The following is a 131,580-nucleotide window of genomic DNA, read 5'->3' on the forward strand; positions in this document are numbered from 1 at the left end:
ATTTCAATTTTCCTAGTTCTTTGATCCAATATGTTTGAATTCAATTTCAAACAAAATAAGAGATTCTGTCACAAGAAAGTATTTACATGAGGAATTTTTCCATGCTTAATGTAGTTGGGTGTAGCCTGAGATCATATGTCATGCCGATTCAATTTTAGGCAAAAACTGAAAGTTTCACATAGTTTAAAGAAACCTAATGAAACAAATAAAACAGTTCATGTGCACATAGCAATCACTTTTATCATATAACTAGATTTCACATGGATATAAGCCATGGATTAACTTTTGAAGGTCAAAATTGAAGATAAATGAGTTTGGGAGAGGGGAACATCTACCAGTCCACAAGTAGCTCTCTCTTTCACATATCATAGGGGTCCATTTTATCTCCCACTTCAGATTGGTCTCCATTTGCAGTGATGATGTTAGTTCAGTTATACACTGCCTTTATTGAATCATGAAAAATATGTGCCTACTAATGCTTGGGGTGACAAATCACCCTATAATTATACACACAAAGACCTGCACAGATAATTTTGTTCAAACAGCTGTGGAAATGATATCTTAGAGTGGATGACACTTCAATAAACAAAATATGAGCAGAGAAGACAAAAAACCTAGGATGGAAAAATAATATGATTCAATGACTGAGAATTCAAATTATGCAAAGAGTACCAAGTACAAAACAGTGATGTGAAAGTTAAAAGCAAGGATCTATATAAAGTAGTCTGGAACTCATTACCAGAGTGATTAGGTACATCTAACCCAATAAAAAACAGGGAATAACAAAATCCTATTGCAGTAAAAATACCCTCACAACCCACCCCCGCCCTCACCCCCTAATACATCCACACAGACAGCTCTTTGGGAAATGGTAATCTATCTTATTTTAGATTACATTGATAACAAGCATAGGTGGCAGGACTTCATTGTGCAGTTTATACTTATGTTATCTTCAATGAAGTTTATGATGCCTTTATATGTTATACAACCATAAGGATCTTGTTAAACCCATCCACTAATGGGAGGCTTTCTTGGAGAAAACTTTACCTTATGAATGATATATAAAAGTAGGCCAAATAGGTTTTGACATAAGATGTTAGAGAAAGAGTCAACAACACATATCAACTCCACTAGCACTTGACACCTCCCCTTAAGTGTGACCTCCTCTTGCATGTTAGTTCAATAATGAAGGAACAATTGACAGACAAATTTAAACGAACTTCTAGGAACCACAGTAGCCTCACTAGAGCTTTGTTCTTTCTCTTTCTTCTCTGTTCCTCCTACTGGCGGTCCTTGCTAATCATGTGCTCTTTGGTTGCATATCAATTTTTGCAAGGAGTTCTTAAATAGTCTTCTATTGTCTGCCTATCAAAAAGAAGTTCTAATACTACACTAAATGGCCACTTTCTTTAAATCTTAAGTTGTTAGAGAATGGATCAACAATGTACCATCTCCTCTGCCTTGAAATTATTGGGTCTGTTGATCTGAGCATTGTTCCTCTTGTCGCAGGAGCTAAGTCCTCTGCAGAAGCTTGGTCTTGTCTTAAAAGGACCTATGATAATGCCTCCAGAAGCCGTAACCTCTATTTGAAAGCCACTCTTGCAAGAACTAAGATGGACACTATGTCGGTCAGTGATTATCAAATAACCATCAAGCACATGGCTGATGAACTCGCCTTAATTGGTGCTCCTTTGAGTGAAGATGAAATCCTCCTCCATGTCCTCAATGATCTTAGTCTAGAATACAAAGAATTGCGTGCTGATTGATCATGAAATTTATCTCAAGCAAGATATGGAAAGGAAAGAAAATTTCAATGCCATTGCACCATATAATCAGAGGATATTGAACAACAAGTCACTTAATGGTAATCCGCACTACAACAAAGGGAACTCATTGGGGCATAAGTTCCAGAACCCTAATCAGTCTGAAACAAACAACAGAAATTTCAATCAAGGAAGTAACTGCAACAGGAACTACCACTCACAAGCCAATCGCCCCTCATCCAAGTAGCCACGAGTGTAGTACCAACTGTGGGATCATGTAGGTCACAATGCCAAAACCTATTGTTCGAGACCTCCAACTAGTTTCTATGAGGTCTAGGCATATTATTTCCATAATAATAGTCAAAACCTTAATAGTTGGGTTGTTTGACTCAGGTGCCTCACACCACATTACCTCAAATCTACAAAACTTGGCTATTCATTCATAATATGGTGGCAATAAAGACATAACCATAGGTAATGGTAATGGTATACCCATCACTCACACCAGTTCAACTACTCTCTTTACTAGGAATCCCAAATTGATCCATTTACCCTAGGCTTCTCTAAATCTAAATCAAAGGGGAATCAAGGCATCCAAAACACAATATGATATCAAATTTACAGATTAATGAAAATATGTCTAGTTCTAGATGTTCCTAGATCAATTCCAAACCATAGAAAATGTTATTGAAGAATTCGAAACCATAGAAGACATTGTAGATCCCGTCTATCCAATAGTTTTCCACCTGATCTTTCCAAAAACGGTCTAGGCATGAGAAAAAGGTGGACTTTTCTCTCTAGAGGGTGGCTAGGGTTTCATTCTCTGGAGGCTCTCTGGAAGATGATAGGAAGAATTGAAACCCTAACCCCTAACGGTGGTATTTATAGGGCTCCCTATGGGCTAAAGTGACTTGAGCCCAAAATGGAATTGGGTCACCTAATCTAGCCCAATTGGGTCTTAATTTATTCATTAGTACTAATGGACTCCAACAAATTAATTAACCCATACCAGAAAGATAATTCATAAGATCAAGTGCAACCTTGTGTTTTTATCAAAACACCCTTATGCACACTTATGAACCAAAAACCCAAATCTCTCAAAATAAACGTGCCCCATGAAATAGGAGCTCAAGTGGGTACCACTAGGACCCATAAGAAAATATTGGCTCCCTTATAATTCAATTTTGAAGTTGATTCAATACTCCACTAAAGAGAATCAACCGTACTCTAGTATCCTATGAAATTACAACGAGCATAACTTGGGTCCATGCCTTACTATCTGCTGCATGCAAATTCCTCATGAACCGGTGTTTGTAATCTAACAAGGTAGTGTTATCACCAATCAAGATTACCTCTCTAATCCTTGAGTCACATATACTCCTTATTATGTAATCAATTGACATACTCTAACTCCAATAAGCATATGTCAAATTCCACTAAGTGAAATGTTATAACCATAGTTTTCTAGATCACATGTCCTTTAGATCACTTAAGAGGACACACTATCTCAATACCATGAGATATCATGGTGCCTTTATTGAGAATATCTGTTACCATTAACCTCCATCAACAGTGACCCAATCCATAAAGATATATAACTATTTTAAGATCTCACCCATAGGTTAAAGTCTCTTGTCAATTTTGGCATAGGCTCAATATCCCTCAAGGTTAAGAGTCCATGAAGTATAATATCTTGGTGATTTATGATAACTAGTAGCCTTATGTCATGATTCACTGTAGATCCTGTTCAATGTGTATTACATACACTAGTGTACTAACCATGGGAAAACAATCCCAATGACCAAGACAAGTCGTCCCTGCAATTAGAAGGTAGTGCACCATAGTCTCAAATGAATTGCTCAAATCCATGAAATGACTATGAACTACTCATCACTTTACAAGGAACTCATGACTTGGAACTTTTGTGCAACTTCTAATGCACCCAAATTATGTACAATGCAAGTGATGTGGGCATGCATGCTCATATAACCAATTAAGGCATATAGGATAAAAAAAGGGAAACCCAGAAACATAGATAAATAATTTTTTAAATGAATTTCAATTTATTACATTATGTCATGTTTTCTAAGCCTCAATCCCAACACTCTCTACACCTACTAGCAATTTTACATTGAATGATGTTTTGTGAGCATCATCCATTCATATCTTTTATCTATCTTTCAATTTTGTAAACATAATGAAGCTTCTATTGAATTTTTTCCTACTCATTTTCTTGTGAAGGACTTGAACATGGGGGCATAATTAGTGCGAGGATAGAGAGGCGATGTGCATGAATGGCTATCACCAACCATCCCATAAAATCTATCATCACTACCAAAGTATCTCTTAACCATTATCATCAACGTTTAGGTCATCTTGCTCTCAAAATTCCAAAAAATGTTGTGTAAAATCATTCATTACTTTTATCTGAAACAACATTTGAATTATATGATTCCTACTTATATAATAAAAGCCATCAACTTCCTCTTAGGACTTCTTCTTTGACTAGTTTTCAACTTCTTGAATTAATCTACATTGATGTATGGGTTCCTACACTAGTTACTTCTTTTGACAATTATTGCAACTATGTGAGTTTTGTCAACCATTTCACGAAATACATTTGGTATTACAATCTTAGATTTAAATTTGAAGTTCCCCAAATCTTTGACAATTTTCAAAAATTAGTTGAGCATATTTTTCAATACTAAGATTACCATAGTTAATTTCAATGGAGGGGATGAATATCAAGTTTTGCACTTTCTTTTAGTTGATTGTGTTATTCAACATCTCACCTCACCTCTGTATACTCCACAATTTGTTGGGGTCACTGAACATAAGCATTAGCACATTTTCAAGATTGGTCTCATACTTTTGCATCAAGTGTTTGTTCCTCTTAGTTATTGGTCTTCTGCCTTTACTACAGTTTACTTTATCAACTGCCTCCCAACTCCAATCTTCCAACACCAACCCCCATTTTCTAAGTTCTTTTCTACTAATCCTAATTATCTTAAGTTTAGGATCTTTGGCTCATTATGTTATCCCTGGTTAAAACCCTACACAACCCATAAGTTAAATCCCAAGTCATGACCTTGTGTTTTCATTGGTTATTCAATAGCCCATAACACTTATCACTATCTTGATCCTCACACCAAAAAGATCTTCACGTCCAGACATGTAATGTTTGTTGAGAGTGAGTTTCCTTTTTAAAAAATTCAATTTGATGATTTAAGGGTAACTGAAAATGGGTACTCTAAATGGGTTGGCATTGACTTTTCTACACATTCTTCACTTCCATTAAACCAAGGGATTTCCATTCTTAATCCTTCATCAGCTCCTCCTTCCTTCATTTCTCCCTTAACCATGTAAGTTCAATCACCTTCCTCTTCCACATCAATATCCCAACACTCACCTTCTTCCCCCGCGGACCAAGGAACCATGTAACCATCATCAAGTATAATTCATGCACTAACCTCATCTCCATGCTCCCCGACTAATGACTCTCAACCTTAGGTAAATCAACTTTCTCCTTTATCCACCTCACTCTCATCTCCAACCTCTCTCTCACTAGAGTCCAATCCTCGTACTCACACTATTACTCATTCTCATAATAACATCTTTAAGCCCAAAAACATGGATAATTTCTACACCTATCATGTCACCTCCTCACAAACACCCGATACCTTTGAACCAAGATCATTCTCATAAGCCAAAAATATTCCTCATTGGCGTTAAGCCATGAGCGAAGAATTTGATGCGCTTTTAAGAAACTCCACTTGGACTCTTGTTCCACCTCAACCCACACAAAACATCATTGGATGTAAATGTATATTACAAGTAAAAAAATCTTGATGGATCACTTACCCAAACAAGGCACAATCAGTTGCCAAAGGTTCCAATCAATGTTCCAATGTAAACTTTCATGGCACAGTTGCCCAATTGTGCAATTCACAACCATTCGTGTTATTCTCACCATTGTTGTCACAAAAGGGTGGCCCTTACATCAACTTGACATTAACAATGCTTTTCTTCAAGGTACATTTGAGATGAGGTCTTCATGGAGCAACCCCATGGCTTTGTTGACCCCCGGAATCCATCTTATGCATGTAAGTTGAGAAAAGCAATTTATGGTTTACACCAAGCTCCTAGGGCATGATATAATGAGTTACACGAGTTTCTACTCGATTTCAGGTTTATTAATGTTTGGTTGGATACCTCCTTGTTCATATTTCTTCGTGACAATTTAACTCTTTTGTTGTTGGTACATGTGGATGATATAATTCTTACAGGTACATCCCATGGCTTCGTCAACCAGTTTGTCTCTACCTTAGCTAATCGATTCTCATTGAAAGATCTCAATGCTTTGAGTTACTTTCTTGGAGTTGAAGCTATCTCTACCACGGAAGGCTTCTTTGTATCATAATACAAATACATCAGAGATCTCCTTCGCAAAACCAACATGGCTAGTGCTAAAGAGCTGACCACACCCCTTTCCTCTAGTGAATCCCTCAAGCTTGATAACTGATCCCCTTCTATTGATCCAACTCTCTATCGACAAACCATTAGTGCCTTACAATATCTATCCTTGACAAGGTCGAACATTTCCTTTGTCGTTAATTGTCTATCACAATTCATGCATTGCCCTACTTTGTTTCATTGGACAGCAGTAAAGAGGGTTCTTCAATATCTTAAACATACACTTCTTCATGGTTACTTATTCGTCATCACTCCACTTCCACTTTGCATGCATTCTCAAACTCAAAATGGGTTGGGAACTCGGATGATAGAACCTCAATATCTACTTCCATTGTCTTCCTTTGCTCCAATCCTATTAGTAGGAGTGCAAAAAAACAAAAAACGGTTGCTTGACTATCAACAGACGCTAAATACATGTCAGTTGCATCCTCTACTGTTGAATTGAATTGGGTACAAAACTTACTTCAAGAGCTTCAACTTTCATTTACTATGTCTCCAATCAATCATCTATTGTGACAATATCAATGCTACCTACCTTTGTGCAAATCCTATGTTTCATTCTAGAATGAAGCACATCGCAATAGACTTTCACTATATCAGAGATTAGGTTGCCAAGAAGGAATTACATGTTGTACATGTGCACACCTCTTATCAACTTGCTGATTTACTTACCAAGCCTTTAGCTCTAGCCCCATTTACTTCACATCATTTCAAGCTTGGTGTTCTTGACAGAACCCCAACCCCAATCTTGTGGGGGCATGAAAGGAAAGAGCATCATGAAAGGAAAGTGCATCCTCCCGGTCAATACCTTCCCAGTTAACATATTCAGCAAGAGGATTTATCTCCTTAACTATAGTGATTTTCTATACACCTTTAGAATACATTCTGCTACTCAGTCATGGTCCAGATTTAGTGCAGAATGCTTGATTCCATTTCCTTATTTCATTGTTCTTGTAATTTGTATATATTACGGAAGTCATACATGAATGAAACACAATTCAATTCCTTAGTAAAATATGTTAGATACAAGTATTCATTAGGAGTTCCAGGTGTATATAAACCAAAAGTTGATTATTAGAGAAAATCTGCCTTCTTCAATCAACATGAACTCAGCTACTTAGGGTATACCAAGACTTGTGGACACAAATACGACAATTAATATTCCAAATCAATAACGGAAAACAAACGACCCCTCTCTACTCAGAGCACAAAAAAATAAAAAATTCAAATTCAAATTCAAAATTTTAAAATTTTAAAATCCAGTATTGATAACAGAATCACAAAGCTAAGAGGAAACAGAGAACCAGACTTCCCAAAGAAAAAGAAAAGAAAAACCTTAAAAAATTGTTAATATTTGATTTCTTTATTACCTATTTTCAATCATTTTCTTCTCCCCCATTTTTCGGAAAACCGAGTAGGAACAAATTTTTCTCGCCTGCCAATAGGTAAACAACTGAGGCAAGGAAAATCATTAGTAAAGGGACCAACACAGAAATCCAGTAATAATCCATGGCCTCCTGCTCCGACATAGAAATCGGCCCTAAAAATCTCCGGTCACATTCAAGAACGACCGGATCCACCGTTACAACGGCGATCAAGAGAGGTCTTCTTTGGCTTGTCGTTTGATTGTGGTGTGGAATGAAAGAGTGGCATAGATTTAGACATTGTGATTGTGGAGTTGGACGCATCAATGAAAAAGCAATCTAGGGTTTTGAGAATTTGGTGTGATCACAGAGTCGGAGAGTGAAGCCAGTTGAGCGTTGTTCTTAACGGTATAAATGTTTGATTTGTTGTCACTGTTGTGGTTCAAAACGACGTCGTTCTCTCGTTTCTAGAGGAAATTTGTAGGGTTTTTCTTTTCTCATTTTGAACATTTTTTTTTTTAAGAAACATAATATTATGTTTGTCCAAATATAAATCAAGTGGGTTGTTAAGATAAAAACAGTATTTTTTACAACTTATAGTTGGATAAGAACATCAAATTGGACACCTTTGATGAAGCTTGGGGTTTGAGATGAGATTAAGGTCAGGCATCCTCAAACCTTGCATTTGCCCATAGAGTATGACTATTATCTTTGAGAGTTAGATCCTCTTTGATACTATAAAATTTATGGTATATGAAAAATAGGGAAACTAGGTAGGTTTATCCCCCTTCAACGATCAAGTTACTCATAACGATGAGTTTGAAAACTTAATAGATAAAATACAAGTTTCAATTTTTATGTACCTTGTTTTTGCCTATGCTATGTTTTTATAACGTTGAAACTAAACTATTTTGGTATATCTATTTGCACCATAGATAACATGATTTTAGGTTAATTGTCTTGTTGTTACATTCATTGATAATAAGTTATTGAACCGTTGCATAATAATGGCTAAGAGATAAGACAGTTGATAAGTGGGCACATTATTATCTAATGATTATGTGTCATGCACTAGGGGCTCCTTTAGGCATTACAAATATGAAAGGAATGGTCATCACATTTATTGCATGCGGGTCTCATCTCAAACCACCCCCCACCACCACACACACACCTAATTTTCATGCATGACTAAGTGATAAGCAAGAAAATTGAAATTGGAGGTGGTTTAAAGACATCATTGATTCTCAAAGATTCATTGTGGTTGCAGAATGATAATTTATTTCCTTGGGTATCTCTACAATCACCTTTGATGTGCCTATATAATCTCCACCTTTATTTTTTGTTTTCTTTTCTATATTACTTTGCATTTTTTTCCTATGATCTTATTTATCTCTCTTTTACGTATTCAAGGTATTATATCTAATATTGATTCTTTGGCTCAGCTTAACTATATCCCAATGAGCATGAGGGTTTTGGACTTCCTTTGTAAAGAACTATGATCCTTCCATCTAGGCCAATGTTATGTTCCAATTGAGCATTTGAAAGTAAGCTTGTGTTTATCGTTGTCACTAGTGTTATGTTACTTCTTTTCTTTTTGTAAAAGTGACATTCCACCATTTCAACCTTTAATATTATCAATGTCTCGATAGTGTTAGCTATTATGGATTTAACCATTGATTACTTCATTGGTGTTAGAGAATCATTATTTTTCTATAAAGTTAAACATCATAACACCAATACTTGGTATAACCCTTCCAACAATAGTCTTAGTGTTTGGTTTTTGGATTCCCATATTCCAAGAAGTGGTAGGATCAAGGATTTCTCTTGGTCAAGGGAAACTAAGAAGGGCTAAACTTCTTAGGAGGTGCTCTTCTTATGTCTTTGTTAAAAGAAGAAAATGGTATTGTAATTCCTCCATTCCACCTTCTTCCTTATTTATTTATTTATACTATCATATTAACCTTACTTATTTTATAGAATCAAGGGGTTACTAAGTGACCCATTTGACTTAGGATTAACATCTAAGGGTCTGATATGTGGTTAGGTTTAGGGGTGTCTTTTTATTACTAAGGGCTTGAATCAAACCTTGTTGATAATTTGTGTTTTACTTGATAGTGGTCATTTTAAGGGCTTTTGCAGTAGACTACTGTAGTTTTGCATTATTGCCACCTTATCCTCAATTTTTGAGGAATTTGTCCTTCACTTTCATAAGGGGTGCCCATGAAGGAAATGGAAATTCCTATCCCTAACTTGCTTGAGGACCTTAGGATTCCAGTAATGCCACTTAGGAAAAAAGTAGCTGATGATGAGGGGTGTACACCACTTAAGAAGAAGTTTAAAAGAGAGGCTCTACTTATGTTTTCACTATTAGAGACGATGTCAAGGTTTATTGCCCCTCTTTTAAAAGGTTGTTTGTTAGGATTTTAATTATACCAACCTAAGATAAATAGCCAATAGGGGGTGAGGGGGGTGAATCAAGTGTCAATCACTTTTTGCAAATTTATACAATTTAACTTAGATAAATGTAAGAGATAAATAAACAACAATAGAACATATGATAATAATGAAGCAATCGTATAAAGTAAATAGAGAATACAAGCTTGAGATTTTTATAATAGTTTCGTGCAACTTAATTTATATATACTCTTCTCAAACTCCAACCAAGATAAGGGTTCTACTAAAGTCTTTGAACTCTTTACATTTGGATTCTCATAAGGAACCCTCCACAAGTCTTAAGAGATGTCTTGCTCTTCAACAATTCCTTAAGTGATACTCCATACTTGAGAATATCGAAGTGATACCTTACACTTAAATTTCTTCCCTTAAGTGATACCTCACATTTGAGCCCACCTCATAAGGTTTACAAGAAATGAATTTATTAATATAAATTCCTAGTTTATAAATTTTTATTAAAAGATACAAAGAAAACTAAAATTGATTAAGTCTACGAAGAATAGAACATAAGTTTAAGCTCAATACACTCAAAATATTTTTTAAAGGTTTAATTAATAATAGTTTGGAATTCTTTATTTATTTATTTATTTTAATAAATGAAGTATGGAGCCTTTATATAGAATTAAAAGGTCAAACTAGCCATTAGAAACAAGTCTTTCAAAATCAAACAATTACATAATCGTTTGCTTACTAGTTATTGGAGCATTTAATGAGTTGCGGAGAATCATTAGAGACTAAAAGATAGATGTGGATGTCTAGTTAGTAGTCCACATTTTAAATGTTTTTTAAAATAGTTATGGAAAAACCGTTGTTAAGAACAATTTTAAAAAATTGTTTTATGATATTTTGCAAAACATTTTTTTTTCAAAACCTGAAATATTTTTAACTTAATTTTTATGTTTTTAAATATATTTTAAAAATAACTTTTATTTGTAATACTTTATTTTTAATTATTCTTCTTATTTGTATAATTATTTTAAAAAAACACATAAAAACAACTTAAAAAATGTTTTCTGAAAACATCAAATTTTTGTTTTTTAAAAAAAGAAAATTATTTTCTATTTTCTAGTTGTTAAACATATTTTCCTATTTTTTATAATTTAGAGAATAAAAAATTATTTTTGAAAATAATTACGAAACAAGGCCTAAATAATTGTCCATGTAGACATCTACTTTGCTTCCAATAGCCATTTTGTTCCAAAATAAAACAAGTGGATGACTGGATGGATGTTCACATGACAAGTGGATGATCAGTTAGACATCACATGATAACTGAATGACTACTTGACTACTTAGGCAAAGTAATTTAATTAAGTCGATAATGTTTTTAAGAAAACTTAAAAGATTTTCATGTTTTAATATTTTTTGTAAAAATTGTATTTTTAAAAATAAAAATTAAAAAATCTAAGAAAGTCACCTTAGGGGTGTTTGATAAAACTTAATATTTATTACTTAATAACTTAAGTTGTCTTTGAGTTAAATTATATTTAAGTTGTTGGCTTAAAATTTATTTCTTATTTGTTACTTTAAGTATTAAGGTTGTTAAATAAAATTAATTTAAAATTTATTTTAAATTATCAAATTAATATATTTAATCATAATAAATTATAATAATTAGGATAAATGAAATTGAGTAACAATAGAGGTCATAGAATAATAACAAAGATCATAAAGGTAATTAAAATAAATAAAGATAAAAATATAAAATAAATATAAGAATTTAAAAATAAGTTATTTTTTTTACTTATTACTTAAAATTATTTTTTACTTTTATACCCTTTTTACCAAATATATTTAATTTACTTAATACATAAATTAAGTTATTAAGTTGCCCACTTAAGTTTTGAATTTTCTTTCCTTAGACGAAAGAGGAAAGAGAAAATAACTCCATGGATGAAAAGAGTTTGGACAATTTTTTTTTTTTTTTTTTTGCTAATTCAACTTGGTAAGAAACTCATCCGTAATTCCTTGATGTCAAAAGCCAATTTTGCACGTTGGTACAAAATGCAAAATATTATTTTCAGTGTTGTTGTGGACTTAGCCAGAGAAAGCAGTATCCACATCAAATTATTATCCACCCTAATCCAATTGTCGTCGTTTTCCGCCACAGCGGGGCTCACAGCTTCTTGGAGAAGTGCTCCTTACCACAAAGCCCTTTTCAATTAGTGCGCCACCCCTCAAATTTTTTCTGGTGTTCGCAGCTCCCACTCCTCTTCCAACAAAAAAACAAGGTATAACCCTAGTCTTCAGCAAACATTTCCACTTAGTTTGTTTTGTTCTTTCTTGTTATTGTGATCTTCTGATACTCTTCTACATTCTTGAATTGCAAAACCCAGTTCTTAAAATTTGATTTTTTAATCAAATTTCTTGATTATTGAGTAGGTACATATGGCTTATTCCGTTCTTGCAAGCCTGCCACCACCATTGTTGGTCCACAGAAGAGAGGCCCTTGTGAGGGCTCTTAATGGATTCCCAGTTTCTATCAATAGAGGTGAGTTTTACAATCCGTTTAGTTGCTGAGAACAGACCGGGAAAATGAAAGAAAATTGTGGGTTTTTTTTGTTTTGTGGTAGAATTTTCAATTCCTTTTACTTTCTTTGCTTGCTCACATAGTATTCCCGATTCCGAACCAAATGGAGCATCACTGATGTTGGTTAAACTAATTTAAACTGTAATGTACTTTTCGGAAGTCTGATCATGTCAATTATCACATCTGCTAATTTGATTCACTTTATTTTTATAGTAAGGTTAAAACATAATGATCTTGGAACTTTGGGAAGTTCTTAAGATGCTGCTTTAATTGCAGTATATGTTCAAGAATGAGGAGTCACTGAACTGCCTAAAGTAGAGAATTGTCTATTTGGTGATTTTTTTATGAGTAGACTGATAAATGCTATTAAAACAGGTATCTGTATTGAAGAGAGGTGAAATGTGGTTGGACCAGGATTTTGGAGGAGAATTTTATGGGCTTTGTCTTTTTAAATTTTTTAACTCGTTCTGCTGGAAACCTTCTGATTAAGATTTTATACTTCAACTTTTAGTTAACTTCAGTCAATATTGAACTGGAACTAATTTGTGGAAGCTTAAGAAGAAAGGTTTTATGACTTTATAGGGGCACTCATTTTGCGGTAGTTTAAATTGTACTCGACTAAAACCCATATGCTAATTTGTGAATGAACATAAAAGTCAGGATTGGAGCTCAGTCAGCTGGTTCATTGAAAATTTCCTTGCTTTAGTTTCTTTACCTTCTTCAGTTTATGGGTTTTTTTTTTAATTTCCATGTTGCAGGGAGACAGAGTTCTTTATCTGTTGTTGCAAAGGCTACAGGAGAAAGTTCTGAATCTTCAACAACCCTGAGCATTGTTAAATCGGTTCAAAATGTTGTGAGTTTTCCACAATTATCTCTTACACATGCTGACGCAGGGTTTTATTCCTTTTTATTATATAATTATCTTAGAAAAATAAAAACAAAAGAGTGAAGCAATTGTTGGCAAAGGCCACATTTAGCACACTTTCGAATGTTTGTGATTGTGTGGCACTTTGTTAAATTTCATGGTTACAGCCTTTGTTATAATAGGTTGACCTAGTTGGAGGCCAAGACTACTATGTTCACCTAATTTGGTTTATATTTTTGCCTCTTTGTTGACATTATGTTAAAATTCCTTATTCTTTGAGTAAAACAAGTTTTCTCCAGCTTTCTGATTTTGCTTCAGTTTGTTTGAAACAGTGGGGCGATCCTGAAGATCGGTTTGCTCTGTTTGGTTTGGGGTTTGCTGCTATAGTAGCTGTATGGGCATCAGCAAATCTGATTACTGTAATTGCCTTATTTCTTTCTTCCTAATATTTGTCAAATTCCTTAGGTATAGGGTGATTCTGAGATATGTGTTAGAAGATTCAGTAAAAGAAAATGAACTTATCCACATCATTTCATGAGCAGATTTACAAAGGGAGATGGAATGAATTGGTGCTGAGTGAGAAGTAACATTTTGCGATTTTCTTTTAGTTTTCTGATCATCAGGACAGGAGGTCTCATCTTAGTAGAGATTTCTCCTAATTTTGGGTATACCCGGGGATTGAATGATGAAATCCCAGAGATTTCTCCAGCATTTGATTGGTCAATTTATAAATGAAATCTAATCATAAACTTGGATAGTTGGCGACAAGAAATTTCCAATTTTAGTTATGTTGAGCACAGTCCTGCCAACTTGATCTTATCTTTTAAGTTGCTCTTTCATTAGGTTTCTGTTTTGCCTGTTGTAGTTGATGACACCATTTTAAGTTGATATTCATATGGATTTATTTTCTTTTATGTCAACAGGCCATCGACAATCTTCCTCTAATCCCAGGTGTATTTGAATTCATTGGGATATTGTATTCCTGGGTAAGTATAATTACTACATATATGATATGATTAGCTTTTAGAAGAGAAGAAAAATGAAAATATGGAATCTTGCTGATTCTTCTATTATACATGTCATTCTCCCATTGTGATACTAACTTCAATATTTTCTGGGTTTCAGTGGTTCATATATCGGTATCTGTTGTTCAAGCCCAACCGGTAAGAAAACTCAAGTGGCTCTCACCTATCAATATATTCTCCAAGATCAAAGCCCCACTTGATGAAATAATCTGCTTTTCTTCTGAGCCTTTCATTTGAAACAAAATAAACATACTGCTAACAAAATTCAAATCAAAAGAAGCATATTTCAGGGAGTACAGAAAATTTTACCTGTTTGGTAATGTTTTCAAAAGTAATCAAATGTATTTTCTAGTTTGAAAAATAGTTTTCTGTTTTCAAGAGGAGAAAACTGTTTTTAAAAAGAGTTCCCAAATTGAGTATGAATTGGCCAGCCAGCATGATAGAAAACCATATATAAAGCAGCATGTGTTTAGGTTTTTCTGCAGTTTGCCTTAGTACATGGACTTTGTGTCTTGTTTGCAGGGAAGAGCTGTTCGAAATCATCAACAAGTCTGTATCGGAAGTACTGGGCCAGTGAAGTCTGCGGCCAGATGGAGCAGCCAAATGTAACTGCGGGTGTATTTTCTGAATACTGGAGCAAATTTCTCAAGTGTTGGCTGGTTTTGTATTGCTTTACCAATGAAAGTTTTATCATCATTTACATCAGGGATAGTATGCTACTTGGGTTCTATGCTAAAATGAATGATCTGGGTTTTATAAGAATGGATTCAACTATGATGCAACTCTTCCAGAATCAAGATTCTGAGAAATGTTGGGATGCAATTAGGGTTTGTCTCTGGTCTACTAATAAATGGGAGCTGGCAGTAATGAAGTCACACACCAATGGCTAATGCTTTGATGCATGATCTGATTACCAGGCAATCTGTTTAAAGAGGAAAAATATATTTGAAATGTTGAAAGTTCTAAATTGTAAACCAATTTTCTAGAATTGGTCATAACCAGAGCCCCCTTAATTATAAGAAGGGTTTTGAGGCATTAGGCCTTCATTTTCATCAAACCCAATCAACCCAGCCATTGAGATCTTGGTTCAACTCAGTCATTTTGGTCATTAGAATTATACATTTTGATCCTCTTTTCAAATTATTTGTTCAAAAATAGTTTTTTTTTTACTCGAAAGTGTTTAGTAAAACTTATTACTTATTATTTAATGACTTAAGTTGATTTAAAATTTATTATTTAATTTTTATTTTAAGTATTAAGGTTAATTGATCAAATTAATTTAAAATTTATTTTAAATCATTAAATTGATATACTTATTCTTATAAATTATAAACAGAGCGAATGATGTCAAGTAATGTGAAGATGTGAAGGTTGTAGAGTAGCAAAAGATATTGTAAAGGTAATTATGATAAATAGAGATAAAATGTAAAATAGAGATGTGGGCTTAAGAACAAATTAATTATTTTTACTTATTATAATTTTTATTTTAAATTATATCATTAAATTATTTTATTAAATATATTTAGTTTATTTAATGAGTTAAATTAAGTTATTAAGTAACTTTAAATTATTTTATCAAAAGACACTTAATTTAGTGTTAATAAAAGATACATTTTCTCTCTAGTTCTCTTCTTCTCTAGAAACCAAAATGCTTCTGCACTTCAAAAGAAAGCTGAAAAGACCCTCTCCTTGCTCTGCGCTCTCCTCTCTCCTCAAACCCACCTTCTTTGCTTCACTCTCTCTTCAATACCAATCCCCAAATCCCTCATTCACATCATCAGCTCCTCAATTCGACAACAATCAAACGCACCTTAAAGCCATTCCTTCTTGTTCTAACCCTCATGCGGAATCCACTTGTCTAACACCCACATACTCTAATTATGCCTCTCTCCTCCAATCTTGTATCGCCCGAAAAGCGATCAAGCCTGGAAAACAACTCCACGCCCAAGTTTGCCTTGCTGGGTTTGGTTTTGATACCGTCATAGCCACCAAACTTGTGAATCTTTATTGTGTTTGTGATTCTTTATCAAGTGCCCGCCTGCTGTTCGATAGAATTCCCAAGCATAATATTTTCCTTTGGAATGTGTTAATTAGAGGGTATGCTTGGAATGGACCCTATGAGGCTGCCGTCCAGCTGTACTACCAAATGTTTGATTATGGGCTTGTGCCCGATAATTTTACCTTCCCATTTGTTCTCAAGGCATGTGCCGCTCTGTCTGCAATTGAGCATGGGAGGGAAATTCATGAGCATGTGGTTCAGACCGGATGGGAAAAGGATGTGTTTGTGGGTGCGGCGCTTATTGATATGTATGCTAAGTGTGGTTGTGTGGGGAGTGCTCGTGAAGTTTTTGATAAGATTTTGGTAAGAGATGCTGTTTTGTGGAACTCTATGCTTGCAGCTTATTCCCAAAATGGCCACCCGGATGCCTGTCTTTCTCTTTGCAGTGAGATGGTGTTGACGGGTCTGAGACCTACCGAGGCTACCCTTGTCACTGCAATCTCGGCCTCAGCTGATAATGCAGCTCTTCCTCAAGGGAGAGAGCTTCATGGGTTGAGTTGGAGGCAAGAGTTTGAATCCCATGACAAAGTGAAAACAGCACTGGTTGATATGTATGCTAAATGTGGTTCAGTAAGGGTTGCACGGAATTTGTTTGAGAGACTTGGAGTGAAAAGAGTTGTTTCTTGGAATGCCATGATTACTGGGTATGCAATGCATGGCCATGCTACTGAAGCACTTGACTTGTTTGAGGAGATGAATAGAGTAGCTAAGCCTGATCATATAACTTTTGTAGGTGTTTTATCAGCTTGCAGCCATGGAGGTTTGCTGGAGGAAGGCTGGATGTTTTTTGAAACAATGATAAGAGATTATAAGATTGATCCAACGGTTCAGCACTATACATGCATGGTTGATCTCCTTGGCCATTCTGGTCGATTGGATGAGGCTTATAATCTTATAATGCAAATGAAAGTGTTGCCAGATTCTGGTGTTTGGGGTGCTTTGTTGAACTCATGCAAAATCCATGCAAATGTGGAGTTGGGGGAAATAGCATTAGAGAGGCTAATTGAGCTCGAACCCGACGATGCTGGCAATTATGTGATTTTATCGAACATTTATGCTCAAGCAGGGAAGTGGGAAGGAGTTGCAAAGCTTAGAAAGTTAATGACTGATAGGAGACTGAAGAAAAGCATTGCTTGTAGCTGGATTGAAGTGAAAAACAAAGTCCATGCATTTCTTTCTGGAGATACTTCACATCCTCTGTCAGATGAGATATACTCAGAGTTAGAGAGGGTGGGAGGACTAATGAAAGAAGCTGGCTATAGCCCGAGTACTGGATCAGTTTTCCATGATGTCGAGGATGATGAGAAGGCTAATATGGTTTGCAGTCACAGCGAGAGACTAGCGATAGCATTTGGACTCATTAGTACGCCCCCTGGAACCAGGCTTCTAATAACTAAGAATCTCCGTATTTGTGAGGACTGCCATGTTGCAATCAAGTTCATATCAAAAATCACCGAGAGGGAAATCACCGTAAGAGATGTTAATCGCTACCACCATTTCAAGGATGGTGTATGTTCTTGTGGTGATTATTGGTGAACTGAGCAAGGGAAAGCCTTAAGGAAATTTTGGGTCTGAGAATTGGTTTCCAACAGAAGCAACTCAAGAGTCTGAAACATAATTTGGGGAGATGTTGTGAAGGAAAATTCAAGAATGAATTTGGCTGGGAGAAAAGCAACAGATGTTAACAGTTAAATTACGTTGGAATGCTACAGAATTTTTTTGAATAGTTCACTGGGCTTCATACCAAGAAACTGTGATCATGTCTCTGTTATTGCTTCAGAAAGCATTGATCTCAAGGATGGGCTATATGGGCAGCTCATAATTGGAAAATTTGGAGCATTTCACTCCCCTCCGGTCTCCAGAGACATTAAATAAAGGAGGGTTTTCGGATTCATACAACAAATGAAAGACTGATGAACTGCAGACATGACAGCCCATTTGAAATGAAAGAATCAGAGTTATCCCCAGATTTCTACCTAATGGAATTCATCATGGTAAGAAGAAGAGCAGTTCTTCTTTTCTGTTGTGATATTCTCTCTCTAAATGTCATACAATTTGAGCAGAGAAGGATGAAGAAGGGGAAAGAGACATGATCTCGCACCATGATATGAGATTTTTATACAGAGTATTGTTAGAGAGTGAAACTTTAAGAAATAAGCCCATATAATATGGAGGAAGGAACTAGTCTCGTCCCCTGATGTGCAAAGATGGTGGAAGAAGATCTTACGATCTAGTTTGAAATTTGAAAGCGCAAATGTCTCCGGTGGAACCATTGCACCAGATCCTGTCCACCAAAAGTTCAAAAAGTCGAAACAAAAAACTATTTTTGGCGGATGAAGTGCAATTCTACTAAAAAAAAAAAAAACATTAGGCATCTTCGGTATCTGTTTTTATTTATTTATTATCTAAAATTATTTTAATTTGTTTTTAATATTTTTATATTCAATATTTTATTTTTAATTATTTTTCGTATTTATATAATTATTTTTTAAATAATAATTAAAAAATAACAAAAAAATTATATTATTTGAAAATACTCTATTTTTTATTTATAAAAATAAAAAACAAAAAACGATTTTCTAATTATCAACAGGCTTTTCTAAATAAAATATTATTCTTGATAACATATTTTTTTTTGTGACTTATCGTTGGAGAAGTTATAATATAATACAGAAAATTTTAAAACATTCTTACTAAATCCAACGCTTAAATTTTATTCTAAAAAATAATATATTTTTATAATAAATTTTAAAAAACAACTTACATGGATTTTCTAAATTAGAAAATTATTTTTTCTATTTTCAAGAATAATGACGAAGTATATGCTTTATAAAATTTAATTACCATGGTTCAACGTCGCTAAGGCAGAGCTGGTTCGTCCCATGCGCGCCAGGCTCCAGCGGGAAACTGAGAGTGCTAACTTAAAACGGGCGCACGTTAGCACATACCGTGGCCTTTCTCTCTCTCTCCTCCTCCCACTCGACTGCATTGGAGCAACGGTTTTCGAAACTCTCGCGGGGACTTCGTTCTCTCATGTGACGTCAACACCCCAGGCGCATTTTAGCCCTGCTCTTCCCCTGGCTCTGTTGCTTTGCTTCCCTGGTCTCTCCATATCCCGAAGCTGTTTCTCTCTCCAAAGCTTCTTCAGATCACCTGCATTTCCTCCTTCCGTAGAAGGTATTGAACCTCGCGATCTCTCTATAAATGCAGAGTTCTGCATTTTGGAAACGGCATCGTTTTTGCGTGTTTTTGTTTTGCTGATCTTGAAAACTTTTCTGAACTTCTGAGCTTTTGATCCTCTGCTGTCGTTTTGAAGCAGACGGTATGTTTGAGTTTTATTGATCTCGAAAACGACCATGTTTTGGCCTGTTTGTGTTTTTCCGTAAAATCGGCGATGTTTGTGTGTTTGTCTTGTTTGGAGACTAACGGTGTTATTTATGTTAAACGGATTTTGAAGTTGATGTTTGAACTGGCATTCTACTTTTGATCTGTTTACAATTCTGTGTGTTGTAAAATGCTGTTGAGATGTGAAGTTTTATTGAATCAGATCTATAGTCACAGTAACCGTGAATGCAGATTTCTCTATCTTGATTTTCCATGCAATTGTATGCCGCGATAGAGATATGATTGATTGCTCTGAGACAGTGATGAGTATACTAGCATTTGGAAAAAAAAAACTGACAGTTGGATTAGTTATTGGTTGATCAGGTGCGATAGTTTGGCTGCTGAATGTTGATTTTTGAAGTAGGTGAAAATGCGGGAGCGGCAGTATAAGCGCACAGCATCCAAAGACTACCTCACTGGTTTGGACAGAGAGGAAAGTATAGGTAGAAAATAATAGCTCTATCATTTAAATCTAATTAAAATTTATAATTTAATTTATGTTACTTTCCTAATAATATTTATTGCGGTGGTGAGAAATCAGGGAATTTCCTTGGATCCAAAGTTTTACATGAAATAAGTTTTAAGCAGATTTGTGATCTAGAACTTGATTATTGCTCCTTACTGATGTGACACTGGTCATGTAAGAAAGAAATATCAGCAGCAAGCAATAGAATAAAGAAAAGTTGGGAAGAAAATATTTACCTTTTCATAATTTCTACATAATAATTAGAAGAGAATTGCTATATAAGGCTTGTAGCTTTTTTCTTTTATTCCACAATTAACTGAGCATCATTGTGCTTTAATTCCAAAACTGCTAGGGGAATTGGTAAAATGATAAAGCCTAAGGTGCTTTGAATTCATTATCTGATTTGGTTTTGCAAGAGCAGATGTTTTGGAAGCAATATTTTCTCTTCTTAAATGATGATTTTATATTACTATTAATGACACTAAATTGGTTGGGCCTGATTTTTATTTTTCATTTTTTATGGATGCTAGTCCGTTTTCATAATGTTGCTGGGAAAGAATCTGGAAACCCTTCATGGAGCCTTTCCTTGCCACATATACTTGTAGCAACTGTTTGTTCATTCTTGTTTGGCTACCACCTTGGGTATGTCCCCAAACTTTGAAACTCATAATCCTTCCTCTATTTTTTATGCTTTCAAAAAGCAAGAAAGAGAATTAATGTAATTGTTTTTTTGGCTTGTTTATGTTCATGCAGAGTAGTCAATGAGACTCTAGAAATCATTTCTTTAGACCTTGGCTTTAATGGGAGTACCCTGGCTGAAGGTACTTCATGTGATGTTCTTAATCTTATATTTTTATTTATTTTTCTGCATTTCCGTTTCCATTCTAATAGCTTATTTTTTGTTAATGAAGGTCTAGTGGTGAGTACATGTTTAGGGGGTGCCTTTGTTGGATCTCTATTCAGTGGTTGGATTGCAGATGGGATTGGGCGCCGCAGAGCATTCCAATTGTGTGCTTTACCGATGATAATTGGGGCTTCAATGAGGTTATTAAAATATTAAGCCCATGCTCCTTTATTTTTTTAGTTTTGTGTGTGTGTGGGTGTGTGTTCTTTTAAATTTTCTCTAGTGGTGTTTATTTTATTTCATTGGTAGGGCAGCTAATATTATTTCATGGTAAGAACATACGACTTAATTCTTTCTAGAGAACTGACTGGATTTTTTTTATTTGGCAACAAAGTGGGTTATTTTGCTTGATGTTTCATGTCTTCTTAGTCTGAAACTGTGCTATCATAACCTATAATGCTTAAATGATATAAAAGAGTGACTATGAAACTGGTAGGCAACAGACATGGTGGTCTTCCAGTTCAAAGACTAGTTACATTGTTTAATTAACTAGACCTACTTATTATGTGTAGATAGATGGTGATTTATGTGCTACTTATCTGATCATTTTATTTTATTGAAAATTATATTGATGAGGAAGAATGTGTTTGGTTTGTGATGAAAACCTACCAAATGAAGAAAGGACAAGAGAGATATGATACTGAGTGTTTTTAGTGCCAAATTCATAGTTTCTGGCATACAACTTGCATGTTATTTTTACCTGCTATGACTTGAAACTAAGTCGCACAACTTATGATTATAATTTTTAATAGGAAAAACTTATAGTTTGTATTTTTTTCACCATGCTGTATGCTCAAGAAAGGAGGGGTGCTAAAGATTATCAAATATATCATCAATGCTATCAAGTACACATGATCCATCCTTTAAAAGCAGTAAAAATTGTGACATATTCGAAGTTCCACTTCCCTTGTCTTAAATTCTTTCCGGTGAATCTTCCTTGCCCGGAATACATCTTTTCTTTCTTGCTCTGAATTGTCCTTGTCATCTATCATGACCCCAAGGCAGAGTATGGTCCACCTATCATTTTTACTGTTATCTGAAATTATGTGGAGCTTACTAAAAGGATCTCCACACCTGTACTTGCAGTGCAACAACAAGAAGTCTGGAGGGTATGCTTCTTGGAAGGTTTCTTGTTGGGACTGGAATGGGTATTGGCCCACCTGTTGTTTCTCTCTATGTGGCAGAGGTATGAGAACTGATTTTTTTTTTTTCTTTTACACTATTAGTTGACATTGCTCACTCCAATTATTGGTGTCTGATTGTGCTTTATCCTCCTGAGCAGGTTTCACCCACGTTTGTAAGGGGTACTTTTGGGAGCTTCACTCAGATTGCAACATGTATTGGGCTTATTGGTGCCCTATTGATTGGAATCCCTGCCAAGGAAATTGATGGTTGGTAAGAAACATTTTGGAACTTAAATGATCATCTTAGATTAGTTCCCTTCTTTCTGAATCATGTTTTCTTTTTGAATGCAAAATTGAAACACTTGATTTTTAACTTGATGATGTGCTCAGGTGGCGGGTTTGTTTTTGGGTATCTGCATTTCCTGCTGCAATACTTGCTTTTTTAATGGAGTTCTCTGCAGAGAGTCCTCATTGGCTTTTGAAGGTCATCTTTTCTCACTGTAATTTGATAGTGTCTTAAACAAGTTTTTTCCGGTGTTGGATTTTACATTTGTTTCTTCATGAGTAGGTTGTGATGGGTCCAAATAAAGTAGTCCAGAAAAAATTTAGTATTTTCTTTATACAAACAAATATTTAAAGAATGAACTTAATCTGATCAAATCTTGGTAAACCCGAGTTTGATTTAGATCTTCTTATTTCTGTCTTTTATTAAGAAATCATCCAATCTGCTTGTGAATAACTCTAAATCAACGTCCATACTTGAATAGTTCTTTTGACTGCTATACTTTTCTTGGATGCTTTGGGGTTAGTATGATGCAGTCTTTTTTGCTTATGCATTTTTAATGAATATCATAGCCTTTTTTCCCTGGTTCCTTGTATACCTTATCTTGAAAAGGTGAATAGGTGTTGTGGTGTTGTGGAACAATTTTAAAAAAAAATCCCAACAAAGATTACCTAACCTTAGACTTTCTCAATGTCAAGAAATTTCTCTTCCAACAACTATTCAACAAAGCATAACATCCACAAGCAAGAGTGTATGCAACAACACTCTCCCAACAATTTATAAATGCAAACCACATGCAAATGCTTCAACAATCCTCAAAAATAAATCAAAAGAACAATAATTTGTTCAACTCACATCAATTCACTTCATGATATCATTAACCAAAATGAGCAAAAAAATTATTAAGGATATTCCATGGATTATCACACTTATATCACCTCATATTTCTTCCATTCAACATTTATACCCAAGTAATCAATGATATCAAAAACAAAAATTAAATCAAAGTGTAGAGTAAGAGAAAGAGATAATTAACACCGGATTTTAACGTGGAAAACCTCCGAAGAGATCAAAAACCACGGGCCTACCACCAATTGAAAAACTCCACCATGAAGAATTAAAAACCGAGTACAAGGTTTTACCTAGCTCAAGCCAACCAATCCTTCTCGGACCACTTGACTAGTACTTTCACTTTCAACTTCTCACCTTCATCTTCTGGAGCACACTTGGAGTCCGCACCGAGTTTAATCTCGGCCTCTTCTTGAATCCACACAAGAAAAAAATGGGTTTTTGCACAAACCCAAATAGAATGAGAGATTGAGATATGAATGAAGGAATGAATCAACTCATTTATTGCTCAAGAAAATCCATTAAAAACTTGTTTGGAAAACATTAAAAGAAGTGGATTTTCTTTGCAATCAAAAACCCTAAATTAGGAAAACAAGATAAGAAAATGAAGAACACATGGAGTGGCTGCTCTCTTCACGTTTTCTGCAGTCCCTCACCAGAAAAATGAGAGAAGATTGTTTTTTTAAAGAGTAAAGAGAAACCCTTAATCTAATGGCTAAGATTTGATCTAAAAAAAATTAGTTAGATCGATCCACCCCTGCACCTGGATCGATCCAGAAACAAGGGAATAAAAGTCTTGCACCAAAAACCATTTCTCCCAACTTTCTAACACATTTAAAGATTAAAAACCGGGCTGATTCACATTCAATCACCACACACTCGACTACATACCTCAGCCTCTTAGCAAAGTCTTAGTCTTCAAAGTCAAGTGGTCCGAAAAGGAATTGGAAAACCGAGTTAGGGGATACTTATAAATTTTGTTCGGAATTGCTAACCTAGCTAAACACTCACACTTATCTTGTCCCTTGATAATTGTTCCCATCCTCCAGCAAATGCTTTATTCCATTCTTTCCTGATAAGAAACAATGTGTTTCATATATATTTTGCATGTGAGTAATTACAAGAAGGACAAAATATCCTTCAAATATTTATAGAGGAAAAATACAATTTAACAAGATCATGAAACAGTTTCACATCTGTAGAAAATTGATGCAGCAAGGTGAAGATCTGATGGTTACAAGGCAAAGGTGGGTAAAATGTTCTCCAACCTAAGGCAGAAAAAATCTGATTTTTGATCAGTTTTCTGCCATTCTGAGCAAAGAATGGCTTGAAATCTATGAGCTCCGCATTTCAAAACTTATGCCACTAAACAAGAACAAGAGGAAAAAGAACACTCTAAAATCTGAATCTATCACTTCTAAGTTACTTGAAATGAAAGTTATCTTACCCCTAAATATATTAAAACAGTAATTTGCTCGTGGATGACTCAATTAATTGTAAAGAAACAAAATTCAATACCCGACAAAAGCCTACTCTACAAAAAAGCCATAAAACTAACCCAGTTCCAGAATTAGGAAAATTGTGAAGTACACCTATAGAACAAAACCTCAATAAGCTAGAAGAAGATCTATATAATTGAAACACGTTTTAAAACATCCTGCTGAGCTAAAAATTGAATAAATCAGCCTTTTAGGTTTTCTAGAGTTTGGAGCCCATTGTCTTCCTTTCACATCAAAAACTAGAAACTCAATCCTGATCACATCTGAAGTGCCCCAAATAAGTTTCAGTTATGTCCAACTGTTGCATAGTTGAACCTCATGGAGTGCTGATAAATTACCATGAATGTCTTCACTTTTTTCTGTTATGTTAGTATCATCAGTCTTACTGCATTTTTGGGGTAATCCATTAGTTGATGATTTTTTCCGAAGTAGATGGTTACCTTTGTTTCTGGACTTGGTTCAGAAAGGAAGGGCAGCTGAAGCTGAAGCTGAATTTGAGAAGCTTTTAGGAGGATTACACGTCAAATCTGCAATAGCAGAATTGTTAAAGTTGGAAAGAGGGGAAGAAGTAGATGCTGTAAAGCTGTCAGACTTATTCTTTGGACACTACTTTAGAGGTAATATGCTAAATTATTAGTGTTTTATCCACTATGTTTATTTTGAGTTGATTTATCTGAATTTATTTCACAGTGGTTTTCATTGGATCAAGCCTATTTGCTTTACAACAGCTTTCTGGCATAAATGCTGTGTTCTATTTCTCTTCAACTGTCTTCAAAGGAGCTGGAGTACCTCCAGACCTTGCAAATATGTGTGTTGGAATTGCAAATTTATCAGGTAAAGATCACTGACTTCAGTTGCAAATATCTCAGTTTTGCATTCCAAAATTATGATTAGCCATTTCTTTACTGTACCCTTTAAACTTCTTTAGGGTCAATCATTGCAATGATTTTGATGGACAAACTGGGAAGGAGAGTGCTTCTTCTAGTGAGTTTCTCAGGCATGGTAAGTTAAAACTTTGGCCAACTTCCATTTCTAGTTAATCGACAACTGGTTGCACCATGGCAGTGTATTATGAACAGGAAAAATGGTATCTTAAAGCCTCATGGGATTCCCCTCCAGACATACAAGTGACATAATTGCACAATATTTGATCGTCCAACTTGGGAAATTTTATGCAGCATAATTTGCCTCACTGAATGATAATATTATCTCTGGATATCTGACCATGCTTTTCTGATGGCTGAACAGAAACCTAGTCACATTAGAAAGTTATATTCACTTGAGAGGGGAAATATTGAGTAGCAAAATTGTCTGGATTACTTCTTCTTTCACAATTCTTGGTCCTATTAATTCTAGAGCAATGAAGAATGCAACTTTCTAATATTTGAATTTTTGGGTTTTTCCCATCTTAATTGCAAACTTCAAAAATTGAAAAAAATGGTCATTTTGGAGATCATCTGACCAAACTTCTGAATTTCAGACTTTGTGTGAAATTCATCAGATGATCAGTTGTGTCAGTTTCTGCAGTTGTGAAGGCTGTGGTATCCATTAACTTATATGCTGTTCATTCTGTTCAAGCTTCTAATTCAGCATTATGTGACAGAAAAACTGTCAAGCTTCATCCAACTAAGCATTACACATTTGATTGGTTCAGGCAGCCTCAATGGGCCTTCAAGTCACTGCAGCGAGTTCTTTTGCATCAGAATCTGGAGCATTGTATCTATCTGTCGGTGGCATGCTGCTGTGAGTTGTCAATACTCATCAACGAGATCTTGAAGAAAACCATAAGAATATTATATAAAGAACAAGGATCAAAATTCCATCTTCATCTCAATAATATATGCAAATTACAGTCACAATATTGGCAGGCTTGTTTGTGTTTTTATTTATATGCAGCAAGATAATTATGAGTTTATGGGCCAGTTACCATATTATTCTTTTGAGAAAAAAAATAAAAATGAAGTGATATTCTAAACTCATGATAGCTTGATCCAAATATTTAGTTATAGAAGCAGCTTCGACCCATCTTGGATTTAAATTTCAGGGTACAGATTGGAATCTGTGTGAGTAAAATATTCCAGAACTTGATCAGTGAAGAAATGAAATTTATGATGTATATATATGTATTGTAAGTTGTTGTAAATTGTTGGAAAATTGTGATGAGTAATCACACCCAGGTGGCCATGGTATCCATTACGGCCTAAACCATCTTTATATAACTTGGAAAGAGAACTGAGGGGAAACAAACAACTTTAAAACTTTTGCTATGTCAATAACATGATATCCTTCCCTAATTGAAAAGTTGTTTATGCAGGTGTGTCTTGACATTTTCTCTGGGTGCTGGTCCAGTCCCAGGTCTCCTCCTTGCGGAAATATTCCCCAGCCGAATTAGGGCAAAGGCAATGGCAGTATGCTTGGCTGTGCATTGGGTACTTCCATTGTTCTCTGTGTTATTGTTATATTTCCTTTTTTTTTCTCTCTTGCCATCTCTGGGACCTCAAATCTAGACATATAATGCAAAAACTGAGTTTTACAACCCTATGTTCTTCTATTCCTTTTTCCATTTTAAAAACTAAGTTTTACAAATTTATGCCATTTTTTCTTTTTTTCTTTTCCTTTATAAGACATGATCTACATTTTGAACTACTTGAATGTTACTTCAACATTGCTTATTGTTTCTCTTTGGAAACTATAAAATATGGGTTTGAAGATAGTACAGCTGGGCCATGGCTAATAGACTAATTATAGGCATAGGGTTTTGAGCATTAAATTTAAGACTGACCTCCTCAAAGGAGAAGCTATGACTTGTAATTTGATACTCTTAATTTGTACTTTAAATCGGTAAATTGAAAATTTCTTTTTAAGTCAATAAATTTGTGACAGTTGCGCTTAATTTAAGATACTCAAGGGTTTTTCATTGGTTTCTATTATTTATTGATTCTTGCAAATTATGAAGTAAATGCAATTTTGAGGTCCCCTTCAAATCAATTTTTTGGCATTGCTCCTAGTCTGTAACATATACCGAGGGTTTTGGTTTTGGCCTTTGTTTGGTGGGATCTTTTTATTTTCCCATTTACTTTTCATTTTTAGACTTTATGAACTCTTGATGTCATATTCTTATAAAGTTAAGCATTTTGAACAGGTGATAAATTTCTTTGTTGGTCTACTTTTTCTACGCTTGCTGGAGCAAATTGGGCCCCAGATCTTGTACACAATCTTTGCTACATTTTGCTTGATAGCCGTGGCTTTTGTGAAGAAGAATGTGGTGGAAACCAAAGGCAAATCACTCCAAGAAATTGAGGTTGCTCTTCTTGCACCTGAGTAGAGAGGTATTTTCTTGTTATTCACTGTATTATTTGGCATTATAATTGTTGAAATTCAGCTAAGCAAAATGATTGGTGAAGTTTTGGGATCAACTTTGTATAATTCTTGGAGCCAGGTTAAGATTCTTGATTGTACTTGCATCACAGCTTTCTTCTTGTTTATTAATGAAAGTGGTTCAATCTTATATACTTTTAGAGTCTTTGACTTTTGCTTCTCACGAATGTTGCTTCTTTGTAACCATTTTTGCCTCCATAAAGGTTTTTTTTTTTTCTTTAGGTTCTTAGTTTTTTCAATTGAAAGTTCGGCTGACTTGTGTATCTGTAACATCTGGTTGGAAGACTTATACAACCCAGTTAGGAGTCAATTGCCGAGATCTTGGATAGTTACAAAATATATTGAGTAGCTACCTTGTTGTACTATAAAGAAACTCTCAGAATTTTGAATGATTCTTGTTGGGAAGGTGACTAATGTAATATCATAGACTGGACCATACTTCATTTCCCGGTTTTCAAACACAAAATTTAACTAGATTCTAGTAATGTCCTGCTGATTTGGTGAAGGTTGTCTTCATTTGTTCTTTGGTGGAATGCAAAAAGATGATGTGATTTATGCTTCTCTTGGAATGAAGGTCTTTTGGGAAATAAAGTTTCTTTTTCTGAATTCAAGTGACAGTTGATGTATGCCTTCTTTATCATAATCCCTTTATGCCTTGTTTTCCATGATGCTTAACATTAACATGATGAGTTCCATTAGCCCCAGATAATTTTAACTTACGATAGATATGAGTTAAACCCTGGAAATTATGTTTTTCCACACATGAATAGAAAAGTCAGTCTGATGGATGTATTGAAAGAAAAAAAAAAAACAATACTACCAGTCCTTATCAGAACGTGAACTTGTGAATGCAAGTATTCATCAAAAAAAAAAAAAACTTGTGAATGCAAGAGATCTCTTTTGTTTTTTGATGAATTTGATCCATGAGGCCCACAAATCTTCCCCAATGGTGAATCATGTCACCTGCAGGAAGCATCAGTCTTGCACACCAGGGATCTTGTGTGCATGGACTAGTGAGAAATGATATTGAACATGTGGAAGAAGCCATGTTTAGAGTGCTAAGAGCAGTTACCAAATCAAATTGGGTCAGTTGGTGTGTTTTATGGGGTGCAGTTTGCAAGGTGGCTCCTCCGGAGCTTTTGGATTACTGCCTCAAGAAACTTGGAGGAAAACTGATGTCTGATGGTGTGGTTGTTCAGGTCCTCATGCAATCCTGATTCAGTTGCTGTTGTGCACAGGATGGTAACTTCACTTTTTATCTTCATCAATTTTTGGTTTAATTTTCTTCTTGAATAAAACTACAAAGTCTGTACGCTTTAAAGACTACCTTTAGTCTAACCCAGTTAATAGCCATCCCAAGTCACAATAGTATGTGGTTTTTTTTCCTCCCTAATGAGGCACAGTATAGATGATTAGCAATGCCAACTATCAGAGTGTTGTCTTGAATAAGCATGAGGCTAGTGCTTGCAATAGTTTATTGGGTTTCAATTGATACTAGCATTAGTCAGTTATAATTTTGGAATTCCTGGGGTTGTGCCTTGTAAGCTTTAGTTTGTTGAACCCTGGAAGATCATCATTCATCTCTTTTTGTGGTTTACTTTGTTAGAGACTTGATCTGGGAAGCATTCCCTCAAATGGAATTGCTGCTTGCACTAATTTTACTTTCTAATGTTGCTGATTAGAGCAACATCTCCATGGACGATGCTTAGCTATGGGCCTCGAGCAAAGAGGGACCTTGCAATCACCTTAAATTCAAAGCCCCTGGACTTCAAGCAGTTTGTGAAAGACTACAAGCCTAAGAAGGAGTTGTCAATCACAAATCCATTTGGAGTTCATCTCTCATGCCTAGTGGAACTCATCGACCTATCTGAAGAGGGTGACACAAAATCACCACTAGAACTAATTGTTTATCTCTAAATGCCACCATTTTTTACCTCAAGCTTGGAACCTCAAGGGATTTTTAGGATGTATATTTGATGTTCAAAAGATTCAAAGCTAAAGAGCTCGTTGGCCATGCTGGGGTAGATGAGTCCACCTGGCTCAAGCTCTTGTTAGGTTCAATCGGAATAGTTGAAGTTAGAGGAATATTCCATGGGAAGAACGGCCTAAGTAGGTTTAGAATGGAGAGAGGACTTGATAAATGGATGGTTGATTGCAGTTGTGGAGCCAAGGATGATGATGGGGAGAGAATGTCGCCCCATGACTGGTGTGGTGTGTGGAACCACAGTTGGTGTACTGAGATTTTAGACTATTGCAGTCCTTGCAAGGTTCATTTTTTGGAGATGGCTAACCTCATGTATCTTGGCTAAGATGTACTATTCCGCTTCACTCAATCATAAGAATTTGAGGTAAGGTTCCTTGTAAAATCTCCAGTATACACCTATTAATAACAGAGAACCAGGTCGCCTGTGCTTGGAGCTAATGCACCAACTTCTTATCAGTTGGAGTTACGCCAAGCATCAGGTAATCCCAAATAGGATCCAGCCAAATGGCCTCTTATGCCTCAATATTGGCCACATCTATGCTATGCAACTCCATAATGGGCTATTCAAGGTATTGAACAGGAATTGTTTAGGCTTCTCGGGTATGTATAGATGCTACTAAACTGGTGTGGGCATCTGCCTAGTCTGTTTTCTTCTCATGACACTAATCCAATTTCCCAATGCTCAAACTTGTTGAGTTTTCACTCATCCCTTGCCTCATATTCTGTAGCGACCTGGTTTAACACAAGCTGGGAATCGGTCCTACTAGCCAGAAGAAGACGAAATCCTAGACCAGGCAGAGTCCGACTATCAGTGCCTCATACTGGACTTCGTTATTGGAGGTGACAAGCCTTAACCCCCTGTTGGGCAAATGTAACACGACTCTGGCTCTAGACCCCTTATGCATAGCTGACTAGTCAATGGAAGAGGGTCTTCCATTTCTTCAGGTTTACGAAGGAAGGTTTGCATACAGTCCTAAATTCACTCCATTCAATAGCCCACTTCGCTAATCTACCAGATAGGTTGGGTTTGCGCAAAATTCCCCATAGGGGCTGGTCGGTCAGCACATTCAAGGTATGGGGTTGGAAATAAGGCCAAAGCTTCTGGGTGGTTGTCCGGAGCAATACCACAATCTTCTCGTATTTAGAGTAGCAGGTTTATGCATCCATAAATACTTTGCTCATGTAGAAAAACTAGACTCTCTTGCTTAGCATTTGTATAATCGAGAAACACAATTATTAAAAAGATATAAAAATTGGTAGGCCAATATGCTTTCAGACCTTTCAGAAAAATTGATAGCTCGACGAACCTCAATGCTAAAGTCGTTCAGACAAGATATCGCACCGGATACCACTCACTAGACTAAACCCAAAAGTCGTCGTGGGCTCATCCTTCCGAGGCAAGTTAGGTGATACGGTCCTAACAACCCGGGCGCTTGGTCGGTGCCCCATCCCATCACATGGGTAAGCTAGAGTGTGGCTTGTTGTGTCTAATGATGTGAATATTCCCATTCCCAAATTGCTTCTTCAAACAAATTAACTTTACGTAAATGAAATATTCCTCCATATATTGCAAACAAACAAAGCAAAAGAGAGTGGTTGTATCGATTGTTGCACTTTCAACCATAAATCAGGAATGTGGCTGGATCCCATATCTTCCATCACAAGCATTTCATACTCCTTCCCCAAGCAAAAAAATCAATTTGATGACTCACCTTCAGTTCCTCTCTCTCACCTTCCATATTCATATCCTTCACTTCCTCTGTTTCTCTAGGTGAGTTTTTATGTTTGGGCCTCAGCAGCAGACAGTCCAGTAGGCCTCCGTTATCCTCCATTCTCGTAATGCAAACGGTGGTAATGTATTTCACCTTTTTTAACGGTATTTTTCATTAAATTTTGCGTTGTAAAAAGTCATGTTGCTTGATGCACTCATGCACACAGCCACCAGGTCCAGTATCATCAATCCTTGTTTCTTTCTTGTTTGGTTTGGGAGATTTTTGTTTCTTTCCAACATGTGGAGAAGTCGGAAGTTAGGAATGGAAAAGAACCGCTAGGAAGTTCTCCATTTTTTGGCAAAGAAGATTGGTCTTGGTATGGGTCAGTGGAATTCATGAGGGGAATTGGAAAGACTCCCAAAAGTGCAAAGATTTGAAGAGAAATTTTCAAAATGCAAATATATTAATTTAATTATTTGCATTTTATTTTAGATTTTTCTTCAATTTTTGCTCTTCTGATTGGAGTTCCTCCCTTCTGCTAAATATATGTTGCATGACAAAAAGACAACTGCTTCATCTAAATTAAAATTCTTTGAATGAACTAAACAAAACTGACCTTACCAAAAGCAATCTTCTTTCCAGAGAAAGAGGGTTTCTAGCCTTCTTGATATCCATGTAATTTTCATTCCTCCATGTGTTGGAAAGAAACAAAAATCTCCGGAGTTCTAACCTATCGGCTGAAGAAATAGAAAAAGAAAAAGAAAAAACCAAAGATTGGTGCTATAATCGTTGCAGGTGTACAAATGAATCAAGGATTTTTGAATCCGTTTGATAGTGATTTTAAAAAACGTTTTCAATATTTCTAATACTTAAAAAAAAGTATCATTCATGTGTTAGAAAAACTAGAAATATTTTATAAAATCACTGTCAAACACACTCTTCTTTTGGTTTATGATTTCACAATTAACAAATTAATGCTTATTTATTTGTAAAATATAGAGTATAATCCCTATACTATCCTTAGATTTGGACTTGGATTGAGACCCTGATTAGACTTGAATAACATTGATGAAAAACCGTAAATGTTTAATCTCGGATTGAAAATGCTTCGAACTTATTCTTAAATTTTTGAAAGTTTGAAGAGCTTTTTAAATCCTTGATACTTAAAGTTTGAAAATACTTCGAATTTATGTTGAAAGCTTGAAGAACTTCTTAAATCTTTGATACTTATGGAGGTTATTGAATCCTCAAGGCCTAATTAAACTTGTTTTAGAGCATTCCAATGTTTGAATAACTTTATTAATTAATTACATTGATTCTTTTTGAATCCTTGAGACTCTTAGTTTGAAAGTTTACAAGTGTCTTGTAAAAGCACGGGTTGAGAAATCCTTTTCGGTATTATCTCTTAATTTTTAAGAGATATTATTATTATTGTGTGAAAATAATCCAAAATTAATTAATTAATTAATTAATAATTATATTTTTACAATTATAAAAACTAGTTAATTTATTTTTCTTTGATGAGAATACTAATATTTTTGGTATGCCCCATTTAGCATATTTTCTTATCTTGTTAAATACATGAATTGCACTCGATAATAAATTAGTGAGTAAATTTTACGGCTCTACAAATACCCCTTTCAAAAATTTGTTCACATACACAATTTTATAACATTCTAAGTATTTACTTGATACTTGTAATCAATGTAAATGTGGTTTCACTTATTTTTCAAGAAATTTGTTCCTGCAAGGTGGAGAATGGTTTCCTCATTGCCTCCCAAAAACCTAATCCTTTCTTTTAAGTAATGAATATTTGGGTAAATGTTGGCTTTGTTTCCCTTGCCCTCAGCTTTAAGTTGTATCAATTAATGTATAAATATTATTTGAATTACAATTATCCTAAATTATATAGTCTAATAAGTAATAAAATATGTCAATAAAAATGTTTTTCTACATTTTTTTTGCTTCAAATATTTTTTTTTATTTTGAAAAAATACATAAAGTATTGAGCTTGTTAAGCATTTTTTTAATTTTTTTTTCAAGTTTTACTCACTTATTATTAAAACGAGAGAATATTCATTAACATAAGTTTAATTTAATAGACAACTTCTTATAATTGATTTGAAAAAATGAATGCAATATTTTCCACTTATGAGGTTTAGAGTCTATCATATTTTTTAAAAGTGTTTTTAGTTTTAAAAACATTTTTAAAGTAAAAAATAGGTATTTGGTGATATTTTGAAAAACACTTAAGAGGTGTTCCTTTTAATAAAAAAAAATACTTCAAAATTTTTAATATATTCTTAAAATACCATTTTCCACTATCCTCTATTTCTCTTTCACTCTTTACTTCGTTCTCACTCTCCTCTTCCTTTTTCACTTTCTCTTTCATAAAAATAATTTCTAATTTCTTTTAACAATATAAATATTTATATATTTTTTTTAATAAAATTTTTTGGTTTATTATAATTTTTTTTAATAAATAACCCTTTTTAGTAATTTATTATTATTAAAAGTGTTTGATATATTATCAAAAAATACTTCCACTAAAAACAATGCAGGGTTGTTAATATACTTCCAATTTCCAAATACAATATATACTTTAGAATATCGGTCTTAATTTTTATTAATGATAAATTAGATATAGTTACTTTTACTAGATGTTAATCAAACGTTATAAAATAAGAGAATACTTTTACTAAAAATACTAGCCTCCACTGAAAATACTTCAAGAAGAAGCGCAATCTTATATGACATGTTTATGCCCCAAATATTTCGGTCAATTTATATTCAAAACTGTGAATCAATGGAAGAAGTTAAGTAATGAGTCTGGGGTCCTAGGAATCAAAGAAGGCTGGGATGTGGAGGAGTGGCGGTGCTTCTCTTCAACCCCACTGATCTCCTTCCCCAATCTTCTCTCAGCATCCTTGGCCTTTACTTTCCATCTCAGGTATTTTCCTTACCTCTTTCTTTTTCTTCCTTCTTCATTTTTAAGTTTCATATAGAATCAAATTTCCTGCTTTTCCCAGAAAATTTCTTTCTTTTCACCAGTCCTTACTTTGAATTGGTGGTTTTTATGACAGGACCATTAGAAGTGGCAATTTTTGGAATGGTAGAAATCCAAAGCCCACCAAGTTTCTCCATCTTCAACTTCTAGCTTGTTTTAATTTTAAGAAAATTTTGATGTCTTTTGTAAGTTATAATATCAATTGGGTTGATAACTTGTTTGTTCTTTGATGTAGACTATTTTTTAACGTTGATGCATGCAAGAATACTTAAAATATTCTACATATCTTGATGCTACATGGCTATTGGATCAAACCACGTTTGATTACTAATTACAGTAAAAGGAGTCCAGATTTCCCTAGCCAGTTGTATCTCCATCTCCCCCTGCCTTGACTGCAACTGCCATTGAAATCTGTAGAAGGGGAATCAGAATCTAATTTCTTCTTCTTATATCCATCTCTACCAGATGTGGTGAGACCATAGGGTGTGAGAGGAGAAGAGGGCTTAGAGGGGGTTTCCATCTGTCTGCAAGCGAGGTTTTGTTATTGTTTTTTTCCTAATGTTTGGGTATGTTATGGTGTTTGTTGATGCCTTATTTGGCTATTTCTAAGTAGAGCTTTTATCCAGAGAAGCAAATATTGACCAGAAGGATTAATCTACATGGTGGGTGAAGCTCAAAGCTCCCTTCTCCTCCATTTCTGATCAAGTAAAACAAGGGTAAACTGAAAAGAAAATCCAAACAAGCAAAAGAATCTAAAATGACAAGCACTTGAGTCAAGAGAAACCATTAGAGCCTGTTACTTTTGAAGGCCAATCATTATTTCACTCTAGAACTGCACCCATGTTAGAATTTTGACCAAAGTTCTTAGCACGGAAGCCAAATTTCTTTACATGAAGATTAAGCAAAGCTGGTTTATTGCCCTCTTCAAGTACCCGTAAAAATAACAATGTTTTCTGACATCTGTTTGTTCAAAGAATGATGTTCAGCCTTCTCCGTTTCTATATTGATGCTGCACCAGCAAATGATGAAGCCAAATCAAGGTCATTGGGAGTAGGATTGGAAGAAGTCATTCAACAAAAGAAAGTCAATCAACAGAGAAACCAAAAAGAAGGGATGAAGCAACAGAATCAATCTCATTTGGAAAAGGATGGTAAGAAGCTCAGAGTTGAAAACAGCATAGTTTTCACAAATAAATACATCTACAACTGCAGGGAAGAAACAGAGAAGCAAAAACATAACTGTTTTACATCAAAGAGAGACCTAAAATTCAAGGAGGAAAGGGTGAAAATGAAATCACATTGTTTTGAGATAAGTAGGGGGAGCAGAGGAAGTGGACTGACTTTGGAGGTAATTACTAGACATGACTCCTATTACCAAAACAATGTTTTTCTTTGAAGAATTTTTGTTTCTTCTTGACGATGATCATAGCTTCCAGGCAGAAGAAAGAAAAAAGAATCTTTCCCAAATAAATTTTCAGTTCTAACCAAAATTCATCTACTCTCAAACGTTATCACCTGTTCCAGTTTTACTTCTAGTTTTGTCATGTCACCAGGAATCATGAAGAATAGAAACCCATCAATTTTTTTATCTTGAAATGGACCCCAAGTGTAGAAAAGAAATTAGTTGGATCATAAAGAATAAGATGATTGCAAATTGATGGAACCAAAATGATTCTTGGAGTGTACAGGGAGTAGCACTTTTATCTGGAAACAGAAAGACAGGATATTGGATGGATGACATTAACTTCATAATCCAGAGTTGAAATAAGGCATGGTTTTGGAGCATCATTGTGCTTAACTGGAAAGAAGAGTCAGAAAAATAAAGGCAAAGAGATGAAGTTAAAGCTGAGAGTGAGAAAAAGCAAAAGGCTTATTAATTTATGTATGCTATTTTTCTTTCTTAATCAACTACTGGCCCATGATTAATGATGATCTCAAAGGTAGGCTTTTGATAAGGAGCTGCAGACTCATCAAACAGCAAAGAAGACGCAAAGGGCTTGAGCTTAAGGATGGGTGAAAGCTTAAGCATTGATGCTAAACTCTTCATACTGCTCCTTATCTTGCAGTGCAGTTCTTGGAATAAATAAATAAATAAAAACCTCTATTATTAACGAAGAACCATACCTTGATCTTGGATGGAGGGAAACTCCTCTTATTCCTTCATGGCTCATGGAAGCATGGAATCCATAAGTACTTAATTGTTCATAAAAGCATGGAAGTTCATTAAATTTGAACTTCTTTCCCTCTCCAGGCTCATACATACTCTTTTGACCTTCTCTGAATCCCATCTCCCCTTCTCTTATCACCTCTTTTTGGCTGAATTTCAACCCTTGTTTGTGTGATATCCTAAGAGACGTGCCATGGATTGTCTGGGCTCACTCTTAGGAATTGCCCCCTGCTTGTGTGATTACGCTGCCAAGCATTCAGTTTACATCTGCGATCTGGAAGATAATCTTGAGGTATTGAGAAATGCAATGGTGGAACTGAAGAATGTAAGTGAAGATGTGAAGAGAAGGGTTGATCTTGAAGAGCAGCAACAGATGAGGCGTAGAAGTGAAGTAGATGGCTGGCTCCAAAGAGTAGAAGAAATGGAGAATGAAGTTACTGAAATTCTGCAAGAAGGTGATGAAGAAATCCAGAAGAAATGTCTGGGATGTTGTCCCAGGAAATGCTGTTTGGCATATGAGCTTGGAAAGATTGTGATAAAAAAGATCAGTGAGGTGACTGAACAAATGAACAAAGGGCATTTTGACGCTGTGGCAGACAGAATGCCTCCAGCTTCAGTGGATGAACTGCCAATGGAGAACACTGTGGGCTTAGATTTTATGTATGAGAAAGTCTGTGGCTACCTTCAAGATGAACAAGTAGAAATTATTGGACTATATGGAATGGGGGGTGTTGGAAAGACCACCCTCTTAAAGAAAATCAATAATTATTTCCTGACAACAAATCATAATTTTGTAGTGATATGGGTTGTTGTATCCAAGTCTGCAAGCATAGAAAAAGTTCAGGAAATAATTCGAAACAAGCTACAAATTCCAGATGACAAATGGAAAAGCAGAAGCAGCAAGGATGATAAAGCCATGGAAATATGGAAGGTTTTGAAAACAAAGAAGTTTGTGTTGTTATTGGACGATATCTGGGAGCGTCTTGATCTCTTACAAATGGGGGTTTCTCTTCAAGATGATCAAAATAAGTCCAAGATAATATTCACAACCCGATCCGAGGATCTGTGCCACCAGATGAAAGCGCAGAAGAGGATCAAAGTGGAGTGCTTGGCACCAGAAGAAGCCCTGGCTTTATTCCAGGAGGAGGTGGGAGAAGAATCATTAAATTCTCATCCAGATATAACAAGGCTTGCCAAAGTTGTTGCTGAAGAGTGTAAAGGTTTGCCGCTTGCCCTTATTACCATCGGACGAGCTTTGGCTTCTGCAAAGACTCTCGCACGATGGGAGCAGGCCATAAAAGAACTGAGAAACTTCCCAGCCAAAATTTCAGGTATGAAAGATGAATTGTTTCACCGTTTGAAGTTCAGTTATGATAGTTTGCAAGGTGATACCATCAAATCTTGTTTCTTATATTGTTCAATATTCCCAGAGGACTGTGAAATTAGTAGTAATAAACTGATAGAACTTTGGATTGGGGAGGGGTTCTTAGCTGAAGCAGGGGACATATACGAAGCACGTGTTCTAGGACGTGAACTTATTCAAGTTTTAAAGCTTGCATGTCTGTTGGAGCCTGTAGAAACTCAGGAGTATTGTGTTAAGATGCATGATGTGATCCGTGATATGGCTTTATGGATAAGTTCCGAATTTGGAAGGGAGAAGAATAAAGTTTTGGTATATGATCATGCTGGCTTGTTTGAAGTACAAGAAGTTGCAAGATGGAAGGAAGCTCAGAGGTTGTCACTGTGGAATATAAGTTTCGAGGAAATCAAAGAAGTCAACGAAACCCCAATACCATGCCCCAATCTCCAAACTTTTCTCATAAGAAAATGCAAAGATCTGCATGAATTTCCAACTGGGTTTTTCCAATTCATGCCTGCCATGAGAGTTTTGGACTTGTCAGGAGCTAGTTCAATAACTGAATTGCCTGTTGAGATATACAAACTGGTCTCCTTGGAATATCTTAAACTGTCCCATACTAAAATAACCAAGTTGTTAGGCGATCTCAAGACTTTGAGAAGATTGAGGTGCTTGTTATTGGATAATATGTATTCACTCCGAAAAATTCCATTGGAAGTGATATCAAGCCTTCCATCATTGCAATGGTTCAGTCAATGGTTTAGCATCTACAGTGAGCATTTGCCTAGTGCGTTTGCAGAAGCATTTGCAGGAGATAATGTACTGTTTGATGGAGGTCGTGCCTTGTTGGAAAAGTTGGAAAGCTTGGACCACATGAGTGATATATCCATCAACCTATACACATGCCTCTCCATCAATATATTAAAGGGTTCCCACAAGTTACAGAGATGCATAAGGCGGCTATGCCTCAAAGCCTGCGAAGATTTAACCTCACTTGAGCTATCGTCTTCGTCTTTGAGAAGAATGAAGCACCTGGAAAGCCTTTTTGTGAAAGATTGTCTTCAACTGGAAGTTGTACAAATCAAAGTGGGAAAAGAGGGGAGGCAAGGATCTGACCATAACTTCCCCAACCCAAGCTTAGAAAAATGGTTCCACAGCCTACATGAAGTATGCATTTGGAGGTGTCCAAAATTGTTGGATTTGACATGGCTTATGTATGCTCAGAGCCTTGAATATCTCAATGTTCAGAACTGTGAATCCATGGTACAATTGATAAGCAGTGATGATGCATTTGAAGGAAATCTCAGCCTATTCTCAAGACTCACCTCACTGTTTTTGATCAACCTGCCAAGGCTACAGAGCATCTATTCACTGACCTTGCTCCTTCCATCACTGGAAACAATCTCTGTGATCGATTGTATGATGCTAAGGCGGCTCCCTTTCGATTCAAACACGGCAGCCAACTGTTTAAAGAAAATCAAAGGGAATCAAAGCTGGTGGGATGGCTTGCAGTGGGAGGATGAAACCATCAGGCAGACCTTCACCAAGTATTTTTCAAGATGGCAGTGATTCAAGAAAGGAGACATCATACCAGGCAGCTGAGGTACTGTAGGCAGTGCTACTGCTTATCTGTATATCTGAATGCTATGTGGGCACAGGATCCAAATGTTCCATTACTGGCTATGTGTATATTCACAAAGCAAATCAACTTCCATGTTCCAATTTTCAAGATTTTGCATGAACATTTCCCAATTTTTACAGTTTGTATAATTCATATCAATGTACTTTTTATGTGTGAGATGGAGTACAGAAGGAGGCAATATTTAGAATGGTTTTTTTTTATTAGACAACTGTGAGTTTCATGTTAGGATTGAGCCTTATGGGCCACTATGGTTGGCGCTTAGCACTTCCAAAGGAAAGGCCAGAGGCCCAGGATTGTGGCCTCTCAATCACACCAATTGTTTATTTGTTCCAATAAAGGAGGCATCCTCAGGAATTGAACCTAGAACCAAACCCTTAAGGTCCACCTAAATATCAATCTTGGATTCCATTGATAGAAGTCTATCCAACAACCTTCAGAAAGGGTTGTTTTAAAACCCAGTTGTTGTCAAGGTCTTCGAACAAAGAGTCCTTCACCAACTGAGGCATCACCCAAAGGATATCCAAACTAAGAGAAGGGAAGATACCACCAAATGTGTGGCTTCTGACTATGGGTTAGGATATGGTTGGATTAGTCTTCCTTCAACTGACACAAACTACAATGATTGATTAAACCAACCTCTCCTCTTCAACTAGTCAAATTGCCAAAATATTACTTCATACTACCTTCCAAGCAAACAAACCCATTACATACAACAGTCCTCCAACACCAAATTCCCTTGTAGAAAACACTAAGATAGCTCTAAGAAAAAAAGGGTTAAAAAAGATTTGACAGAGAAATGCTAATTTGGTATACCTAAACAGCAAACAGTATGAAGAGCATGCTCTCACCCCCCACCAGCTGAATGATATAGCAAACATTTCTACCATCTCCTACTCCCAATCATTGAAAGTTGTCTAGAAGCGGGGGGTTTAATCACTTGATTGTTAGGTTGGCAATAGTGCGGACTCCTTGAATTACCAAGTATGGTGAACAAATAAATTTATCAGACAAAAAATCAGAGTTCAAAAACAAAATTATAAAGAAACACTCTAATGCCCTTTACCCAAGCTTCCTGCGTTGATCAAATGATTGCTTTGAAGGGACCTTCAGAAAAGTTATTCCAACCTGGAGCAGGAAGAAACAATCACTGAATAGATTAATATTTTATCTAATGGACAGCCCTCTCCTCTACTTTAACAAAAGTAAAGAAGCTGTCCCAATTAGTTCAAATTTATTTTCCCTTTTTCCCCTGCAACCAAACAGAATGGAAAAAGTGAAAGTTATGTTTTTGGTCTTGAAGAGTAGGTAGAAAAAAAAGGAAAGAAAAATGGTAAAAAAAAAAATCAAATATAATTAAAATTTTATATTTTTAAAAATCATTCAACCTTTATATCCAATTTAAATCTATTTTTTTATTTTCTTTCACTATTTTTTTCTTTTAGCTTTTTCTTTATTTTCTTTTCCTCGTATTTTCTCTTAAATTTTTTGCAGCTAAATATAATTTCAGCATTAAGATAGTGGCTTTGATGTCTTGAATTCAATTTTTTTTCATTTTCTAGACCAGGTGCAATTAGAACATGATTTGCAATTTTCTATCAAATAAATCCCCTAAATTTAGATCGAGAACAAGAAATTATATCGTCAAAGTCATCGTAGTCAAAAACCATTATTAAATTATATCATAAAAGATAAGTTCATTGACATGACACAAATGTTAGTCCTACATGTGTTACATCACAATACTATAAGAATATTATACCTAATTGTTTGTTACACCTCCCGCACAAATCTATTATAACCTATCATGCCAATTTCAAACTACTAAACACATGAAAAACATCATACAAATTGGTCATACTCCACTCACCACCCCTCACAACCCAAGTGGTAAGAAAAATAAATATAAACACAAGAAAATTATTTGTAGAAGAAGACGTATCGTCAACATTACTCTTATATTTATGTATTATATCTTGAAAAAAATAATAAGTTGGTTGAAATTTCAGGACACGTAATGCTTCCCCTCTATGTCATTTTCAACTAAACACACGAAAACACATTGTTATTTCATTATCAAAAGAATTTTAACGAAGCAAGGAAATTCTTTTTTTTTTTTCATATGACATTTTTTTCAAGGTTGGATTGTGTGATGGAATTTTTGAAATAATGGAGGAGAGAAATAAATGAGAAAAAGACGACTAAAAATTTAGTCAACAACTAAAATAAAAATTCAACATTTTTTTAAAAATATTTTTTCAATTTTTAAAATTTGTTAAAGTATAAAAAATTTGATAATATGCAAATCTTTTTAAATAACTTTTGCCATATTTAATTTTATTTTATTTTCTAAAATTCAAATTTTCATTTTTTGAATTAAATTAAATGAAATACTATACTTATTTAAGAGAGTGTATGACTTTGCTTCGTATTAAAGTTAAAAAAAAAATATTTTTAATAAAAAAAATTATTTTAATTTATAAATAAACTAATCTTCACCTATACTTTACCTTCTTGTTGAAGCCAAAAATAAAATATACGAGATGATATGAAACCAGAGTATCATTATTGGCAAGATTGTGTCACTCCATGCTACCAAGGCCATCCATGATTAAGACATGGACATAAAAATTAATAGAGGAGTCATTGTCATGAAATACAGAGGTGGGCTTGACTCTTGAGGGATCAATGCATGTGGGTCATACACAACATGATACCCAACGGGTGACTCCAACCAAGGAGAGCTGGCCAGTGATTTCTCTTCTCAAGTGTTTGCTCATTTTTCTTTATGTGAGAGCACTGGATTGGCTGGCTAAGTAAGAGGACCATATGATGAGCCTAATCATTGGCTTGGAATGTGCTTTATGGGTCAACAACGAAGTATGGGCAAGTTTCATCTTCCACTAGGTCTTGGGTCTTGTCCTGCTTTTTTTCATCTTCTCTTAGGAATTTTACCACGTATTTGTCCAAAGAATAGAGTTTTTTCAAACAAAAATTTAAGGGCAAGTTTGTTAACTCTTTTTAAAAATAATTTTTTGTTTTCCAATGCCAAAAATAAAAAATAAAAATAAATACACCTTTAATAATTAAAAAATAAAAAACTGTTTTATATTCTTAAAAACAAAAGATAGAATGTCTTCAAATAATATTATTTAATTATATAAATATAAAAAATAATATATTATATGTAAAAGTTATTTTTAAAATATGAAAATTAGATTAAAAAATTTCAAGTTTTTAAACAGATATTTGATTTACAAAACATCACATAATATTTTTTTTAAATTGTTATAGAGAATCATTTTTTAAAACGGTTACCAAAAATGTGTAAGGATATTTAGGAATATTCTTAAAAAATGGTTTTATGAGGACAATTTTTTTAATAAAAAATGTTATATTTTATAAAATAAAAGTCTATTTGAAAATGAAAAATATTATTAATCTATTTTTTTTTATGTTTTTAATAAACACCTATTTTCATAATTAGTTTTAAAAAAAATTGTATTTCATCAAATGTGATATGGAGTTTAAAAATTTTCTAAGTATATTCCAAAATGATTTTTCAATCTCTTTTTTATTCTATTTATTTTATTTTATTTTATTTTGAAAAAAATGAAGTATTACATTTTTCCTTTATATATATGTCCATTACTAAAGTTAATAATGAAAAAAGGAATTTTAGTAAAGTCTCGTTTGGAAAAACCCTTTTTTTTTTTTTTGGATTTTATTAAAATTCAAAGTAAAGATAACATACAATCATAAAAGATGGTTTTGGCATTGCCAAAGAAAATAATTTTCTGCATAAGTCAAAAGAGATTTCAATAAAAAATAATATGGAATTTGTTTTTCTATCAAGCTTTTCTTTGAAGCTTTTTTCAATTAAATTTATCCAAATATATTTTCAATCTCTTGTTGATTTTTTAAGCAAAAAAAACAAAACATTTCATTTTCAAGAACTAAACTAAATTATGTATTAGTAACATTTTAATATTTATCATATTTTACCTACTCATACTTAATATTTATTTGAATTTTATATTTTTTTTAAATACTCACAACCTCAAATAGGAAGATATAATAAACCCCTTAAATGAGTATTAATCCTTATATTTTGGATGAGTCCAATAGATGTGGGTTTTTGTTTTAGTCCCAAAAATATCATTTAAGAAAACATAATGTGATACTATTTAGTAATTTTTTAGATGGTAAATCGATAAATTTTGAATATGACAACGTGGAGTAAAAACTATTCATAAAACTCCGTTTAGGGTATTTTGTTGTGATATTATATGTTGGTAATTTTGTTTTTTTTTCTAGGATAGGATTTTTTTTTAAATAGTAATTTACTCTTTATGATCCTTTGAGCTCTTAGCCTATATGTATCCTTTTAAAATGTGTTTTAGGATTTGTTGCTCCCATCCAAAAAGATCATAACTTGTTATACTATTTCCAAAAGTCATCAACAATTCGATTAACGAATTTTGGATTGTTAGAGATACATACATCCCCTCGGATGTTGAGACAAATTCATTAAAGGGCTTGAGATATTCTGTCAAAGACGTAGATCTTAATATAGGTGTTGGAGAGCAAGTTTTAGACAGATTCTATTATGTAAAACTGTGTATTACAATCTTCTAGGTGAGTTTTAAATCTCAAATCTTAAACTTCATGACTTTTTTATTCCACAATTATATAAGAATTTTCCATGGAAAATCTTTTATTTTTATTGTGATTGATTAATATTTTTTCTCAAATAATTAATTAAAATTGAAATATTCAACTCTTATATTAAAATCTTTAAAATTCACCCATTCACCCATTCACCCGTATTTGTGTGTTACTAATAAATTAATTTATATTTAATATTAACTATACGATAAGATTATATAAACCTGCTAAAAAAACAAAAGAGTACCAACTTAAAAAAACTTGATTATTTAATTTTATTTTCCTTTAAAAGAAAATTATTATTAAAAATGTTGATTTTTTTTAGTCATTTATATGGATGCTTAGCCTTGAAGGAAGGAGAATCATTTTTGTTTTGAAATTGATTTAATTGTTAAAGCATCCAAATTTTTATATTAGAAATAATTACAAAAATATCGTTGACATGTCTTTTGTTCATATCATATTTAAGAATGCAAATTAATTGTCACTTTCAGAGACATTTCCTTATTTGACCAAAACTCCATCATGAGTAATTGACCTTTGAAATTATAATTAAGATGAAATTTTGCACTTAATTTTTTTTTTTTTACTTTATAAGAATTATATTTATATTTTGAATAATAAAATTATGAAACTTTTTTTACATCCTATACTAAAAGCCCTATATCTTTGTTTTCCCTTTAAACTTTGTACAATCAAATGGAAAAAAAAAATTATATATATATAATGTTTGGTTTTAATAAAGTATTAAAGAAAGAAAACAAATATTTTTTTTATAAAAATAAGTAAAATAAATATGAAATAAGATATAAAAATAATTTATTGATTTTAAGTCTTTTTTATTTTTATTTATTTTACCTTTACCTTTACTTTTCCTCCGATTTCCCTTAGATTCTTGGATAACAAATATAGTTAAGGATGACAAGTCGCCCCATTCCAACCACAACCCATTTATTAAAAATAACTTTCATCTCCATTCCATTGAAAAAATTATACGTGATAGGGTAGGGCAGGTATTTGAATTTCTCATCCTTACCCTCTCTTTTAACTTTTTTTTGAAAGATTTTAAAAATTTTAAATTACATTAAAATAAATATATTTTTAATAATTAAAGTATTAGAACTTTTTATAACTTATTTTATTTAAAAAATATTATTATTATATATTAAATTAAATTAATTTTATTATTAAAATTAATTTTATATATAATTGAGGTGGGTACTTATTCGATTTTAATTTATTTATTTAAATTTTAAATACGTCTTATTATACAAGGAAGACGAATACCCAAAAAAGATACGTTGCATTATCATTCCTAAATATAGCGAATATATTTTATTTTATTTTTTCACTTATAAAAATATGTATTTTTAGTTTTTTTTTCTCTCTCTCTCTACTTCCCTCAAACATGGAGAAAAATTCGTATATAATTTGTCACACACCTCGACACCCACCCCTTAGGGTGGGGCACCCCATTGGAAGGCTACCCTACACAAAATTCCAACTCTAATTCATCCAATAACAAAATTTAAAATAATGACTTGTCACTTCACATAACTCCACTTTAAAACAATATTATTTTAATTAAAAATAAATTACGGTTACAATTACAATATCTTTTAAAAATAATGAAATTTGAAATTTGAAAAAAATTAAATACACATGGTGTGACACATCACACATGTGTACAGAATAATAATTACTGTAAAAATCTAAGTGGAATTTGCCTTTCAGATAGTTTCCAAATCAGCATAAGGAGGTGGATGTTAAATAGAGAAAATGGAGGCTTTTTCCCAGAAATTACAGAGGAAAAGGGAGATGATTGGCTCTTCCTCCAACCTCTAAACAACCTGAGTGAATCTCTCAAGACTCAAACCTACCAGTACTTGGGAGTTGAAACTTTCCTACCTTCCAAACAAGCATCCCAGAAACTGAGAGAAAGCGACACAAAAAGGCCTCAGCAAGCAAACGATACCTAACGGTCCTCGCGTTGAACTCCCCCAATCAAAATCCATCCTCCCGTTTCTCCCTTTTCCGAGCTGTGCTTTTTCTGTCGTCTGGGTTTGATCGTGTTTTCCCCAATTTGTCGATTTAAATTCGGTGATCGTTGTTTTGGAGCGGGTGGATTGGGGTTGTGATGGGAATGCGTGGAGGTTGCGTGGATTGGGAGGGGATCTGGTTGGTTGAGATGGGGAAAATTTGCGAATTTTGAGGATTGAGGGGTGGGTTTTGATTTTTTGGGGGGTGTTTCTTTTTGGGGGCGAAATGAGCGCGGCAAAGCCGGCGGTGCCGGTTCGGGACCTGGTGGAGGAGGCCAAGAAGCGGTTTGTGTTTCTGGCGATATGCGTTGTGGGTCTGTCATATCTCATGTCTTGTAAGTGTTGATCGTGTGGAATTGTGTTTTTGTTTTGATTGATTGTTGTGTGATCGGGTTAAGTAATGTGGAAGGAATTGCTGAGAAAATGCAGGAAAAAGAAAATAAAGTATTCGACTTAAAACCCTTTTATACTTTTCATTGTTTGGGAATTTGATTAGTTTGCTCGTTAAAGGTGAGTTCTTAGTGACCCATTTAGTTGGGAATTTAATTTTCCTTCTTTTCCTCTGTTTTCTTGCCTACTCGAAGGAGGGGTGGCTGTTGCTCTTACATTAAGTTTGTAGATTTTATCCGATTTTGTGATTTGTTATCTGGTGTCCAGGGACTAGTCTTATTCTATTCAGTTACCAAATTGAGGATAGTTTTGATTTATTTGGTGTTTAACTTTATTTTTTTCTATTATGATTGGATTTGTTCAGGATATTGTTGACAGCTATGATCAATTTTATCCTTCAATTTTGGAAACTTGTGTCCTTTTGTGTAAAGTGAATAGAATATAATTAGATTGGTTTTGAATAGCATGAAGCACTGGCATCATTTTCATGCAGGAGTTTGCAATTTAGGAGAAATGATGTTTGGTGTTTATTGAGATCGATTAGAGCCAGTTTGGGATTTAGATATTATCCCACATTACTTTCAGATTCATACTTCTGCTTTGGGTAGTACTATTGATTCTGTTGAATTCTTTCTGTTTCCTTCCTGGATGCTTGGCAAGGTGTTGTTGCCTGTCTCTTGGTTATTCAATAATTAGTGCCCACAACTGCTATGGGGAACTGGAGCCTGTTGTTAAGTGTAGAGAATTTTAGAAAAACAAAACTTTTCTATCAGCATGTGTTTTGCCTGAGATGGGAAGTTTACAATTTTGCCACTTGCTCGTCATGTCTGTGTAACCTAGTGATGAAAACTATTCTTTCCCCAGTCAAGTTAACAGAATGGGCTGATATGTTTGTTTGCTGAAATTTTTGGATGCCATTTGAGAATGTTGGGCAATGATTCTAATAAAGAATGAAAATGACCCTTCTGTTCTCTTTCACAGTGATTTTTTGCACTTGGGCTTCTTACTATGATAGGGTTAGTATGAACACTGTGATGTAAAGCCCAATTACCGCTGAAGCACACAACATTATCAACACTACCCTTAACAATGGTTCATGCATATTAAGACATGCCTGACCAGCCCAAAATATCACACTGTGAACTACTCCCTTCTGGCAATGGGTCAGTCTGTTGTTCTCCAATTTTTGCATTATTGCAGATATCAATGCTTGAATGAGTTTATCTTAGTGGTCCTCAATCTTTGCCCCTTAAGCCCAACTTGATTAAGTTGGCTTGTGATCTTTTAATATCAACGAGTCACTCCTAGCCAATCTCAACTTGTTGGTTTGTTTAAACCCCTTAGTTTTTTGGTTGACATGAAATGTCATTCATTAATTACTAACATGCCTCCATAACATTTTTTTCATTGTACATACTATCTATAGTAGGTTTTGTCCATCAATAAATGAATACCATTGGGAAGATCTGATTTAACATATTTATTTATAAACTTGTAGTTTTCTTTTTTTTTTTTTGAGGAAATTGGCGATTGAAAGTGTTTCATATTAGAAAGTCATATGAGACAAGATAACATCGTCATTTGAAATTCTCATGTATGCACCCTATCCGATGGTGCGGGCACAACACCATACATATGTTTTTAGCCTATTGGTTTTCAATTTATGTCCTACCCTTTATGCAACAATGAGACTCAAGGACATCAAATCATTGAAGAGAGTGAGATTAAAGATGGGGTGGCACAATCCTTTTAGTCTCTATTGTTTGAGAATGGGGATTGGTGGCCTAGTTGTTTGGGGCTAACTTTTGATGTTTTGGGCACTGATGAGGCAGCTTTGCTAGAGGCCTCGTTTTCTGAGGAAGATGTCTTCAAAGCCCTCTCGGATCTTAGTGGTGATAAAGTTCCAAGCCCAGATGGTTTTTCCTTAGTGTTTTGGCAAGTTGGGATTTTTTGAAGGATGAGGTGATGTGTTTCTTTAGGGACTTTAATGAGCATGGTAGATTTGTGAAGAGTTTGAATGCTTCTTTCTTGGTTCTTATTCCAAAAAAAGGGGGAGTTGAAGATCTTAAGGACTTTAGGCTTATAAGCTTTGTGGGTAGCCTTTACAAGTTGCTTGCTAAAGTGCTAACAGATAGATTAAAGAAGGTTGTGGGTAAGGTGGTGTCTTGTTCCCAAAATGCTTTTGTGGAGGGGAGGCAAATTCTAGACGCATCTTTGATCGTTAATGAGGCTATTGACTTTTTGTTGAAGAGTAATGCCTATGGTCTAATTTGCAAGCTGCATATTGGGAAGATCTATGATCATGTCAATTGGAATTTCTTGTTGCCGGTTCTTAATCAGATGGGTTTTGGAGAAAAGTGGATTAGGTGGATCAAATGGTGTATTTCTACCATGAGCTTTTTGGTCTTTGTTAACAGTTCTCCATCAGTATTCTTTGGAAGCTCTCGAGGCTTGAGGCAAGGGAACCCCCTTTTTTCTTATTTATTTGTGATTGTCATGAAAGCCCTTAGTTGCTTACTAAAGAGGGCTAAGATCGGTGGTTTCTTGTTGGGATGGTGGGTGAGAGGTAGAGGTGGGGGGGAGGGGGGTGGGGATTTTTTCACATTTGTTATTTGCTGATGACATTTTAGTTTTCTGTGAGTTGTCTCAAGATCAGTTGACTTACTTATGCTGGTTGCTTATGTGGTTTGAGGCCATTTTTGGGTTGAAAGTTAATTTGGAAAAGAGCGAGCTAATTCCTATGGGAAGTGTGGAGAATATTAAAGAATTTGGCCAAGAGTTTAAGTGCAAGGTTGGTGTCCTCCCCTCTTCATAGTTGGGTCGTCCATTGGGTGCTTCTTTTAAGTTTGTCTTAGTTTGGGATAGTGTAGAGAAGAGGTTTCATAAAAGACTACTATTGTGGAAAAAGGCAATACATTTCCAAAGGAGGGAGACTTACCCTAATCCGTAGCACCTTTTCTAGTATGCCTATCTATTTTATGTCCCTTTTTTGTATTCCGGGGGTAGTTAGGTTGAGGTTGAAGCAAATTCAAAGGAATTTTCTCTAGGAAGGAGTAGACCTGGACTGGAAACCCCATTTGGTAAATTGGGCCATTGTGTGCTCAAACAAAAGAAAGGGAGGTTTGGGGTGAGAAATTTGTTGTCCCTCAATAGAGCCTTGCTTTGTAAATGGAATTGGTGTTATGCAAAAGAAATGGGGGCCTTTTAGCAAAAAATAATTAGTGGAAAATATGGGGAAGATGATGGCGGGTGGTGCTCTTGTGAAGTGAGCATGGATTGAAAAATCGGAAAATGTCGCCGATATTTCGGAGAAATATCGGTTATCGGGCGGCATCGAAACGATAATCGGCACCGATTATCGATCGACGGAAAAATCGGCCAAAAATCGGCAAAATCGCCGATATATCGGCGAAATATCGGTGGAGAACCGAAAAATCGGCGAAACATCGGCGAGTGGAGGCACGCGCGGAGAAGAAGGAGGTGGATGGAAAAAAATCGGCAATTAATCGGCAAAATCGGCGATATATCGGCGATTTTTTGAAAAAATCGGCGATTTTTTCAAAAAAATCGGCGATTTTTTCCAACCAGATTTCACCCGTGTAATTTAATTTTTTATAAAAAAATTACTAAGCATGAAAGGAAGGATTCCATGTTGGGCCTGTCTTATGACATAGCCCACATATCCACTCCAATTACTGTGGGCTTTTTTTTCAGCCCACAAGACCATGCCAAGACTTTGCTGAGGATGACTTTTATAGGAGTCATTTGACTCCTTGTTCCTCTCATTTTCCGATGTGGGATTGCTTAAATATCAATGAAAAAAAACATAACAAAACTCCACCAAAAGGATTTGAACCTTGGACCAATCTTTTACTATAGTCCACCTAGGACACCACTTGGCTATATGTGTTTTGTTATCTAATATGCCAAACAAAACAATATATATTAGATTTTAAATTATAATATTAAATAAAAATAATATAATATTTTTAAAAATTATGAAATTAGTTTAAATTTTCATTTTTTTATATATTCACATTTCAATATTATACATATTTCATTTAATAAAATTTAAAATATTAATATGATTTAATTTGATAATATCAAAGATATAAAATAATATTATTGATGTTTAATTTATTCATATATATTTTAAAATTTTTATAATTATTTTTAATTTTAATAATATATTTATGACGTCACCTGTTCGATCATCGGTCCGATTCTGAAAACATTGATTACACTTATAAAATAACTTTAACATGTATATTCTTGCTTATTTTTATCATTCTTTGGATTTTTCTAAGCATTCCCATCAATTTTGGATAATTTTTGTCTCATCGATATTTGATGAAAAATATCCACCGATATTTCTCCGATATTTCCGATATATCCGTAAAATCCAAGTACCGATATATCCGTATTTACCGATATTTCAATCCTTGGAAGTGAGAGATGGGTATGAAGTAGGATTATGGAAAACCATTCAGAAGGATTGGCACATTTTGGGTAGTAGAATTGCTTATACAATGGGTAATGGAAGGGTGAGATTTTGGATGGACAAGTGGTGTGGAGATGAACCGCTAAGGATATCTTTTTCCTTATTATTTGCTCTTGCCATCCCCAAGGAGGTTTGGTTCTCTTCTTTTGATGGGGGTTGTTGGGCACCCTGCTTCTCTAGGCGACTCAATAATTGGGATGTGGATATTGTGGAGTGGTTCTTCTTAAGGTTGCAAGGGTGGAGAGTGTGCAGGGATGAGGAGGATAAGTTGGTGTGGACAAGGGCGAAGAATGGAAAATTTTCTGTTAAATTCTTGTACAAGGAGTTGGAGCCAGGAAGACAAATGGATTTCCCAACAAGTGTTATTTGGAACTCTTGGGTCCCGCCCAAGGTGGGCATCTTCGCATGGGAGGCCACATGGAATAAAATTTTAACTTTGGATCACACTCAAAGGAGAGGGTGGGTTGTGGAAAACAAATGTTTCCTTTTGTTGCAAAGAGGAAGAATTGGTTGACCACATTCTCATCCACTATGACAAGACAAGGGTTGTATGACATCTCCTATTTTCTCTTTTTGGTGTGTCTTGGGTTCTTGCCTTTTCAATGAGAGAGACGCTCATAGGTTGGCATGGGTCTTTTGTGGGTAGGAAAAGGAAAAAGGTGTGGCGTGCTGCTCCTTTGTGCCTTTTTTGGACAAACTGGAAGGAAAGGAATAGTAGGGTGTTAAAAAACAAGGAGCACTTTGTTCATAGGATTAAACTTAATTTTCTGTGTAATTTTTAAGTGTGGTCCAATTTGTTTATAACTCTTGACTCTTCTTCTATTGCAGATTTTGTGGATTGGTTAGGGTCTTGTTGAGGAGGTGTCATTTTTTTTGTTGTCCTTTGGTTTTTTGGTGGCGTCTTAGGCACCCTTTGTATACTCCATGTGTACTTTGGAGCGCTTTTCTGGTGTTGCTTTTATTAATATATGTTCTCTTTATCTATCAAAAAAAAAAAAAAAAAAAAAAAAAACAATGAGATTTGGTGCCTGGGTTTTGACTTTCTCTGTCTCACTCTGAAAAATCTTAAGTTTTAATTTCCTTTCTTTTTTTTCTTTTCTTTTTTTTGAGAAATATATCATATGCATTTTTTTTGTTGCTGTTAAACTGAGAAGGAAAACTTGGTTGATATGGTACTGACATATACTATTCCAGTTGAGAAACACAAATGCCAACTGAAACAGAATCAACAACTTAGTCTAGAAAGTGCAAAACTGATGGGAGATCAGTATTAGTTTTAAACTGCACAAGTTTCCTTGTTTTTTCATTTATTGCTTTGCACCTTCCTCTCTTCTTACAGAATCACATTATAACCTTAGATCAACAAAAAGAAAGATAGTGGTAATGCATTACAGTTATTCCCTTTAATACACACTTTATTGTTAAATGATTATGATTATGATAATGATGCTTTTATAATGTCTGCATAACTTATAATAAAGAACTTTTTAGGTTTACAAAAGCTGTTCCTGTGCAATTGTGTGGAACCAAAAATGTGATCCTCCAATTTTGTTACCTTTCTGGCATGCTTTGCATATTGATACATTACTATGGATTATGGTCATGGCCATTTTTACTGTGTAAATATGTGGATTTGAGAATGTAGAATTATCTTCTCTTCCAGTGTTGTATTGACTGGAACAACATCTTGAAGGGGTGGGAGGGGGGTGGTTCACTTTTCCGCTTGAATCTCCTTCCTTTGGTCAATCTTAAGGCAGAGGATATCGACTGACAATACTCCCCTGTTGGTGGGCTGATGACAACTCTTCTCTTTCAGGCTTCTCCCTTGGATATCAATAGCTTTGTTCTCCTTAAGACTTAAATCCTCTACCTTTCCCAATGGGAGAGTCTCCATGGTTGTTTCCCTGCATTTGATAAGAAGCAATAGCCCAACCTTGAATCTTCCATCCCAATCAGAGTATCCATCTGCAAAACCTCGGATTCGATAATCTAATCCAGTTGAGATAAGCAGTTCCAACCAGGAATGGAAAGCCTTTGATCTCCTACCCAACCCAATCCATCAATATTATTTGTTGATTCAAGGAGCAGAAATTACGGAAGGATCAGTTATTGGTTGGGTTGAGGCTTATTATGGTGAATCCATTCCCTTCCCACTTATCAATCCAGGGTGGTGGGTCACCTCATTTGCTCTCCCTCCTTTGATGGATGTGCCACCAATCAAGAATTGGATTGATGACTGCCTTCTTGAATGGGGATGTAGAAAGAACTTATCCTCCTCCCCGACCTTGCCTTCCATTTATCCTATTTTGAGATGACAAACAAATAACTTCTCTTTTTTCCATCTGAGCATGAGGTAGAAGGGAATTGATCAACCAATCCTTAAAAGAGAAGAGATAGAACTCTTCTGGCCTGTTCAGTAAATCTATTTTTTCCATTCAAACAACTCACTTGAAGTGGCTACCTTTGTTTGTTTGGGTATTTTTGTTTCTTTTGGACATTTTTTGCCTACTGGAACTTTGCATTCCTTAAACTGTGCTTCCGCTTTTCCCCTTCTCATTATTGTATGCTCTTTTTATTTTGTCTTTTTTTGTTGTTGTATTAAGAAGTTATTGTCTCTATTTATTTATCATATAAGTAGAATTTATTGTGGGGCACTCCCTTGCCCCTTTGGTTCTCTAATAAGAAAATGGGTTCTCATATTTATATTTCAGCTTGAAGTTGACAAAGGAAGATATATTTTCTTTTCTCTCCATGCTATTAGAATACCCTATTTTGGGTTTAAATGCTGGAATATATTCTTCTTACTCATTGATGAACCTAAATAAAGTATTTTGATATCGAGTGCCATATCTTGGGCTTCTATACTCAGATTTTATGAGTATCTCATGTTCTCTCTCCCTCCCTCACACACACATGTGGCTAAAGGCCTTATTGCATGGTCATACACAATGGGTTCATAGGCCCCAGAATGTGGACATGGCAATAGGGTAGGGCTGGGAGACAGAAGTTTGGGTCGTGTGGACCCAAAGGAGTATGATCACTATCCAATCTGCACAAAGATTATGCTGCCTATAGGTATGGGTTAGGGAGCATAACCAATCTGTAGAAATGATACTTTGTATGTCTTTTATCAGGTTCAAGAGGGAATAGAGCTTAGAGTCATCTTTTTGATTTATCTTAGTGGCATATCCTGATTCTTTGAGCAATGTCTCTGAAGCTATTTGCCCAGGCGAGTGTTGCACCCTCTATGGATGCCCAACCCTCATCTTGATCATTGTCACAACCACCAATGTTATAGGCCATCTCCCATTCTCATCTCTGATCAAACAACCAGCCCCAGCCAAACTGGGTTCCCTTCGCACATCCATTAACAATCTAACTCAGTCCAAAATGGAGAATTTCCTAGTAATAAATCTTCTATTATAGTACTACTAAAATACCATTTTCATGTTCAGTGTTTGTTAAGAGACTGGAATGTTCTATATAGCGGGTTGCCTGTAATTTTCTGTTGTTCTCTTTCCATGATGTGGAACTTACCATACTCCTTCTCATCTCAGTGACAAGCTCCTCAGTTTGGTTCAACTTGCCTGCAGCTGCTTCCTTAATTATCATCATCAGGTATTTGTCTCTAGATTTTGAGATGAGAAGGAAAGCAGCAGCATACAATAGCAAACCATCCTCAGCAAATACTGTGTCTCAAAAGAAATCTCCTGAAGGTCCTAAAATTATTGAGAAGTTTGACTGGAGGAGGAAGGTTAATTCCTCTGTTGTTGAGGATGCAATTGATCAGTTCACCAGACATCTGGTTTCTGAGTGGGTGACTGATCTCTGGTACTCTCGCATAACGCCTGATAAAGAGGGCCCAGAGGAGCTGGTGCAGATCATGAATGGAGTTCTTGGAGAAATTTCATCTCGCGCAAGGAATGTAAATCTCATCGATCTTTTAACAAGGTTTTAGTTCCAAAGACATCTCATTTTGATCTAATTTCGAGTTGTTTTTGTCTGAAAGTGTATTTACTGGAAAAAGCTTCTTTTTGGATTGAAGCAGGGATCTTATCAATCTCATTTGCACCCACTTGGAGCTTTTCCGTGCAATTCAAGGAAAGATTGTGAAGAAACAGTTGGGATCATTATCTATTGCTGACCGAGATAAGGAACTAAAACTTGTCCTGGCCGCAGAAAACAAATTGCACCCTGCACTATTTTCTGCTGAGGCTGAGCACAAGGTTGTCTACTCTATTTTGTGTCCTCCAGATTATGCTAAGTCAGTCAGTCTATAGATCTCACCTCAAGGGTGAAGGTATTTCTTAGGAATTCTTCCACTCTCTGAATTGTGGTGATCATACTTTTTGTTCAATTTTCTGGCAGGTTTTGCAGCATTTGATGGATGGTCTCATTGTTTTTACTTTCAAGCCTGAAGATCTGCAATGCTCTTTCTTCCGTTATACTGTCAGGGAGCTTCTTGCTTGTGCTGTGATTCGACCAGTCTTAAACTTGGCTAATCCAAGGTAACCGTTCCTGTTGTTCTGCTTTTGTAAAATTTTATTATGTTGTTGGTATTCTCATTTTTCTTCAATTTCTATGACAGGTTTATTAATGAAAGAATTGAATCTTTAGTTATTTCAGCAGCCAAGGCTAATAAAGGAGGTACTACAGCTCAAGAGGCATCCCAGCCTAAACCAAATGGGTCGTCAAGGATCTCATCTGATCATTTTTCTCGATTTCTAGATCCTTCTGTTACAGGTGTTGAACTCGTGCAGTTGAAAAATGATCAATCTAGAACTGCTGCAGATAAGAGCGGGAAGGACAATGTGAATGGAACGCATCTTTCAAAGGACCCATTGCTTTCGATTGATGCTCGATCCACTCGTTCATGGGGTTCTTTGCCTTCTGGTCCCCTAACTGGTGATGGAAGAGGTATTCAACATCACCGCACTGGAGGTGAATGGGGTGATATGTTAGATATAGTTTCTCGCAGAAAGACTCAAGTTCTTGCTCCAGAAAATTTTGAAAATATGTGGACAAAAGGGAGAAACTACAAAAAGAAGGAAGATCGATTAACCGAGCAAGCCACTCAAAGTTCTTTGGCAGGGAAAACTGATGCTGTGAATAACTCAAAGGGGATACATAACCCCAAAGAAAAGGATGGTATAAGCAAGGTTAATTCTCCCCAGAGCAGTGGTATCATGTCTGGATGTAATGATCAGTCAACAACAAAAAATTTGTTCCCTCGTGCTGACCTGAATATATCAACTCACTCTTCAGATACTCTATATCAAGAAGATGATGATAATGCTCTCATGCGCTTGGAGGAGGTTGAAACCGGGAGCAGTAGTTCCTATACTACTGAAGATGAAGAAACCAACGCTGTGACTGGTCTTGATTCCCCTGTCACCAAGGTTTGGGATGGAAGAAGCAACAGAAATCTCGCGGTTTCTCACATTCGTCATCCACTAGAAAGTTCTGAAGGCCATATGGGAAAAAAGACTAATAAAGGCCATGTTCGTTATCAAACAGTACCTAGAAACCACACTGGCAGGAAAAGGTCTAGATTAAGTAGTCAAAAGGTGCATGTCTGGCAAGAGGTTGAGAGAACAAGCTTCTTGTCCGGAGATGGACAGGATATACTAAATTCTTCTAAAGGACATGAAAAGTCTGAGGATTCTAGTGATGATTCTGAGACAGAACTGTTGGGAAGAGTTAATAGTGGAGCAGCTGCTTCTTCATCTGCACCTTCTATTTCTAAATCTGAAAGCCGTAGTTTTTCTGTTAATACCCTGCAAAATTCATTATTGGCAGATTCTTTTTTGAAGTTGAGATGTGAGGTAGACATATGGCTCAGTTTTTGTATTTGTTTCAGCATGGTTAATTTGTTTCTGTATCCTGCTATCATCTGAAGTCCATAACCTTGTTTCTTTTTGCAGGTTTTGGGAGCTAATATTGTGAAAAGTGGCTCTAGAACATTTGCTGTTTATTCAATTTCTGTTACCGATATAAATAATAATAGCTGGTCCATCAAAAGAAGGTGCCAGGGATAGTGCTGTACACTTTCTGGTTTTTTTTGTTGATGGATATGTTCTTTAATTTTCATTCATACAGGGCTTCTTCAGTTTATTCTCTTATAGTTCATACTTCTTCTTTCATTGTACATTGCTATGGCTTCTATAACTGCACTCTGTTGCTGTTTCATTTATAGGTTCCGACATTTTGAAGAACTGCATCGGCGTCTCAAAGAATTTCCAGAGTATAATCTTCATTTGCCACCAAAGCATTTTCTGTCAACAGGTTTAGACATGCTTGTCATTCAAGAACGGTGTAACTTGCTGGACATATATTTAAAGGTCCTATGCTAAATATACTCCTTTCTTCTGTTTCTTTTCCTTATTTTTTTGTTTTATTTATATTGGAGCTTAAGCTTTTAGGAAAATTGAATGTCCCACATGGTATCAAAGCTCTAAATTAGCTAGAGGTCCCTGGTCCAAGTCATCCCCATTTATTTATCTAATACTGTGATCACAAAAATGTGATTTGTTTGCTGCTAATGGTTGTTGTGTATGTGGGTAGGAAATCCAATTACATATGTAGGAAATTCAACATTTTCTGATCAGAATCTCTGAAGGGTGTGTGTGTGTTTTCTGGCTTGTGTTAACCATTGTCTTTTTTATTCTTTAATTTTTATTTTATGGATTCGAGACGAGTGCTTGTTCCATGACTGGTAGCATTTCCTAAGTCACCAGTGTTTATGTTATTTGAAAGCCAAATATATGTATTTCATGTAGCTAATGAGTTATTCCTGCTTTCAATTATGTTGAGATTAGAACAGTAAATTAAAGTTATCAGCACTTATGGCATAAGGGGTCTGGGTATTGCTTTACCTGTGAGAAAAAACTCCAGTTTTTTATTTTATTGTTCAGTGTGTTGTAACTAACAATTTTACTTTTCTGTCCTGACATATTGTCTTGTTTTCTTATGCTCCCAATCTCCAAATGACATTTTCATGTGTTTCTGTTCTTCAGAAGCTCTTGCAACTTCCCACAATTTCAGGATCAATTGAAGTTTGGGACTTCCTTAGTGTAGATTCTCAGGTTTGATATTTTCTTCTTTTTATCCTTTTTTGTGTGTGGATTGGTACCTTATGTAGAGTGGGGCTTGTTATCCTTTTTATTTTGGGAAGAATTTCTAACTGCTTGTAAAATGCAGACATACATCTTCTCAAATTCCATTTCAATCATCGAAACATTGTCAGGTAAATTGTCTTTCTATGTAGGATTCTATATATTTCCATTTTTTTTCCTTTTTCTGAATATTTGATATTCTTTCATTTTTCCGTGGAATTTAATAGTTGACCTACATTGCAAGCCAGCAGAAAATAGTAACAAAGTTCTGAGTTTTGTTGGCCCTCTAGTCAATCCTCTACCCTCCAGGAGAGCACATTTAGGGACTGAAAGCAAGGAACCTCCATTGCAGACGAAGCATAATCATCTTGTAGATCAGGGAAGATTGACAGAGAAAGGCCCCACATATTCTCTGGTGGAAAAGCCTGTTAAAGAATGTGGAAAGCCATTTGACGATTCAGGCAGTGACTCAGATTCTAGAGTGCAAAAGAATGCATCTTCTATGGGAAACTTGGGAAAGAAAGTTAAAGGAAGAGAAGGTGATGGTTTACTAGAAACATCTGAGGTGCTTTCTGATGCTGAAAATGACCCATCCCTTCCTACAGAGGTAACCACTATAGCTAATTACAATCTACTTTGTTTGAATTTTATTGACTTGTGTTTAGTAGCAAACCATTATTTTGTCACCATTTTGTAGAGTTATAGTGCTTCTTCTTGTAGTGCTGTGCATGTTCCAGCCTACCTATGCCATGTATAGGTTTTTAACTTAAAATTTCTTGAATGCAGTGGGTTCCACCAAGTCTAAGTGTTCCCATATTAGATTTGGTAGATGTTATTTTCCAGCTTCAAGATGGTGGATGGATCAGGTATTCAATATATGTCATCTAGAATTTTGTTGTATCACATCAGGATAATTTTTCAATTTTCATATTTACTAACTCATATCCTGATCTTATTAAATTGATGAATTCTTGTGAACACTATTTTCTATGCATTTCAGGCGGAAGGCTTTCTGGGTGGCCAAACAGGTATTACAACTGGGAATGGGTGATGCTTTTGATGATTGGTTAATTGAGAAAATTCAGCTTCTGCGGAAGGGATCAGTGATTGCTTCAGGGATCAAGAGAGTTGAGAAGGTAAATATTAACGTCAATTTGATTCTAGAATTTCAACAACTTTTGGGATATCTGAATGCAGTTCCAACTTGTTAGTATCTGCTTTATTAAATTTTTTGGACTAAACCAGTTCTATGCTTGCATATGTTAATATCTCCTTTATTAAAATTTTTGAATTAAAAACAGTTCCATGCTTGAAGTATCTGGTCCTATGTTTGATAGAATGGGATTTGGAGTTCCAGATGACATTAAATTCATTTCAACAATCTTTGGTTTTATTCTTTTGTTGTAGGGATATTTTTTGTTGTAATCAAAGATCAATAACAAGTGGCAACATGACCAATCCTTAATGGAGCTGGACCTTTTTTGTTCTTTAAATCTTACCTATCAAAAAACAAAACAAAACAAAACAAATAAGAAGAGTCCAGGTCCATTGAGGATTGGTCCTGACAATTTACGTATGCTCAGAACTCCACTTTTTTCCTCATATTTATGATCCTCTGCATGTGTGTCCTTTCTGACATTGAATATGACCATTATTAATGCTGCAAATATTTTCAAACCTCCCATGTATCCTTTTTGATGGGTCTGATTGCCCTTGGCAATTTGATGCTGCCTAGAATTTGTCTAACATTTTCAATCCTGCCACTTAGAATATTTGTATTTGTAAATTGGTTCCTAACAACTAGTCAAACAAGAAATCAACCAATGGTAGTATCTTAGGACATATGCTGTGACATAAAATGTGACATAAGCAAAGAAGTTACAATGAAAATTATTGCAAGAGAACTATTATAAAACACAATATAATTTGCATGAAAACAATAGGTTTTAGATGGAAAGAAACGCCAAAATCAAGTAATCTTTGGATTAGCGCTTCTTAAGCAACTCTGACCAGAAGGGCTTAATGCTAAAATCATTAAAAATAAATAAATCAGTTTGGTATGCTGAACAGTTAGGAAATGTTTAGAAAGAAAAAGAAGTTGAATCCAAGGAAGATAGGAAAGAAGAAGGTGAGAGAGGGAACTTACAAAGAGCAAGGGAGGGGATAATACAGTCTTCCAAACCTCTTGGGACACAGAACTCCAAAAGAAGCCAGCAAAGGCAGAGGTGCAAGAAAAGAAAGAATAAGAAGAAGAGAGAATAGTAAGGGGCAGTCAAGCCCAGTTTTTCAGGATAATCTCTGGAAACCTCTCTAATTGGGGTTGGTTCAGATGTTTTATTGCTAAGGTAAAATACTAAAAAGTTAGTGTGCCAAAATGAGTACAATATTTGGCGTTTTAGACTACCTGGAATTACAATCTGAGAAATGTTCTACTCTGTTACTTGCCAAGCAAGTACTAACTTAAGTGAGGATGTAGACAACACCCACAACATCATCAGATATACCAATTAGTAAGCTATATGATCAAAGAATCAGGCAGCTTCTTCCAGCTAAAAAGGTGGAATAGAAACGCTAAAATAAAAATCCATGCTGCCCCTCCAATCTAACTCTTCTTCATCCTACAGATTCTATGTCAATATTTTCTAGATCCATCTCCATCACAGGTTCCTTAAGGTCCTTGGTTATCTGATTGGAGCCTGCCCTCTTCACTTGCATGATCATCAGGCCACCATCTTTCTTTCCCCTTTAATTGTGATTCTCTACCTTCATACTTGTACTAGAAAGCAGTCATAGTATGCTTGTTAAATACCTTGATATGGAGTGGGGAAACATGATCAGATAGTGCAGCCTGACTGGCCAAAAAAACCTTTTTTCACTTATTTTACAGTAGGTTATAATTGAATTGATGAATATAAGTTTGGGTAATAGTGTTACTGAATTTAATTTTTTGGTGTTTATTACACTTTGTACATGATAAATGGTCTTCCATGTGTGCCCTTCTTTTTTATAAATATTATAATTGAAAAGCAAAGAAAAGGTTGCATGATTTGAATGTGACATTTTTATAGTTTGAATGCTGCTGTATCTAATTGGAGGCTTTTTACTTTTAATTGAATGTAATTCTTTTATCATTTCACCCCCATGATTTCCATTTTTATCTCAGACAAAGATAGCATTTCCCTTTTTAACATTCTTTCTGTGCATGATGAAAGTAGCTTTAATTTGCTTATGCGTGTTTTCTATAACACTTTTAAGATAGAGGATTTGGATGCTTTTGTATTATTTCTGATTTAGTTCTCATGTGATTTTAAACAGATACTATGGCCTGATGGAATATTCTTAACCAAGCATCCAAAAAGACGAAGACCGTCTGTCCCCATAAGCCCATCCCAAATGTCACCTCATGGCCAGCAACCTGCACAAATGTCTTCACCTAAAATGGAGGATCTCCAGAAACTGCAGGAAAAGGAGCACAACTTGGTATTGGATGAGTTGCAACAACAAGAAGCAGACCGACGTGCAAAGCTCGTATATGAGCTAATGATTGGTAATATTGGTCATCCTACACATTTCCTGTGTATTATCTACATTAAGATATCATATTGTATTGGAGTTACCGTGGCCAATCTTGGAAATGTTACTCTCTTTTTCAATGTAGATAATCCACCATCTGCTATTGTGGGCCTTGTTGGACGCAAGGAGTACGAACAATGTGCTAAGGATCTCTATTTCTTTCTTCAGGTAATTTTTGTTCTGCTAAGGATCTATATTTCTTTTTTCAGGTAATATTTATTGCAGTAGATATGATTTGTTTTAGACGCCTTTTCTTTTTTTCCACCGGGACAAATTCCTTTAGTTCCTAGTTAAACTGGTGATTTTTTCTTTTGACCCCTGGCTTAACAGTTCAGGATGAACTTTGTATAGGAAAGATTGTATACCTAGTGAGTAGTCCATTACTGCATAACTACACCTGCCATTCAACTCTTCCACTCGGAAAACCGTTTATATTCCATGCACTGAGTTGATGGTGGTCTTGATTGGGGAATGGAATCCTGGTGTAAATTTCGTAGTTGAGACATGTGACCTCTCAAAATTCTTGGCACACCTAATCATTTGCAGCTGTTGATTCATTCTTCTCAGAAATTTTTCTAAAACAGTTGCAATGACTCTCTTTTTCCTGTGCAGTCATCTGTTTGTTTGAAGATGCTGGCCTTCGACCTCCTAGAGCTGCTGGTATTGTCAGCATTTCCAGAGTTGGATGACATCTTCAAGCAGTTGTTTGAAGAAAGGCAAAAGTTTGGAGAATTCAAAGCGAATTGATGGAATTTTATATTTGAAGTTTTAAAGATTCTGAGGGATATCTTCCCATGATTTTATTTTTTCAGGCACAATGTTTAAAATCATGTTTCTGTTTGTCTGTTGGGAAAGTTTTGTGACTGGAAGATCATTGTCCCCCATTTTCAACTGAGAGAATCATTGTTATACACAGGTCAAAGTTCTGTAATTAACTTTTGATTTGGCATCTTGAGAAAATCATATGTAAATCACCAGACTGATACAACAAAAAGAAATACTACATGGAAAGCTGTTTGTTTCACCAAGCCTTCAGATTCCAATTTTCACCCTTGTTTTATCTAATGTCTCAAGGACTTGATATCTTTTTCCCTTTCTTTTTTTTTTGTTCATTTTCCTCCTAGAACAATCTGTGATTAGTTATTATACTTCAATAACATGAATTTTCCTTATAGGCAAACACTAAGGCTATGTTTGGTTCCCAGAAAATTCGAGGGAAAGAAAATAGAGAGGAAAAATTAAAGAAAAGAAAAAATAAAGGAAAATAAAAAATAGATTCAAAATCAATAAATTATTTTTATATATTTCTTCAAACTTATTTCACTTAGTTTCATCTATTATATAAAGATTAAATAATTTTAAAATATATAAATTTCTAACTAATTTTAATTATATTTAATTTTCTTTAAAAAATGAAACCAAACATGAAAAAGTCATTTTCCTTAATAATTTTTTTCTTTCCTTAATACTTTTCGGGAACCAAACATAGCCTAAGTATTCTCACCATGTGTTGGAAATTATGAAAGTCGTCAAGAAGTTGAGTCATCACAATGATATCTCCCTTAAGCCACATTTGGTTGTCTGGTTGTCATCCAAAGGTACTTAAAAAATGTTTAAAAAAAAAAAAATTGTAATATATGATTTTAATATAAAATTACAAATATCATAAAAATGAAAAAAAAAAACCTTATATGTTTTAAAAATATTTAATCTTTATATAAAAAGATTAAACAAGTAACTAATTTAAAATTGAATATAAAACAATTTATGCACTTTAAATTTATTTTTTATTTTCTCATACTTTTCTTCCTTCCAAAACCAAAAACAGCTTTAGGGTTAGTTTGGTTTTTGTTTTCAAGAACTGTTTTTTGTTCTTGAAAACAAAATACACAAAAAACTTGTTTGGGAAAAAGGGTGTGTTTTTGTTTTTCATGTTTTCTGTGTTCTCAAAAACCACTTTTTTTATAACAATAAAAAGGTGTTTTCATTATTTTTTTATTGTTCAAAAAATAAATTATTTTTCGTGTTTTCTTTATCTTCTTTTTGTATTTTCTTAATTATTTTTTGTGTTTCCACAAAAATGAACTCCATCCAACCACCATCCAAACTCTTTCTTTTTCCTTAAATTATTAAAATTAATATACTTACACATAATTACGGTCATCATTTATGTAAAAAAATTATAGAAGGTAAAAATTTCAAAATAAAATAATTTTTTTAAATTTAAATGAATTATGCAAAATTATTTACATACTTATAATATCAAATTAAAGAAAAAAAAACACTTTATTAATTAAAAAAATTAACTTTCAAACATGTTTTTTATTTTATTTATTTAAAGTTTTTTTTTATTAACTCAACCCAACAAGTTTTTTTTCTTTTTTTTAAAATACAATTCCCAAACACAATTTTTTTTTTTGAAAACACAAAAAACTGTTTTTCAAAACAGTTTTCAAAAACAGCAACCAAACAACTCCTAGTTTCTTAAATTTTCTAAAATAAATTTTCCTAAACCATGCTTAAGTTGTTAAAGACCACGGAAAAAATGGTTGGCAGGATGCCACTAGTTACCCATTGAACAGCCTTTTACCACCTCAGAAAGGCACCATGATTTCACATTCCCACATCCGTCAAGTTCGTTAAAAGATTAATGTTATGTTTTAAACAAGAAAAACTATTCTTAAAAACAGTTACCAAACAAACCCTAAATAACCAAACTCTGATTTGTCATGCATTCCAAATTAATCACATTATGCAACCTCTACAGTGGGCTGGCGCATCCAAGCGTACGCATGTCTATTTGATTGGTCGCTCATTCACATATATCTAATTTGCCTATCAAAACATTATGCAAATACCAACAGATCATCAATTATAGGGGGATATGATAAATTATTTTGTTTAGCACAAATGCAAACCCTCCAGCAAAGAACTCGGAGAACCTGGTTTGCACATCCACAGATTTGATAGTCACATTAAAATAATTCCGAACTGGTTTAACACATCTGTTTTACTTTGCCACAAGATAAAATAGAACCCCTGATAAACAAAGAAAGAGCACACACCTGAGACATGAAATGGAAGTACAATATTGGATCTCCAGGAGAGAACCCAGCAATAGCCATCAGAATTTTTCTTTGTTTTTTCAACAATTGCCAGCACTAAACAAGACTACTGTGAAAATTGGCTTTTGATTAGGACCAAGAACAAATGTCGGGTAAGCTTCATAGTAAGCATTCTTCAGAACCAAACATACCAGAGAAAATGGATCCCCTCAAAGAAACCATCTAGACCTCTACCATGATGAATCATTAATTCAAAGGATTATGGCAAAAAAATGGATCAGTTCACTTCAAATGTTCAGGAACAAGTCCCCATCCATAAAGAATATGAGAATAAAAAAGCCAAAAAAGATCTTAATTCCGACTGAATTGTTGTTTTTGGCAATCTAACAAATGAATTATCCACCTGTTCACCAATTCAAATCAAACTCTACCCTTACCAACTTACCAAACAAAACAGAACCCAACATCTAACACCTTCACCCCACCTAAAAAGGCGGGAGAAGCCAAATAATTGAAGTTTAAGAAGTAACGCACAAGTTTTCCTAGAACCACTATACTGCATTTCCCCAAAAACAAAAGGTCTACTAACAGCATTCTCATGAGATAAATAATGATTAGCCAACATGAAAACCATAAACTTCCATCAAAGAAAAACCAACCAAAAAGTAAGTAAAAGGCCAAACTAACAGTACTATCGTCCAATTCGCATCCAAAATTTAAACCAACTACATATCAAGGAAAACTGAGAGCAATTTTGGAATGAAAAATAAGCAACACTCATCAAATAATGTTCCCAAAAATCTTGTTCCAACACCTGATGCCAACTGAAACTAAGAAGGGCAGCACCCAAATTATGCCCAGTATGGCTCTTCTACACCTTAAGCTGAGGCAGCTGCTCCCTTCTTCCTTGGAGCTGCTTGAGTACCTATATAAGAACAAAGCATAAAATAAATTTCATAATCAAAAGAAACCAGTAAATGCACAAAAAGAAAAGACAAAAAAAAAATAGAATGATTTATTTTACCTTCTCTGAAGTTGCTCTTGAACCTACAAGCAACATGGCGAAGGTACCTCATCCTACCAGTTCCAGTTGTCTTCCTCCGGATCGCCTTCACACTCCAGTTATCTGAAATCGTTTAAAACATAATAAATTAGTTAAGAAAAATCTAAAAACAACTCCATGTAAAAAAACAAAAAAGGTACAAGAGAGAGCAAGGCTAATGTGATCAAAGCGCGCTCACATTTTCTGATACGGGCTGCGGGAAAACCGCAGGCGGCGCATCGGCTCTTCTGCAGATGGAAGCTGCGGCGACCGCACCGGACGCAGAGGGTGTGAGTCTTGTTCCTTCTCTTACCGAAGCTTCCTGTTCCTTTTCCCTGTTGCATATAGATACTCAATCAGATTAATACACAAGCCTACACACGTCTAAAAAGATCAGGATCTGTTCCCTTAGCGAGAAATTGAAACAAAAGGAAAGGAAAACTCCAGTCAAAAACTTCGTAGTTCAAGAAAAAGAAAGGAGCTGTTTGGCTTCCGAGAAACCAATAGAAATAAAAAAGGAGAGGAAATGTTGAGAATCAAATGCTCGTTTTCCTGAGAACGATAAACAACGAAGAGCAAACGATCTCAACTTTCCATGTCATTCCTTCATTTTTCCTCCAGTTTCTCAGGAACCAAACAGAGAGGTTGAAAGAGAGAGTTTACCATTGTAGCAGAGAGAAAAAAAAACCCTAACTTAGGAGCTCCCTGGCCAAGGACCTCAGAGCGGCGTTATCGATAGGCTTTATACCATGAACCAGAGTTAGGGTTTAGGGTTGGGAACTGAATTGTAATCAAATGCGCTCAACCCCACCCGAGTTCGATGACGTGGCAATACGCTATTGGACGGGCAATCACTTGGACCCTCCAGACTCAACGTTGGGCTTTCGGGCCCATGACCATTTGGAAGTTGTGTATTAGGCCCAGCCCATATGTTTCTGGCGGGAAGATGCTTTTTCTTCTTCATCTTCGTCAGCTGTCACCGCAGGGAAAGCGGCAGAGAAGCTCGGGAGAAATGGAAGAAAGTGAACCCCCCAAATTTCCGGCGTTTCCATATGAGCCCTATTCGATTCAGATTGATTTCATGAAAGCCCTTTATCGCTCTCTCAATAAGGGTGGTGTTTCTATGCTCGAAAGCCCCACTGGTGAGGCTCACTCACACTCTCTGTTTGGTTTCTGAGAAAAAGGAGGGTAAGAAGTGGGAAAATGATTTTTGTATGAGATTTTTGGGTGTGTGAAATTGTAAGTAGTTAAATATTTTGAGATTTAGGATTTTGTTTTACTGCGTCTTCGATGATTCTGGGTTGCTTAATTTGAATCATTTTAGCATCTCTCACATAAAGTTAATATGGTGTTCGAGAGATATCGTGTATAGTCTGCTTGATTGGTGAGAAAACAGAGGAATTCAAATGAGAAATTCGGATTCAACTAAGATAAGTAACTGTTTTAGGCTTAAATTAAGGGGAAAATTTTCTTTTTCCAGAACCTAAAATTGGAAATTCAAGAAGTGGGATTTTGCTATATTTTCTTTTTTACATGTTCTTAGGCTTAATGGTTTTTGTTGGCTTAATTTGGAATCCCTTGTCGCTACAGGGACTGGCAAAACTCTGAGTATAATTTGCAGTGCTCTGCAATGGCTTGTTGACAGGAAGCAACAACTCAAATCTGAAGCCAATCAGACTCAAACACCTGGAGGTGGAACTGGTTCAGACGATGAACCCGACTGGATGAAAAACTTTGTCGCAAACAAAGATCCTGCAGTGGAGGACAAGATGAAGAAGAAGCTAAGGTTTGGAAAGGAGAAACCAGATAAGGGAAGGAATCAAGGAAGTTGCAGAAACCTGTTATCACCTAATCTTGTAGAGGAAGGTATTCATGAGAAGAAAGATAGTGAGAATCTGGGGGAAATTAATGGGGTGGAATTGAATGATGAAGAGTTCTTGGTGGAAGAATATGAAAGCGAAGAGGAAGAGGGTGTTGGTGTAGGGAAATCAAAGAGGAAGGCTGGTGGGGTTTCTATAAATTCATCAAGTGATGAGGAAGAGGAAGATGACAACGAGGAGGATGGAGAGGGATTAAAGATTTATTTCTGTAGTCGGACCCACTCACAACTGTCGCAGTTTGTGAAGGAGTTAAGAAAGACTATTTTTGGTAATGAGATGAAGGTTGTATGTTTGGGCTCAAGGAAAATTTCCTGCATCAATGAAGGTAAACTAATATTTAGAACGTGTTGAAATGTCATGTAGAAAGTAAACTGCTTGATTGGTTTCTGGATAATTTTTTATACAGTTCAACAGCATGAATACAGACATAACAGAAAAGTGGCAGCTGTCATGAAAAGTGATGATAAAAATTTCAATCTTGGCATTTCATGAAATTTCAAAACTGATCTCATGCCTTCAGTTGTGTTATCTCCATTTTTTTTCATGGTCTATTCTTGATCATGGATTACAATCTTCAAGCCCCATATAAGGAAAATATCTTAATTTTCAGGGGATGCCCAAACATGGCTTACTGAACTAATAAAATTGAACTTAATGCAAATTTGACATTGTTTGGGGGGTTCTGTTTCAGAGGTTTTGAAGCTGGGAAACTCTACTCGTATCAACGAACGGTGTTTGGAGCTTCAACAGAACAAGAAAAAAGAAGTTTCCAAACTTAAGGTATCATACATTGCTGTTCATGTCAGTTTGGTGGTTAATTTAATCCATGAATCTTTTTTGTTTTTCTGATAACTTGAACTTTGAGCATCTTTTTGAACTGAAAATTATAGATGCTTTATTTTACTGTGGGATTTTTATGATTATGCTATGAATTTGTACTCTTTCATTTGAAATAAATGGGCAGATTTGTGAATGAACTGACTTGGAGCATGCCCTCATTGTTCCATTCAAGCTTGTAAAAGGATTTTCTTTTTATCATGATTGAAATAACTGTGTTGATTTTGATAGAACTTGGGTTCAGAAGGAAGAATACGTAGGACCAAGGCTTCTTCTGGATGCCCAATGCTTAGAAATCATAAATTACAAAAGCAATTTAGGAGTGAGATTTCACAAGAAGGAGCTTTGGATATTGAAGACCTTGTGCACCTTGGAAGAAGGATGGGAACTTGTCCATATTATGGCTCCCGAAGCATCATCCCAGCAGCTGATCTTGTGGTTCTTCCATATCAGTCTCTTCTATCAAAATCATCCCGCGAATCACTTGGTCTGAATTTGAAGAATAACATTGTTATAATAGACGAAGCTCACAATCTAGCCGATTCTCTCATTAGCATGTATGATGCAAAAATCACTTCCTCACAGGTAAGAGAAAAAGAATTATCCATCTCCATTTTTATGTAAGCATCATTGTTGCTTCTGAAAGGCAGGTTGCCAGCCTGGTATTGGGTGTTAATTTGACAATTCTTTTAAGCCTCCTCTTAGCTAACATTCAGATTTCAATCTTTAATACCCTAATCAGTTTGAATTGTTGGCTTTTGATTATTATCTTAGAATTGAATATTCAAAAATTGGTAATATTTGGTGTTTTTTCTACTCAGTTGGAGCATGTGCATTCTCATATAAAGCAGTATCTGCAAAGATTTCGCAATTTTTTAGGACCTGGCAATCGAAGATATATCCAAACATTATTAGTCGTCACCAGGGCTTTTCTTCAAATTCTTCTTAATGGTAAGGATACAAGTTTGGTTGATCCTGGCCATGATGCTGAAAAAGCTTTTGGAGCGAAAAGTGCCTCTGATTCTTCTATGGCCATTAATGATTTTTTGTTCTCTCTCAATATTGACAACATCAACTTGGTCAAATTGCTACATTATATAAAGGAAAGCAATATCATCCACAAGGTAATTGCTTACTACCACCATTTATCTATTCGTTGCTACCCAGTTCTGTTAATTCTTTCTTTCCTGCACTTTCCCATTTAAGAAGATATCTCTATTTTGTTTGCCAGGTAAGTGGTTATGGAGATAAAGTGGCCTACTTGCGAAAAGGTTCAGCCCTTAATGATGGTGGAGAAAGTAATGAGGAGGGAAGTACTTTGTCTGGATTTCGGGCATTTGTTGATATGTTGCAGTCACTAACAAATAATGATGGTGACGGAAAGATAATAATCTCAAGGGCAAAACAAGCATGTTCTGGACAACAAGGAGGATATCTAAAATATGTTATGCTCACAGGGGAGAAGATTTTTTCTGAGGTTTGTTTGAAATTCAGTACTTTCGCATGCCTGGATTTTTCATAGATTAGGTTTTTATTTGACAATAATGAAAGTTTGATATCTGAATATAGATTGTGGATCAAGCACATGCTGTCATACTGGCAGGAGGAACCCTGCAACCAATTGAGGAGACAAGGGAGCGACTATTCCCATGGTTAACATCTGATCAGTTCCATTTCTTTTCATGCAGTCACATTATCCCTCCTGAGAGTATTTTGCCTGTTGCTCTTTCTCATGGCCCCTCTGGCCAGTCATTTGATTTTAGTTACAGCTCCAGAAGCTCATCAATCATGGTGAGTGCATTACAGATTTACTCTTCTTTTGATGGGGATTACTCTGATAATCTTCATTCTCTGATAGCACCATTTATTCAAGTTTATTGTTTGAGTGATCGACTGTGTATTTTACTTCTGCCTAGAACAGCTATTTCAGTGTCATTCGTTCCATTCCATGTATAATTTTATAGTATTCTGAAGCAAGATCCATGTCTCAACTTTATTGGAAACAGAAGTTTCTGTTGTTACTTCTGAAAAGTTTTCACATAGATCATGATTGGTCGCCAACTAAACTATGTTGTTGGGCTTGAAATTGCAGATAGAGGAGCTAGGACTCTTGCTTTGCAATTTGGTGACAGTGGTTCCTGAAGGAATTGTTGTGTTCTTCTCTTCATTTGATTATGAAGGACAGGTCCATGATGCATGGAAGGCTTCAGGCATTCTTGAGAGGATTATGAAGAAGAAGTGTGTATTTAGAGAGCCTAGAAAAAACACAGATGTGGAATTTGTTCTTAAGGAATACAAGGAAGCAATTGATAAATCATCTGACAGGAATCAGAAAGAAGATCCAGTGCCTCAGAATGGTGCTATACTCCTAGCTGTAGTCGGTGGGAAGATATCAGAAGGTATCAACTTCAGCGATGGGATGGGTCGATGCATTGTCATGGTTGGACTGCCCTACCCTAGTCCATCTGACATTGAGTTGTTGGAGAGGGTGAAGTATATTGAAGGCCTGGGAGTCTCAATCTCCAGCCGATCAACAAAGTTTTCAGTTGGTAATGAATATTTCAGTGGAGATGTCCAAGTTGGGTTCGACATCCTACGAAGTTGCAAGCATAGAGGAAAAGAATATTATGAAAATCTTTGCATGAAAGCTGTAAATCAATCAATTGGTGCGTCTAAACTACTCTACTTATCTGCTGAAAATCATATGCAAGTTGATAGACCACAAGGATGGTTTACCAGGACTATTCATAATGCCTTGGGTGCAGAAGCTGTTCCTAAGTTGGAACCTGGCCTAACCAGTTCTCCAAAACATCACATTTTTTATACAATCAGAAATGAATTTGGTCTAGTCCTTAGGGAAATGCTAGTGATTAAATCTCTAGAGTCATCTAATAAGCCCAGTTTGTGTGTGTGTTGTTTACATGTAATAATACATACCCAGTGGCGTTTACTATTAATTTTTACTGATATCTGTACCTTATCTTTGATTGTCTGTTTTAGGTAGAGCAATTCGGCACATCAATGACTACGCTGCAATTTTGTTGGTTGACGCACGATATGCATCCGATCCTTTAAAAAGAAGCTTCTCTCACCCAACTAACAAGCTCCCACAGTGGATAAAAGATTGTCTTGTACCTGTAACTGGCAAATATGGAGAAGCACACAGGCTGCTGCACCAGTTCTTCAAATTCAACAAGAAGAGAGGCTGTCAGTAAGAAGCCTTACTAGAGCAGTTGCTGGATTACATAAGAATACACAGTACCAAACCTTACAAAGCTATGTATATATTGGCCGTATTTGAAGCTAAAACATGTTCAAATGAAGCATTGTAGCGTGATGGAGACTGGACATGGATTCAAAATTAAATTGTATACTTACAGAGGATAAATAGAATTCTTATAGCTGACCCCCAAATGTTGGGGCCTAAGGCTTGGTTGAGTTTTATGTATACTTCCATAAGATCTATATTTCTATATGTAACCTTTAATTTTCAAGTTCTTTTACTGGTTGAAATGACAGTCAGATATTTGAGTTCACAGTACTTTCATTGCCACTCAGATGAAGCAAATATTCACTACAATTCAGAATTATAATTCGAATCTCTTGGGGATGAACCGCAGATTTGTGCATCAGCCACATCTTGCTGGGTACAATTTGCTAGATCATAGCTTCTTCCAATGGTGAAGGAGGACTAGTGTTTGTGAAAACCCAGACCTGCAGAAATAAAGGACTTTCAGCTGTAGTCATCAATACGAGGTCCTGGAGTTATACTATTATCCGATGGATCAATTTTCCCTGGGTTTTCCCAGGGATTTGTCACTGGAATGAGTGTTAAATTGGACATGGGTAAATGTGTTCTAGCATTTAAGTATGGGTGGGATCTAGGCAGCAGATTAGCCGAGCTTTCTTAACACATGGAAGGCACAAATTGGAGTATTAATTCTGAAACAAGATAAGTTTCTTGAGACAGATCTCATTAAACTGCAGCAGATTCTGATTTAAAAAGGGTATTTGTATGAGGTTGGTGGTTGATTTCAACAAGGCAACTATGAGAAAATGACTGGGCTGTGCAAGGATGGCAACTGTGTGAAAATGACTTCACTATGCAGGAAATGAAATGCCCCATGTCCTGATTGCAACCGATTTTGGTGCCAACCAATACAGTTTGGGACCTGTACAACTCTTTCTTATAAATGCAGTAATGATATTTTCCCTACACTCCCTACAAGATGAGGTCAGGCTCACCAGCTTTTTCCTTCTAAACTAGGGTGATGATCTTGGGTTAAATTTTGTTGCCTCCTTTGATTATGTAACTCCGGTGTAGATATTGTACACTTTGAGCCAATGGACCTCACGGTTTTAAAATACGTCTACATAGTTGAAACAATCTCATTACATATATAGTGTTAGGGACTTCTTCCTTACCAATGTGGGATACACAGTTCATGAATCAAGAAGATTCATTTCATGGGTCCTCTGGTTGAAACAATGACTAAAAAATGATGATTAAGATGTTGAAGTCATGGATTACAACAATAACCTTTTCACCAACCCAGCACTTCTAGTTTTTGCACCTTAATAATTGTACTTCACTTTCACCAACAGGCAGTCAAAATGAAACATTCTTATGATGATTAGATTCCTCAGCTCTTAAATCTCTTCTGCACTTACAGACAGGTGCAAATCAATGCGCCAACCGTCTGATCAGTGGACAAACTATTTGATGCCTCAAAGCCTTGAATGCTCTGACCTTGTGCCCATGTGATTGTGTATGAAAAAAGGGTCACTACCTTTAACCCTATATACCTTTTTGTGGAGAACAGAAAATTCAGGAGAGTGAACAAAATAGAAAGAAAATTTCCCCCCTGTGACTCGATTTGGCCTTTTTCTCAAGTCACCTTTAGGAGACCTCAGCTGTCCCCATCTCTCTTATCTGTCTATTGGAAGCAAGGTCAAGAGAAGAAGAAGAAAGGTCTAGACAAATTGGAGAAGCTTGTTGAATTGTCTCAATCTCCTTTACCTGTTTACTGGAAACAACATTTGGAGAAGAGAAGAAGCCAAATGAGGAGCTGTTTCTTTTGTTGTAGATAGAATAAGATAAACCATCCTCCTTACCATACAACATCAGAGCCACAAATGCAGCTAAGGGAGTCCATCCAAAAGACCAAGCGCTTTTTTCACATAACCCTCCAAAATCTCAAGGCCTTCCTCTTTAGAGGGTACCAAAAACTACCCGAAACCCCACCCTGCAACCCCTTCTCTTGCAGCAGTTGCAAAAACCAGAAAAAACATCAGCTAGATCATATCTATGCAGATTTTTCTGATCAATGGGAGTCAGACCAAGATAGGGACAAAAGAAGAAAGATGAAGGGTATAATGTCATCAAAAGAGCTGGTGAAGGAAGAAGACAATTGTAGTGGAAACTTTGTGAAGTTGGCAAAGCAGAGTCCTGAGAATAACAAGCATGAAAAGGGAGGAAATGAGGAGATCAAGAACATGGGAAGTTCCCATCAAGGAAGGAGAGTACAGCCATCTTCTTATCTGGTTGCCAATGGAGGGGGCTTTGCCTTATTACAGAAGATGAAAGAACTGGAGATGATGGATGCAGGTGATGTGGATCATGTGTTGGACATAGAAGAGGTGCTCCACCACTATTCTCGCCTTACATGCCCAATTTATCTAGACATTGTCGACAGCTTTTTCATGGAGATGTATCGCGAATTCTTCCTTCCACAAGCACCCTCTCTTCGCACTAACAGTTCAAGTAGGAGGCTTGGCCCACTGAAGTTGTAGGTGACCTACTTTCAAGTTCTTTCTTAGCAAGTTCATCTGTGTGTGTTTGTGCTTTTGATTTTCAGCTTCCTAGTCCTCTCTACTATTGTTGTTCCTTGCTTAAGTGTGTTCCTCCTTACAGTATAGAAGTCTGCAAATTTGTCCACTGCTACCTCTTCACCTCATCCTTAGACTAATTATTCTTGATTTCAAATTTCTCTTCTACAATGGTGCTTAGATGCTGTGAAGATTTGCCTTTGATTATAAGTCATAATAAGTCTTCTTTTAGCCTTTCTTGTAGGCATTCCCTTTGCATACACCTTTGGTTTATACTTGAATTTAAATGAAGTCATTACATGAAAACCCCCATGTCAAAATATACACTAGGATGAGAAGAATGTTTCATTGTAGTCTAACTGATGAAGTGCAATAAAGGGACTCATAAATCTGTTCATCCACACCATTTATTTCATCCAATGGAAAAGTATCAACAGCCATTGATGTAATCTAGTAGCTAAAAGAAAATTTTAACAACAGAAACAATTCAAGTATTGGTACATTTCAGATCAGTACAAGAGGCTTTCTGGGTAGCTACAAGTGGGTGCAGGAGATAGGCTGAACAAGTGGGTGCAGCACCCTCTCTTCGTGTCAGCCCACCTTTGAACAATTGAGCCGAACAAGACCCAACGGTGCAATCAATACTTGGAGGTTTGAGAGCTTCATCATTGTTATGGCAAAGTCCCGGCGGAACAAGGTGTTTTCTGAAGCATATGCTCTTACCCAGCTTTCAGTTCCCTCCTTAGCCATTAGCTGTTGATCAGCATAGAGGATTCCTCTTCCTTGCAAAAGACTGCGGTAATATAGTGTCCCAAAATTTGATCTCAGTCCATCATAGTCCATTATCATCCCTGGCTCCTCAGGGGAGGAAGGTAGTGAGCTATTAAAGGAAGGTAATGGTAAGCCATCAAAGGAAAATGGCGGTTGAATATTGAAGGAAATTGGTGATTCTGGTGGTGCTGTTCTATGGCTGTTATTGCATCTTGATCTCATGAGCTCAAGGAAACCAGAATCTAAAGATGGGTCAGGCCTGTTGGTCCCATGGAAGTTGTAAAGACGGTCTAGGAAGAATTTGCAGTGAACCACTCCAATACTGTGAGCACCTGCAAATCAAAGAAAGGGGACAGACAAAAACCATTTTCTGTCATACCACAAGAACTAGACTAAAAGCAGAGCCCAGAAAATCAAATTAAACAAACACCAAACCAATGATTCCATTTGCAAGAAATGAGATATCAGATTAATCAAACACAAATCACAATCATTTTAAACAGAGCACATATCATTCAGAACCTACTGAACTCCAGAAAATGTGTTAATGGACCAGGAAATATTCAAAGAAATCACATAAAGTGATCTATCTTAGCCCAGTGTTAAAAATAAGAGATTTCTAATTGCAAATTCTCCATTTGGTTGCTGATATGAGAAATTGAAATATTGAATCCAACATCCAACAAATGAAAAAGGCACAAGCAATTTCTTTATCTTCTAGAAACTACAAAGCAAGACAAGGGCTTCAAAGTACCTATCCTTTTTCTAGTCTTATTTTTTTGTCAACTAAAATGGAGAAAAAAACATATAGCTGAGACTCAAACCGATTAAGCGGAAGACAGAAAATCATCTCAAATTAAGGATATACTCCAATCCAAATCTCAAAACCGGAAATTGCATTGACTGAGAAGACAAAGAAGGGAAGAAAAAGGCAATACCTAAGAGACTGACAGTCTCCTTCTCATTGAATCCCCTTGATGCAAAAGATGCAAGAGTTGTTCGTAGCTCTTCATCAGGCGAAGGGATCCCATATGTTGCTGCATCTGCAAAAGCCCGACTGCTATCTCTCCTGCCGGTATCCAGAGGGTAGAATGGGCCACCAGCCTAGAATTCAAAGCTTCAGAACAACATCAAATAACATACATAGGATCACACAAGCACATGGAGAGAGGCTTTTTTTACCAGAACAACAACTTCTCTGGCAGCCAATACAAGAATATCAGCACAGGAAACAATTCCAGGGCATGCTGCTTCCAGCTCTGCCTTGATGGAGTCAATTATATCAAAGCCCTTTAGAGTTTCATTAGGGGGAGAATCTTTCTCTGAACGGACTCCATTAACCGCATCCAACAATACCGATGCATCACATCCCTGGACCAATTTCAGTTAGCAAGTGATGCAAATCAATGTTTGAGACAAATAATGCTAAAAGGATCCCATTATGAATACAGAAAAATTTTCAAGAAATGAAATGAATCGACGTCAAAATCTGAAGGGAAAAAAAAATGAGACAACCCAGACTGAAATCAACAACAATGAACAAGAAAATTTGCTTCAAAACCAAGTTTGAAATCAGATAGATTCCAGAAGAACACTAGGAAAAATTGGAGCAATTAATGAGTCTAGTGAAAAAAAATAATGAGAAATGCAAATGAACATCAAGAAAAAAGGAACAAGAAAATCACTTCAAGACCAAATTAGGGGCCCAATTCGGGAAAAAAAAAAACAACAACAACAAATCCAGATCAAAATCAGCAAGAAAGAGGAAGAAACCCACCTCAATAAAGCAATCATGGAAAACAAGTCGCAAGAGTGCAGGAGCGACATTGGGCCGGACTTCGTACAACCGCCGAATCATTGTCCGAATGATTTGCTCTGCTGGTGGGCATGAGTTGCGGTAGAAATCATATTCTAGCGATCTAGAATCACCGAAGTTGGCAGAAAGAGACAACCGTCGAGAGAAAATCGAAGAGGAATCAGGTGGAGGCAATCTAGCAGTTTGCAAACTGTTCTTAGTTTCCGCATTGTGGTTCTTGAGAGAGATCAAAATGCAGAGTAGAAACACCAGAAAGCTGAGTTTCCTCAATGTGTGTGTTTCAAACACTCCAAACATTTGAATTATCATCTTCTTCTTCTTCTCTTTCTTGCTTCTTTTCTGTGAATTATTCGAAGATTGAACTACTGAGTTGCAGAAAGATCAGAGACTCAAAGTTTGGGGCTGAAGATCAAGAATGGCGGGAGAGTGGGATTTCAGAATGACGGAAACGCCCCTCCTAACTGAAAGTTAGTTTAGGCCATAGGAGGTAATTGAATTGTAATTTTACATGGATGCCCTCGTATTTTTGTGATCATCGGCCGTTGTATTAGGGAAATGGGTCACTATTTTGGAGAACCAGTGTAACGAGCTGGATGAGGTGAACAAAGCCCATATAACTGCCAACAAAAATGGGCCGAAGCCTGTTTCATTTTCAAGAAAAGCCCAAACAACTAGGTAGAGCCAATCCCATCTTAAGGGTTATGTTTGCTTGGGAAAGTTCTAAGGAAAGAAAAAATGTTAGAGAAAAATTATATTTTCATATTTGTTTGTATTATAAAAAATATTCAAAAAAATTCAATATAAATTAAAATTAATTAGAAACTTATATATTTTAAAATTATTTAATTTTTATATTGAAGAGTTAGAATAAGTGCATAGTGTTTGAAATAATATAAAAAATATTTATTAATTTTAAATTTATTTTTTATTTTCCTTCACTTTTTCTTTTCCTCAAATTTCCCGAGACTCAAACATAGGCTTTGGGTGTACAAGGTGTAAAATGCTTTAGAAATATTGTCTACTCTGGGCTTCATTGTGTCCTCGTGGCCGTAAAACTCATTTCTCCCATTAGGAGGAACTCATTATACAGTGTCAAGAACCTTTATATGATGATATTAGATATCAAATGTACAATAATCTCCTGATGAATGAAGAATGGGGCATTGGTATGCCTCATGATGAATGATGTGAAGCCCCTAAATGGGGTTTTGGTACACTTCAAGAGACCCTATTGATGCGTGTATATGATATGCCTCCAAACCCCTTACTAACAACGAATTGATATGCCTTGAGACAAACATAGTCGCCAATTGGTTTTCAGTCCCTAATGGCAGGGCCTGAACGTCCACAAACTAATGGACCACAGATTTGACGAGTATGTTGGAAACTTACTGCCTGATACTAAGAGAATAGCAATCTAATTTTAATTCCTTGCATTATCAATCAGAGTACAGTGCTGCAGTCTGCAGAGCTTTACAAAAGCATGCCAAATAGCATGTTAATCCCAGAGTTTCCAGTGACACGATAAAGGGGATAAATCAATAACAAATTTAACAGTAATGATAAAAATGTGAAAGAGAAATAGGGCCTTAATTCGACAACAAAAAACTGCAACTCCAGAAACCTAATGGAGATAGCCAAAGATGTAGGATGATGCCGAACGAAACAATCCCATGCCATTTTTACTAGGCCACAATGTTCTGAGCAGAATCATATAAGCCATGGAACCAAGCCACCATTGGATCGATGATATTGAGATAATAAGCTTCAGAGTAAAACCAAGCTTTATTTCTCATCTGACAGCAACTATGAAATTATTGACCATATGAAGACACTAAAACATTATGCTCCTTCAGACGCTTCTGAAAATGAGCCAAATGAGCTTGAAGCTGCATTATTCCAGCAGCCTTCTGGGATAGTATTGAATTCAATCTAGAAACATAGTCATCCAGCTGATTCCCGGGTTGATCTGCTTCGACCAACAGGTTCATCTCCTGCACATGCAAATAGGAGAATGTGAACTTGACAAATGTGCATGCATAAACCTTTAAAAGCACCCAATTCCCTGTGTTAGCAAGAAAATATAAGATCAAAACCTATGAATAAATGAGTCGATTGCCCATAAGAAAAGATTAAACAAGTCAATAGTTGAATGCAGGTGGTCACAGACCTCTCTAACAATGTTCATGGTCTCCTCCACTTGTTTCCGGTGAGCATTTACAAGATCTTCCTCTTCCTGAGAAAATGCAATGCAAATTTTACAACAGATGGATTTACTTGATTACTTGAATGATTCTAATAATGATTGGCTCCTATTGTTCTTACCTGTAAGAGGGCATTCAAATCATCATCTGAATGGGAGATCTTAGTATCAAATTTTGGCTGTTCCTTCCATTTTGTCTGGCCATTGGCCTTCCTAAATTTGTCTTCAGAATGAGAAAGATGGTATGGCTCTAGCCTCCCATTCTTCCATGATGGTTTCTCTTGCTCATAGGACTCTTCTGACACATCAAACTCGTCTCTTTCATTTTGGTCAGGCCATGTATCAGTCATGTCATCTTCATAGGTGGTTACAACAGGTAAAACTGAAGATAGGGGCATGTTTGTTGATTCCTTTAGGTTTAAGGTTGAAGACAATATATCCTTCTTAGAGTTGCCGCCTTTGGAGAGGCTCTTCACCCTGGAATATAATTTTTTATTCAAACAAAGCATATAAAAATGAGTAAAAGACAAGTAAAAATAATACTGGTAATTTTTTCTTTTAATAAAGACTATTTTCACCTGTCGGCATATCTTAAGGTGTTGAGAGTATGCTCACACGATCCAGCATTGGGTGAAATGCATGAAATCATTACCGTACGTGAGTCACCAACAAATGAATCTCTTAGAACTTCAGTTAGTTTACTGCCTCTAAAAGGAATATGACCCTGATCATTGTCAAGTGCTCTTATGCATTCCTTCAATGCAAGCAAACTTTTATTAATCTCAGCACCTTCCATTCTGCATCACATGGTTTGAAAGAGCTAATTAAAGAAAAAGGTCCACTACAGTAGAGAAGAGGACATGTGAAATATATTTTGACAAAAGCATGAGATTTGACTGCCATGACATAGATGGAAACCACCATGGACTCGTACTAGGAACTAATTTGGGCAAGGAAAATGTTGAATATTTGGGCCTCATTGAGCATCCTTTTTTTTTCAGGAAAAAAAAAATGCTAAAATGGAGAAGACAAAAAACCAAAATGTATTTCAACTAAATCATGAGACTCGTGCACTATCAAAAATGCATAAAGGAATGACACAGATGGATACCACCATAAACTCGTACTAGAAGCCAATCATGGCAAGGAAAACTTTGAATCTTGGACCTGAATGAGCACCTTTTTCTTAACAGGCTCATTAGAAATAAAACATACAAGGAACAATACAGATGGAAGATGCCACATGAAATCATAATAGAAAACAATGCTGGCAAAGAAAACCTTGAATATTTGGAGGTCCTTCAGCACCTTTTTTTTTTTTTTTTTTTGAGTATTTTAAATAGAATATCAAGTTTAAAATTAAAGTGGCCTAATAGAACAGCACAAAAAAGGAAATAGAATAATTATAATACTCTAGAGTATCTGACTTTATCTTTTTATCTTTTATGTGTTTTTTCTTCTTCTTTTTTGGCCTTAGATTTTCGTTCTCCTGAAATTTGATTCTAAGTCAAATGACCAATACCTACCCATAGATGATGATGTCTTAGCTTTGGAATCCTCTTAAGGGCATGTGAAGAGGAAAAAAATGTAAGGTGCTGACAGACAAAGATCTAGTTCAGTAAGTTTTTTACCAATAAGATCCTATTCTTAGACCTAACATTGGTGATTCAATAAGCACTATGAATATACTTTCCCACCTTTCAAAAAATACAGTCAGAAAACATAAAAGACATCTTACTTGTCCTCTAGATTTAAATAATGGAATAAATTCATACCTTGTCTGCTTATCATTATCTGTTGTATCCGCACCACGTTCACTCCCAGCAAGATCTATAAAGGAGAGCTTGCCAACAACACGAGGAGGCTTTGATTCATTGCCATCAACAGATCTCTTGATAGCAAGCTGAAGTATGGCATGTGAACGGGAGGACTCCTCATTTGCACCAGTTGTACCAGTACTTCTTGTTGCACTTCCTTTCTCAATGAGCTCTTTAATTGTTTCCACATCAGATACTCTATACTCTTGCAAACCCACAATGCAAACTTGCTGTTTACCATCTTCTCTCATGCAAAGTTTTCTGCACAAATAAGCTTTACGTTTCAAACAGACTCAAGAGACAGGACATGATAACTAGATACCAGAGTATAGGCCGTAACCACTTACTTCCGATCATTGAGGAGATCAAAAAGCTTTCCTCCATAAATTTCAAAGAAGCTTACAAACAACTGAAAACCTTGGTTCCGGTAAGTGTGGTGCATCAATCTCAAGATATCCCGAGACGCCTTAAGTGGCAATGGTTTCATAGTAAAAGTTTTTCCACTCCCTGAATAAGCAAAAGGACAGTAAGCACACAGCAAGACTTAGCAAACAGAATAAAAAGAAGATATAGTTTCATGCTTCAACCCAGCAGGAGTACAAGAAATGTCAAGAATTGATATGCATGGCCAGGAAAGGGAAAGCATTTTATTGCTCACTTTAGCTTCACAGGTTACAACCAATTCATGCTGACATGTACCAGCCTCATAGTGACTTTCCACACAGAAACAACAAAAAAGAATTCACGAAATTGAGGTAAATGTATAACAATTAAGCAACGTGTTTATTTTCGATCTGTATTGGCCATCATTAGGCTACCAATATGGTCTTCTTAGAAGAGCATGTGAATAATGAAGATACAAGTCTAATCAACATTATGTTAATGATTCTAAGTTGCCTGAAAACAAGCTTGTAAAGGCATCTACTCCAAATTTGGGAGATAATCATTTACCTGTTTGCCCATATGCAAAGCAAGTTGCTTTTGTGCGTTGAAAAATTATTGGAACAATGGGCTCCACAGTCTCACGATAGACCTACAGAAACAAAATGAGCAACCATGATTAGCTAAAAAACTTTTATCATAAGGAGATGTTTCTTCTTTATATGTTTGTTTGTTTCTTCTTCTTTTTTTTTTTTTTGATTTTTTTTGAAGAAAAAACTGTTTCTTCATATACTCACCTCATCATTTGAAACCTCCTCATTCAACACTGCATCAAAAAAAAATTCATGCTTCTCCACATATTCTGTCAAATCAACCTGCAGAACACAGAGATTTAGAGATTTTAAGTATTTGAGTTGGTTTTCATTCCAAATTTCCAATTACCAATACACATAAGAGCTTTGAGCCAACAAGTGATCATATGTTTACATAATAGATTCTATTTCTGAGAGCAGAAGTAAATTTCTTTGGTGATGAGGGTCAGGAAACAACTCCCATTTTCTGGACAAAAAGATTAAAAGGCAACCACAAAGTTGAGATCAAATCCTAGCATACAACAAAACCAATTATAGGATCTGGCATGATAGTTTTAATACCTTTAAATATGAGTACAACCACCCTACTTTTGTAAATCCTTTAACAAATTATACCTTTCAAATCTAATCAGAAATAGTTGTTTTCAAACCAAATTGTGAATCTGCTGCTCTTGTTTTTATTCCAAATAAAATAAGAGAACCCTAAATACACTTTGGAGAGAATTGCATTTAATAATCTTTCAAGAAAAAGTTTTTAAACTAGTGTTTTTCCAAAATTTAGTAAAAATGGATATATATATATATATATATATATATATATATATACATAGAGAGAGAGAGGTAAAGAAGACAACTAACAACACAAGGATGAAAAGGCAAGTTATCCTTAAAGTAGGTAAAGCAAAACACACACACAAATACACATACATAGGAAGAGCTGCTGTATATATATACAACTAACAACACAAGGATGTAAATGCAAGTTATCCTTAAAGTAGGTAGAAGCAAAACGCACACACAAATACACATACATAGGAAGAGCTGCTGTATATATATGCAACTAACAACACAAGGATGAAAAGGCAAGTTATCCTTAAAGTGGGTAAAGCAAAACACACACACAAATACACATACATAGGAAGAGCGGCTGGAAAGCATCTCAATCTAAAAAGTTTGGTTCAGGCCATGAATTCTAGTAGACTAAAAGGCATGACATTGTTCACATTTAATATCATCTGCAGCTCTACTTGCAATTAAATCCACTTTCACCTGTATGTCATTGTCCATGACATGAATTAGTGATATTGGAATTATTGTTAGACTCTATGTATTGTTGTACCATAACCAATTACTGGGAAGCAATCAAAATCAAAACATATAAAATGTGAAAACAAAGTTGCAGAGTAAAGCACCTCTTGCATCTGACAAAATTTCCTATTGAATGTGAAAATGAAGAGAATGACCAAAAAATTACATTTACCAGGCAGTGACACTCACCTTAAGTTTTGTCTCATGAACTGTCAGAGAATTGGCATCAATAGTTATAATGTCCTCCTCATTCTTTGCTAACTCCTTTTTATTTAATGGTCTTTTGCGAACCTGAGCACAAGAAATTATTAATAAATTTTAGGACAAAAAATGTAGCTTTCAATTATGTTCAGTTCAAAGTTTTTTACTTTCATCGTAATTCATTTAAGGAAGAAATGGAATTGACAGGTAAAGAGTCACAAGGTAAACTTAATGGAATTGAGTGAACTTACCACAACTTTTATCTTCGCAACAGAGCTGGCCTTCTCCTTATCAGCAGCAAAACTTTTCAGTAGGTTGTTCTCTGGCAAACCACGAGCTCTGCCACCCTGTTTGTTGGCAGGGATGTATGGCTCAGAGTCATCAAAGCTTCTGCCCCGTACAGAATGATACATGGAAGTGCTATCATAAAGACTATGAACTGGCATCTAACCATGAGAAACAAAAGAATATCAGCAGGACAGTTCAGGCAAACTCAAGTAAGCCAGGTTCTATTATTAACTCCTTGTATATAATGAGAATAATATCAACTTGGGGCACCTAAAGTATCATTGTGTGTAATGAGACATTGAACTTTAAGATATCTACATTATTTGGCTTACTCATATGATTCAACAAAACACATCTTTGTGTGAAACATAAGAACTTCTCAGCATCTTTCAAATGCTTACCATGATTTGGTTTACTAAAACAAAAAAGTGGTACAGAAAAGGGGTAAAGAAAGAAACAGAAGAACAGGGCAATGTATTGACATTTCATGGCAGTATCCATAATAATGGTCTATGTGATTTGGGTACAAGTGCCAGTTGCAGGTGCATCACAAGAAACGGAATCATGTGTCTCCAAATCTTAATACAAGGCTGAGTTGACTAGCTTATAAGTTCTCATCACCTCTAACCTCGGATTGTATAAAGGGCTTTCGTGGGATGATCATGTTAGAAACAAGTACTTGCTTACTTTACTGTACCCATGTCACTGAGGTATACAAAAAGAAATGTAGGGAACCTCTGGATCGATAGAAATCAGCAATTCTTGCCTCCAGCCTAGGTTTGAACCAAGGGCGTTTAAAGTGTTCATATAACTGCAGGTGCAAGTTGGTTTGGTGCAACCTACAAAGTAATCCAACCCAAGCACCTTTGGTTCATATCCTCTGGTTCTTCTAAGGGGGGCAAAATCATCAAACGTATGATCACCACACAATGCCCCTCAATGTATCGTTGTTTTAGTTCCAAAGACTGATATGAAAGGTAAAATTTAATTTATCATCACCGTAGCTTCACAAAGTCAACATTGAAATCAAATCTTACTATGCTCATTGCAAAAAGTCAAGAGACCCACCTCAGGAAGAAGCTCAGTATCCAAAGAATGCAGATCTAGGAGTCCAGGACTGAACTCACTAGGTGAAACTTGCTCCTCACCGGTCTTCCTCTGACCCATCGACCTCGAATTTAAAGGCGGCGTAGATGGCTCTGAGTAAAACTCATTCCCTCCACCAAACTCCCTCTGCATACTCCTATACACTCTCGACCCCTGCCCCCCTCCTCCTCCTCCTCCTCCTCCACCTCCACCACCACCATAGTACCCATAGTCCTGTTCTCCGATACAAAATAGAGCAATCAGATTTAACCACAAAACAGTTCAGATATGAAACTGCATCATCAGATCCACAAATAGCCATGGTAGCTAAGAACATGCAAAAAATTGACCAAATCAGGGATTCAATTTTCAAAAATTGAATGGCTATGACGAAATGGGAAAAAAGAAAAGAAAAGAAAGGAAAACAAAAGAAAAGCGCTCTCTACTCCAGCTCATACAAGTATATATAGTTCGTCTGACTGAGTTTTTCATTATGTAAGCCAAAAAAAAAAAATCTCCTTTTCTTTCCTGTACTCTTTCTTAGCAACCAAACAGGAGGTAAAAGGGAAAAAACAAAGAAAGATCAGGACCTGAAGAGAAGGAACGGAGGCATTGGAGGACTGGAGGTGCTGAAGACCAGCAGATTGAAGCCACCTCCCATTAGACGAAGCATCTATGAAGTTTTCGGAGTACTGCCTCTGATGCATCGTCGATGCACCAGATCTCTGCGCCTGCCTCCCCAACGCATTCATCTTCTTTCTCTCTCTTTCTCTCTCTTTTCTCTCTCCACAACCTCTACCAGAGAAGCTTTGAGGAAGAAGCAATTGAAAAATAATAAAATAATACAAGAAGAGGAAGCAACCAACTTTGAATTTTTGGGGCACGTGCGAGGGAGGTGAGGCACGTGCGAGCAGGAGTGTTAAGTAAAAACAACGGTTGTGTGGGGCCCACTTGTTTTTGAATCGCACCGCCGTCCCACATGGTGGGGCCGCCGTGGCCGTTTTATCTGTTCGTTTGTCATTTTTTACTTTTTTTCAAATTCGTAGTTTGGAGGGCTGTCTTCATAATGTGCCACGTGGCATGATCTCAATATCTGGATAGGATTAGAAGTGTGGTGCAAGTTTTGGGACGTTGATATGGTGTGGCCCCACACTGGAGCGCCTGTATGTCCATCAAGTGGTGTTTTACGCGCACTTGAGATTAATTTATTTGATTCTTAGGAGTCAATGGTCAACTATTATAAATATATTTTATAATTATTTATAAAATAAAGAAGTTATTTTCAATGAATTTTGATCAGATTTTTTTTATCTCATTAAATTTTTAAAAATATCAAAATTAATTTTCTTTAATATTATTAATTTTTAAAATAGGATATTTATATATCACATATCATATCCATTGAAAATCAAATAAGATATGCAATATTATAATATTCTTGAATATTAAATCTAATAGAAATTATATTTAAGATTACATATCATATGTAATGTATGATTATATTTGTTTGTAAAATAAATAAATAAAATAAAATAAAATATATATATTATTTTTAAATATTTAATTTTATAAAAAAAAAGTTATTTACAAAATAAACAATATAAAAAAATTGATAAAAATAAATAAATTTATAATGAACTAATTAATATAAAAAATTTTACAAATAAAATTTAGTCTCAAATGACTGATTTCTTTTTCACTTGGAATCGTAGTTTTTTTTTATAGATTTTTTATTAGATAAAAAATTTCAAATCAAACAATATTTAATACATTAGATTTCTTAACCAATATGTTCATTTTAAAAAATAATTTAGAACTCAAAAAAAATTTAATTATTAAAAAAATTTACAAATTAAAATTAGTCTCTTTAATGAATCTTCTAATTTCTAAGAAAATAGACACATATACTCTAGTCTTCCTAAAAGCAATTATTGTTAAGAAAGACACATAAACCCTAGTCTTATAGTGCATTTATCCAAACATCACGACAAACACACATAAAGGGAGTTGATGGACGTAAGTCAACCTTCTGGTTTGCCAACAATCTCCCCAGCAACACTTCTGAGATTTGAACTTGTGACATCGACTCAAATACCATTTGAAAGATCTTAAGCATTATCAACTCTCTTAAAAGCAATTACTGTTAGAAAAGATGTATACTCTAATTGCATTCACTTAAGCACCCACGATGAACACTAGGAAAGTTGATGGACGTTGTAAACCCTCCGATCTACCAAAAAAAATTAGTCCAAAATACGTTGTTAAAAAACCGACACTAAATATATGTAATAAAAAATTCATCTTATTTATATTTAAAAACATTAAACTTTATTTGTTTGTAGATTCATTTTAAATAGAATATTATTAACCAATTACTATTTTTAACACACAAAAAAAAAAATCAATTATGCTTTCACAAGGATTCTACCATCCATATTTTTATAATATATGCTATTTTATTAAAAAAAATTATTATTTTATAATATTAGTATTTGTATTTTGTAAAAAAAAAAAAAAAAAAAAAAAAAACTATTCATTTTTAAATCTGTCGACTAGGACCATCAATGCCTTAATTGCTAGGTAGATACTTGAAAAATATGGTACGGATTACCCTTGTCTTCACTCCACACATATGCCCAAAGGACCCACCTTTTGTTGAGGAGTCAAACTCACAAATCCCCAATCTTAAATTCATAATATGACTTATCATATTATATGCTAATTTTTCTTTTTCCTTTCTTTTTTTTCCTTTCCATTTCATTATAATTTCCTTGATATTTGAATGTAATTTCTATCAATTCATTAAATTTATGATATCCTAAAATTATCATCTCTCTATACTTTCATTTAAAAAACATGTTTACTAAAGTAATGCAATTTTATAAATATAAAGTATTAAGGTCTATTTGATAAATGTTTTCAATGACAATTTCTAATTTTTTTAGAATAGAAAATAGGAAAACATGTTTGATAATAAGAAAATTGTTTTCTATTTTTTATCTTCAAAAATAAAAAAATAAAGTATTTTTAGAAAACATTTTTGAATTATTTTCACTTATTTGTGAAGGGTTGTTTTTAAAATATAATTATATAAATATGTAGATGTATTAAAACTAAAGTACTAGACATAAAAAGAATATTTTTAAAATATATTTAAAAATATTTTAAGTTTCCAAATAGAATTTTGTTTTATAAATTTGTATAATCCCCTACTAAATATGATATTTATAAATATTATAATATTAGTCCATTAGATGCTAAGGTTTTTTTTTTAATCAATTTAATTTCATTGATATTTATAATAATTATTAAATATCACCAAAAGAATTTCCTTTTTTATTAATAAACATATCAATAGTCAATTTCTCTATTGTTAAAGAATTTATTCAAGATTTGAAGTTGATTGTTGGATTATGGATAATGTTGGTAAGGGGAAAAATTTAACCACCTATTAATTGTCATCTGTACTAAATTGACATATGTCTTCAATTTGAAAATAAAAATTTGTCATATGTTACTGTCACAAAACTTATGGTACAAGAAATTTATGGTGAATAAAAAGATGTGAGGTGACATTAATGTTTTAAATGATATAATGACATATGTCCACCATGTGACACTTATTAAATTTTTTTAAATGTCATCCATAACTTTAAATAACATCATGACTTGTGTCACATGGGGCACGTGACCGAGGAATTGTCTTCCCATAAAATAGATAATAAATAAATTAAGGGTTTATTACACTTTACCCTCCAACTTATATCATGTTTTACACATTGTTCCATCGAGTTTAATATTGAGCAATGTACTTGTCATACTTTATAATTACATGCAGTATACATTTTTTGAATGACTATGTTACATTTTTTTAATAGAAGGTGTATATCCTTTCCACGTTACCGAGGGCAAAAGAGTCATTTTTCTTTTTAAATGAGGGCAAAATGGTCATTGTCATTTTAGAACCCTAAACGTTAGCCCTTTTCTCCTCTGTCAATCATTTCTCCTAGTTGCTGCTATTGAATCCCCAACCCAAAGCCCTAGAATCCCATGGAAGCTAATGTAGGGTTTTTCACTCTCTACTCTATTCACCCCTCTCATCTCTATGCTTCATCTCTCTTAAAACCCTAATTCAGAGTTGTCATTGGATTTTTCAATTTCAATTTGTGGAATTTTCTTGAATCAAGGTCATGACGATGTGGATTGATGTTATTTTTTATTGAATTGCTTGTTTTGGATGTGAGTGCATTGATTGATTGGGGAATTCACCGACTTTTAAAAGAGGCGGGGTTGGATTCTCCACATGTTGTTGGTTTGGATTGTTTTTTGTTTTGGATTGGGTTTTGGTAATGTTATGTTTGGTTGCGGAGAAAAAAAGTGAGGCTATGAGAGGGAAAGACGATTTTGTGAATTCAAGTTAAGTTTCGAATTTATCGTACTCAACTCAACTGAATGATTGTACGAGTTTTTGTTTGAGTTTGTTTTTATGTTTTTCTTTGGAAAATTGTAGAAGGAGATCTTATTGGATTTTAAATTTGATTTTTTTTTCATTTCTTTCAATAAATTCCAATTCTGATTTGAAAATTGGACGAATTAATGTTGGATTTAGATGTGTAGGATTAGAATTTGGGTGGGTTTTCAAATTATTTTTATTGAATTCAAATTTTACTGAATTGAAGAAACAGAGTTCTGATGGGGGATGCCACTTCGCATCCATCTACAATTGCTATGACTTCAAATGAATTTGATGCCCGACTAAAGAAGCTATTGAGCTATCATTTGAAAACCCTAGTTTAACACCTGAGGAGATTGTGGAAGCATCGAGATCAATTGTCAAAGTTGCAGCTACGGCGATTAGGGTTGCTACTGAAGAGAAGACTGCAATTATAAAAAGAAAATGACATTTTTATCATCATTCACGTGGAAAGCATATATGTCTTCCATTTAAAAATGTAACACCATCACTCAAAAAATGTACATTGCATGTAATTATAAAACATGAAAGGTACATTGATTGATTTTAAACTCGATGGGGTAATGTGCAAAACACAGTATAGGTTAAGGGGTAAAGTGTAGCTAAATAAATAAATAATTAGCAATTTTAATATTAAAATAATTATTGAAATAAAATAATAATTAGTCTCCTTAATAGCAAGATGGTTTCTCAACTTTTATAAATAGGACCTTCGTAGCTTTAAGGAAACGCATTACACTTTAAAAGTTTGAGGAGTGCTCATGTAAGTCAAATTTGAACATGTGAAGATTTTCAAGGTTTTTTTTTTAAGGTGCCTTTGATTCAAAATTATGCCCAAGATGCTTAGATGGGGTTTTTATCTTTTACAAATAAGAGAATAGTGTGGAAAGTATCGATAATTTTACAATTCAATCAAAATTACAATTTTTATTCACATTTTTCTATCTAAGGGAAATTTGTGTGTATAGGCTTATGACACTACAAAAGACAAGAAATTTATTATGACACCTACAAAAAGATAAGAAATTTATTATCCACAATAAGAAATCTAAAAAAAAAAAAAAGGGAGAATTATGTTTTGGGGGTAGATGGGCCCCCAAATTAACAAAAGGTTTATGTAACTTTTCAAATTGAGCCCAAGATCTAATAAAAGTATGAAAATTGAGTTGAAGGATATCATCCTTCAGTATTTCCAAAAATGTCCTTTATTGATTTTGAAAAAAAAATTAATATTTTTGAAAAATACTTTTATTTAATTTAATATTTTTAAAAAATACTTTTATGTAATTTAATATTTTTTAAAAATAAATTTATTTAATTTAATATTTTAAAAAATATTTAATTTAATTTTTTTTAAATACTTTAATTTAATTTAATATTTTTGAAAAAAAATTTAATTTAATATTTTTGAAAAAAAATTATTTAATTTAATATTTTTGAAAACTACTTCTATTTAATTTAGTATTTTTGAAAAAAAAAATATTTAATTTAATTTTATAAAATATTTTATATATATTCTTAAAGGGTATATTTGTCCGTTACTATTTCATATCCTTCAACTCAATTTCAAGAGTTATATTGTAACGACCTGCTCCCAACCATGTAGATATTGTCCACTTTGGGCCCAAAGGGGCCCTCACGGCTTTAAAACGCGTCTACTTGGTTAAGAGGAGCCTCTACATATATAGCGCCAGGAACTTCCTCCCCTATCCGATGTGGGACATCACAAATACCCCCCATGCAGACACAACGTCCTCGTTGTGTCCCATGGGATTGCGGGGCCAAACAGACAAAGCCAAACAAACCCCCACACCGGGGTCGGGGATCGGTTCTGATACCATTTGTAACGACCCGCTCCCAACCATGTAGATATTGTCCGCTTTGGGCCCAAAGGGGCCCTCACGGCTTTAAAACGCGTCTACTTGGTTAAGAGGAGCCTCTACATATATAGCGCCAGGAACTTCCTCCCCTATCCGATGTGGGACATCACATATATAGACCTTTTGTTAATTTGAGGGTTCATCTACCCCCAAAAGATAATTCTCCAAAAAAAAAAAAAAACAGATATGGTAAGCAAGGAATTAAATCTACCCCTTTTGATCCTATCAAAGCCATTGGAATTGGAACAAGATTCAATTTTTTTTTTCTCAAGATGATTAGAGTTCTTTAGGTGATTTTCCTTACAAATCCAGGAATATCCTTAACTCTTATAAAAGCGAAAAAGAATGTAAAAACACCTAAAAAATGGTAGGAGAGGAATTGAGTGATTAAAAATTTTCATAAAATCATTAAATTAAAACCCCAAATCCATAAATCATAAGTGAAATAAATTAAAGAGTAGATGAAAGAGAAATACAAACACTTTTATAGTGGTTTAAGAACCTGCCTACTACACTTCTCAATCTCCTATTCGAGTGAGGGTTATACCATCCAAGGCTTCAACCCAAGTCTTCAATCTTTCAAACTTGATTCATGACTTCAATGGTCACTACAATACCTTGTGGTTCTCAACCAACTTGAATCTCAATCACTCAAAGAACATAAAAAATTGATATTCTCAATCCTAGTACAAGTGTAGCTCAATACAAAGAAAAGAAATATAAATTTCAAAGAGTGTATTAAAGGATTTGCAAGTGAAGAATTCTGGGAGAATTATCTTTTAGGGGTAAATGGGCCCCCAAATTAATAAAAGGCTCATATAACTCTTCAAATTGAGTTGAAGGATATGAAATAGTAACGGATAAATATACCTTTTAAGAATACATATAAAATATTTTTTTTTCAAAAATATTAAATTAAATTAAAGTATTTAAAAATATATTAAATTAAATATTTTTTAAAATATTAAATTAAATAAATTTATTTTTAAAAAATATTAAATTAAATAAAAGTATTTTTAAAAATATTAAATTACATAAAATTATTTTTAAAAATATTAAATTACATAAAATTATTTTTAAAAAATATTAAATTAAATAAAAAATATTAAATTAAATAAAAGTATTTTTCAAAAATATTAATTTTTTTCTCAAAATCAACAAAGGACATTTTTGAAAATACTGAAGGATGATATCCTTCAACTCAATTTTCATACTTTCATTGGGTCTTGGACTCAATTTGAAGAATTACATGGACCTTTTGTTAATTTGGGGGCGCCCATCTACCCCCAAAACATAATTCTCCCAAGAATTCTATACATTTAAATTAAAAGCTTTAAATGAGAGAAAGTAGGTGAAAAACAATTCAATGCAAGTGTTCTTTTCTCAATAAATGTAATGAAACTCTTTAATTTATAGAAAATTAGCTCAAACACTCAAAATAAAACAAAAGTCCTTAACCAATCGAGCTCTAATTCGATTGGTGGGCTAGTTGTTGGTACAATTAATGCTTTGCATGTGATAGTTGGTGTTTTTAATGCTTGACAAGACTTCTACTTGCTAAATACGGGCTAATGGAAGAAAGAGAAAATTTTGTGCAAGCTTGACTGGTTCTTAATTGGGAAAGCCTGACTAGTTAGACTAGTTCAAAGCCCCTTAATTAGCTACAAAAAAAAAATGTAAAAAATGTTGCCGTTTTCAAGTTTTAACCTTCTAGTAACTTAAGTATCTCATCTAAAAACTTTTATAAGATATTTTTGAAAGTTTTGAATTTAAGGTTTTGAACTAAAATGCATATTCATCCAATTTAATGATAATAGGTCACTTTTGATTTAAAGCAAGGATGAATGAAAAACATTTAGAAATGTATAAAAATATTTTATCTTAAGTGGACCCATGAGATTCATCTTACATAGGTTCTCTGTTTAAAGATCTATTTTTTCATGACTTTTGAATCTCTTTAAACCATCTTTGAATTAAATGATAAAACTTGAAAACTTTAGTATACTTAACCTTATATTATAATCATCAAAACATAATTAGAAGAACCCTTGGACTGACAAGAATGACATGGCTTACTAAGTGAAATCACACCCAACCATATCTCAAAAGGCAACTCTAAAATCTTTTTTGCTAAAAAGGACAAGTATAGATACATGAAACCTTAAAAGTAACAAAACCAACGACAATTGATCTTGCTAGTATTTCTAATGCCATTATGTTGGTCAGTACAACGAATTTAGTTCAATTAGAAAAGCAAATTGCTTACATAAATAAACAAATTGAAGTCCTTACCTAAACCATGAATGAAAAAGATACCTAAAACTTTGCTTATAGATAAGATCAAAAGGATGGAAGATTTGAGCCAAATTATTGTCGTTCTATCTACAATAATTTTACCAAAAGGAGTTATTCTCAAGGTGTTAAGGGTTTAGACTTTATGGTATGACAATTTGAGTGATTGTGAAATGAGACATAAATCATAGATAGTTATAAACATTATCAATCCTTCCATTATTTAGATTTCAAACTTTAGAATCATTAATTGTTCTTGGAATTTAAGTGAAATTATGATTTCAAAATTTAGGGTGTGATAGTTTATGACAAATAAAGTATCAAAGCCGACATATATTCTAAGTTGTCATCAAGAACCTATCTTAATATGTTGTGTATGTATAATCAATAAGTGTATAGAACAATTGAAAGTTTGAAAATGAGAGATATTTGTTTGTTACCTAAGTACAAGTTGTAAAGGAGATTACTCATGGTAAGTTGTAAGTTAATGCTAATTAAAGCCTCCACCTACGTAATACAACATCTTCAAGCAGATACAAGTAATTTGTTTTTCAATAGTAAATGTTAACAATTAATTAAGGTGTTTGATACAGGATTTTACTAAGGCTTGTTGGTAATAAGTGTATGCAACAAGATATTCAACATTACCCCTAATGAACTTATGACAATGGGCAAATATTTTCAACATTTAGAAATTAAACCCTAAATGACTCTTTTTGAAAGAAAAAACAAATTTGTGAAAAACTGAGTCTAAGTTTAGGGTTAGCTTACTTATTGGGAAGATATCACGGGATAGCACTCAAGTTCTAAAAAAGCCTTTACTAAACAAGTGGAGGTCACTAATACAATTAATTAATAAATCATTAATACCATAAAAGAAAAATACAAGTGTACATGCATAATGCAATAGTAAAAACATATTATAAAAATATACAAAATTGATACATGAGAAATGTACGAAGAAATGCTTATTGTTTCAAATATCACAACACAATTTCAAGAAATTTTCAAATAATTTATTTACATTAACAACAATTTTAAATTAGTGATTTCAATTTATTTATTCACAAGGTTTTAATTTATTCACAAAATATTTGATTTTTATTCACATTGAATTTTATTTCCAAATGAAAAGACTTTCTCTTGTTTCTATTGAAAGTAAATTCACTTATTTTTTTTTTTATAAGAAATGATTTTTATTTACCTTGTTAAGAAGAGAGATTAATTTTTACAAATTTATTTGAAAAAGTATTTCATTTTGATTTTTTTTTAAATAATTTTGAAATTAAAAATAATTTTTACAAATTTATTTACAAAATAAGATTTGAACCCAATTTTATTAATATGATAATTTTTTTACAACTTTTTTTTCCAAAATTATTTCCAACCAAAGTGATTTTTATAAATTATTTCCAAGCCAATTTTTATTAAAAAAATATATATTTTTGAAAAGAAGAATTTTGCCATTTTATTTAAGAGAATTTTGTTTTGTTTTGTTTTTTTTTTAAACAAAACAATTTTACAATTTTTATTTAAAAATAAGATTGTTGCAATTTTTATTCAAAATACTCTATAGATTTTCATTTTTTTTAAATCACAGTTTTTGTTATTAAAAAGGCATTTTGGACAATTTATTAAAAACAACTATTTTCTGGACCATTTCATAAAAAATAAAAATAAAAATATTTTCTAGATCTTTTTTTATTTAAAAATGATTTTTTGGACTATTATTATTATTTTTTAAAATCTGCATCGATTTTATTCAAAAAATAAAAGATTTCTGGACTTTTTATTAAAAAAAATTTCTGAAATTTTATTAAAAAATGATTTAAAAAAAATTCTGGACCCTTTTTTATTTAATAAAAACATTTTTTTTGGACTTTTTAACTGAAAAATATTTTCCAGACTGTTTTTTTTATTTAATAAAAACATTTTCTGGACTGTTTTATTTAAATGAACAAAGGAAATAAGGTACGACAAGTATAAACAACCCAAAATCAGAAGGCCATGCCCAAGTCCAAAGCCCAAATGAATGCATTAACCAAGCTCCAAATAATAGATCCAAATGTTGAACACTCAAATAAGAAATATCAATCTGCACAACACAAACCCAATTTGACATTTAAAATTTAAACCCAAAGACTAAAACACATCAACCTAAATTCAAGCCCAAAGTGATAATTCAAGTCTGAAGGCCATGATCAAGCCTAAGATGAGGGTTAGGGCTTTGGAGGAAGAACGAAGAGGAAGGATGAGGGAGAGCTTTGTTTAGGGCTTTTAGGTGATTGAATTTACAAATCTACCTTTATTTATTTAATCACGTGTATGACACATGACATTTCCATCTATTGAAACTAACACTGTCTAACAAAAAGATTCAGTGCTAGTATTTAAGAAACTTGGAGGGCAATATATTTAGTTTTAGACCTGATGAGGTAATGTGCATAACATGTAATAAGTTGGGGGGTAAAACGTATTAAATCTAAAAATTAAGCTATATATGTGAGTTTCTAACGGGTTGGGCTCGAAGGAAAATGGGTTAAAAATGAAAAAGAATGGGCTTGGGGTAAAAATTGGTGGTCTAGAGCATTGTTGTTTGGTTACTTCCTCATCCCCTATTTTAATTTAAGACGTGAATGACTTGAAGTGTCAATGTTGTAAATGGAGCATCCAACATGCTATAGATAGCTGGATGAAGGTTCTCAAATTGTCATATTGAACCTAAGGAGGAAAATGTCACGATATTTCGGCGATATATCGCCGAAATATTGTGTGTCGAAGGGTATCCGGATAAATCTCGAGAAATCGGAGATTTTTCCTCGATATACGCGGGTCAACGGAGTCAACGCGCTACAGTGCACCTCCCCAAACAAATTGCTTCCGAGGGGGGGCTAACTCGCCCTTATGATATAAAGTGCATTAAACATATATATACTTCAAGTCCTTATATAAAGAAAATGTTAAAAGAATATTTTAAAGAGCAAATTAATTATAGTTATTTTATAATTAAAAGCAAAATTTTATTTTAATTAATTACAAAAAATATAAAAATTATATAATTTTCTTCATAATGTTTTTAATATCATTAATAATTAATTAAATATTAAAAAATTATATATATATATATATATATATATATATATTATAATTTATTTTATATTGTTTAATACAATTGAATTAAATGGATCATATTTTAATATTAATATATATTTTAAAATTAGACATATTGTAATCAAATATCATTATATTATATGTAATTTAATAATAAATGTACACTTATAAAATTCATATTTTTATCGATGCATACAATATTATTATCAAATATGATAAATCATGTTATTCATATATCAAAATTTTCAATAAAATAACTTTAAAATGTCTATTATACTTCTAATTATATTATTATGAGGTTTTCTTTATATTTTCATGAGTTTTTAACAATTTTAAGTACCAATATTTTTTTCCAAAATATCCGCCGATATATCCAATATATCTCCGATATATCCGATATATCCGTAAAATCGAAGTACCGATATATCCGTGATTACCGATATTTTCATCCTTGATTGAACCTATATTTACATGATTGTATTTTTAACTATATAAATTAGAATTAATTGGATAAAAGGGATAAAATAATTTTCAAAATTGTGAATTTAACTTTTTGAAAAATAATTCATTTTGACATAAATGTTTTTTACTATTTGGAGTATTTACATGTAAGTTTTTTTTTCTTTTTTTTATAAAAAGAGTTGTGTTTTTTTTATAAAAAAAAATAGTGGGGACATTTTTGTCAAAATGAGGTAAAAAATAATGAAGGGTTAAATTTCCAAAATTGAATTTTGGATATCCTTTTAATCAAATAATCCTATAAATTATGTAATTTTGGTTGTTTGGTTTATTCTATTGAATTTCTAATGTTAGGAATTAAATTCAAATGCCAAGAAAAAGCATAGTGAAAATTGGTCATATCACATCAGCCAAAGCCATCTAAGGTGCCAACAAAGTGTGAAGGAAAAAAAAAAGTGTTTTCATGACTTATTTAAAAATATATGTAAAATAAGAATTCATCTCTTCATATTTTAAATCATATCCCATGATTCCAAAATACTAAAATCTATTTAAAAACTATTTTTAAAAATAAATTTTTGTTTTTAAAAAATAAAAAACTAATTTTCAATCCTCAAAAGAACTTTTGAGAATTTTTTGACAAAATAATAAGAATCTGTGTGGTTTAAAAACAGTAACTGTTTTTAAAAGATTTTAATACTATTTGCTTGTTTTTTGAAAATAATTTTTAAAAATAAAGTGAAATAAAAAACAATTTTTAGATAATAAGTAGGAGTTATTTTTATTAATTTTTAAAAATAAAATAAATAATAGGTTTGTTTAACCATGAAACTTGTTTTTAAGTTAAAAAATAAAAATTAATTTTTGAAAATAAGTTTCCAAAAATATAATCAAAATGACCCTAATTTTCTCACAACATGTTATAAAATCATGTTTAGGAACTTTTTTTTTTTAAAAAAAAAAAAAAATTGTTCTAAAAAAATCTTTTTTGAGAATGGTGTTTGGGAACTGTTTTTAAAGGCTCAATTTTTTTTTGTCAAACTCTTCCGATGGAGGGGACACGCACGCCCTTATATCTGAGGGATTGTACGTAGACCCAATTTTGAGACGCATGGATAGAAGTGTCCGGCACCTCATGCGTGGTGTGAAGTTATCAGATGAGGGCACTCCGTACGAAGAGAAGGTGTTCTGGTGTACTATTTCTTTAAGCACCATGACCCTCGCCATCAGGGGACCTACCCTGGGTAATAAGACACGGGCACCCAGCACCCTCAAGAAGGTATTGCCGTATAGGACGCTCGCACCCATCTACCCTTTCTTTTCTATTTAAATTAAATTATTCATTGAATATATGATTAAATATATATTTTTATTTTTATTATTTTTTAAAAATGAAAAATATTGGTAAAATAAGAAAACTCTCTAGAATTTTCCAGGTATTAATTAATTACTTCTTTAATTATTATTGAGAATTAATTGCTTTTTAAAGTGTGTAGAATCCTCCATGACAGGATGCCAGTCTGAAGAATGAAAACCTAATTCAGAGAGAAGAAAAGAAGCTTCTACACTTCCATTCTCCACCGACTTTCCTCGCCTCGTAACCTCACTGAATTTTCTGGAATTCTCATAACCCAGATTCTCTTTTTATATATTCTTCTTCTTCTTCTTCTCTCCCGCGTTATCAAACTTGAGACCTGGTTTTTCGTTCGCGTTTCTCATTTCTTCGTTGTCACAAATTCACAAGCGCTTAGCGGCCATGGCTGAAGAAGGCGTGGTTACGGTCTACGGAAGCGGCGCCATCACCGACCCTGCCAAGACCTCCTTCTCCATCAAGGCTGGAATGGCCCAGATGCTCCGCGGCGGTGCCATTTTCGAAGTCATGAATCTGGATCAAGCCAAGATCGCTGAGGAAGCCGGAGCTTGTGCCGTCATCGTATCGGAATCGGTTTCCAAGGGCATATCGAGGCTGATTGATCCCGCTGTGATCAAGGAAATCAAGCGGAGAGTCGCAATTCCGGTGATTGCGAGAGCGCGGGTTGGGCATTTCGTGGAAGCGCAGATCTTGGAGGCCATTGGCGTGGACTATATTGATGAGAGTGAACTGTCCGTTGCTGATGAAGATAACTTCATTAATAAGCATAATTTTCGAACTCCGTTTGTCTGCGGCTGTCGGGATCTTGGTGAAGCGCTTAGGAGGGTGAGGGAAGGGGCTGTGATGATCCGGATTCAGGGGGATTTGTCTGGGTCCGGGAACGTTGCTGAGACGGTTCGGAATGTGAGGAAAGTGATGGGGGATATAAGAGTGCTAACGAACATGGATGATGACGAAGTCTTCGCATTTTCGAAGAAGATAGGTGCAGCTTATGATGTTGTGGCCCAGACCAAGGAAATGGCCAGGCTTCCGGTTCTGCATTTTGCAGCCGGAGGCATCGTCACCCCTGCTGATGCCGCTCTGATGATGCAGTTGGGGTGCGATGGAGTGCTTGTGGGTTCCAAAATTTTTGGCTCTGCGGATCCTTATAAGCGAGTTCGGGCAATTGTTCAGGCTGTTAGGCACTACAACGATGCGCAGGTGTTGGCAGAGAGTTGCTCTGAATTGGATGTGGCAGTGGCGGACCTCAGAATCGTTGAGGAGTAGGGATAGAACACTCTGCAATTGGAGGTCAGTGTTCCGCCCTAACCTCGCCCTTTTGGATCTAATATGGAGGCTATACTTAGACTTTCGTCCAATTGTTGTGTTGATTTTGCAATAAGAACTGAAATTCTGTGTTATATCAACTTGTGTCGTAATACAGAAATCAATCAGAATAAATCTGTAGTTGAGTTCACTGAAAGCATATAAGCTGATTAATTCACTTTAGAGAATCCATGTAGAATGACATTTCTGATTTGTGAATACAATCTGTTGTTGAAAAAACCCAAAAAAAAAAAAAAAAGAAAAAGAAAAAGGGAAAAAGAAGGATGATTGATCCTTCAAACAGAGGGAAGATAAAGGTGTGATCCATTCATTTGATGGTGAATATGGTTATTACAAGAAGCCCAGATGCATGGTGGGCCAAGATGCTTATTCATTCAATTGCTTCCATGGCTACTATTTTAATGAACATATGACCCACCACAATCAGTGCCAAAATGTCCTTTGCTGGTGATTGATTTGTTCCTTCTTAGATTGTTTGTTCTGTCCGGTTTAAATGCTATTATCTCTGGAGAGATACATGCATCCAGTAGAATTGTAACAATTGTTATGTACAAACCTTTTCTTCTTAACATTCCAATGTTTTTTTTGTGATGAAATAATCATGATGGAGCAATTTTATCAGTCTACCTGATCCCATTTTACTGAGAAAATACTTTTTCTTCTAAACTGCGGTCTGTTGGAATGCTTCCATTACCTAAGAGCAATTTCTTAGGCTACGGAAACAGCTCCATTGACCACAAATGCTCTACTAACACCTGTTCTTAATCCTCACTTTTACACCATGTCCTTCCCCTTTTACACTCTTTTATCAAACAGTCAATGCCGATATATCTTTGTGGGGAAGATTGTGATTGAACGCTGCCACAGAAATCCCTAAATGAAAGAAGTTTCTGGAGTTGCAACTATGAAAGAATGATTGCAGAGTGGTCTCTTAGATACAGTTTTAGTAGTCAAGATCTAGCACTAACAACTCAGCGGTTTCTTGTTCTGTTTTCGGTAACTTAATAACAAACAGATAACAAGCCCATAATATGGTTTTGTGAGGGTTAGCAACAAACCCACCTTTCAACTCCTGCTACTCCTGCTCTAGCATTGTTCCCAACCTTTCTTGTTCGGTCCTTTGGCAGCCTGGGAGAAGCTGTTCTCGCATGTATTTCTAGGTTTGGAAATACATTCCATGAGAGGGAGCATCTCTGTTGGTTAAACTTCAGTTCATTCCCCATAAACCCTTTGGGCCCTAATGACAGTCTGCAGGGTGGGTTTTTGCATAGCTTTTGATCTTTAGTTGGGGCCATATTTTACCTTGTTCAATATGGCTCCGCTTCAAACACCTCCTAGACCCAACACCTTGTGTAGGAAGGAGGATCTTTGGCAGGGAACAACGAGTCAGCTGTTGAGAGGGCAGCATAGATCTGGAAACCATGGCATTCTGCAATTTGAAGTAGATTAGCCAGCAAGGTGAACCCCACTAGAAATTTTTACAGTTAATTTCAATTTAAGACAGTACAGGTTTTGGGGGTTCGGATTTTTCTTTTCCAAAGTCGATGGTGAAACCTACACAACGTGTTGCAATTATCTAAACCAGTTCTCTATTGAGTCCCGAGCCTGGTACGTGTGTTTTCAGGGGCACATAAATTACTGCACAACTCTGTACGTGAAGGTAAAGCTGTTTCTTGATTTCATTCAGTCAATTTAATTGTTGAAATTGATTATGACTTGGTTCATGGGTATGTGTGTACGATTCTTAACATCTTATCCACTGTGAAAATCTGCAAGGAGCCAAGGACTAAGGCCTTCTTTCCAAACTGTAACCGTTCTAAAAAATAATTTTTAAAAATAACTATCTAATATTTATATCATTTTTTTATTTATTAAAAAGTAATATATTTAAACTTTCTATATACAGTTTTATAAAATAATTTGAACTTCAAAATGATTTAATTAATTATATATTGAATTAAATTTCTCCAAAATATTTTATATTTGATTGGTTTATATATTAAAAAATTAAATACTATTTGTTTTAAATAAAATATCATTAGCTATTTTATTTAAATTATTATAATTTACTTTTAATAAAAATCAATTATGCTTTTACAAAATCTATACTAGGATGAATCCTATGTATTCAACACTTGTAAGGAAGAGGGGTGAATAGTCGATAGTCTATCCTTCATGGATTTTTTCTATGTATTCTTCTCCTCGCCTCACCGTCGAAACTCCACTAGTTAATTCACCTTCACAAACACTTGGACTAGATTTAATTTGTAAAATAAAATAAAAAAATGAAATGAAGTATATATTACTTTTTAATATCCAATATTTGTTTTAAAAAAAATGATATTGCATTCAAATATTTATTATTTAAAAAAAATATGAAATTTCTCTTTAAAATTTTAAAATTTATCATATATCAAATAATATATATTAGTATTATTTTATAAATACTTTTTTTTTTAGTTTTTTATTCATAAATTTAACTTTTAATAATTCTTTTTTGTTTTATAAAATAAATAATGTAGAAAATAAAAATTGATAAAAAAAAGATAAATTTATGATACATGGGATGGGTACATCATATATAAAAAAAAGAGTGAATAATATATTTGATTACTAATTCATTGAATATAAGATAAGATAAGATAAATTACAATATATAATGGTTAGCAACAAACATGAAAAATATGGTATCTGCACTTTCAACTTAACTCATGCAATGTCTAGTCATGAGTCAGATGGTTGAAGGCTTAGTCATCGCCAAACCCAAAAGAGCTTCTTCTCCATTCGGAACAACTATGATGCTTTGAGGCAGTGCTAGTTTCCAAGTCACCTATCTTAATAATTAAAGATTGCTGAAGAAGTCGGAACTTGTGTTATATTTGTGACATCTCATATAAGATAGGAGAGAAAATTTTTAGTGTTGTATAAATATGAACTCCTTTTAATATTGCAGACGCGTTTTAAAGTTATGAAGGTTCTTTGGACGTAGATCAAATAATATCTACATAGTTGGGTACAAGTCATTACAAATGGTATCAGAGCTGAACCCTAACCTCGGGGGTTTGCTCATGAGATATAACGAAGATATTGTGTCTGCATGGGAGTGTTTGTGACACAAACAACTCACATCGGATAAGAGGAAAAGTTTCTAGCATTATATAAGTATGAACAACATTTCACGATTGAGAATTTTGATATTGGAATCAATTTCCAAGTGCACCTCAAGGCTAATTGATCCGGTTGTGATCAAGGAAATTAGGGGAGTGCCTCAATTCCGGTCATTGCGAGTGCTGGTGCTGTGCATTTCGTGGAAGCAAAGGTCTTGGGAGTATATTGATGAAGTGAATTCTCTGTCGTCGACCAAACATGACTTGATTAATAAGCATAATTTTTCGACTCCATTCATCTGTGGCTGTCGAGATATTGGGAAAGCGTTAGGGAAGGGGCTGTAATGATCTGGATTCAAGGGAATTTATCTGGGTTGGGGAATGTAGTTGAGACGGTTCGGAATGTGAGGAAAGTCATAAGAAATGGCTAGGGTTCCGGTTCTGCATTTCGCAACCGGAGCATTGTCACGCCTGATGGAGTGCTTGTATTCGAAAATTTTTGGTTGTGCGGTCATTATAAGCGAGATCAGGCAATTGTTCAAGGCTCAGATGTTGGCAGAGGGTTGCTGCGAATTGGATGTTGCAATGGCGGATCTTAGAATCATGGAGGAACAGGGTTAGGACAGTTTGCAAATGGAGGTCAGATTTTTACCCTAACCTCCCTTTTTGGATCTAGTATGGAGGCTATACTTAGAATTTTGTTGAACATTTCTGTCTATCTTGCAGTTCGATCTTACACTCTTATTTCATTACATCAACTTTTGTTTCAATACAGAAATCAATAAGAATAAATCAGTAGTTGAGTTCACTAAAATCATATAGGCAATTCAATTCACAGAAACCACACGGATTGACGTTATTCATTTGTAGAAAGAATCTGCTATAAACAACAATTTTATTGAAAAACGAATAGAAGGATGACCCACAGCCCCTATAATGAACTGGGTTGAAAAATCATTGGTCCACTCGTTTGATCATTGATGTGGTTATTACAAGAAACTGAGTACCAAATACCTGATTTTTGACACCTCCAAGTTGCTTATTCATTCAATTTCTTGCATGAATAAAACTTTAATGAGTATGTGAACCATTTCTTCATGACTATGTATAAACCATCTCTTCATAATATTCCTATGTCTTCTGCTATGAAATGATCATCATGTAGCTATGATACCCGTTGGTGAGAAAAGACCCTTTGTCTTCTAGCCTGTGTTCTCTGTTTGAATGGTTCCATGACCATTGTTGTTACATAAGTACCTAAGAGCAAATTCATAGGCAGCAAAAATGGCCCCATTGACCACAAATGCTCTACTTACAGCTGTTCCTAATCCTCTCCAGAGTACACCCTGTCCTTCCTCTTTTACACTCTTCACAAAACAGTCAACAATGCCACTGTATTTTTGTGGGGAAGATGATGATTGAGCCTGTAATCGGGTTTTTACAACATCTAAAGGGTAGCAACAAACCCAGCTCGCGACTCCTGCTAGCCCTCCTGCTACTAGCATTGTCCTCAAGCTTTCTTGTCCAGTCTTTCGGCAGCCTGGGTGAAGCTGCTCTCTCATGTACTCATAGGTCGAGAAATAGACTCCATGAGAGGGCGCGTCTCTGAGTACTGTGATGGTTAAACCTCGGTACAGTCCCCGGATACCCTCTGTTCTACATATGCTTTTGACGACACTCACTGGACCCTTATAACAGTTTGTTGGTTGGGTCTCTCCATAGCTTTTTCTCTGTAGTTGGAGTCTTATTTTAACTAGCTCAACAGGAGCGAGCATTAGGCTCTGTATGGCCCCAGTTCCAACTCCTCCTAGAGCAACACCTTTGTAGGAAGGAGGGTCTTTGGCAGCAACCAATGGGTCACATGCTCTTGAGAGATCGGCATAGATTTGGAAAACCATAGCATTCTGCAATGTGAAGTAGATTAGTCAGCAAGGCTAAGGTCACTGGAAACTTCTGCACCAGATTTCGATTTAAGACAGTACTGGTTTGGAGGGTTAGATTGTTTTTTCAAAGCCCATAATGTAAGCTACATAGTGTGTTGCAATTATCTGATCCAGCATTTTTTTTTTTGAGTCCCAACTCTGATATCTTTGTTTCCAGAGGCACATATATATCACTGCAGAACTTTATACTTGGAAGGCAAAAGATTTTCTATATTAGTCTCTTTCAATAATCTAATTCATAAGGCAGGGTATAACAAGTACATTTGTTGGGAGCAAAGATTAAAACATCAGAAATTATAGAAATATTAGTCGTCAGAATTTATGAAAATAAAAAAAATATATGGAATGGGTCATATCTTATCTTGGGTGAGAATCCACAAGGACTAATAAGTTGATGATATGTTAGGCAATTAAGGCCAAATTTCATCCACAGACTTAATTCCATCAAGTGGTTTAGCATCAATTTGTGGTGCCCATATCCTTAGTTCCAAACTGGCTTCACCACAAGTTGGTGAAAGAGACCAATCATAAGTGAAGCTCTATTATACATCACCCACAAATTCCCATAGGGGTCTCAAATCATAATTGAAAAGCGTGACGGCTTCTTTTAAGTTGGAAAGTCATTTTTCCTATCAACCGTATGATGTCATGTCCACACCTTCTTGTTTGCATCATTTTATGTCTTGATTTCATTCGTTTGTATCCTTATTCAACAACTTAAATATTAACATTCGTAATTGTATTTTCAACTATTGAGATGAACAGTTTGATAGATATCGAGAGGGTTCAATCAACCTAATCATACAATTTTTCCGAAACTTATGTTAACTATTTTGTCTTATAAGCTTTTTCTTAGAATTCTTCAACCATTTAAAAAAAAATTGATTTAAACCGGTGCAAATTAAATGAGAAATAAAAATGTGACCCTTCCTTCCTAGAAATACCAAACTCTATTATTGAGGAATTTGTCTATTACGAAACGAAAAGGTTAATGCACAATGTCCATCCTATCAGTTAGAAAATGACATTTCCCAAAAGACAAAAAAGGGGAAAGGCATGGCAAATTTTATGATCATAACCAGTGCTGCAGACACCATATCATTTTTCAGAATTCACTTCTCACAGAGGCGGGTCAATGAAAGATTCCCAAGAAGCAAACAAAACTTAAAATTCAAAAGCTTTAGAAAAAATGGAAAAAGAATTCCCAAATCTCAAGTGGTTAGAAACAGTTCATTGTTTACATCTTGATAAGGCCCTGATCTTCACCCATAACAATTTCCACAAGTTTTGCTTCTCTCAGAAGAGTCATAACCAATCTCAAAAGCATCAACATCGATCTTGAAGGAGGAATCAGAATTCAGAAGAAAAACCATGAAAAGTGAAGAAATCAAAACAAACCTGAAAGGTGACAGAAGCGAGAGGTGCGCCCATGCCTCTGTAGAGAGCACCAGGGCCCTCGGTGGCTATCACTCTCCGGAGAATGGTCATGGCGGAGCCACTCCTCGAGTGCTGCTGCATGATCCTCAAGCTATCAAGTGGGTATCCAGACACCACGCCCGCCATGCCACCCAACCCTCCTGCCACAAACTCCCTCCCCCAACTGCTTGCAAGAAACTCTGGCCAGAAATCCATTCTTCTCCCACTCCCATTCCCCAACCCCACTTCCCAATTCTTCCTTTTCTTTCCTACTCCACCACCTGATAGCTTACACAGAAAGAGAGAAACTTTTAGACAACCCTGGAGGGTTTCTGCCTCGCTTTATTTTCTGGTTTTTCTCCTGAAATGAAAGGAAATGAAAACAAAAGGCTAAATCCACCAGTGCTATTTTGTTGGATGTGGGTGGTGAGGGGAAATGGGCAACGTCCTACTTTCAGAGACGCCCAAGGGTGTCTGCCCACGTGGGTCCAATGGGTGGTGTGTGCCTAGTGTTAACCCACCTTTGATCGGCCCAACCCAGATAGTTTTGAGTGGCGGGTGACGCCACAGAGAAGAGGAGAGAGAGAGAGAGAGAGAGAGAGAGAGGGGGGGGGGGGGATGTGAATCATGGGGATTTGAACCATATATTATTAAGAATTCCCGTGGAGATAGTGGTGTCAAGAGATATGTTGGGTTGGATTTTTGTCATAAGAAGTGAGCGTGAGTGTGAATGTGACCACACCTCCATTATTTGCTCCAAAAGGCTTTTCCTCTTTGGTCTCAGCCACCATGTCTTCCATTTTCTAATTTCTCAAATTAAAATTTTCCTTTCTTCTTCTTCTTCTTCTTCTTCTTCTTCTTCTTGAAAGAGTTTATTACATGTGGGAAAAGTACACCCCTATATGACCTGGAAGATGAAAGGGATAAGAAAGAATCCCGCCTCTATCTGGTTTTATACCAAATTTGGCCGGGCGTTTTCAATGTCATTATATTTGCAAAAAGAATTCATAAAGTATATGGAGGAAAGTGCCTTTTTGCCCCCTCTACTATGATGGTTGAATGAGGGCATTTTAAGAATTGGCCTCAAAATCTTAAATATTTTTTAATTATGAGTTAAGCCCTGTACTGTAATTTTCTAAATATATAAAATTAAAAATTATTATACAATGCAAATATGTATACTAATGTTTTAAAATCTTATTTGAAAAAATTTATTAACTTAAATATAATTTTTAAGGTATTTAGATAAAACTCTTGAATATAGGTCTCGTATTTTCTAATATGATTTAAGTCCTGTCTAGGTACTTCTTAAAAAAGTTGGGTAATCTAATGAAAAAACTAAATCATTGTGGAGATGGGCGGAGCATAACCAAAGGAAAAGGACTTCCACAATGTTGTCAAGAAACACTTTTTATTTAACTAAATTTCAATATTTTTAAAAGTTATTATTTATTTAAATAAATAATTTTATCCAAAGCATAAATAAAATCAAATAAATCTACTTCTACTTCTTGGACCATACGAGTCATGACATGGTGACATAGACATGGTATATGTCATGTATCGTAGGATGAATGATGACATATGTCATGTGTCTTGGTATGGATTATGATGACATCATGACATGGATTGTAACACGCGTCATGGCACAACATGGCCATGTGTCTTAAAAACAAAAAATTAAATCATGTTCCAAACATATTCTAGAAAACATAAATTTAGAGATGAATTTATATTTTATACTTACATCAAATTAACAATTCTTAATAAAAATAAAATAAAATAAACATGATGGGTCCCATGATGATACGTAGTGTGAACCCAATCATATGACGTCACATATACATTGTAGGTTTTATTGATTGGTATATAAATCCGTTCTATTATTTTGTAATTTGATTTCATTTATTTATATATTCATTTTTTTTTGTATAAGAAGAGAAATTGTAAATAAAAGTAAAACATGGATCCGAAAAATCCAACCCGACCCGATCCATCTGGAAGCCCTAGTCATCAATGTCATTATATTTGCAAAAAGAATTCATAAAGTATATGGAGGAAAGTGCCTTTTTGCCCCCTTTACTATCATGGTTGAATAAAGACATTTTAAGAATTGGCCTCAAAATCTTAAATATTTTTTAATTATGAGTTAAGCCCCTGTAATGTAATTTTCTAAATATATAAAATTAAAAATTATTATAGAAATCAAATATGTATACTAATGTTTTAAAATTTTATTTGAAAAAATTTATTGACATAAATATAGTTTTTAAGGTATTTAGATAAAACTCTTGAATATGGATATCGTATTTTCTAATATGATTTAACTCTTGTCCAAATACTTCTTAACAAAATGGTGTAATCTAACGAAAGAATCGAATTATTGTGGAGATGGTGCAGAGCATGCTGAGGGGACAAGAACTTCCTCAATGTTGTCAATAATTATTATAGAAGAAACACTTTTTACTTAACTAAATTTCAATATTTTTAAAAGTTATTATTAATTTCAATAAATAATTTTATCCAAAGCATAAATAAAAGCAAGTAGATTTACTTATACTTCTTAGACCATACGAGTCATAGCATGGTGACATAGGCATAGTATATGTCATGTATCGTACAATGGATGGTGACACATGTCATGTGTCTTGGTATGGGTTATGGTGGCATCATGACACACATCATGGCACAACACGGGCCATGTGTCTTAAAAACAAAAAATTAAAACCTGTTCCAAACATATTCTAAAAAACATAAATTTAGAGATGAATTCCTATTTTATACTTACATCAAATTAACAATTCTTAATAAAAAAATAAAATAAACATGATGGGTCCCATAATAATACATAGTGTGAAACCAGATATATGACGTCACATATACATTGTAGGTTTTATTTCCATTATTTTGTAATTTGATTCCATTTATTTATGTTTTTTTTTTTTGTGTATAAGAAGAGAAATTGTAAATAAAAGTAAAACATGGATCCGAACAATCCAACCCGACCCGTTCCATGTGGAAGCCCTAGTCATCATACGGAGGTGGGTGGATAGGCATAGGAACTTTGACACACAGATTTGGGCGGAGTGAGAGGGCGGAAAGCAGAGGCCCACGATGGCGTCCCTCAGCCTCTCACTGTCCTCACCTTTCACGCTTTCCTCATCTACCAGTAATCTGAGGCAACGAAGTCGCCGCAGAATCTCTACAACTCTCCGGCCGCCGTCGATATCACCTAATTCATGGCGGCACAGGCATATTATCTGTATGGCTCCCGAAGAGGAGAAGATGACTCGCCGTTCCCCTCTCGATTTCCCCATCGTGAGTCTGTTGCTTCATCTCTTCCTTTTAGGCTCTATTCAAGCTCTTGTTTATGCACTTATTTATTACTGTTTGGCTACCGAGAAAGCTTGAGAAAGGAAAACCAACTTAGGATGTTAGGGCTTTTCATTATTTTGGTTGACGGGGAAACCTGGGGAAGGAAATTAGATTGGAAATTTAAATTTTAGGTTTCTTTTCATTCTTAAGACTGTATAAAGAACAAACAGCTTACACGTTAGCTTTCAGAGCATGGAGTGCGAAATGGATAATATTTGTTTAAAGATTTTGTATAGATTATGACAACCATCAATTGGAGTTGATTTGTGGTCAGAATGACCTTATCTTTATACTGATTAGTCACATGAGTTAAGGGGTCGTTTGGTAACTGAGAAAATATAGGAAAATAAGATGAATTTAATTTTGGGGTGTTGGATTTCTTTCTTCTCTTTCTACAAAATGTTGCTGCTTCCATTTTGCGTACTCTTGTTAGTTCCTTTTGTACTCTTTGGTTATAGAGAAAGCATGGGAAGAGGAAAGAAATTAGAACTTTTGAATGAATCTTGAATTTTTCCTTGGTTGTGATCCAAGAAGTTAAAACACTGATCCGATTGTTCCTAATGTTAATATCTGGTTTGATTTAGGTGTCTTCTTAAAATTCTTGGGAATTGAAGTGACCAAAAACAACCATAATGTTTGAGGGTTTATCTTCTTTACTCAATTCTCCGAGAACCAATCTCAGGTTTATGGTTTATGCTTGATTTGTGGTATCAGTGCTTCCATTAGTTTTTATAATTTTGCCTTTAGTTGATGACTGTTTTAGCTAAAGTGGAATGCATTAATTTCTAGCTCCATTTTCTTTTGTTTGCCATCCATTTATATATGAATCAGCATATTCATTTTAGCTTTGATACCATATCATTTTGTTGCAAACCCACACATACAACATGAAATAATATTTCCTCATAGGACGTGTTTATATCATAAGAATAATGACCCAAGTCATGGTGAAAATTCTGCAAAGGAATGCTTTACCCATCCCTAATTATGGAAACACATGTAAATCTTAAAGAAGCTTTGATTTTCATGGATATTCTAATCCAAAATAGCAAAGTTACAAGAGGTGCTGAAAAGTAAAGCTTTATCCCTTTATTTATATAAATGGACCCAAAACTTGAAAACTATTTTTTGAAGCCCCAATTCACCGCATTGCAGCTTGTTGTGCAGCCTTAACTGCATTGGATCCAATGGCTTGTCACAATCTGGTCATGTAGGAATTGATGTTGTTCTTTTCCCACTTGTGAGGCCTTGCATCTCAAATTCATACCACCACAGTCACATTTTATTGATCTCTCATCACCTGATCGCCAAATAGCTTATCATAACAAGGCTTACCAAATGGCTTTAGTAATATTCCATGTTCCGTGACTGGTGATTCTGGAGCAATAATTCTACAGTTAAACAAATTCTCAAACTTTGTTGCTTGTTAAAACAGATTCTACAGTATCTGTGCTTAGCTGAGAAGTGTTTTGTCTAATGTCAATTCTAAAGTTGTACAGCTTTGTTGTATGTTTGTCTGTTGCTGTGCTTTGCTGAGGAGGTGTTTCTCCTAGGGCTCTCTCTCTAACATGTGGACACATGCACATGGACACGAGTAGGCTTGGGCATGACTAACATCATTGATGAATCACTTGTCTTGTCTTCCCTATTGATCTGTTTAACTGATCAGAAGACATGGAAAAATAAATGAAAGCCAAGAATCTTATAATGGATAGGGGTTTTGGCTGCTGTTTTAAAGATTTTAAGTTTGCTTTTCCCTTCAATTTCTGTTCTCTTCCATAGGAACCAAGGTGTACAATAATGTCCCTACCTTGTTCTTTACTGGACGGTTCATAGAGCTAAATATGTTATTGTAATTGTGACTGGGTTGGATTGGCACCATCTGCTAACTTTTTACCCATCTCATTGGTATGGCAGGAGTGGGAAAGGCCTAAACCTGGGAGGAGACCAGATATTTTCCCTCAGTTCAGCCCAATGAAAACACCATTACCACTCCCATTGCCTGCTGATCCTCCTGAAGAGGATGAGGAAGAGGAAGAAAAGAAAGAGGAAGAGGAAGAGGATCCTGAAAAGGAAGAACCAGATAATCCAGAAAAGCCTGCAAGTTTTGGAGTATAGAAAGTCTAGTGGCTTTCTTGGATTTTGCTTAATATTGTGCTGTTATTTTGATGTTGTAGAATCTTAGTAAGTGATGGAATCAGGCATATTGATGCTTTGCAAACACCTTCACCCTTTCTTTTTTCCTCTTCTTGTTTTTTTCCCTTAGCAACTTGTAATTTTTAGAGAAAATTCTTCAGATACTATTTGCCATGCCTTTTTTTTTTTCTTCTTTTTTTTTTTTTTTTCTTTTTTTTTTTTTTTAAATAGCGGAATGATAATATGAGCATTTTCTCGACATTGAGAAAATATGGCCAGAGTGTACTCATGTATTCATTTATCTTAAGATTTGTGGTTTTAGGTGCTCGGTTGATGTAAGTGACGTGACCAAAAAGGCTTGAGGCTTGAAGCCTTATGACTTATGAAAGTTCATTTGCCTGTTCCTTGAAGGGTCTAAATTGGATTCGAGACCATAATACCTAATACATTATACATCAATTTATACTCATTAGATTCAATAATTGATTGCCAAGTATGGCGTCTTCATTGAGAAGGAAAGTTAAGAAGAGAAGTACAAGCATTGATTTGGACCGACCAGGCTTTAAACTGGTCGCTCCTATTGTCTTTTCCTTCCCACCAAGGGGAAATGGAAAAAACCTTATAAAAATTTAAGGATGCAAATTTGGTTGCCTTTAGTCCAGCCAGAATCTGGACAAAAAAATTATGGGCCAAACTCTGCTCGGCCTGCATCCAAGCCTGGCCGGATGCCTCAAGGGCTGGGGGATTATTTTTTAAGCCCGAGCCCCGGTCTCTGAGCCCGACTCAAGCATTAATGTACCCATAACAAGTTTGTGACTGAAACTCATCTCCGCATCTAAGTGCTGATTAGCATTAAAAAGCCCCCCCAAAAACATAAAATGCATGGTAAAAAATGTAGATGTTACATCCTTTACCATTTGACCAATTTTATTACATTTATTAAGAAATCTAATTATATTAATTAAATAGGTGAGCTTAGGACCCGACTTGGGCTAAGAGATAGATTCCGTTAGTCTAGTCTGAACCCAAATCCAGGAGGCCCAAACCCGGGCCAGCCCATATACATGGCCAGTAGAAGAGGGAAAGAAAAGATGCCAATGACTTAATCAGAACCTCCAGTGATAATGTAAGAATTTTCAAAACCAATCAGCTTCCCTTGTGGGATCGCATGACCTAAACTTCTACTTTCAATCTTACAATGTGCTAAAAGCCTAAAATTACACAAATCAAGAATAACACTAAAAACAACTCTAAAGGGAAGCACCAAGCATTTCAGGCGACTAGCTGAGTTTCTCGCTCGTCATTTTTCTCTTCTTCCTTAGAACCCCAAAGAAATAAATTGTTGAACAAGCAGTTGTACATATGTCAAATTGGCTAATTTTTTCCCCCTAGTCCAATAATGGGTGCAGTGCATGGAAATAGGAATTAATCTGAAAGTGTGTATAAGCCGCATCAATCTCAAATCAACCAGGAGTGGAGGGTATTGGTTGCAGGGCACAGGGAATAATTTATGAAAATGAAGTAAAAGTGGTCATCACCACATCAACAACACTCGATATCATAGATCAATCTCAAAGCAACCACAAGCAGATTCAAGCAGCATCAATTACTAGTAACATATCTAGAACATGACAATGCAACTCAGTTTTACTGGGGATAAGAAAATGTTCAGAAGTTAATGTAGCATCTCGATAGACCAATTGCATCCACCGAAGGATATTCACCACATATGCATATATTAAGTAGATATTGCATTATGACTCAGGTTTTCATTTCTTCCCACTCTTCTTGAGTCCAGAACCTCCAAATGCGCCCTTTTGTGCAGCCTTGGCCTTAAGCTCCTTCAGTGCCTGCTCATCAATGAAATTAGAAATTAAATTAATTTGTCAAATGTACCACACACAGCAGAAAAGAGAATAACCGAATGTGGTGATGCCCCACCTTTTCCTCCTCCTTTTTCTTTTGAAGTTTGGCCAGATCATCCTGCACAGAAGGATAGGTGTTTGAAATCGTAATGACAATAGAGATATATCACACAACAAGACACAGCATCGTGGAATATATCAACTAATTCAGAATTGTGCACACTTCCCAAGCGTGAAAACAATCCAACCTTGAAACCATATGGAAGGTAAACAAGATGGTGGGCAATAGAAAAAGATAATCCCCGATGCAGAAGCCAAAAAGGAAAAACATAAATGAAATTTCAGGTAATAAATAACATGAATTGTCTAACTAGAATGGAATGGGAGCTGAATTCAATGGTTAAATTTTGCTCAGGCATTTAGAAGAGAACAGAAAAAAGGAAGTTGATGCTATCATTTAACTTCAACATTACAAGGCCAACAATCTATGATACCCTTACATTTTGTACAGAAAACAACAACTTATCTGGCATCTAAATATCGGAAACCAAAGGGATACAAAAAGGCTATGCCAGATGTTTCCAAGGATATATGAAGATTTCTTTGGGTTCATCATGACAAATAGCTGCACAGCTTACAATATACAACTTGCAACTGATACCCTATTGGCTTATCTTAACATTTTCTAAACCCCATTCTGCGAATGCTTCCTATAATTCAGTTCACAAGAATAACAAATTACAAATTCTCAAATCATATTAACTGAATTCCACACTAACCATACCATCCACTGTTAGCAGTCACCATCCTATACGATGAATTGCAACAGAAAGAATAAACCACAGGAATAAAACCAATCAAATTACCTTTTATTGCTTATAATGATCCTACTTTATCCAGTTCTATTCATCATCCCTAAAAATAGATCACAACTAAAAAAGCTTAAACAAAAAAAGGAGAAAAGAAAAGGGATAGTTAACAACACATGATGCAATTTCTATGGCACTTTTGCACTATTCACCCATTGTTTTTTTTTTTTTTTTCTAATAAAAAATAGTTTTTTTTCAGAAAATAAAAATAAAAAATTAGGATATGTTTCCCTAATTTGATAACTAAATCGTGTGTAAATGTCATCCAGTCAAGCTATTCTTTGTTTACATCCAAGAATCCAAAAAATAAATCAGAGATACAAAATAAAAAGCGAAGAAAAGAAACAAAAAAGAAAAACACAAACTTAGAATATTTGAGATACCTCGTCGTATTCTTTCTTGTCGGCCTTGGGTTGCTTCAAAGGCTTCAGCTTTCCCCCTGCAAAATTCAAGAACAATTATGGCTCAATTTTTCAATATAGAGGAGCATCAGATCTAAAGGAAAAAAGAACCGGGATATGATGACAACAGAGGAAAAAGTAATAGATTTTCAGAATCGGATATGAGAAACAGATCGAATCAGAGAGAGATGGAGAAAATTGATACCGGCTTTGGACGACATGGCTTGTCTCTAGGGTTAGGGTTTGTGGTGTGATCGCAGAAAGAGAGAATCGCGGAGTAGAAGCCCTCACCCTATTGCCACGATAAGAAGCGTCGTCTGGGGATTGGTAAATGGGCAAGGCCTCTATATATATAGAGGGATTTTGTTACTAGTTCCACTCCCCCCTTGCTTTTTTGCTATTTCCAGATATGGAATTTGAAATTATTTGTCTAATAATATTTTTCTAAAAAAGGGTTTAAAATTTGATAAAACACTTCTTGCATAATTATGACATGTATAATTATGACATGTATACTCATTACCAAATGAAGTAATAATGAAGTATCGACATTATGTAGTGTTCAATTACTAACATAGCCATCTTTCGTAATAAATCTAACTCCATGCTTTTAAATATCCACATAAATAACAACTATGATAGTAGTCTCACATCTCCATGCACTTCGCCTATCATCTCCCCGATTGGATGTTTGGTAAACCAATTTAATAACTTAATTTAAGTTATTAAATAAATTAAATATGTTTGGTAAAATAACTTAACGGTACAACTTAAAGTAAAAAAAAACTTTAAATAATAAGTAAAAATAATTAACTTATTTTTAAGTCTATATCTTCATTTTATCTTTTTATCTTTATTTGTGCTAGTTACCTTCATAATCTCTTTTGCTACTTTACGACCTCTATTATTATTCAATTTTTTTTGCTCTATTTATGAGGATAAATATGTTAGATTAATGATCTAAAATAAATTTTAAGTTAATTTTATTAAATATCTTAAATACTTAAAGTAAGAATTAAGTAATAAGTTTTAAGTCAATAATTTAAGTATAATTTAACTTAAAGTCAACTTCAATTATTAAGTAATAAGTATTAAATTTTACCAAACACCCTCTAAGTGTCATGATTAACTTAATTATTAGAGGGACAATGGCTTAATTGCCACTTCTCTCTAGTTGATGCTTATTGGTCCTTTAAAGACTTTATACATATGTCGTGTTGTGTGCGCTTCTACTTGTGTGATTGAAAAAAGGACAAAATAGATTAGCACTATATATGGGAAACACAAAAAAATATTGAAATAATAATCATTATATAACTTGCATGAGTAGAAGGTAACTACTAAAAGACTTACCACGTACCTTGGTGCAACTCTATGAACAAATAACGACAATGAAAATGGTAAAGAGTGAGATAATTGGGAGTAGTTAAACCACCCCTTTTACTAGGACTACCCTCCACTATCGTTTCAACCATCAATGGAGGGTTGTAGATGACTCTAGCTAAAGAGTGGGAGGTTATCAAGGAGTTACATCGGTGGAAAAATGAATAGGGCATCCATAATATTAGAGGGGTACCCTAGTTGGTTGTTGAAAATACATAGGAGAGCCTTCTTTCCCTTGAAAACAACCAAGACTTCCTTCTCAAGGCGGTATTTGTTGGTGCTTATGGTACATATTATTTGCTTACAACCAATTTATGTCAAAAAATTATTGCTTCATAAATTGAAGCCAAAATTTGTGCTATGATGTCAGATATATGATATAATTTTGCTATATAAAAGGTTTTAATTACCCAAGTTAAGTGAAATTGATGTTAAGACCTTAGTTATGGATTTAACATACATTTTGAGTTTAATTTTAGGTTTAAAGGAGAAAAAGGATGCGAGTTTTAAGAATTAATTTTAACCAAGGAAGAAAAAAAGGTCAAACATGAATAAATAAGAAATTCGGGACTTGTGGAGTATAAAAAGACTTGATCAAGGGCAAAATGAGTGAGCCATGTGTATGAAAGATAAGCAATGAGTATTATGGAGAGGGTTAGAGAGCAAGTAAGCATGAGAAAGAAGGTTGAAGGCCATAGCTTGAAATTCAACATTGGAATTAGAATTCGATCAAAATCTAGCAACAATACGAGTCTTCAATTCGAGGTGAATTCTGGAGAAATTACAGAGATCATTTTTAGCTAAGCTATTTATCCATTTGAATCTTGGGAAGTTAGGAGTCTAACACTTCATATAGTACACAAATCAAAGTTGAAATAAGGAAGTTATGACCGTTTAAAGTCAACTGCTTAGAATAGATGCTGATTTTGAATTCAAAATGCAACTTATCAATTCAAAATCATGCCAATTTTGAATTCATCCATTGACAAGTGAAGAGATCCAACTTTCCAATTCAACCTGCTATTGCCACTTGGAGATTTTGCCTCATTTACCTTGAAAATTTTTACTTTTGACACTCCACCAACCCAAAGTGGGTCCCAAATAATTGAAAATTGTATTTTTATTATTGTTTTAGTTATTTTTAGAAAATTATTTCCAAGTAAGATGCCAATTAGAAGGTGCCATATGTCTCTTTTAGGGTTAAATTATATATATGCTTTGTATTAGGGTTTGACAATAAAATTAAAAAACATAAGGGTAGAGATTGTTTCATTTTTCATGAATTCTTCAATAAAGATTTAGTTTTCTTTATTTTATGTTTTCAATCTTTCTATTCTATTTTTTGGCAACCAAACATGGGTTACGAGGAGAAATCCTCCATCATGTTTGGCTAATTTGATTTATTCAGAAATGCTAACATGAAGGTTAAGAATCCAAAGCAGAAATAGCAAAAACCAAATAAAGTTATTGTTTTTTTTTTTAAAACTGTTTTCAAGTTTTAATTGATAGAAATAAATCATTTGTGTTAATTAATCCTCGATAAGGTACAAAAGATTCTTACCATGGTACTAGTGGTTCTTGAAAAGACCTTAATTACTAGTTACCTCAATTTGATCATATTGTTAACAAATCTAAGGATTGAATCTACAAGATGGATATAGGTTTTTGAATGAATAAAGTTAAAAACCAAAATTAACCGTCTTATTTAATTGGTTTAAAAGATCTATTTTTCAAAAATAAAAATCTAAGTTCAGGATGCAATATTGGTTCTAAGATTTAATATAATCTTGGATTAACTTTGATATTATGCTTCAAATTTACAATTCCCTCTTTCTAAGGATTCAACATTGGATTTTGAAATCCCCAAAGATTTTTCTTTTATTTATTTATTTATTTATTTCATTAAGTAGTTTATGAAATCTTTATCCATATTTTATTATGATTTATTTAAATTATAAATATTTTAGGAAATATTTATCCATATTTTAATTTTATTTATTTAAATTAGGTTTTATTACCTTTAGAAAATAATTAATCTTTCTAACCTAAAAACAATTGAACACATTAGGGTTGATTCGAGATGACAATAACATGGAATATTAAAAAGTAATGGTAACTCTATCTCTAATTTTTCTTGGTTAGGGTTATCGCATATTTAGGCTTTAATATTTTAATTACAACAAATATTTGCAATCAAGAAAATGATATCGTTGTCGGGGATCGACGTTGTTTAATTGTTTTTAATTGAAAAATTAATTATTTGCTATTAGGTTATATTAGGTTTTAAATTTTGATTTTCTATTTTCTTTCACTTGTTTTGTGTTGCGATGTTCTTTTGAAGTCAAGTTGCTAAAGTCCATAATTGGGATCCTATAATGGAATAATAGAACAATGATTAATTACTTAGCAATGTTGGAACACCATTTGAGCCTACACTAGTTTACAAGTCATGAGGGATTACCTTAGTCCTAGGCTAACATCATATTTGTACATTAAGAAGAAATTACCTTAACTTTGGGCCCGATAAAGGGCATAAATGAATGATAGACCATCTTTATCACTTATTTACCTTTTAATGTTCAACTTTCTAGTAACTTCATAACTTATTCTAATTTTGGTGTTGAATTTAGATGGCAAAAATTTTCTCCCAATCTTTTTTATTAAGAACACTTGTATATTTTAAACAATTTGAGAATGAAAGGATAGACCGATGTTAGGAAAGATACTCAAAGTTATTGAACTTTTTCCCACAACAGATTTGAACCTTGGCAAGTTATCTTCTATTTTCCTGATATTTTAAATAAAAAATCTTACCACATGTTGAGTGAGGAAATCTTTGTTGAAATGGAACAAACTATGGCTATGATAATACTAGATAATCTTATAGAAGAAAAACTCATGAGCCTAGTTGCATTCTCATTCTTTGATTTTTCAATAATTTCATAAAATCTACAAAGTTTAGAGGATATGTTTAAAGAGTATATGAAAAGGCTACTAGATGTGATCAATAACTTAAAAGTAATCATGCTGAGATGGAAAAACTCAATACTAATTTAACCGAATCCACTAACCTAACAACTCAAGTTTTGGATGAATTTCAACTTGATACATATAAATTATATGATACAGTTGATGATAATGAGGATATTGTTGAATTAGGCATATTTTTAGTAGAAAATAATGGTGAGCTTGATGTGACAGACTAATTTGAGCCAAAATATGTGCTCTAATGATACATATTCGATATAATTTATGCACCATAAGACACTTAAATCATCTGACTTGATCAAAATTGTTGCATGTTAAGGCCTTAGCCATGACTTTAACTTGCATTTTAGAGATTTATATCAGGTTTAAGGAAAGAAAAATGTGCAAATTGAATCACTTTACATTTTTAAAGATTAAGAAAGGGTTTAAATGAGGAAATGAACGTGTCAAGACTCATGGATTATGAGGAAAGACAAGCAAACATGGATAATGAGGCATGAAGCAAATTCATCAAGTTGAGTGGAAATTTGGAATGCAAAATCTAGTGGCAATATGTAGTCTAACTTTGAAGTGAAATTTGGAGTAATTCTTGAAGTCCATTTTAAGCAAATTATATATCGTTTTGAAGCTCTGGAAGTTAAGAATCCAATTATTCAAATGGTGTACAAATCAGAACTAAAACAAAGAAGTTATGATTTTTTGAAGATAACTATGTAGAGTTAAAGGACCATTTCGAAATGATTTTGAAATTCAACTTATGAATTTGAAATCCAATTCGAAATGACCCTAATTTCGAATTCACATACTACCACATTGATATTTCGCTTCATCTACTTCAGGAATTGCAACTTGGGCACTTCATCCGTTCTAAGTGGGCCCCACATGACTAGAAATCACGATTTTATTATTATTTTAGTTATTTTTGGTAATTATTTATAAAATAAGTAGCCAATAGGAACATGCCATATGTTAGGTTTTTTGGTGGAAACTATAAAACTCGATATTTAGGTTTTTTAGGGAGTTCTTAATTTTTTTTTGAAGAGTAGAGATGGCTTGACGATTCTTAAGAGAAGAGAAGAAGATCTTGAAGGTTTTTCTTGATTTGTTTTCTTTTTTCTTTTTATTATTGAATAAATTATTGTTTTTAATTTTTTAAAAATCAATAATGGTTCTTTCTTATTCTTTTATGACCTATGTATGTGAGGACATGCCCATAAGAGGCTAAAAAGCTATCTTGGGGTGAAACATGAAAACCCAGAGTTAGATCCAAAGGGAAACAATGGGTGAAATCAGATTAATAATGGAATGAATGAAAGGTTAGGGCACTAGTATTAAGATCAAAATACCCTTTAAAGTTAGTTTGACTTAGGAGATGATACAATTGCATATTCCTTGTTATTATAGATTCTTGGTAATTCTTGATCTCTATTTATCAAAGGTTTTGTTATTGTTATCTACCCTAAGACAAATCTACACAGAGTCGTAAAAACCTAAAAACCTTAGACCTAAACCTAGATTCCATGTCCATTCATCTATAAATCTTCTGTGTTGTTCACCCTAGATAAGGTATAGAGGATGTATACCAAGGCATTAGTGATTCTTGGAAAGACCTTTATCATTAATTATCTCAATTTGATCCTATTGTTAATGAATCTAAAAGTTGGATCCACAAGATGGATATAGACCCTTGATAAAACAAAATTGAAATACAAAATTAATTATAGTATTTAATTGGTTTAAGAGATCTATTTTCAAAAATAAATATCTAAGTTCTGGATGCAATATTGGTCTTAAGAATACTCAATTAGATCTCAAATTGACATTGATCTTAACCTTAGATTTTACATTGCTTTCTCTTTAAGGATTCAACACTAGATTGTTAAATTCTTCGGAACACTCTATTTTGTTTTATTTATTTCATTAAATATTTTAGAAAATCTTTATCCATAATTGATTCCTATTTATTTAAATTAAGGTTTTATTAACTTTAAAAATAGTTAATCTTTCTAACCAAAAAACATTTAAACACATCAGAGTCGGTTTTAGAGGACAACAAGTTGAAATACTACAAAACCATGCAATTCTATCTTTGAAAAACATTTAAACACATCATAGTTGAGTTTAGAGGACAACAACTCGAAATACTACAAAACCATGGTAATTCTATCTCTAATTTTTCTTAGCCGGGTTATAATGTATTTAGGCTTAAGTAGTTTAATTACAGCAGAGATTGATGGTCATTAACCCTTAAGTTAAGGTTAGGGAAGCCAAAAGCTTTGGCTTAGAAAGAGCAACAATGGTGACCTTGAGTGATAATTCCTTATTTGACTCATTTATCGACCAAGCATGAGGGCACTTGGGTGATGATTATGTGACTATAATCTTAGTTTCTTGGAAAGGCCTTGAGGCATAGTACTTTTGATGGGGCAAAAATTTGTGTTGAATGAGCCCTTGCATGGTATACCTTGTTATTGGGTTAATCTTAAGGAAAGGTAATTAATCCTATAACTATGACCCTAGGAAGAGCAGGAAGTTGCAGTCACACTACAATCAGGTCTTTGTCATGTGAGACAAATACATAGGAGTAGCAAAACTGGGAACATAGCTTGATTGAGTACTCACCTAGGTGGACTTTATCTTGACAACTTTCTTCCTTGTATAAACTGAATCACATAACAAATCTAACTTTAAATTTTTGGCAAAATCAATTGTTGTTCTCAAACTTATTCTCTTGGGTTTCACAATTTGAGTACCTACTTGGTAATAACAATTTGTAGTCTTTGTTCTTGGGGACTCAACATTGAAAACCACATTTTTTTTTGGCATGCCTTGAGCACAAACATCTTTGAAGCTTTCCCCTTCATCTACTTGACTCCTCATCTTTCACTCACTTGCTCTCTTACTACCCTTTCTTTCTATGTAAACCCAAAATTTTCAATCCCTTATTTTCTCTAAACCAAAGTCTCATCACTTTCTTTCTTGTTTGAAAGTGGCTAACTTGCAATGATGAGTTTCTTGCTTGAGGGAAGGCAAAGCACTCCACTTTCAATGGGAAAGTTTTAAGAATTTGATAAGAAGGTAAATCTTTTCTAAAAATTTTTGGTAATATTTAGGGAGTTAACTAGACAAGGATTAAGTTATATTGTATCTTATTTTGAACAATTTTTGTAATATTTAGGGATTTATATGTGTTAAACCAATTTTAAAAGTGATTGGACTAGGGTTATACTTGTCTTTGTCTTATTATAAGCGACATTTTACATTTTTTTTTTGGAATATTTAGGAATTCAATATGTTAATCATGAGTCATGCATGTTATTAACAGTATTTATTTAATTTATTTTTTTAAGGGTGTTTGGCTTTTGGTTTAATTTGATTATGTTTTGCTTAAGAAGGTTGTCTTCTATTATTGGTTCCTATATGACAAATGCTTCATTTTCTTAAATATGTTTGTTTACATTATTTATCTAATGTTAGAGCTGAACTTGAATATTGGTTTACTAAAATATCAAAAGGAATTTTACCTTTTTTTTCTTGAATGAATTTCCCTTCAGTTTATGATGGTTGATGAGGTGATTATCAAAGAAGGTTGTACTCCATGGAAAGATGTTGATGGAAACTTTTCCATGGAGTATATTAATTAATCTATCTACTTGAATATATGTTACTTTTCTAAGGATGAGGGAGAAAACTATAAAGTTATAAAGTTATATTTTTCTTTTAATGTTCTTGGATGGCGACTCTCCCTTTTGGTATAAAGTGTTGTCCCATGTTGGTATAAAGTGTCATCAAGCAAATTAAAATTGGAAGTCAATTTCAATGAATATATATCCTCATTCATTGTTTTTGTTTATTAATCTATTGTGTATTTACAAAATCATAAATTTTTGAAAATACGCGATTATTATATTAGGGAGGTAATGCTTCATTTGTTTTAGTAACCTATATGTTGAAATCTCAATGTAGAAAATGATGGCCAACTCACGGACTTTTACAAATATTGTAGATTCATTTACATTCAATATATCTTAACCTTATTGTCAAATAGCCAAGATGATAGCTTTGATTTGTTTGTGTACTAAATAGTAGGTTGTATGTGCTAATAACCCTTAAAATATTGGCAATCCAATTATTACAAGTAAAATAAGAAATAAGATTTGCATGGTAATTTCATTAGTTACTTTAATTTGCTTGTAAAACCCCTAATCTCTCTCTCTCTCTCTCTTTCCCCTTTTTAATGGACAAATAATTAAAAAGAATTGTAATTTTGTTTCCATTTACGAAGTTTATCATTTCTATTAAAAATTGCTTAGATTGTTTCTTGTTTTGTATCAATTATATTGCTTATTTCTCGTCTTGGAAACCATTGAAAATGATTTTATATTCTTTAATGGGGGTCATTCATGTCTTTGACACAAGGCTGTTATATCATATAAATCAAACTAATTTTCATGTTGAAAATGCACTTGTTTACTTCATTCCTTATCCTTGATGCAATGAACTTACCTTATTTGAATAACACTTCTTAAATACTAAAAATAGGATATAGGTTGGTAGATAGGGGTTGCCATTTTTGTTTCATTCTAAATGTAACTTTGGGATTTGTTTTAAACTTCCTCATGAAAGAATATTTGAATTGAGTTATTTGAGAGATTGATTAGATTAATTGTGAAAATCATGCTCCATGCATGTTTCATGTTTATCAAAGTTATGACTTTTGCATGACCCATTTCTTTGATAATAAAAAGAGGAGACTGCCTAACATTCTTATTCCTTTGAAAGACTAGCTCATCAATTTTGTTGTTGTTGTGATATGATTATTGTGTATGCACGTACATTTGCTATTGTTCTTTGATAGTGCCACATGTACTTAACTTCATTCTAGTGTATTGTTATAAGTATGACAATAATATGAGTTCTTGGGAAGGGAATCAATTACCCCTAGAAAACATCTACTTTGCTTAAAGATGATAATCTTAAGTGTTGTCCAACATTAAAGGGAGAATGATGACCTCAAGGGTCACAAAGAATGGGACATCGAGCAGATGGATAATATTATATAATTACAATAAAAGTAAGTACATAATGTTGCTAGTATGCTCTTGCAACAATGATTGCAACATGGTTTTAGTTAATTTTATTGAATACCTAATGCACAACAATATATTGAACGTGCTAAAAAGTGAGTAGGTGAGTTGGTTTCAAGAGAAGGTGATATGGAGTTGTTCCACAAAAAGCTTTCTACATAAGGTCCCAACCCATAGATTTAAACTAGTCAATAAAAATTATAATATGTTAAATATAAATGGTTAAGTATAAATATAAATATCATACTTAATTTATTATTAATAACTTGTAACGTATGCTTGATATTACAAAAAAAAATAAATCATACCCATAATTAAACTTGAAGATAAATTTGATTTAAAATCACCTAGAAGAATTGCTCATGATGGTATAAATTGAAGAAATCTTGGGACCTTTATCTAGCTTCCATCACAGATATTGATACAATATTAAGAGAACAATTCTCTGAGTTTCTTTTAGGGATCTCTAGCTCTTGTTCAATTCCCCTGATGAAAAATGCAGGTTGCTTTGGGATGGATAGTTGCATACTTTCGTTCGCAAGCATAAGAACAACATCTGACATAGTGGGTCTATCTTTTGGATTTTCTTGCACACAAAGGAGTCCCACATGGATGCATCTTTTCACTACATTATTAGAACTCGGACCATCACATAATGTTTGATCCATTAATTCTAACTCTTTACCTTCTTTCCACAATTCCCATGCCTGAACAACATACAAAGTTGTACAATATATATGATAAATTATTTCTATACAAATCAATAAGTCTTATTCCTAAAGCGTAAGATGGAAGTAAATTAGGATTTAGAAAACTTACATATCCTATGAGGTTGAGAGGACGTTCATAATGATAATTACTGTGGTTCTTTTTGCTGCTCACAATCTCTAGTAGCAATACTCCAAAGCTAAATACATCAGATTTTGTAGAGAAAATGCCTTGCATGACATACTCTGGTGACATGTAACCACTATAGTAATAATTAAGCAAACTTTGTTAGTATTTAAGTCATAAGCTAAATTTAGTATGAGCTCGATTATAGAAGTGGTATACACTTACTATGTTCCAACAACTCTATTTGTATTTGCTTCACATTCATCTTGACCAAATATTCTAGCCATACCAAAATCTGATATCTTGGGATTCATTTCATTGTCTAATAAAATATTGCTAGCTTTCAAATCTCTATGAATTACTCTTAATCTAGAAAATTTGTGGAGATAAAGAAGTCCTTGAGTAATCCCTTCAATGATATTATAACGTTTCTTCCAATTCAATAAATTCTTTTTGCTAGGATCTGTCCATAGAAACATCAAAAAATATATATATAAGAACAATCAAAATTAATTACCCAAATAAATATATAATGTAAAAATAGAGACAAAGTCAAGTTTAAAGATTACCACCAAAGATGAAGAAATCCAGGCTCTTGTTTGGCAAGTACTCATAAATTAGTATCTTTTCTTCTTCTTTAATGCAACATCCCAAAAGTTTAACAAGATTATCATGTTGGAGTTTTGCAATGAGGGCAATCTCATTTTTGAACTCAACCAATCCTTGTCTTGAACTTTTTGAAAGCCTCTTTATTGCTATTTCTTGTCCATCGAGTAACTTTCCCTGAAATCATTTTTATTTAGAGATGATATCGTGGATCAATTTAGTAGAAGTATATGACGTTAATTTACCTTATATACGGGTCCAAAACCACCTTCTCCAAGCTTATTTTCAATTGAGAAGTTGTTTGTAGCAGCAGCTAAGCTTTGAAAGCTAAATAGTTGCAACTCATTCGTTTTCTTTCCAACCTTTTCATGTTTCTTTGAATTGTGCTTGGTAAAAGGTTTTGTAATAGCTCCCAATTCAAATAGTAGCTCTTGTTGTCTTTTGTTCTCCTCTATTGAGTGTAAATTAAAGTTAGGACATCTAATCAATGTATGGTAAAACTATTAGGAGAAATTTTGGTCTATATGTTTGTGAAAACTTACCTTGTAGCTTCAGCTTTTTCCATCCTAAACAGCACAAAGAGCTTGCAAGAAGTATAATAACTGCTCCGCCTGCAGCAGTAACGAGCCATATCCACCACATCTTTCTTGCAGCTGCATTAGCAAACAATTAAGACATTTTTTTTTTTTTTTTGAGTAACATGTTTTTCTCTTGGAAAGAAATGATATTACCTTTATCGGTTTGAAGGACGTAGATCTGTTGGGATTCTCCTACAAAATATTTTCTGGGTTGTATTCGGCTCCAAATTACACAACGAGTTTCAGCGAGATGAAGGGAAAAGGCAACACAAGAGCAATTGTTCCAGCACCTGAAATGGCAATCCACAGAGGTCGCGTTGTCATCGAACATAAATCCTTCGGAAACTACATAACCACCATCAGTATATTGAAACCGCTGTGATGCCGGATTTCGACACTTCGGCAAATCCGGCTTCACACATCCTTGCCGTTCAATGTGGGATTCACAGTGAACGTAGGTTCTAAGCAAACTCTTGAGAACTCCCGATGGTAGCAAAACCAACATTGGGAAAAACACGCTTTCGTTCGGATGAAAGCTGAAGTACATTTCTTTCTTATTTGACATATAGCGAAAGCCGTATCCATCATTCCAATGATCTTTCTGTGGTAAAGAAGCTCGAAGGTTGTCGAAACTCAAATTCCCATTGTGCCAAAACCCGCTGGTCCAGTAGATCTTCCCTCTCCACCATGTGATTAATTGGCTGTTATTACGGAAATCTGCGCCAAAAGAAAAATACCCGGTAGCAGGAATCTGATTAGTTAGCCAGGAAGTCAATGACCACTGATGCCCAGTTCTCAAATTGATACCCAGTTTCATTCCTGGAAGAAGTGTGTCCGTTGGATAATCAAAGCTTTGCCACAAAACCCGTGTTGTTCCATCTGACATATGCTCTCTCAATATAAAGTTCCCATTATCCTGTAGAATAGCACTTGTATTGCTTGCTATTTGACTGTAATTTGATACAGCAATGAAGCCTCCGTTGTATGTGATTTTTAACTTCCAAGCATGGTCAATCATGAGATTTCCGGATGTGTCTGGAACTGGATCATTCCGGTTAGCAACCCAGACTCTCCTCACCTCGAAGCTGGTGTACCATATTCCTAAATAGCGGTTGTCTGAAGAACCTTGCGTGAAGAAGCCTAATGTGAAAGCGTAGTTAGCAGAAACCAGGCGCTCCCAGTCTCTTAGAGGTTTGCCTTGTAGCAGCGTGTCTCTTGTTGAATAACAAGTACTTAAGAAGAGGAAGAAGCAGGAGAAAGTGAACGGGATGAGGATTCTTCCTTTGACAGCCATATGACTGGACAGTCGTCACACAGCACAGAAATGTGTTACTATGAGCTTCTCTACTTATAGTATTTTGATGTGGGTTCTAATGGAAGGTGTAAGTGTATGTGAGCATCCCTGATTTGAGACAAAGGCCTGCTAAGGACGGCAGGAATAATATGTGTATATATTAGCCACTAATTTTGACCTTGAATTGGAAATGCTTTCATCTGAAAGTGATGCCTTTGTAAAATAAAGAGAGCAGCTTGGAGAAGGAGCGAGAACTACGACCAATTCATGTTTGTCTTTCTAACTTGGCAGAATCGTAAGGACTAGGACCTCATCAAGGTCCAGTCATTGAAGTGAAAAATCCTATAAACAATGATTATTGCCCTGAGTTGTGAGGGGAGCTCGCACCTTACTTCACCGGCCGAGCATTTTGGTTTCCATTTATAGAGCACAAAAGAAGAAAAATTCGCGGCTAGGCATAAATAAAATTGACTAAAAGAAGGAACGGTTAACTAGGCTTGAATTCCTGCAGTTGTAGTACAATTAGCCTGACAGATGGAGATCCTGCAGCAGCTCAGTTGTAGCTTTCTAATGTAGTTTATTGCCTTGAATTCCTAGTGTCGCCATATGTTCTGATATTTTGGTTTTTGGGCAGCGCGTTTGGTTTCTTCTCTTAAAGAATGAGACCATAGACCAGGTTTGTCTTGGTTCTTCAAGCTTGAATTTAAATAAAATATAATAAATTGGGCATGCATGGCCTATTTTGGTGAAGCATTAGGAAATCTTTGATTTTGGTGTCTTCAATTGTGCCCAAATCTTATTCAAACATATTTACTTCCTTTTCCCTTCTTTGACTTTTTCTTAATTTGTATTTCTTCTGTTTTTTTTTGTACAATAGCTTTCTTTTCTACATATACAGAGACAGAACAATAGAATAACATACACAAGTTATGCCATTGCAAATCCAAAGTTTTCAAACCAACCCTATAAATATTTCAAAAGTTTAAATAGATCAAACATTTGCCTCTGTGAATTGGTTTATATATATGCCATTGTCTAAGCCACCATGTTCCCACATCATCTTTATTAAATTGATTATTTCGAAATATGAGCCAGTTGAATAAGTATCAAATTGGAAAAATGATCCTTAAACATTTTTTTCCTTTATTTCTCGTGTTATTTGGTTAAAAATAACATCAACCCATCATTTCTTTGAAATAAAATAAAATAAAATAACCCCGTAAGACAAAAGTATCATTTTCTTTTTTACTTCCCTTAAATGTTGATTCTGATCCAACTGGAGTCAGGTCTGTCCAACTTTACGGAAGTCAGACAACCTTCCTCCCTTCTTTATGCCTCTTAGAGAGCCCGCCTAGCAATAATGAAACTGGATGGACTCCTTTCCTGCATAAAAGGATGTTAGGACAGGTGGTTCGGGCATGCCCCTCCGAAGCTCAAGTCAGGCGAAAATAACTCAAGTTGCTTAGTGGAAGAGAATGAATAGGCGTATGTGCGTGTGTACCTTATTTGTGCTTTTTAGAGGATTTATATAGTGCTGATGAGAATGTCACTTTAGTGCTGACTAGGCACTTTGACTTTCTTTTGTAATGATGATTGTCCCGCTTGTGGTTGGACAATCATCACAGTTTTGGGTAGCTATCAGGTGTCATCAACTGACATACCACGAGTTTGGATTGTGCAGTCGCCTGTCCCCTCAGCCTGTTGATGGCCTGGAGCTATGTGCATCAATTAATTGACATAGACTTGAGGGGTAAAAGAGGTCTCATTGGCCGTTCACATGTTAAGCGTGAATGATCACGCATGCTAGTGGGTCTTGAAGACTTGATTGAATAGTCTTACCTGTATGGGGAGTCTGACCTCCCCTGGCTATCTGGCCCTATAAGGGAAAATGACCTTCTCATACCTGGTGCCAGACGGAATTGGTCATTAACCGGATGTAATGATTTGGACGAGTTGCACACTTGTTGAAAAAGTGACATGTGGAGGGGAGCCCCCCCCCCCCCCCCCCCCCCCCCCCCCCACCACACACACACATCTAATACACAATTTTTCTTCTTCTACTTCATTCTCTTCTAGATCTAGTGAACGCAAACTTAGAAAACATTTTACCTCTCATCTCTCTTCCTAGGAAATCATCCACTTCTCATTCTCTCTCTTTATATATATATATATATATATAAAATGAGCTTGTTGAAAAGTGATAAGCTAAAAAGATTTAAAATGGTGACAAAAAGCAAAAGTTTGAATTGCTAAGGAAAAATGAAAGCAAATCAATTGAGCCTTTGAGTATAGTCTTTATGTTTTATAAAATTTTGGAATTTTTAGGAATGTTATACAATAGTGTTTAAGTAGAGTTAGAATTATTACTTAATGTCTTAAAATTTTGGAAACTATTAAAATATGTTCAAAATAATAATATATGTACTGTGAGGTTATCTTATCTCATGCTCTATCTCCAAGCAGAGAGTAAAAAATGAGTTCATTAGGGATGATAAACAAAAAAGATTTAAAATGATGGTAGAAAGCAGGAGTCTCAATTACCAATTAAAGAGAAAAGCAAAGCAATTAAGCCTTCTGAGTATACAATAAATTTTTGGAATTTTTAGGGATATTATACAATAGGATTTAAGTAGCGTTATAATTACTATTTAATGTCTTAAATTTTTGGGTACAATCTAAATGTGTTCAAAATAATTTGTATATTTATAATTTTTTTAGTTCTCTATCATTGTTAGTAATGTATTTAGAGTTTTGTTTTTATTTTCTATTCTGTTTTGCTTTCTATTTTATTTTCTTTGCAACCAAACATGGATAAAAAGGAGAGATCCACTGCCATATTTGACTAATTTTGTGTGATGAAGGTAGATAAGCTGGACAAGGAGTATTAATATCACGAGAAATTTTGATTGGCTTAGATCTATATTTTTGTGGTTGAATCAGTAGGTAAGGATACTTTATTTAGTTCAACTTAGATAGGATTTACAAAAAAACATGTAAAGCCCTCTTGTTGTCGTCCTGGTGGCGGAGTAGCATCGATGGTGTCGACATGACAGTGGTGGCGGTGGTGGTTCTAGAAGAATTCATCTGTTGAATAAA

At 34.5% G+C, this 131,580-nt stretch overlaps 13 protein-coding genes, 2 long non-coding RNA genes and 1 pseudogene across 17 annotated transcripts in view; 10 read left to right on the top strand and 6 right to left on the bottom strand.

Annotated features, from left to right (window-relative positions):
* The first annotated feature begins 8,853 nt into the window (after positions 1 to 8,853).
* On the top strand, positions 8,854 to 15,248 carry LOC100258354 (protein CURVATURE THYLAKOID 1C, chloroplastic). Its single transcript, XM_002284501.5, has 8 exons — positions 8,854 to 8,888; positions 12,165 to 12,285; positions 12,437 to 12,545; positions 13,343 to 13,437; positions 13,782 to 13,868; positions 14,373 to 14,435; positions 14,575 to 14,612; positions 14,997 to 15,248. Exons 1-8 carry the CDS (start codon positions 8,869 to 8,871, stop codon positions 15,049 to 15,051), a joined length of 588 nt encoding a protein of 195 aa, XP_002284537.2. The 5' UTR covers positions 8,854 to 8,868; the 3' UTR covers positions 15,052 to 15,248.
* Positions 15,249 to 16,093: 845 nt separating this feature from the next.
* On the top strand, positions 16,094 to 18,871 carry LOC100241261 (pentatricopeptide repeat-containing protein At2g01510, mitochondrial). The gene has a single exon (XM_002284509.4). The coding sequence runs from the start codon at positions 16,123 to 16,125 to the stop codon at positions 18,067 to 18,069; it is 1,947 nt and encodes a 648-aa protein (XP_002284545.2). The 5' UTR covers positions 16,094 to 16,122; the 3' UTR covers positions 18,070 to 18,871.
* A 331-nt stretch (positions 18,872 to 19,202) lies between these two features.
* Positions 19,203 to 28,760, top strand: LOC100258385 (probable plastidic glucose transporter 3). 2 transcript variants are annotated; one of them, XM_059739498.1, is made up of 14 exons: positions 19,203 to 19,710; positions 20,242 to 20,360; positions 20,914 to 21,025; positions 21,137 to 21,204; positions 21,295 to 21,427; positions 22,374 to 22,473; positions 22,570 to 22,682; positions 22,802 to 22,895; positions 25,506 to 25,659; positions 25,733 to 25,876; positions 25,971 to 26,044; positions 26,697 to 26,785; positions 27,357 to 27,471; positions 28,185 to 28,760. In XM_059739498.1, exons 2-14 carry the CDS (start codon positions 20,288 to 20,290, stop codon positions 28,365 to 28,367), a joined length of 1,452 nt encoding a protein of 483 aa, XP_059595481.1. In that variant the 5' UTR covers positions 19,203 to 19,710; positions 20,242 to 20,287; the 3' UTR covers positions 28,368 to 28,760. The 2 variants fall into 2 exon arrangements, with proteins under 2 accessions (XP_059595481.1, XP_059595482.1); XM_059739499.1 differs by having other exon boundaries at positions 25,771 to 25,876; positions 28,185 to 28,292.
* Positions 28,761 to 32,030: 3,270 nt separating this feature from the next.
* LOC104880238 (disease resistance protein SUMM2) lies at positions 32,031 to 40,401 on the top strand. The gene is made up of 2 exons (XM_019221989.2): positions 32,031 to 35,066; positions 35,200 to 40,401. The coding sequence occupies exon 2, from the start codon at positions 37,483 to 37,485 to the stop codon at positions 40,213 to 40,215; it is 2,733 nt and encodes a 910-aa protein (XP_019077534.1). The 5' UTR covers positions 32,031 to 35,066; positions 35,200 to 37,482; the 3' UTR covers positions 40,216 to 40,401.
* Positions 40,402 to 46,701: 6,300 nt separating this feature from the next.
* LOC100243006 (uncharacterized) lies at positions 46,702 to 63,599 on the top strand. Its single transcript, XM_010656358.3, has 15 exons — positions 46,702 to 47,327; positions 55,441 to 55,834; positions 55,932 to 56,109; positions 56,252 to 56,391; positions 56,472 to 57,708; positions 57,808 to 57,908; positions 58,080 to 58,224; positions 58,900 to 58,968; positions 59,084 to 59,129; positions 59,226 to 59,605; positions 59,785 to 59,864; positions 59,999 to 60,134; positions 62,314 to 62,545; positions 62,657 to 62,739; positions 63,184 to 63,599. The coding sequence occupies exons 1-15, from the start codon at positions 47,219 to 47,221 to the stop codon at positions 63,316 to 63,318; spliced, it is 3,465 nt and encodes a 1,154-aa protein (XP_010654660.1). The 5' UTR covers positions 46,702 to 47,218; the 3' UTR covers positions 63,319 to 63,599.
* Positions 63,600 to 66,302: 2,703 nt separating this feature from the next.
* LOC100253219 (large ribosomal subunit protein eL37x) lies at positions 66,303 to 67,450 on the bottom strand. Of its 2 annotated transcripts, XM_002284539.5 has the most exons (4): positions 67,342 to 67,450; positions 66,878 to 67,013; positions 66,661 to 66,762; positions 66,303 to 66,561 (listed from the first exon to the last, which is right to left on the bottom strand). In XM_002284539.5, the coding sequence occupies exons 1-4, from the start codon at positions 67,342 to 67,344 to the stop codon at positions 66,515 to 66,517; spliced, it is 288 nt and encodes a 95-aa protein (XP_002284575.1). In that variant the 5' UTR covers positions 67,345 to 67,450; the 3' UTR covers positions 66,303 to 66,514. The 2 variants fall into 2 exon arrangements, with proteins under 2 accessions (XP_002284575.1, XP_019077510.1); XM_019221965.2 differs by lacking the exon at positions 67,342 to 67,450 and having other exon boundaries at positions 66,878 to 67,022.
* LOC100265299 (uncharacterized) lies at positions 67,435 to 72,942 on the top strand. The gene is made up of 9 exons (XM_010656359.3): positions 67,435 to 67,820; positions 68,269 to 68,883; positions 69,250 to 69,338; positions 69,627 to 69,980; positions 70,217 to 70,519; positions 70,627 to 70,872; positions 70,965 to 71,186; positions 71,488 to 72,061; positions 72,396 to 72,942. Exons 1-9 carry the CDS (start codon positions 67,499 to 67,501, stop codon positions 72,608 to 72,610), a joined length of 2,940 nt encoding a protein of 979 aa, XP_010654661.3. The 5' UTR covers positions 67,435 to 67,498; the 3' UTR covers positions 72,611 to 72,942.
* Positions 72,943 to 74,390: 1,448 nt separating this feature from the next.
* LOC104880239 (uncharacterized) lies at positions 74,391 to 75,455 on the top strand. Its single transcript, XM_010656360.3, has one exon. It carries the CDS (start codon positions 74,532 to 74,534, stop codon positions 75,186 to 75,188), a length of 657 nt encoding a protein of 218 aa, XP_010654662.1. The 5' UTR covers positions 74,391 to 74,531; the 3' UTR covers positions 75,189 to 75,455.
* Positions 75,456 to 75,603: 148 nt separating this feature from the next.
* LOC100254998 (putative Peroxidase 48) lies at positions 75,604 to 78,361 on the bottom strand. The gene is made up of 4 exons (XM_002279498.5): positions 77,773 to 78,361; positions 77,178 to 77,366; positions 76,934 to 77,099; positions 75,604 to 76,327 (listed from the first exon to the last, which is right to left on the bottom strand). Exons 1-4 carry the CDS (start codon positions 78,118 to 78,120, stop codon positions 75,816 to 75,818), a joined length of 1,215 nt encoding a protein of 404 aa, XP_002279534.2. The 5' UTR covers positions 78,121 to 78,361; the 3' UTR covers positions 75,604 to 75,815.
* An 860-nt stretch (positions 78,362 to 79,221) lies between these two features.
* Positions 79,222 to 86,531, bottom strand: LOC100248097 (kinesin-like protein KIN-13B). The gene is made up of 12 exons (XM_002284557.5): positions 86,279 to 86,531; positions 85,671 to 85,922; positions 84,566 to 84,760; positions 84,303 to 84,404; positions 83,010 to 83,087; positions 82,783 to 82,864; positions 82,179 to 82,338; positions 81,790 to 82,092; positions 80,593 to 80,811; positions 80,137 to 80,491; positions 79,982 to 80,047; positions 79,222 to 79,805 (listed from the first exon to the last, which is right to left on the bottom strand). The coding sequence occupies exons 1-12, from the start codon at positions 86,438 to 86,440 to the stop codon at positions 79,626 to 79,628; spliced, it is 2,154 nt and encodes a 717-aa protein (XP_002284593.2). The 5' UTR covers positions 86,441 to 86,531; the 3' UTR covers positions 79,222 to 79,625.
* Positions 86,532 to 99,296: 12,765 nt separating this feature from the next.
* LOC100242970 (pyridoxal 5'-phosphate synthase-like subunit PDX1.2) lies at positions 99,297 to 100,732 on the top strand. Its single transcript, XM_010656362.3, has one exon. It carries the CDS (start codon positions 99,661 to 99,663, stop codon positions 100,540 to 100,542), a length of 882 nt encoding a protein of 293 aa, XP_010654664.1. The 5' UTR covers positions 99,297 to 99,660; the 3' UTR covers positions 100,543 to 100,732.
* A 3,855-nt stretch (positions 100,733 to 104,587) lies between these two features.
* LOC100265259 (mitochondrial arginine transporter BAC2) lies at positions 104,588 to 108,097 on the bottom strand. Its single transcript, XM_002284583.5, has 2 exons — positions 107,051 to 108,097; positions 104,588 to 105,613 (listed from the first exon to the last, which is right to left on the bottom strand). Exons 1-2 carry the CDS (start codon positions 107,282 to 107,284, stop codon positions 104,912 to 104,914), a joined length of 936 nt encoding a protein of 311 aa, XP_002284619.1. The 5' UTR covers positions 107,285 to 108,097; the 3' UTR covers positions 104,588 to 104,911.
* A 1,957-nt stretch (positions 108,098 to 110,054) lies between these two features.
* LOC100260053 (uncharacterized) lies at positions 110,055 to 112,906 on the top strand. The gene is made up of 2 exons (XM_002284576.5): positions 110,055 to 110,386; positions 112,361 to 112,906. The coding sequence occupies exons 1-2, from the start codon at positions 110,183 to 110,185 to the stop codon at positions 112,559 to 112,561; spliced, it is 405 nt and encodes a 134-aa protein (XP_002284612.1). The 5' UTR covers positions 110,055 to 110,182; the 3' UTR covers positions 112,562 to 112,906.
* Positions 112,907 to 114,096: 1,190 nt separating this feature from the next.
* Positions 114,097 to 116,104, bottom strand: LOC100254960 (uncharacterized). Its single transcript, XR_786564.3, has 4 exons — positions 115,920 to 116,104; positions 115,697 to 115,752; positions 114,521 to 114,562; positions 114,097 to 114,429 (listed from the first exon to the last, which is right to left on the bottom strand). It is a non-coding gene; the product is annotated as an uncharacterized LOC100254960 (long non-coding RNA).
* A 9,463-nt stretch (positions 116,105 to 125,567) lies between these two features.
* Positions 125,568 to 131,580, bottom strand: part of LOC100266860 (G-type lectin S-receptor-like serine/threonine-protein kinase At1g67520) — a 15,138-nt pseudogene continuing 9,125 nt past the window's right edge.
* The window catches only part of LOC132254253 (uncharacterized), a 5,208-nt gene continuing 4,817 nt past the window's right edge, over positions 131,190 to 131,580 (top strand). Inside the window, exon 1 of the long non-coding RNA XR_009466544.1 lies at positions 131,190 to 131,580. This exon is cut by the window's right edge and continues 127 nt beyond it. This is a non-coding gene — a long non-coding RNA (uncharacterized LOC132254253).

This window comes from Vitis vinifera, chromosome 9 (assembly GCF_030704535.1).
Source record: "Vitis vinifera cultivar Pinot Noir 40024 chromosome 9, ASM3070453v1".
In the NCBI taxonomy this organism is placed as follows: Eukaryota; Viridiplantae; Streptophyta; class Magnoliopsida; order Vitales; family Vitaceae; genus Vitis; species Vitis vinifera.

What these genes read in the sequence shown, in the direction of transcription:
- LOC100258385 (XM_059739498.1), top strand. Translation starts at nt 20,288, where the DNA reads ATGCGGGAGCGGCAGTATAAGCGCACAGCATCCAAAGACTACCTCACT. An exon ending in GCCAAGGAAATTGATGGTTG is followed by an intron (nt 22,683 to 22,801) that starts GTAAGAAACATT and finishes TGATGTGCTCAG; the next exon opens with GTGGCGGGTTTGTTTTTGGG. An exon ending in TGGAATTGCAAATTTATCAG is followed by an intron (nt 25,877 to 25,970) that starts GTAAAGATCACT and finishes AAACTTCTTTAG; the next exon opens with GGTCAATCATTGCAATGATT.
- LOC100243006 (XM_010656358.3), top strand. Translation starts at nt 47,219, where the DNA reads ATGAGCGCGGCAAAGCCGGCGGTGCCGGTTCGGGACCTGGTGGAGGAG. An exon ending in TCTGTCATATCTCATGTCTT is followed by an intron (nt 47,328 to 55,440) that starts GTAAGTGTTGAT and finishes TTCTCATCTCAG; the next exon opens with TGACAAGCTCCTCAGTTTGG. An exon ending in ATCTCTATTTCTTTCTTCAG is followed by an intron (nt 62,740 to 63,183) that starts GTAATTTTTGTT and finishes TTTCCTGTGCAG; the next exon opens with TCATCTGTTTGTTTGAAGAT.
- LOC100248097 (XM_002284557.5), bottom strand. Translation starts at nt 86,440, where the DNA reads ATGAATGCGTTGGGGAGGCAGGCGCAGAGATCTGGTGCATCGACGATG. An exon ending in TTCATGAGACAAAACTTAAG is followed by an intron (nt 83,088 to 84,302) that starts GTGAGTGTCACT and finishes TGTGTTCTGCAG; the next exon opens with GTTGATTTGACAGAATATGT. An exon ending in ACCTTAAGATATGCCGACAG is followed by an intron (nt 80,492 to 80,592) that starts GTGAAAATAGTC and finishes ATTATATTCCAG; the next exon opens with GGTGAAGAGCCTCTCCAAAG.
- LOC100242970 (XM_010656362.3), top strand. Translation starts at nt 99,661, where the DNA reads ATGGCTGAAGAAGGCGTGGTTACGGTCTACGGAAGCGGCGCCATCACC.
- LOC100260053 (XM_002284576.5), top strand. Translation starts at nt 110,183, where the DNA reads ATGGCGTCCCTCAGCCTCTCACTGTCCTCACCTTTCACGCTTTCCTCA. An exon ending in CCCCTCTCGATTTCCCCATC is followed by an intron (nt 110,387 to 112,360) that starts GTGAGTCTGTTG and finishes TTGGTATGGCAG; the next exon opens with GAGTGGGAAAGGCCTAAACC.
- LOC104880238 (XM_019221989.2), top strand. Translation starts at nt 37,483, where the DNA reads ATGGATTGTCTGGGCTCACTCTTAGGAATTGCCCCCTGCTTGTGTGAT.
- LOC104880239 (XM_010656360.3), top strand. Translation starts at nt 74,532, where the DNA reads ATGCAGCTAAGGGAGTCCATCCAAAAGACCAAGCGCTTTTTTCACATA.
- LOC100258354 (XM_002284501.5), top strand. Translation starts at nt 8,869, where the DNA reads ATGATAATTTATTTCCTTGG. An exon ending in ATGATAATTTATTTCCTTGG is followed by an intron (nt 8,889 to 12,164) that starts GTATCTCTACAA and finishes TTTCCGCCACAG; the next exon opens with CGGGGCTCACAGCTTCTTGG. An exon ending in TTAAATCGGTTCAAAATGTT is followed by an intron (nt 13,438 to 13,781) that starts GTGAGTTTTCCA and finishes TGTTTGAAACAG; the next exon opens with TGGGGCGATCCTGAAGATCG.
- LOC100254998 (XM_002279498.5), bottom strand. Translation starts at nt 78,120, where the DNA reads ATGATAATTCAAATGTTTGGAGTGTTTGAAACACACACATTGAGGAAA. An exon ending in CCAGAGAAGTTGTTGTTCTG is followed by an intron (nt 77,100 to 77,177) that starts GTAAAAAAAGCC and finishes TTTGAATTCTAG; the next exon opens with GCTGGTGGCCCATTCTACCC. An exon ending in GGAGACTGTCAGTCTCTTAG is followed by an intron (nt 76,328 to 76,933) that starts GTATTGCCTTTT and finishes TTTGATTTGCAG; the next exon opens with GTGCTCACAGTATTGGAGTG.
- LOC100241261 (XM_002284509.4), top strand. Translation starts at nt 16,123, where the DNA reads ATGCTTCTGCACTTCAAAAGAAAGCTGAAAAGACCCTCTCCTTGCTCT.
- LOC100265259 (XM_002284583.5), bottom strand. Translation starts at nt 107,284, where the DNA reads ATGGATTTCTGGCCAGAGTTTCTTGCAAGCAGTTGGGGGAGGGAGTTT. An exon ending in TCGCTTCTGTCACCTTTCAG is followed by an intron (nt 105,614 to 107,050) that starts GTTTGTTTTGAT and finishes TTCACATTGCAG; the next exon opens with AATGCTATGGTTTTCCAAAT.
- LOC100265299 (XM_010656359.3), top strand. Translation starts at nt 67,499, where the DNA reads ATGACGTGGCAATACGCTATTGGACGGGCAATCACTTGGACCCTCCAG. An exon ending in GGGAGAAGATTTTTTCTGAG is followed by an intron (nt 70,873 to 70,964) that starts GTTTGTTTGAAA and finishes ATCTGAATATAG; the next exon opens with ATTGTGGATCAAGCACATGC. An exon ending in CCAGAAGCTCATCAATCATG is followed by an intron (nt 71,187 to 71,487) that starts GTGAGTGCATTA and finishes TTGAAATTGCAG; the next exon opens with ATAGAGGAGCTAGGACTCTT.
- LOC100253219 (XM_019221965.2), bottom strand. Translation starts at nt 67,022, where the DNA reads ATGCAACAGGGAAAAGGAACAGGAAGCTTCGGTAAGAGAAGGAACAAG. An exon ending in CGCAGCCCGTATCAGAAAAT is followed by an intron (nt 66,763 to 66,877) that starts GTGAGCGCGCTT and finishes AAACGATTTCAG; the next exon opens with ATAACTGGAGTGTGAAGGCG. An exon ending in CAAGAGCAACTTCAGAGAAG is followed by an intron (nt 66,562 to 66,660) that starts GTAAAATAAATC and finishes GTTCTTATATAG; the next exon opens with GTACTCAAGCAGCTCCAAGG.